Raw genomic sequence first — 144,179 nt, 5'->3', positions numbered from 1 at the left:
GAGGAATTTGGACATGTTACCAATAAATTGACAAATCGCAATTATCCAAAATGGACCCTAACTAGAGCACAAAAAATAGTGCAAATCAAAGATCGAAATGACTTGCTGGCATCAAGCACAGAAGGGAAAAAAAAGGCAATAACTATGGGGAAAAAACCCTATATATGTTTCCAGTATAGCCCGCAATTCACATCTATAAAAAATATTGTTCACAAGTTTCTACCCATTCTGCACCAGGATAATGAATTGGTTAAAATTTTATCATCAGGAATTAATGTGGTGTCAAGAAAAGCACCGTCTTTAGGGAGTATATTATCCCCCAGCATGTTTTCACTAACACATCACAAGCCTAAAGAAAACTGGTTAACGGTGAAGGGCTTTTACAAGTGTGGTGCTAACATTTGTAAAATATGCAAATATGCCCAAATTTCTCAGGAATTCACTAATAATGATCATACTTCATGTTTTAAAATAAAAAATTATATCAATTGCAATTCTAGCAACATAGTGTATAAAATTAATTGTGAACAATGTGATTTATCCTATGTTGGTTGCACTTCGAGGCAGCTAAAAATAAGAATAAGGGAACATTTAAATGATATTAGCAATACAAATAATTTTATACGGAATGTCTCAGCAGTTTCCAAACATTTTATTGATTGCCATGCCCGCAATACATCACACCTTAAAGTTCAGGGAATAGAAAAAGTAAACCTGTCATCCCGTGGGGGAGACATCAGGCGGTGTCTCCTTACTCGGGAAGCATTTTGGATATACCATTTAAATACTAGACATCCAAACGGTCTCAATAAGAGACATGATCTATTGTTGCACTATTGTTGAATTTCCCCTTTTTTTTTCTTTTTTTTTTCTATGTCGACTTTGTATTTAATTACATGTGTCCAATTGGATTGGCTCATGTGATCATGTGATTTTTATATGATGTTTTATTCGTTAAGCTACATATATATGTCTAATCTAAGGCAAATTTCAAACATGGCTTTGACAAAGACCGTCTGGTCGAAACGCATAGCCTGTCATCTCTGTTGTGGTGTGGTTACATGGAGAGTCTTCACCATTGTATGTTTTAATGGTTTTTCATTAAAGAAGATTTTAATAGCAGCTGGAGCAGAACTTTCCTTCTATTTCCTCATCTCCACCTCATTAATTTCAAGCTTTAGTCTCTTTACCTCTGCCTGGAGCTGATTCTTCCTCGGCTTGGAGGAACTTGCAGCTTTGGCGCTTGTGCAGCGCAGCCCCTCCCGGAGCCTCCTGATGGTCTTACTCGCTTCTACATACTCACGGACATGCCTTATGATCCAGGAGGCATAGGTGGACACAGACTCCCGGGACCTCTGCAGCCTCCAACCTTCTTCAGTGAGGTTGGCCTCTCCTCCATGAGCACTCAGCTTTTCTCCGGAAGGACCGCCATCTTGCTCGCTGCTAGCAGGCTTCTCCTCTATGTTGGAAGCCTTGAGGGTTCTCTGGTTCTCTGTAGACTTGGGGGGAGTAGGAGCCACATTGCTGCGACTCCTGGTGGAGCGTCTCACTTCTGTGTCCTCTGATGTGCAAGCCGGTTGCTGGTTTCTTCTGCCCCCCGCCGACCTGATCAGGGAAACACAAGCCTGGGACTTGGCTCCTTCACTCATCCCAGGAAGCCCACTCCCTCCCTGGGAAGGAGAGAGAGCAGGTCCCCAGGTGGAGAGGTGGTGGAACTCAGGAGCTCAGGAGCACACAGCAGGATCAGCAGCGAACACATCCTCAATTAGCACAATGAGCAGCAGCTGAGCAGAGCTGCACTCACTATTCTGCTGGTGCAGTCACTGTGTACATTACATTACATTACTGATCCTGAGTTACATCCTGTGTTATACTCCAGAGCTGCACTCACTATTCTGATGGTGCAGTCACTGTGTACATACATTACATTACAGATCCTGTACTGATCCTGAGTTACATCCTGTATTATACTCCTCTGTTCATACACTGTCTTCACCAATGCTACTTGTTATGACAAGTTACACTGTTCAGTCAAGGTATGGTAAAGTTATTCTGGCATAGTATTGTGTAGTGTTAGTATTTGGGCACTGTATTTTTTTTACTCTCTTATATAGCGCCGTTAATTCCACAGAGCTTTACAGACATTATTGCATGGTGACACCACAACAGAGAGAAGCCAGAAGACCGCAGCGTCTGACTTCCTACTCCTGCACAGATTAGAAGCGCTTCGCCTTCTTATTAAATTATGCAGGGGTTAATCTGCTCTGTTGAGAGCTCCTGGAAGCTTTCCTGCATTAAGGCTCTCAGCTGTTCACTGTTAGCCACTCCCATCTCCTATATAATCTGGACTCTGGCTAGCACTCATTGTCAGAGTTAGCTTATGCTGCATAGCTGGAGGTTGTTGTTTGTTGTTATTGGAGAAGGCGTTTGGTGGATTTATCTGCGACTGTTGCTAGGTTTTGAGTGTGTGATAATTCCCTTTCCTCTCCTACTTTGGTTTAACCTCATCCTCCACTCCCTGGTGTTTTCCTCTGTTGTTTATGTGTGAATATATTTGTATATTTGGTATTTTTCATTACCCCTGTTCGTATTACCTTGATAGTCTGGTTGGTGTATTGCGGTACACTATCACTCCTCTCTTCCCTGGGTGGGGAAGGGTACAAACTGAGGTCAGATTCAGGAGCTAAGGCAAGTTAAGTGGCCCAGCTTCTTCACTATCACAAGTTATCCTGCGAACAGGGCAAGCTAGGGCAACCCTAGCATTAGGGACAGTGAAGGAGCCCCTAGTCCCAAGACACCCGACAATAGAGTTGAGTGGCATTATTGCTCACTGTATGGTGGTATTATTTGATCATGGTATGATAGTATTATTGAGCACTGTGTGTTGGTATTAGTTAGACAGTGTATGGTGGTATTTTTTAGCACTGTATGGTGGTATTATTTGATCACTGTATAATGTTATTATGTGAACACTGTATGATGGTATTATTGGAGCACTGTTTGATTATATTATTTGAGCATTGTATGGTTGTGTTATTTGAGCACTATATGGTGGTATTATTTGAGAATGTATGGTGGTATTATTTGAGCATCGTATGGTGGTCTAATTTGAATACTATACGGTGGTATTATTGAGCATTGTTTGGTGGTATTATTTGAACACTATATGGTTGTATTTCAGCACTGTATAATGTTATTATTTGAGTGGTGTATAATGTTTTTGAGGACAGTATGGTGGTATTATTTGAGCAATATACAGTGGTTATGGAAAGTATTCAGACCCCTTTAAATATTTCACTCTTTGCTTCATTGTAGCCATTTGGCAAATTGAAAAAAAGTTAATTTTTTCCTCATTAATGTACACTCTGCATCCCATCTTGATTGAAAAAAAACAGAAATGTAGAAATTTTTGCAAGTTTATTAAAAAAGAAAAGCTGAAATATCACATGGTCATAAGTATTCAGACCCTTTGCTCAAACACTCATATTTAACTCACATGCTGTTCATTTCCTTGTGATCCTCCTTGAGATGGTTCTACTCCTTCATTAGAGTCCAGCTGTGTTTAATTAAACTGATAGGACTTGATTTGTAAAGGCACACACCTGTCTATATACGACTTCACAGCTCACAGTGCATGTCAGACCAAATGAGAATCATGAGGTCAAAGGAACTGGTCAAGGAGCTCAGAGACAGAATTGTGGCAAGGCACACATCTGGCCTAGGTTACAAAATAATTTCTGCAGTACTCAAGGTTCCTAAGATCAGAGTGGCCTCCATAATCCTTAAATGGAAGAAGTTTTGCACCACAAGAAGTCTTCCTAGACCTGGCCATCCAGCCAAACTGAGCAATCGTGGGAGAAGAGCCTTGGTGAGAGAGGAAAAGAAGAAGCCCAAAATCACTGTGGCTGAGCTCCACAGATGCAGTAGGGAGATGGGAGAAAGTTCCACAAAGTCAACTATCTGTTAGGGTTGGCGGAACGCACCAAATAATAAAAGAGGGTAATAAGGTGCATTCGCAGCCCGGGGTCCACCGTGCAGGGGTGGTAAACTGCTGCTCAGTAATGTCGGATGCTATATGGCAGTACAATAGAGGAATACATGCGGGTTAACATCACCCGGTGTGTACAGGGGCAGACTCTGTTGCTTCACAGAGCCGCACTACCACTGAACATAAATGCCGGAGCCTGTTAAAGCTCACAGAGGTCGGCAAGGTAAATGCTCAGTATCAGGTCACAGAACTCAGCCCCAAGGACACAGGGTCAGAGTCCCTCTAGACCTACTAAGCGTGCGACATCGCAACTGCGGACGCCACTAAGTGACGATGGCGACCGTGGAGTGTCGACCAAGTGAACCGTGGCATACAGACCAAGCCACCACTTGGCGTTGATGCCAGTCTCTGACTCTGCCTCCTACTTGCTCCTCAGCCTGGGCGCCAACAGGCTAGGCTACACAACATATGCGCACCAAGGGTAGGGGTTTCCAATGAGTCATTCACCAGAGACATTCATACATGCATACAACACTCACTCCACATGGTCTAAATCTTTCTCTATATTAGCGCATGGCCGCGTCCTTCCGGGACCTTCCTGACCTTCCTGATGGTCCAATCCGAGCTAGAGAAGGACCTGAGCATGTGACCTCCGATCTCCAATGAGATATCGTCCCACGGGCATGCTCAGTGGACCAAAAGGAGGACTTAGTTCCTGGAGTAGCTCGCTGCTGACCAGCATGCTTTGCTATAGCTGGACCAGAGGTGGCAGCAGCAACCAAACCTACAGAGCTGGTCTGAGCAGAGCGCCTGGATCGACGAGTCTGCTGAGCAGCCTCCTCTGCAACCGGAGAGGAATGGGAGACTGCCGAATGCAAGGCTCGGGATTCCTGCTGTGCAGTGACAGGAACCCGACACCTAACATTACCCCCCTCCTAGGGCCCCCTCCCCTCTGAGCCTCGCTACGCTCAAATGCCGCAATGAGAAGCGAGGCGTGGATGTTCTCCACTGGCTCCCAGGTCCGAGCTTTTGGACCGTGACCCTTCCAGTCCACCAAATAAAACTTTTTTCCACGTACCACCCTGCATCCCACGATGGCATTAACCTCAAACTCGTCTGAGGACAGGTCTGTTGTTCCGGCAGATGACTCGGAGAACCGAGACATGTGGACCGACTTAAGAAGGTGTCAGAGATAGCCAAGTGTGGTGGAAGGGCCAGCCGATAGCCCACAGAACTGATCTGCTTGAGGACCTTAAAGGGACCAACGTAGCGAGGAGCGAACTTAGTGGACTCGACTCGCAGCCTGATGTTACGGGCAGAGAGCCACACTAAGTCGCCAGGGGAGAAGGTTGGAGCAGGACGCCGGTGTGCGTCCGCGGAGACCCTCATTCTCTCCTTAGAGGCCCGAATAGCATCCTGGGTGCGGTCCCAAATATTACGTGCCTCGACCGCCCAGTCTGCCACCCTAGAGTCGGTGGAAGACACGGGCATGGGCACCGGGACACGAGGATGTTGGCCGTAGTTAAGGAGGAATGGGGTTTGGCCGGTGGAATCGGCCACAGTGTTGTTCAAGGCGAACTCTGCCCACGGCAACAAGGATGCCCAGTCATCCTGCCTGGCCAAGACAAAATGTCAGAAATATGTGACCAGGGTCTGGTTGGCCCTCTCTACCAACCCGTTCGTCTTGGGATGATAGGCCGAGGAGAGATTCAGCTCAATACTGAGCAAGCGACAGAGCTCTCTCCAGAACCGAGACGCAAACTGGGGACCCCAGTCACTGACAATCTTGTCTGGCATGCCGTGTAACCAGAAAACGTGTTTAACGAGCAACACTGCTAGGCCCCGTGCGGTAGCCGAGAGAGAGGCACCAAGTGCACCATTTTAGAAAAATAGTCGGACACGACCCAAATAATTGTGCTGCCACTGGACTTGGGTAGACCCACCACAAAGTCCATGCCAACCATCTCCCAGGGCCTGTCCGCCACGGGTAAGGGGTAAAGTAACCCAGCGGGTCGTTGCTGGGAAGATTTATTCTTGGCGCAGGAGACGCGCGCCTGAATATAGTCCCTGACGTCACGGGCCATATGCGGCCACCAGTACGTCCTCGCCAAAAGGTCAATTGTCCGCTTAGTACCAAAGTGTCCACCCACCTTGGACGCATGAGTCCAAGAGAGGATATCCGGATGCAAACGGGCAGGGACAAAAGTCTTGCCCAGGGGTACAGAGTCAAGGGTGACCGGAGCCACCGTCCTCAGGCTCTCAGATGGTACAATTAACCGAGGCTCCTCCTCCTCCGCTGACACCACGGAGCAAGACATTCTCACTGGAAAGAAAATGTAGGGTGAAGTGGATCCGGGAGAAAAAGAGAGACCATCGGGCTTGGCGAGAATTTAGCCTCTGGGCGGTTTGTAAATACACAAAATTTTTGTGGTCAGTGTAGACTTGGAAAGGGTAAGAGGCCCCCTCCAGGAGATGTCTCCATTCAGAAAAGGCCAATTTCAAGGCCAGCAACTCCCTGTCCACAATGGAATAGTTCCTCTCCGCCGGTGAGAAAGTCTTAGAAAAGAAGAAGCAAGGGTGCTTACGACCTTGAGCGTCCTTCTGGAACAGGACCGCTCCAGCACCGACGGACGAGGCATCCACCTCTAAAATAAACGGGTTATCTACATCGGGGCGATGTAAAATGGGAGCACTGGCAAAATGAGACTTAATAGAGAGGAAGGCCTTGGAGACCTCCTCTGAACACAATTTAGGATTTACTCCCTTCTTCGTGAGGGTCACCAAGGGAGCTACCAAGGTTGAGAAGTGAGGAATGAATTGGCGGTAATAGTTAATAAATCCCATAAAGCGCTGCACCGCCTTGAGGGAATGAGGTTCCTGCCAATCCATAACCGCCTGTATCTTGGCAGGATCCATGGCTAAATCCCTGGGCGGAGATGATATAGCCCAGGAATGGCAAGGACTCCTGCTCAAACACACACTTCTCCAACTTGGCGTAGAGTGAGTTTGCCCGTAAAGGGTCGAAGACTTTGCAAACATCTCTCCGGTGGGAGTCTGTATCTGGAACGTAGATGAGGATATCATCCAGATAGACTACAACCGAGGTGGTGAGTATATCCCGGAAGATGTCATTCACAAAGTCTTGGAATACGGCCGGAGCATTACAGAGCCCAAAGGGCATCACCAGATATTCATAGTGCCATCACTGGTGTTAAATGCTGTCTTCCATTCGTCCCCCTCACGGATGCGAATCAGGTTGTAAGCACCCTGCAGGTCTAGTTTGGTAAAGACCCTAGCTCCCCGCAACCTATCAAAAAGTTCCGATATCAGGGGCAAAGGGTACTTATTCTTAACGGTGATGGCATTAAGACCCCTGTAATCTATGCATAGACGTAGTTCTACGTTCTTCTTCTGCACAAATAAAAACCCCGCCCCTGCAGGTGACACTGACTTCCTAATAAAGCCTCTTGCCAGATCCTCCCTGATATACTGAGACGTTGCCTCCATCTCCGGGAGAGAGAGTGGATAAACTTGACCCTGAGGAGGCTCAGCACTGGGTAAGAGGTCGATAGGACAGTCATAGGGACGATGAGGCGGAAGAGTCTCCGCCGCCTTCTTGGAGAACACTGCCACATAGGGCCAATAGTGTTTGGGAAGGGAGGTTAGATCTGCGGGTACCTCAGTAGTAGCAACCTGAACACACTCCCTTTGACATCTACCAACACAAGATTTACTCCATCCCAGAATTCTCCCTGAGGACCACTCTATATGAGGGGAATGATACCATAGCCACGGCATTCCTAAGAGGACCTCGTCAATTCCTTCGGGAATGACTAGCATGGAGATGATCTCTGTTGTGAATTCTCTCTCTGGCTTCCCTCTGGTGATTACTGAAGGTAGTGGAGCTGGTCAGATTGACAGAGGGGTTGCGAGTTCTCTTTCTGGACTCCCTCTGGTGGTTACTGGAGGTAGTGGAGCTGATCTGATTGACAGAGGCTTGCCAACTGATAATGAGTAAGACGATTGGAGATCTGGGGTTTCTGATTGGGATTTAAGACACCTGACTCCCTCTATCCCTGCTGGTGATTTTCCTCCTGTGCCTTCTGAGGTCTGATGTCTCCTGCTCTGTCCCTGTATGTTCAGCTAAGTGGTTCATTTGTTATTCTGTTTGCATTTAATCTGGTTTTGTTTATCTCTGCTTTGTGCAGGGTCAGCCGGCCCGGCTGAGGCTGTGCTGAATCACCTCCCATATGTTACCGCATGTGCCAGTTTGTTTTGTTCCTGGTTATATTGGTCTCTTTTTGCTTTGCTTTCAGAATATACCAGAGTGCTGATATAGTGGGGGAGAAGTCGTGCGACTTCAGTGTTTTTGTGCATCAGACGTGTTGGACTTTTTGCAGTGTTTTTTGCATGATAGCAGACAGTGTCTTTCCTTTCCTGTCTAGTCAGTGTGGGACCCATTGTTTGCTCAGTCTATTTTTCTACCTGCGTTTGTGTTTTCACCTTGTCTCACCGACAATATATGTTTGGGGGCTATCTATTCCTTTGGGGTCTGCTCCGGGGCAGTTTAGATTTCCCCTTTCTTGCTTTAGGCTTAGTTAGCTCTCCGGCTGTGCCGAGGCGTCTAGGATCATCGTAGGCATGCTCCACGGCTACTGTTAGTTGTGTGGACAGGATCAGGGGTCTGCATCTGCTTAGTTACCAACCTCTCTGCTTTCTGTGGTTTAGCTTGGGCCTGCTATCCTCCTCGGTGCCCATTCATAACAGATCTCCTGATGGGAACGAGACATGGATAATGTAAAAGGGATGGTCTGATGGGTTATTTGTGATGGTAGTGTCGACCCATTTATCACCCGTATGGTCACTGGCTTGGTGAGCATAACTAGTGGAATTGCGTACCGTCGGGCGAAGGCAGAGAACATGAAGTTGCCCTCTGCCCCGGAATCCACGCAAAGCTCTACCACATGGGTGGATGGGTCAATAGAAACTGTCCCCTTAAAGGTCAGCTTAGAAGAAGACACCGCTGCATTTAGTGAGCCAGCTCCCAAGGTCACCAAACGGGGACGCTCTCCCAGTTGCCGAGAACATCTGGAGGCAAGATGTCCTGACTGCCAGCAGATATAACAGACCATGCGTGCCCGAGTGGTCCGGGACTTGGATCCCGCTCGAGACGTCTCCATGGCCTCATGTGGCTCAAACGCCTGGACCGGAGGTTCCAGAGGTTTGGCGAAGGTGGGTGCCAGCCGAAACCTCTGCCTACACTGGGCTCACTCCAACCTTCGCTCATTAAAGCGGAGGTCGATGCGAGTAGATATTGCTATTAATTGTCAGTCGCCAGCAAGCGCACGCTTCTGCATGGTGGGACGCCAGGAGCTTTGCTGCTGGACCGCGGCCAGGTAAAGAGCTTGTGTTTTTTTTTTTAATTTATTGAGAGCGGCGATCTGGGGGGCCCGGGGCAGATGGCAGAATGCTGGACACTATGGGGGCAGAATTCTGGTGACGATGGGGCAGAATGCTGGACACGTGGACACGATGGGGCAGAATGCTGGACACTATGGGGGCAGAATGCTGGACACGTGGACACGATGGGGCAGAATGCTGGAACGATGGGGGCAGAATGCTGGTGACGATGTGGGCAGAATGCTGGACACGATGGGGCAGAATGCTGGACATGATGGGGCAGAATGCTGGACATGATGGGGCAGATTGCAGACATAATGGGGGCAGAATGCTGGACATGATGGGGCAGAATGCTGGACACGATGGGGCAGAATGCTGGTGACGATGGGGGAGAATGCTGGTGACGATGGGGGCAGAATGCTGGACACTATGGGGCAGAATGCTGGTCACGATGGGGCAGATTGCTGGACATGATGGGGCAGATTGCTGGTCATGATGGGGCAGAATGCTGAGCATGATGGGGCAGAATGCTGGACACGATGGGGGCAGAATGCTGGGGACGATGGGGCAGAATGCTGGACATGATGGGGCAGAATGCTGGACACGATGGGGCAGAATGCTGGTGATGATGGGGCAGAATGCTGGACATGATGGGGGCAGAATGCTGGATATGATGGGGGCAGAATGCTGGACACGATGGGGCAGAATGCTGGACATGATGGGGCCGAATGCTGGGTACGATGGGGCAGATTGCTGGACATGATGGGGCAGATTGCTGGGCACGATGGGGGCAGAATTCTGGGCACGATGGGGCAGATTGCTGGACACGATGGGGCAGAATGCTGGATATAATGGGGCAGAATGCTGAACACGATGGGGCAGAATGCTGGACACGATGGGGGCAGAATGTGACAGTGAGACACAGGAAGGGGCAGAATGAGATACGGGGTATGATTGGAGACACGGGGCAGAATGGAGATACGGGGCATGATTGGAGACACAGGGGGTAGGATCAAAGACATGGGGGCATGACTGGAGACACTGGGGGCAGGATTGGAGACAGATTGGGCAGGGTTGGAGACAGATCGTGCAGGATCATGGGGCAGGATGGATACGATGGAGACAGATGGGGCAGGATGGGAGATCATATGGGGCAGAATGGATACTCATAAGGGTGGGATGGGAGAACGTATGGCTGAAGCCAGGAATGAGACACACAGGGGCTAGGATGGGGGATATTATTACCACAGGGTCTAATTAATGAATATTATTACTGCAGTGATGTATTTATTTTATTTTTTGAGTATACTGTTTTAAATGGGGGGGCGGTACTGTTACTGTGCAGAGCGACATTATGACGCCTTTTTTTCTTCATGTGGTGTAATGTAGAAGTTGGGAAAAAAAAGTAATGTCTTCTGCAAGCGGAGCTCTAGGTAACTGTGTTATTTCCTGCAGAGACGAGCCCTGGCTGGAAGACATGATGGCGATCTGTGCTGGATGAAAGATGAAAAACAAAGATGAAGGACTTCACCTAGAGACGTCACTGGCAGTGGCAGATTATAATGAGGTCAATCTGGGCAGTAGCCCAGGGCCCAGTGGTGTGGGGGGGCTCACCAGCCCAAGGAAAATTGCCCCATTATAATCCGCCACCATAGCGCCACGCCCCCCCATGTACCGACCCCTTCCTCCCCCTCCCAGACCCACCGGCCACCGCCGTGCCAGCCCTTCACTAATAAATCCCTGCTCTGTGCACACAGGACCTGTGATGAGGTCACAGGAGGGGAGGAGTCAGGAGTTACACGATCAGGGGCCCTTCGGTGGATCATGTGACAACTGACTCCTTCCCTCCTGTGACCTCATCACAGGTCCTGTGCACACAGCCCTCAATGTATTGTATGTGGGACTGCTGTGCTGGTTGTCATGGTGCTGGATGAGGGAATTATGTGTGGGGTCAGGAGAGGTTTACAGGGTGAATGTAGCTGCATGTGTGTGCGAGGTGTACAGAGCAGAGAGGCATGTGTGCGAGGTGTACGGAGCAGAGCCGCGAATGTGCGAGGTGTACGGAGCGGAGCTGAGTGTGTGCGACATGTACGGAGCAGAGCCACGAATGTATGAGGTGTACGGAGCGGAACTGCACGTGTGCGAGGTGTACGGAGCAGAGCTTCGCGCGTGAGCAGTGTATGGAGCGGAGCCGTGTGTGTATGAGGTGCACGGAGCGGAGCCGCGTGTGTGTACGAGGTGTACGGAGCGAAGCTGCATGTGTGTACGAGGCGTACGGAGCGAAGCCGCATGTGTATACGAGGTGTACGGAGCAAAGCCGCGTGTGTGTATGGAGCAAAGCCGCGTGTGTGTACAAGGTGTACGGAACGGAGCCCTGTGTGTACAGAGCTGAGCCGTTTGTTTACGGAGCGTAGCCGCGTGTGTACGAGGTGTACGGAGCGGAGCTGCGCGTGTGCGAGGTGTACTGAGCGGAGCTGCACACGTGCGAGGTGTACGGAGCGGAGCCACGCGTGTACGGAGTGGAGCCACGTGTGTGTACGAAGTGTACGGAGCGAAGCTGCGTGTGTGTACGAGGTGTACGGAACGGAGTCCTGTGTGTACAAAGTGTACAGAGCTGAGCCGAGTGTTTTTACGGAGCGGAGCCGCGTGTGTACGAGGTGTATAGAGCAAAGCCGCATGTGTACAAGGTTTACGGAGCAGAGCCATGTGTGTACAAGGTGTACAGAGGGTGGCTGCGTGTGTATAAGGTGTACGGAGCTGAGCCGCATGTGTACGAGGTTTACGGAGTGGAGCCATGTGTGTACTGAGTGGAGCCGTGTGTGTACGAGGTGTACGGAGAGAAGCCGTGTGTACAAGGCATACAAAGTGGAACCGTGTGTGTATGAGGTGTGCGGAATCATGCGTGTACAAGGTGTATGATGTGGAGCATTCATACCTCCCAACCGTCCCAGATTTTGAGAGTCTGCCCCACTGCCCCGACTGGGAGCTTACTTTTCCCGCTGACACAGGAGTATATGGCGGAGCCCCGTGGAGCACTTGAAAACTCGCACGTGACATTCCATCGGAAGTGACATGCTGGAAGCTGACCGGAGGGGATTGTAACGGAACCATGGAGGCACTTCAGGGAATGCTTCAGATCATCACCATGTCCTATGTCCTCTTCCAACAGCGCGGACAGCGGGATCGCCTTGGACTCGGGGATGTCGGCTATGTGAGTGGATCATGATATGTCCTGCACCAGGAGGCTCAGGTGGGCACTACAATGTGAGCCGGGCTGGTATAGTATCTTTATAGAATCTTTCTTTCTTTCCCCTCTTTTCTTGTCTTTCTTTCTTTTTCTCTCTGTTCTTTCTTTCACTTTCTGTTCTTTCTTTCCCCTCTTTCTTTCTCTCTCCCTCTCTGTTCTTTATTTTCCCTTTCTTTCTTTTTTCTCTCTCTGTTCTTTCTTTCCCCTCTTTCTTTCTTTCTTTCTTTGTTTCTCTCTCCCTCTCTGTTCTTTCTTTCTTTCCCCTCTTTCTTTTTTCTCTCTCTGTTCTTTTTTCTGTCCCCTTTTTCTTTCTCTCTGTTCTGTCTTCCTTTCTCTCTGTTTCTCTCTTTCTTTATTCTTTCTTTCTTTCTCTCTGTTCTTTCTTTCTCTCTTTTTTCTTTTTTCTCTCTCTCTCTGTTCTTTCTTTCTTTTCCTCAGTACCAGTCAGAGTGCCCACAGTACCAGCCATTGTGCCCTCAGTACCAGTCAGTGTGATCAGCAGTGCTAAATGGGTGTGGTTGGGGCATGGACATGGGTGTGACTAGTTGTGAAATGGGTGTGGTCGGGCGGCCGGTAACCAATCATCATACTGGAAGTCATCTGTTTCCATCAACTTTGTTATATATGGGCAGTGGGCACGTCTAGTAAGGTGGGCACGAGATGGTGGGTCTTGTCACCTCTGCCTCACACATAAGTTACTATGAGGTGTACTTTATTCCTGCCACATTTCTTTCTTGGCCTACTGAGAGAAATGTTTTGACCAGTTGAAAGTTATACAACCTGAGGATTGTGCATGTGTGCGCTGCCCGCATATATATATATATATATATATATTATTTTTTTTTTACTTACTCCGACCCCTATATAAACCCTGCCCCTCCGACCGCTGTCCACTTTCCCATGCTCCTGTTGCAATCCTGGGGTCTTTTTTGGTCCCCCTTTGGTCCTCCACATGCTGAACATCTGGGACATGACTAACATTACGCAATGTGCGCTTGTTCGTCGCCAGATGCAGCGTTGTGTCCAGTTTGTGAGGAGAAGGCGACTTGTCTGTGGCGTTAACCCCTCTGCTGACATGTTGGGCACAGCCTGTGACGAGGAGCGTCTCTTCCTGTGTATCCAGCAACAGGCTGCACATCGGAGGCTGCTTCTTCTATTTGGGGAAGTTCATGAAGCAGAAGCCTCTGTGTGACTCATGTGAAGTAACTGGTCTGACAGGTCATGGGTCCAGGTCAGCAGGTAATTACAGACTATTAGCTGGTTTCGATGTTAGGTACAGGTGAGTCAGGACTAGATGTTGGGTGGAAGCCTTCCAGTATATGTAAGGCCTCGTGCACACGCTGAGTATTTGGTGAGTTTTTACCTCAGTATTTACAAGGCCTCATGCACACGCTGAGTATTTGGTGAGTTTTTCACTCAGGATTTGTAAGGCCTCGTGGACATGCTGAGCATTTGGAGTTTTTTTCCTCAGTATTTGTGAGGCCTCGTGCACACGTTGCGTATTTGCAGAGGTTTTTTTTTACCTCAGTATTTAACCCCTTCCCGCCCCTTGAGGCACCGTATGCGTCATGAAAACTAGTGACTTCCTGACCCCGTCACATGACCGGGGGGGGCCCACAGAGTCTGAACAGCCCGGGCCCTGGCTACCCTTAATCCACCCCTGGTCACTGGTGAGTTAGTGTGTTACCTATACACTGACACTATACACTGTATAGAGGCCCTGTGTATAATGTCATTGATTACTGTATTACCTATACACAGACACTGCATACTAAGTACAGATCTCATGTGTATAATGGTACTTATGGTAATAGTATCGTGTTTTTTTTATTACTGATCAGTATTGTAGTATTCAGTCACTGTGGTGGTAATATGTGGTCTGGTCATGGTGCGGGGGTATTTGTCCCTTGTATGTGATATTATTCGGTCACTGTGGTGGTAATATGTGGTCTGGTCACGGTGCGGTGGTATTTCTCCCTTGTATGTGATATTATTCAGTCTCTGTGGTGGTAATATGTGGTCTGGTCATGGTCTGGCGGTATTTGTTCCTTCTGTGTGGTATTATAGGTCACTGTGTGGTCTGGACATTGTGCGGTGGTATTTTTTCCTTGTATGTGATATTATTGGTCATTTTAAAAATTGAAAAATAAAAATATACCTAAATTGTATCACATATTTTAACAAATATTTAATAGGATAGCGTAGAGTAGTGCTTGGCCAAAAAAGTCTACAGTGTATGGGACTATTTTAGCACTGTATGGTAGTATTGCTGTGCACTCTATGGTGGTGCTATTTGAATACTATATTGGGGTATTATTGTATGATGGTGTTATTTGAACACTGTATAGTGGTGTTTGAGCACTGCATGGGGGTATTGTATGGGGGTATTGTTTGAGGACTGTTTGGTGATATTATTATGCACTGTCTGGTGGTATTTGAGCATTGTATAGTGGTATTATTTGAACAGTGTATGGTGGTATTATTGAGCACTGTATGATGGTATTATTTGAGCACTGTATGGTGGTATTATTTTTGGCACTGTATGGGATATTATTTGAGCACTGTATGGGAGTATTATTGTATGGTGGTATTATTTGGGTATTGTATGGTGGTATTATTTGAGCACTGTATGGTGGTATTGTTTGGGCACTGTATGGTGGTATTATTGAGCACTGTATGGGAGTATTATTCTATGGTAGTATTATTTTGGTACTATATGGTGATATTATTTGAGCACTGTATAGTATTATTGAGCATTGTTTGGTGGTATTATTTGAGCACTGTATGGTGGTATTATTTTGGCACTGTATGGGGATATTATTTGAGCACTGTATGTGAGTATTATTGTATGGTGGTATTATTTCGGTACTGTATGGTGGTATTATTGAGCACTGTATGATGGTATTATTTTGGATACTGTATGGTGGTATTATTTGAGCCCTGCTTGGTGGTTTTATTTGTGCACTGTATGGTGGTATTATTTTAGCACTCGGTGATATTATTTTATCACTGTATGGGGGTATTATTTTGGTACTGTATGGTGATATTATTTGAGCACTGTATGGTGGTATTATTTGGGCACTGTATGGGGATATTATTTGAGCACTGTATGGGAGTATTATTGTATTGTATTGTAAATCTAATGGTCACTACTCTATGCTAATGCTCTTGGATCTCTCTGCAGCATCTGACAGTGTAGATCATCAGCTCCTCCTCACTATGCTCTGCTCCATCGGCCTCAAGGATACCGTTCTCTCCTGGTTCTCCTCCAATCTCTCTGACTGCTCTTTCACTGTATCTTTTGCTGGCTCCTCCTCCTCTCATCTTCCCCTTTCTGTTGGGGTTCCTCAGGGCTCAGTCCTAGGCCCCCTCCTCTTCTCTTTGTACACTGCTCCTATTGAACAAGCAATCAGTAGATTTGGTTTCCAGTACCATCTCTATGCTGATGGCACCCAATTATACACTTCTCCTGATATCACGTCTGCCTTTTTAGAAAACACCGGTGATTGTCTTATCATTATCTCCAACATCATGTCCTCCTTCTGTCTGAAACTGAACCTGTCAAAAACTGTTTACTCCCTCTACTAACCTACCTTTGCCCGATATTGCCATTTCCGTGTGTGGTTCTACCATTACTCCCCAACAACATGCTCACTGTCTTGGGGTCATACTTGATTCCGAGATTTCATTCACCCCCCACATCCGATCACTGACTCGCTCTTGTTATCTCACCTCAAAAACATTTCCAGAATTTGACCCTGTCTTACTTTCGACTGTGCAAAAACTCTTACTGTTTCTCTTATTCATTCTCGTCTGGACTATTGTAACTCTCTACTAACTGATCTCTCTCTTACCAAACTCTCCCCTCTCCAATCTGTCTTGAATGCTGAGGCCAGGATCATATTCCTCACCAACCGTTACACCGATGCCTCTACTTTGTGCCAGTCATTACACTGGTTACCCATCCACTCCAGAATCCAGTACAAACTTATTACCTTCACCCACAAAGCACTCCATGGCTCAGCACTACCCAACATCTCCCTCGTCTCAGTCTACCACCCTATCCGTGCCCTCCGTTCTGTTAATGACCTGAGGTTAGCATCCTCAATAATCAGAAGCTACCACTCTCGTCTCCAAGCCATTTCACGTGCTGCGCCAATTTTTTGGAATGCACTACCCAGGTTAATATGATTAATCCCCACAGTTTTAAGTGTGCCCTAAAAATGCATTTGTTCAGACTGGCCTACCACCTCAACGCATTAACCTAACTACCCCTGTGTTGCCCATTCAAATTTTTTACCATAACCAGGTTCCTCGCATCATATTCTCACATGCTTTATGCATTTAATAGCCCTCTGTGTCTGTACTGTTACATACTTAGGCCGATAACCGGTTCATGCAGCATTACATGAACACCCGATACTTACACTTTTGGCAATTGCTGCCACCCACCTTTCGTGTCTACCTTTTTCCCTCATAGATTGTAAGCTTGCGAGCAGGGCCCTCTTTCCTCTTGCTATCTGTTTTGATCTATGTGATTATTGCTATGCTGTAATGTCTATTGTCAGTACAAGTCCCCTCTAAAATGTAAAGTGCTGCGGAATATGTTGGTGCTATAGAAATAAAATTATTGTTATTATTATTGTATGGTGGTATTATTTTGGTACTGTGTGGTGGTATTATTTGAGCACTGTATGTTTGTATTATTGAGCACTGTTTGGTGGTATCATTTGTCCACTGTATGGTGGTATTATAGCACTTGTTAGTGATATTATATCAGCACTGTTTAGTGGTATTATTTTAGTACTGTATAGTGGTATTACTTGAGCAGTGTATGGTGGTATTATTGAGCACTGTTTGATGGTATTATCTCAGCACTTGACAGTGATATTATTTCAGCACTGTATGGGGGTATTATTTGGTGGAATTATTTTGGCACTGTTGTGTTTTATTGCAGTTCACACTTGTCTAGCTGACATTTTCCTGTCTCCTCCTGTGCAGTTTATCTCTTGTTAGACCCCGGCTTTGCCCTAGACGTTTCCTGCTGCCAGGGTCTGTCTTGGCGCTGAATTTTTGCCATCCAGAGGTCACTCTGGTTTTCCTGACAGTCACAGTGAACGCTGGCTCCTCCGTTCCTCCTTTTTACTCTGCACAGGATGGATCTTGACTTTCTCAGCATTAGACGATCCGAGCTCCCCAGCTTCTTCTATTATGCTGAGGACCCCCATACTATCCGGTGACCCTCCCCCATTTCAGAATAAGGATAAGGTGGTGGTCTTGGCTCTTTGCTCACTGTGATGAGATCGGCATTATTGCTTGTGCATTTTAGTCCTTTAGTTTCGGCTGATGCTTTCTACCTTGTATTTATATAGGGACCGTCCCTGACCCGTTGGTGTGTAGCTGTACGGCCCACGTCTATGCATCTCCTGGTTGTGCCTCACCCGGTGGACTGAAGGTGAACCGTCGTCTGTCGCCCACCCTGCACCATTCGTTCTTGGCTCCCAGGTTGCAGCTAACATTTATGCTGTACAGGCCATTACTTATTTATGTCACAGTTCCTGGGTTAACCCAGGCAGCGCAATGTATGGTCACAGCCCTGTAGCAGGACGCCTCGACCAGATGAGTCTCCCTGGGCATCGGCGAGAGATGAAGCACTGATTACAGAGAAGCGGCGTTGGATAGGGTGGACAGTAATGTCCACGTCTGTGGGGGCCACACGTCACAGGCCCATATTACATAGCTACGAGTTTTTCTACCTTTGTTCTGCCAGAGAGTCTGTGCCCCCGTGTGCCATCCGTGTGCGGTCAGCTTTTCATTAAGGGTATGCTCAGGCAAAGGCCGGGGTCACACTAACCGACGCAAAATACAGTCCGTATTTTACATGCGTAATACGGATGAATGACCCCTAAATAGTGCTCCGTATGTCATCCATAAGCAAGGTGTGGTCGCGTATTTTGTGCATGTCAGCATCCGTATGTAATCCATATGGCATCCGTATGCCGAGATTTTCTCGCCGGCAAAATGGACATATAATGGAGCCCTATGACAGGGTTTCTAAACAGAAACCAAAGAATAGATATAGACACATAGAATACATATATATATATATATATATATATATACACAGTACATGTCATTGAGACAAACATATATATTTATATTTCATAGAGTTCTTCATAGCAGAATAGCCGCTAATTCAATTGCCAGCTTCTGTCAAATCATTCCCCAACCCGACATGAAATGACACATGGTTTACATACAGTAAACCATTTCATTTCATTTTTTTTTATATGTCCCTGACTAATAATTAGATGAGGGTTTGTGTGCAAAATTTGGGAGGTGTAGGTGTTATTTTAAGGGGTTAATTCGTTGTAAAAAATGCGTGGGCTTCCGCTGTAATTTGTCAACCAGAGAGGTTAAGCAGGTGAGTGAGGGCAGATTTTAATAGCCATGAGAGGGACCATTGTTTTTGGCCCCCCGGCTACAAAAATCTGCCCCCAGACACCCCAGAAATGGCGCATCTATAAGATGTGCCAATTCTGGCACTTATCCTCTCTATTCCCATTGCCCTGTAGCGGTGGCGAATGGGTTAATATAACAAAGGGTTAATGTTAACTTTTTCCCCACGGTCATTAGTTCATCCACAGATCAGTTGGGGACTCTCCGCAGCCTCAGTGACGTCAGTGGGAGTCCCCCGGCTGATCTGTGAATGACCGTGGGAAAAAAGTCAGAAACTTTCCCATGGTAATTAGATCATCTACAGGCAGGCATTGAGGCTGCGCAGAGCTGAATCATTTCATTTTGTAGTAGATTACAGTGAGGCTGGTCGCATTAGCATCGGTCCTCATTGTAAACAATTAAACCCCTTCTGATGGATTGCAGCGTGGGACATGACTGAACGGCGGAGAGGTAAGGATATTGGTGATTTTTTATGTGTTTTTTTTTGCAGGTCATGGTTTTTTTGGGATTACCAGACTAATAAAAATTTGTCAAAAACTTGGTGTATTTATTTCATGAAATGACTTTTTAATTAATGTCTGTGTGTGGTTTTTAACCCTTTCTTAGTATAGGGTTAATAATGGATCGGTGTCTTATTGACACCTCTCCATTATTAGTCGGCTTAATGTCACCTTACAATCGAATGGTGACATTAACCCTTTGTTATATTAACCTATTTGCCACCGCTACAGGGCAATGGGAATAGAGAGGATAAGTGCCAGAATTGGCGCATCTTATAGATGCGCCATTTCTGGGGTGTCTGGTGGCAGATTTTTGTAGCCGAGGGGGCCAAAAAAAATGGTCCCTCTCATGGCTATTAAAATCTGCCCTCACTCACCTGCTTAACTTCTCTGGTTGACAAATTACAGCGGAAGCCCACGCATTTTTTTACAACGAATTAACCCCTTAAAATAACACCTACACCTCCCAAATTTTGCACACAAACACTCATCTAATTATTAGTCAGGGACATATAAAAAAAAACATGAAATGAAATGGTTTACTGTATGTAAACCATGAGTCATTTCATGTCGGGTTGGGGAATGATTTCACAGAAGCCGGCAATTGAATTAGCGGCTATTCTGCTATGAAGAACACTGTGAAATATAAATACATATATATATGTGTGTGTGTGTCTCAATGACATGTATATTTATATATATATATGTATTCTATGTGTATATATCTATTCTTTCGTTTCTTTATTAAACCTGTCAGTGTGAGTTTACTGTATAGCGCACTGAATTGCCGGCTTTTCTAAAAGACACCGGGTGCGTATTTCTCGCAAGTCACATGTGTGGTCCTTGTGTAATGCGTATTTTTAGCGCACCCATAGACTTTCATTGGCTTATTACGGGCGTAGTACGCTGACAATCGCAGCATGCTGTGATTGGCACGGACCGTAGAATACGGACGAGAAATATACGGCTGATGGGAGCAAACCCATAGAGAATCATTGGTCCGTGTGTAATGGGTGCTTTTAACACCTCTCACTCGTCCGTATTCCTCTCTAGTGTGACCCCGGCCAAACATATATTCGCTTGGTGTGCTACTCATGCAGACATCAAACTGTACATGGACCCTGAATGCGCCAGTCCAGTCAGATTTACAGACCGTCTCAGCGCATGTAAACCGCAGGCGGCTCCTGCAGATGAGCACGCGGAGCGTCGGAAATACACAACGCAATATGCAGACCTGACTGGTCCTAGTTTTACTACATCCATCTAAACATAGCCTAAGGACTCCCTCAGACATCTGTTTTTAACGCGTACCCATTATAGTCTATGTTAGCTGTTCAAACTCGCTGTCAGACACACACAGGAGAGGGCCCCTGTGCAAGAACAATATATGGGCTCTTTCCAGTCCAATAGCTCATCATAAAGCACAATTCCACTTGTTTTGGATGTCGAAATTGGTCCCTGACCTCTTTGGCCGCTGCACAGGTTACACCAAGGATGTGTCCCTGTTCACACCTCTGTTTTTTTCAGTGTCCCTTTTTGATCCAAGTCACGGTCAATTAAACCCCCCATGTAAATCTAGAGATCCATGAAAAACGGACATCCTAGTTCTATCCATGTGATGTCTGACTTTTGGACGGGTGTAGAAATCCGACATGTGCTGTATTATTTTGGATAGGACAGCGCAAGGATAGCACACGGACAGCGCATGAACAGTGCACAGATAACACACGGATAGCACACAGACAGTGCACAGATAGCACATGGACAGCGCATGGATAGCACACGGACAGAGCACGGATAGCGCACGGACAGAGCACGGATAGCGCACGGACAGTGCACGGATAGCACACGGACAGTGCACGGATAGCACAAGGTCAGAGCACAGATAGCACACGGACAGTGCATGAACAGTGCACAGATAACACACTGATAGCACACATACAGTGCACAGATAGCACATGGACAGCGCACGGATAGCACACGGAGAGAGCACGGATAGCGCACGGACAGAGCACGGATAGCGCACGGACAGTGCACGGATAGCACACGGACAGTGCACGGATAGCACAAGGTCAGAGCACAGATAGCACACGGACAGTGCATGAACAGTGCACAGATAACACACTGATAGCACACATACAGTGCACAGATAGCACATGGACAGCGCACGGATAGCACACGGACAGAGCACGGATAGCTCATGGACAGTGCATGGATAGCACACGGACAGTGCACAGATAGCACACGGTCAGAGCACAGATAGCACACAGTCAGTGCATGGATAGCACACGGTCAGAGCACAGATAGCACACCGACAGTGCATGAACAGTGCACAGATAACACGCGGATAGCACACAGACAGTGCACAGATAGCACATGGACAGCGCACGGATAGCACACGGACAGAGCACGGATAGCGCACGGACAGTGCACGGATAGCACACGGACAGTGCACAGATAGCACACGGTCAGAGCACAGATAGCACACGGACAGTGCATGGATAGCACATGGACAGCGCACAAATAACACACAGACAGAGCGTGGATAGCACACGGACAGCACAGGGATAGCACACGGACAGCGCAGGGATAGCACACAGACAGAGCATGGATAGCACATGGACAACGTAAGGATAACACACGGACTGAGCACAGATAGCACACAGACGGCTCAGGAATAGCACACGGACAGCGCAAGGATAGCACACGGACAGGGCACGGATAGCACACGGACAGCGCACAGATAGCACATGGACAGCTCACGGATAGCACATGGACAGTGCATGGATAGCACATGGACAGCACACGGATAGCACACAGACAGCACGTGCAGAGCACACGGACAGCAAACAGATAGCATACGGACAGCACGTGCAGGGCACACGGACAGCACACAGATAGCATACGGACAGCACGTGCAGAGCACACGGACAGCACACAGCATACGGACAGCACGTGCAGAGCACACGGACAGCACACAGATAGCATACGGACAGCACGTGGAGAGCACACGGATATCCAATAGCGCTGTTTAGATTAGCCATTTTTCTCTCTGCCCGACTGAGAGGAAGAAATCGCAGCATGCACGACTTTCTTACGAGTCTTGGATGAATCTCATCCATTCAAGTCTTTGTGTGCTTAAAAAAAATCGCATCCCACACGGAACATCTGAGGGGCCTCTGATTTTTTTTCCTGATACATTTCTAAACATGGAAAACGGTATTCCATCATGTAAACTTTCTAATATAGATGTATGAAAACTAACCACACGCAGATGTAAAAAATGGACACACTGATTAAAATCAATTGACAATCCTCCAAGTGTTCTGGATGAAACGCGGACATTTTCCATAAGCTCTCTGCAACAGGCCTTTCACTGACTTTGTGCTAGAAGATTGAGAATCCTCCATCTTTTTTTTTTGCATATAAGAAAAAGTAATAAAACATTGATGGTAAAAATGGACACATCAGATCCAGCACACTGGAAAAGAGGAACTTTTTTTTTTCACGAAAAAAGTAAAATCGCTGAACAAGGAGCAGTGAGTGTGAGAATCCTGGAAATCGTCTTCTTTTATTTTTTGCATACAACTAAAAACACATGCCGCACTGCCGGTAAAAACGGACACATGGGCCAATAACCGCCGATCAAAATTAATCCAGTTTTCTCATATGGAAAAAAAGAGTAGATGTGTGGACGCGGCCGTAGTGGAAGACTGACAGCGCACAGATACAACATGGATGGTACCTGAGTGCCATCCGTTTTTTTTCCATGGACCCATTTACTCAAATTGGAGATTGTGAACCTAATGATTCGGTCTTTGACGGTTGAGGAACCACAAAGAAATAAAGCCGGATATGTGAACATGCCCAAAATTTATATTGGGTGCAATGGGTTTTATCTCCCAAAATTGGATATAACTGTGCCTGTAAATCACGGCTGTTTGGATGGAAAATTCTTATGTCCTACTTTTATTTTTCTTCTTTGTGTGGCTTAGATATTTCAAGCAGTGATGAAGCCATGATCAAACAGAAAAATTTTCCATGATAGAATTTTTTTTCACCTCAAATTGCAAACCTGAATGTCACATACAGTTGTTCGAAAAAGTATTTGCCCCTTCCTGATTTCCTATTCTTTTGCATGTTTGTCACACTTAAATGTCTCAGATCACCAAACAAAATGTAAATATTAGATAAAGATAACACAAAATGCAGATTATAAATGAAGGTCTTTATTATTAAGGGAAAAAGAAGTCCAACCCTACAGGGCCCCGTGTGGAAGTGATTGCCCCCCCTCTTAAAACATAAATTAACAGTGGTTTATCACATCTTTGGGCAGTTGATTTCACATTGCCTAGCCAAACCCAGGCCTGATTACTGCCACACCTGTTCTCAATCAAGAAATCGCTTAACCCCTTACCGACATTGGACATATAATTACGCCGATGTCAGTATCCCTCCCTTTGATGTGGGCTCCGGCGGTGAGCCCACATCTTTCTCGGAACATGTCAGCTGTTTTGAACAGCTGACATGTGCCCGCAATAGCCGCGGGTGGAATCGCGTTCCACCCGCGGCTATTAACTAGTTTAATGCCGCTGTCAAACACTGAAATCGGCATTTAAATGGTGCTTCCAGCCATCGGGCCGGAAATACGCACAACGGTGACCCGTGTCACGTGATCGCGGGTCACCAATGTGTCGGCATGACAACCCGAGGTCTCCTGGAGAACTCTATGGTTTTCAGTGTCAGATTGCTGTGGGAGCCACCCGGTGGTCGGCGCTCATAGCAAGTCAGTAATTCAGCTACATAGAGGCGATCTGCTCATCGCCTCTATGTAGCTGAGCCAATCGAGTTGTGCCAGCTTCTAGTCTCCTATGGAGACTATTGAAGCATGGCAAAAGTAAAAAAAGAATGTGTTTAAAAATATAAAAAAATTTAAGAAATATATAAAAGTCCTCCTTTCGCCCCATTCAAAATAAAACAATAAAAATAAAATCAAACATACACATATTTGGTATCACCGTTTTCAGAATCACCCGATCTATCAATAAAAAAAAGGATTAACCTGATCGCTAAACGGCAGCGACGACTCATCCAACAGGTCACTTAAGAGACCACAACAACATCTAAAGAACTGCAGGCCTCACTTGCATCAGTTAAGGTCAGTGTTCATGACTTCACCATAAGAAAGATACTGGGCAAAAATGGCTGCTATGGCAGAATTCCAAGACAAGGTCTTCTCAATTTTGCCAGAAAACATCTTGATGATCCCCAAGACTTTTGGGAGTATACTATGTGGTCTGACGAGACAAAAGTTGAACTTTTTGGAAGGTGTATGTCCCATAACATCTGCCGTAGAAGTAACACAGCATTTCAGAAAAGGAACATCATACCAACAGTAAAATATGGTGGTGGTAGTGTGAGATGGTCTGGGGCTGGTTTGCTTTTTCAGGACCTGGAAGACTTGCTATGGTAAATGGAACCATGAATTTTGCTGTCTACCAAAAAATTCTCAAGGAGATTGTCCAGCCATCTGTTCGTGACCTCAAGCTGAAGCGCACTTGGTGTAACAACCCTGCTGGCATCGCTGCATGGCCTCCCATTCCTCACTCACCAACTTTCTCACTGCTCCAGGCCATGCTGTGATTTCTGTCTACTGCCAGCTCCAAGCTCTGTCTCCTGTCTGCTCTGTGCATGTTTCCTCGCTGTGTGTATAGGGGGCGGCGCCAGAGCTGTCTGGATCTTATGGAGTCAGGGTGCACCTTAGACAGATTAGACATCTGTCCCTGACCAATTAACAAGAGCCCTCTAGTATTTAGGGCAGCTCCATCCACTGGAACCCTGCCTGTGCAATGTATTCACTCAGTTAGTGTCTTGCTACTGAGCGGCCAGGTCTTGCTCTGTGTTTCTCCTTCTCTGGAGGTCTTACTCCTAGCTTTGCTTGGTACTCTCTGTCTGCCCTCCAGGAGGCAGAATATCCTGGTTTCTGTGTCTTTGTCCTAGCCTTGCCATGTTCCTGTCTTGCTGCCCTCCAGGAGGCAGTATTTCCTGGTCCCTGTGCTGTAGGCCGTAGTCTTGCTTTGTATCTGTGTGTACTCTGGTCCCTGTGTCCTTGGTCCTGTTCCATGTCTCGCACTATTACCTTATCTGAACTCTGTCCTACCTCTGTCTGCCTGTTTTCCTGTCTTTGGGTTCTTTCCCTGCTGAGTCTTTCTTTGTGTCCTCCCTGTCTGCTTGTGTTCCGCACTCTTGCGGTTCTGCTTTGTCCTGCTTCTGCTGCTGCAGAACCTCTGGCTGCTCTCCAGCTCTTCTCTGCAGCCTTGCGATTCTCCTCCTGTGTGAACAGGTCCAAACCTGTTCCTTCATACTCCACTCTTTACTGTCTATATCTGTACCTGCACCTCCTGTGTGAACAGGTCCAAACTTGTTCCGTCATACTCCACTCCATTCTGCCTGTTCCTGTACCTGCACCTGCTGTTCCTTCATGTACCACTCCTGCCTGCCCTGTGTCTCTGCCGTGTCAGCCTGCCCTGTGTCTCTGCCATGCCAGCTTGCCCTGTGTCTCTGCCGTGTCCGCCTGCCCTGTCTCTGCCGTGTCTGCCTGACCTGTGTCTCTGCCGTGTCCGCCTGCCCTGTGTCTCTGCCGCCTCCGCCTGCTAGTGTCTCTGCCGTGTCCGCCTGCCAGTGTCTCAGCCGTGCCCATCTGCCAGTGTCTTAGCCGTGCCACCTTCTCCCCAAGTGGGATCAGCAGCCACAACCAGACACCACCCTGGAGTGGCACCTGGCAGCTGCCTGCCACAAGAGCCTGACCTCACCATCAGAGGCTCCAGCGAAAACCAAGGCAGCTGTCCTAGTCATGCCCCTTCCAGGGTAGTCTGGTTTGTGGCACAGAGGGGCCACAACCCCCTGGCTCACGCCCACCAGTCAGGGTGTGAGCGTGACACTTGGGTTATGCAGCATGACAGTGATGCAAAACACACCAGCAAGTCCACCTCTGAGTGGCTTAACAAAAGCAAAATTAAGACTTTGGAGTGGCCTAGTCAAAGTCCTGACCTTAATCCAATTGAGATGCTGTGGCATGACCTTACAAAGGCAGTTCATGCTTGGAAACCCTTTATTGTGGCTGAATTACAACAACTCTGCAAGGGTGAGCGGCCAAAATTCCTCCAAAGCGTTGTAAAAGACTCATTGCCATTTATCACAAATGCTTGATTGCAGTTGCTGCTGCTAAGGGCGGCCCACCAGTTATTAGGTTTAGCGGGGAAAGCACGTTTTCACACAGTGCCCTGTATGTTGGGATTTCTTTTTCCCTTAATAATAAAGACCTTCATTTATACATTTATAATCTGCATTTTGTGATTACTTGTGTTATCTTTGTCTAATATTTACATTTGTTTGGTGATCTGAAACATTTAAGTGTAACAAACATGCAAAAGAATAAGAAATCGGGAAGGGGGCAAATACTTTTTCACACAACTATAGGTCTGTGGTGAGCCCTAATGTAGTGTGAATCGGGCCTTTAACGTAACCTCCCCCAATGGGGTGACACTAGTATACAGTACAGCTGGGTCTAGTGTGAGGGCTGTCAAGTTTTTCTCTACACCTGGGTGGCAGGGCGACATTACTTACCAATGATCACATTCCAATAACCACACACTTCCGATGATGCAAATATCAGGAATTATTTCTGCCACTTGCTGCTGATTTCTCCGACACTCATCTGCAAAAAAAATCTACATCTGGAGTAAAAGGAGCAATTTTGGCCTTTTTTAATGTTATCACAGAAGCAGCTGAGAGGATAACATCGTCCAGTCTCTATCATTGTCCCAGTGGGATTCTAGCTACCAGGTCTGGCATTGTGCGGGGTTCCCTGCGAGAGTAGGACAGTGGTTTGGCACTAGTTCTAGGTTTTGGCACATATGAGTCTATGAGATGTTGTTGGGTGCAGGTCATTGCCACCTGCGAGGGTTCAGTCCCGGTCGCCGGGCCGAGACATGTGATATGTTCACATAATACAGCATCCGCCATGTTTTCATCCAGTCTTGCTTCTGCATCATCATCGGGGGGTCAGGTCCAGGGGGGCCGTGAGTGGACTCATCTTTGCAGTGCAAAATCTACTCTTATTGCTTTTGCTCCTTTGAGTCTTCACATTTTTCGGGTTTTTAATGTTGCCGTTAATGGAGGGTAGACGGGGCAATAACAGAATCCATTTGGTCCTGCTTCCTGATATTATGGCGCCGTTGTCGAGTCCTTCTTAATGATGTGTAGGTGTAAGTCCTCGTTTAACCCACAGAGACAAATAAATGGAATCTGCTTGTCTCTATGACCCCATCCCACCCTTCCCACCCACTCGTCAACCTCTCCCCCCACCACATTAAAGAAGCATTTTATCCCACTTTTTGTGGGTTGCTTGACCGCACATTTTGCTCATATGCCACCCTTTGCCCGATCAGATACTGTGCTGCCTGTGTGGCTCCTGGGGGTCCAGTGATGGTCACTTTCCTGCTTCTCGTTCCTGGAACAAATTCCCCTTTCTTTGAGATCTGAATTCTGGCTCCTGTCAGCTCTTGATATTCCACAAGCGTCTTGCCACCTTTGCCCAGTATTGCACCCACCAATGTCTCTGGAACTGCCATCTCTAGTGTTTCTTTGCCTGCAACACTTTCTGCAGCCAACTTGTCCATGAGAATTCCTCCCCCACCGAGCCCGAGAGCGGGAGTAGCTTCACCTGTGTAGGATGTTAGAAGACTGACTGCTGCTGGATGGACGCCACCGACAAGGGGATTAAATCCAAGGCCTGTACTGTAACCATAACTGGCCAGCGTATTCAGGGCGGTAGAGATGGCCAAGAGGTCCCCACCAGAAATGGCTGGAGGGGCGGGTGGTGCAGTAGGAAAAGGGGCAATGGTAGGTTCGGCACTCCCTCCAGCATAAGGGGAACCTGTCGGGTTTGAGTTGGCCACAGGACCCTGAGAGTTGATGTAGCTGATGTTCAGATGGGCCGTCCCCTGTGGGGGGTCCTCGCGTGCTTTGTGTATGATGTTTCGTATGGCTCGTTGAACTTGATTTGGCTCACCACTCACTGTCACCACCCGTTCCTGGAGGTTTGGTCCTGCAGGTTTTTGGGACAGTTGAACCCATGCCCCTGACTCTTCCATGATACTCCGAACTGTGGATCCACCCTTGCCAATAATTAGGCCTGCTGTTGTATTTGGGACAATTAGTTTGGCCTAAGGAAGTAAAACAAGAAAAGCACTTCAGGCTGGATGGTAAATAATGGGCATAGAAGGGGTCAGAGTGTTAAATATCAGACAAGGATGAGATTAAGGTGATAAATATTGGTCTGGAATAAAAGCAGTGTTAAATGTTTGACAGAAATAGTGATGGGATCAGGGAGGTAAATGTTCTGCAATGATGGGATTAGGTTGGTAAATATTGGGCTAGGATGGGATCAGGGTGGTAAATATTGGAAAGTGATGAGATCAGGGTGGTAAATATTGGGCAAGGATGGGATCAGGGTGGTAAATATTGGGCTAGGATGGGATCAGGGTGGTAAATATTGGGCTAGGATGGGATCAGGGTGGTAAAAATTGGGCTAGGATGGGATCAGGTTGGTAAATATTGGGCTAGAATGGGGTCAGGTTGGTAAATATTGGGCTAGAATGGGATCATGCTTGTAAATTTTGGGCAAGGATGGGATCAGGGAGGTAAGTATTGGGCTAGGATGAGATCAGGGTGTTAAGTATTGGGCTAGGTTGGGATCAGTGTGGTAAATATTGGGCTAGGATGGGATTAGGGTGGTAAATATTGGGCTAGGATGGGATCAGGGTGGTAAATATTGGGCTAGGATGGGATCAGGGTGGTAAATATTTGGCTTGGACGGGATCAGGGTGGTAAATATTGGGCTAGAACAGAATCAGGGTGGTACAAATTGGGCTAGGAGGGACTCAGGCTGGTAAATATTGGGCAATCATGAGAACAGTGTGGTAAATATTGGGCAATCATGGGATCAGTGTGGTAAATATTGTGCAATCATGGGACCAGGGTGGTTAATATTGGGCTAAGATGGGATCAGGGTGGTAAATATTGGGCAAGGATGGGATCAGGGTGGTAAATATTGGGCTAGGATGGGATCATGCTTGTAAATTTTGGGCAAGGATGGGATCATTGAGGTAAGTATTGGGCTAGGATGAGATCAGGGTGTTAAATATTGGGCTAGGTTGGGATCAGTGTGGTAAATATTGGGCAAATATGGGATCAGGGTAGTAAATATTGGGCTAGGATGGGATCATGGTGGTAAATATTGGGCTAGGATGGGATCAAGGTGGTAAATATTGGGCAAGGATGGGATCAGGGTTGTAAATATTGGGCTAGGACGAAATTAGGGTGGTAAATATTGGGCTAGGATGGGATTAGTGTGGTATACAGTCATATGTTAACCTTTTTTCTTTATAACAATTTTGGTTTTTGCAACAGCTATTTCAATTTCATATATCTAATAACTGATGGACTCAGTTATATTTCTGGATTCAAATGAGGTTTATTGTACTAACAGAAAATGTGCAATCTGCATTTTAAAAAAATTTGACCGGTGCAAAAGTATGGGCACCCTTATCATTTTCTTAATTTGAACACTCCTAACTACTTTTTACTGACTTCCTGAAGCACTAAATTGGTTTTGTAATCTCATTGAGCTTTGAACTTCATAGCCAGGTGTATCAAATCATGAGAAAAGGTATTTAAGGTGGCCACTTGCAAGTAGTTTTCCTATTTGATTCTCCTATGAAGAGTGGCATCATGGGCTCCTCAAAACAACTCTCAAATGATCTGAAAACAAAGATTATTCAACATAGCTTTTCAGGGGAAGGATACAAAAAGTTGTCTCAGAGATTTAACCTGTCAGTTTCCACTGTGAGGAACATAGTAAGGAAATGGAAGAACACAGGTACAGTTCTTGTTAAGCCCAGAAGTGGCAGGCCAAGAAAAATATCAGAAAGGCAGAGAAGAAGAATGGTGAGAACAGTCAAGGACAATCCACAGACCACCTCCAAAGACCTGCAGCATCATCTTGCTGCAGATGGTGTCACTGTGCATCGGTCAACAATACAGCGCACTTTGCACAAGGAGAAGCTGTATGGGAAAGTGATGCGAAAGAAGCCGTTTCTGCAAGCACGCCACAAACAGAGTCGCCTGAGCTATGCAAAAGCACATTTGGACAAGCCAGTTACATTTTGGAAGACGGTCCTGTGGACTGATGAAACAAAGATTGAGTTGTTTGGTCATACAAAAAGGCATTATGCATGGAGGCTAAAAAACACAGCATTCCAAGAAAAACACTTGCTACCCACAGTAAAATTTGGTGGAGGTTCCATCATGCTTTGGGGCTGTGTGGCCAATGCCAGCACCAGGAATCTTGTTAAAGTTGAGGGTCGCATGGATTCAACTCAGTATCAGCAGATTCTTGACAATAATGTGCAAGAATCAGTGATGAAGTTGAAGTTACACAGGGGATGGATATTTCAGCAAGACAATGATCCAAAACACCGCTCCAAATCTACTCAGGCATTCATGCAGAGGAACAATTACAATGTTCTGGAATGGCCATCCCAGTCCCCAGACCTGAATAGCATTGAACATCTGTGGGATGATTTGAAGCGGGCTGTCCATGCTCGGTGACCATCAAAATTACCTGAACTGGAATTGTTTTGTAAACAGGAATGGTCACAAATACCTTCATCCAGGATCCAGGAACTCATTAATAGCTACAGGAAGCGACTAGAGGCTGTTATTTTGCACCGGTCAAATTTTGTTTAAATGCAGATTGCACATTTTCTGTTAGTACAATAAACCTCATTTGAATCCAGAAATATAACTGAGTCCATCAGTTATTAGATATCTGAAACTGAAATAGCTGTTGCAAAAACCAAAATTGTTATAAAGAAAAAAGGTTAACATTAATAGGGGTGCCCAAACTTTAACATATGACTGTATATTGGGCAAAGATGGGATCAGGGTGGTAAATATTGGGCATGGCTGGGATCAGGCTGATAAATATTGGCGTAGGATGAAATTAGGGTGGTAAATAATTGGGCTAGGATGGGATCAGTGTGGTAAATATTGGGCAAGGATGGGATCAGGGTGGTAAATATTGGGCTAGGATGGGATTAGGGTGGTAAATATTGTACTAGGATGGGATCAGGGTGGTAAATATTGGACTAGGATGGGATCAGGGTGGTAAATATTGGGCTAGGATGGGATCAGGGTGGTAAATATTTGGCTAGGATGGGATCAGGGTGGTAAATATTTGGCTTGGACGGGATCAGGGTGGTAAATATTGGGCTAGAACAGAATCAGGGTGGTACAAATTGGGCTAGGAGGGACTCAGGCTGGTAAATATTGGGCAATCATGAGAACAGTGTGGTAAATATTGGGCAATCATGGGATCAGTGTGGTAAATATTGTGCAATCATGGGACCAGGGTGGTTAATATTGGGCTAAGATGGGATCAGGGTGGTAAATATTGGGCAAGAATGGGATCAGGGTGGTAAATATTGGGCTAGGATGGGATCATGCTTGTAAATTTTGGGCAAGGATGGGATCATTGAGGTAAGTATTGGGCTAGGATGAGATCAGGGTGTTAAATATTGGGCTAGGTTGGGATCAGTGTGGTAAATATTGGGCAAATATGGGATCAGGGTAGTAAATATTGGGCTAGGATGGGATCATGGTGGTAAATATTGGGCTAGGATGGGATTAAGGTGGTAAATATTGGGCAAGGATGGGATCAGGGTTGTAAATATTGGGCTAGGACGAAATTAGGGTGGTAAATATTGGGCTAGGATGGGATTAGTGTGGTATACAGTCATATGTTAAAGTTTGGGCACCCCTATTAATGTTAACCTTTTTTCTTTATAACAATTTTGGTTTTTGCAACAGCTATTTCAATTTCATATATCTAATAACTGATGGACTCAGTTATATTTCTGGATTCAAATGAGGTTTATTGTACTAACAGAAAATGTGCAATCTGCATTTTAAAAAAATTTGACCGGTGCAAAAGTATGGGCACCCTTATCATTTTCTTAATTTGAACACTCCTAACTACTTTTTACTGACTTCCTGAAGCACTAAATTGGTTTTGTAATCTCATTGAGCTTTGAACTTCATAGCCAGGTGTATCAAATCATGAGAAAAGGTATTTAAGGTGGCCACTTGCAAGTAGTTTTCCTATTTGATTCTCCTATGAAGAGTGGCATCATGGGCTCCTCAAAACAACTCTCAAATGATCTGAAAACAAAGATTATTCAACATAGCTTTTCAGGGGAAGGATACAAAAAGTTGTCTCAGAGATTTAACCTGTCAGTTTCCACTGTGAGGAACATAGTAAGGAAATGGAAGAACACAGGTACAGTTCTTGTTAAGCCCAGAAGTGGCAGGCCAAGAAAAATATCAGAAAGGCAGAGAAGAAGAATGGTGAGAACAGTCAAGGACAATCCACAGACCACCTCCAAAGACCTGCAGCATCATCTTGCTGCAGATGGTGTCACTGTGCATCGGTCAACAATACAGCGCACTTTGCACAAGGAGAAGCTGTATGGGAAAGTGATGCGAAAGAAGCCGTTTCTGCAAGCACGCCACAAACAGAGTCGCCTGAGCTATGCAAAAGCACATTTGGACAAGCCAGTTACATTTTGGAAGACGGTCCTGTGGACTGATGAAACAAAGATTGAGTTGTTTGGTCATACAAAAAGGCATTATGCATGGAGGCTAAAAAACACAGCATTCCAAGAAAAACACTTGCTACCCACAGTAAAATTTGGTGGAGGTTCCATCATGCTTTGGGGCTGTGTGGCCAATGCCGGCACCAGGAATCTTGTTAAAGTTGAGGGTCGCATGGATTCAACTCAGTATCAGCAGATTCTTGACAATAATGTGCAAGAATCAGTGATGAAGTTGAAGTTACACAGGGGATGGATATTTCAGCAAGACAATGATCCAAAACACCGCTCCAAATCTACTCAGGCATTCATGCAGAGGAACAATTACAATGTTCTGGAATGGCCATCCCAGTCCCCAGACCTGAATAGCATTGAACATCTGTGGGATGATTTGAAGCGGGCTGTCCATGCTCGGTGACCATCAAAATTACCTGAACTGGAATTGTTTTGTAAACAGGAATGGTCACAAATACCTTCATCCAGGATCCAGGAACTCATTAATAGCTACAGGAAGCGACTAGAGGCTGTTATTTTGCACCGGTCAAATTTTGTTTAAATGCAGATTGCACATTTTCTGTTAGTACAATAAACCTCATTTGAATCCAGAAATATAACTGAGTCCATCAGTTATTAGATATCTGAAACTGAAATAGCTGTTGCAAAAACCAAAATTGTTATAAAGAAAAAAGGTTAACATTAATAGGGGTGCCCAAACTTTAACATATGACTGTATATTGGGCAAAGATGGGATCAGGGTGGTAAATATTGGGCAAGGCTGGGATCAGGCTGATAAATATTGGCGTAGGATGAAATTAGGGTGGTAAATAATTGGGCTAGGATGGGATCAGTGTGGTAAATATTGGGCAAGGATGGGATCAGGGTGGTAAATATTGGGCTAGGATGGGATTAGGGTGGTAAATATTGTACTAGGATGGGATCAGGGTGGTAAATATTGGGCTAGGATGGGATCAGGGTGGTAAATATTGGGCTAGGATGGGATCAGGGTGGTAAATATTTGGCTAGGATGGGATCAGGGTGGTAAATATTTGGCTAGGACGGGACCAGGGTGGTAAATATTGGGCTAGGATGGGGTCAGGTTGGTAAATATTGGGCTAGGATGGGATCATGCTTGTAATTTTTGGGCAAGGATGGGATCAGGGAGCTAAGTATTGGGCTAGGATCAGATCAGGGTGGTAAATATTTGGCTAGGATGGGATCAGGGTGGTAAATATTTGGCTAGGACGGGATCAGGTTGGTAAATATTGGGATAGAATGGGGTCAGGTTGGTAAATATTGGGCTAGGATGGGATCATGCTTGTAAATTTTGGGCAAGGATGGGATCAGGGAGGTAAGTATTGGGCTAGGATGAGATCAGTGTGGTAAATATTGGGCTAGGATGGGATTAGGGTGGTAAATATTGTGCTAGGATGGGATCAGGGTGGTAAATATTGGGCTAGGATGGGATCAGGGTGGTAAATATTGGGCTAGGATGGGATTAGGGTGGTAAATATTGTACTAGGATGGGATCAGGGTGGTAAATATTGGACTAGGATGGGATCAGGGTGGTAAATATTGGGCTAGGATGGGATCAGGGTGGTAAATATTTGGCTAGGATGGGATCAGGGTGGTAAATATTTGGCTAGGACGGGACCAGGGTGGTAAATATTGGGCTAGGATGGGGTCAGGTTGGTAAATATTGGGCTAGGATGGGATTATGCTTGTAATTTTTGGGCAAGGATGGGATCAGGGAGCTAAGTATTGGGCTAGGATCAGATCAGGGTGGTAAATATTTGGCTAGGATGGGATCAGGGTGGTAAACATTTGGCTAGGACGGGATCAGGTTGGTAAATATTGGGCTAGAATGGGGTCAGGTTGGTAAATATTGGGCTAGGATGGGATCATGCTTGTAAATTTTGGGCAAGGATGGGATCAGGGAGGTAAGTATTGGGCTAGGATGAGATCAGTGTGGTAAATATTGGGCTAGGATGGGATTAGGGTGGTAAATATTGTGCTAGGATGGGATCAGGGTGGTAAATATTGGGCTAGGATGGGATCAGGGTGGTAAATATTGGGCTAGGATGGGATCAGGGAGGTAAATATTTGGCTAGGACGGGATCAGGGTGGTAAATATTGGGCTAGGATGGGATCAGGGTGGTAAATATTTGGCTAGGACGGGATCAGGGTGGTAAATATTGGGCTAGAACAGAATCAGGGTGGTACAAATTGGGTTAGGAGGGACTCAGGCTGGTAAATATTTGGCAATCATGAGAACAGTGTGGTAAATATTGGGCAATCATGGGATCAGTGTGGTAAATATTGTGCAATCATGGGACCAGGGTGGTTAATATTGGGCTAAGATGGGATCAGGGTGGTAAATATTGGGCAAGGATGGGATCAGGGTGGTAAATATTGGGCTAGGATGGGATCATACTTGTATATTTTGGGCAAGGATGGGATCAGGGAGGTAAGTATTGGGCTAGGATGAGATCAGGGTGTTAAATATTGGGCTAGGTTGGGATCAGTGTGGTAAATATTGGGCAAATATGGGATCAGAGTAGTAAATATTGGGCTTGGATGGGATCATGGTGGTAAATATTGGGCTAGGATGGGATCAAGGTTGTAAATATTGGGCAAGGATGGGATCAGGGTTGTAAATATTGGGCTAGGACGAAATTAGGGTGGTAAATATTGGGCTAGGATGGGATTAGTGTGGTATATATTGGGCAAAGATGGGATCAGGGTGGTAAATATTGGGCAAGGCTGGGATCAGGCTGATAAATATTGGCGTAGGATGAAATTAGGGTGGTAAATAATTGGGCTAGGATGGGATCAGTGTGGTAAATATTGGGCAAGGATGGGATCAGGGTGGTAAATATTGGGCTAGGATGGGATTAGGGTGGTAAATATTGTACTAGGATGGGATCAGGGTGGTAAATATTGGACTAGGATGGGATCAGGGTGGTAAATATTGGGCTAGGATGGGATCAGGGTGGTAAATATTTGGCTAGGATGGGATCAGGGTGGTAAATATTTGGCAAAGCCACTAAAGAAGACTCAGGTCTTCAAAAATTCATTTATAACAACAAGCAAAAAGGCAGCAACACTTACCTGCCCAGGTCTAGAACAAATGCACTGCAGGGTGCAGCCAGCCCATAAAGCAAGATGTTAGCAACACAGGTGCAAAATACCAGATTAACAGCCACTCTCCACATACCCATTCCTGGAGGGGGTGACTGCCCAGTATACAATTGCACAATAAGGGTCCACATAGGGTACCGTTCACACAAGGGAACTGCATGGTGTCTGGTTTACAGCCTATTAATCGCGCCCCTACTATTCGATTAGGCGGGCTGGCCAGCACCCTCTCAATGCATCCCAGTGTGAACACCCCTCATACGAGACCAAACGTGTCTGGGCTCGGCTGCACCCCGAAAAATATAGTGCAAAAAGTTTAACTTTTAGTGAGGTATTAGCTGATATTTTGGCCAAAATACGTGAGCCCGTAAACTGCGCCAAAGTTCCCCACGGCCAAAATATCAGCTAATACCTCACTAAAAGTTAAACTTTTTGCACTATATTTTTCGGGGTGCAGCCGAGCCCAGACACGTTTGGTCTCGTATGAGGGGTGTTCACACTGGGATGCATTGAGAGGGTGCTGGCCAGCCCGCCTAATCGAATAGTAGGGGCGTGATTAATAGGCTGTAAACCAGACACCATGCAGTTCCCTTGTGTGAACGGTACCCTATGCGGACCCTTATTGTGCAATTGTATACTGGGCAGTCACCCCCTCCAGGAATGGGTATGTGGAGAGTGGCTGTTAATCTGGTATTTTGCACCTGTGTTGCTAACATCTTGCTTTATGGGCTGGCTGCACCCTGCAGTGCATTTGTTCTAGACCTGGGCAGGTAAGTGTTGCTGCCTTTTTGCTTGTTGTGGTAAATATTTGGCTAGGACGGGACCAGGGTGGTAAATATTAACATCTTGTAATTTTTGGGCAAGGATGGGATCAGGGAGGTAAGTATTGGGCTAGGATCAGATCAGGGTGGTAAATATTTGGCTAGGATGGGATCAGGGTGGTAAATATTTGGCTAGGACGGGATCAGGGTGGTAAATATTGGGCTAGAACAGAATCAGGGTGGTACAAATTGGGCTAGGAGGGAATCAGGCTGGTAAATATTGGGCAATCATGAGATCAGTGTGGTAAATATTGGGCAATCATGGGATCAGTGTGGTAAATATTGTGCAATCATGGGACCAGGGTGGTTAATATTGGGCTAAGATGGGATCAGGGTGGTAAATATTGGGCAAGGATGGGATCAGGGTGGTAAATATTGGGCTAGGATGGGATCATGCTTGTAAATTTTGGGCAAGGATGGGATCAGGGAGGTAAATATTGGGCTAGGATCAGATCAGGGTGTTAAGTATTGGGCTAGGTTGGGATCAGTGTGGTAAATATTGGGCTAGAATGGGATTAGGGTGGTAAATATTGTGCTAGGATGGGATCATGGTGGTAAATATTGGGCTAGGATGGGATCAGGGTGGTAAATATTGGACTAGGATGGGATCAGGGTGGTAAATATTTGGCTAGGACGGGATCAGGGTGGTAAATATTGGGCTAGAACAGAATCAGGGTGGTACAAATTGGGCTAGGAGGGAATCAGGCTGGTAAATATTGGGCATTCATGAGATCAGTGTGGTAAATATTGGGCAATCATGGGATCAGTGTGGTAAATATTGTGCAATCATGGGACCAGGGTGGTTACTATTGGGCTAAGATGGGATCAGGGTGGTAAATATTGGGCAAGGATGGGATCAGAGTGGTAAATATTGGGCTAGGATGGGATCATGCTTGTAAATTTTGGGCTAGGTTGGGATCAGTGTGGTAAATATTGGGCAAATATGGGATCAGGGTAGTAAATATTGGGCTAGGATGGGATCATGGTGGTAAATACTGGGCTAGGATGGGATCAAGGTGGTAAATATTGGGCAAGGATGGGATCAGGGTTTTAAATATTGGGCTAGGACGAAATTAGGGTGGTAAATATTGGGCTAGAAGGGATTAGTGTGGTATATATTGGGCAAAGATGGGATCAGGGTGGTAAATATTGGGCAAGGGTGGATTCAGGCTGATAAATATTGGCATAGGACGAAATTAGGGTGGTAAATAATTGGGCTAGGATGGGATCAGTGTGGTAAATATTGGGCTAAGATGGGTAGAGGGTGGTAAATATTGGGCAAGGATGGGATCAGGGTGGTAAATATTTGGCTAGGACGGGACCAGGGTGGTAAATATTGGGCTAGGACAGAGTCAGGGTGGTAAATATTGGGCTAGGAGGGAAGCAGGCTGGTAAATATTGGGCAATCATGAGATCAGTGTGGTAAATATTGGGCAATCATGGGATCAGGGTGGTAAATATTGGGCAAGGATGGGATTAGGGTACTAAATATTGGGCTAGGATGGGATTAGGTTGGTAAATATTGTGCTAGGATGGGATCAGGGTGGTAAATATTGTGCTAGGATGGGATCAGGGTGGTAAATATTGGGCTAGGATGGGATCAGGGTGGTAAATATTGGGCTAGGATGGGACCAGGGTGGTAAATATTGGACGAGAATGGGAATAGGATGGTAAATATTGGGCTAGGATGGGATCAGGGTGGTAAATATTTGGCTAGGACGGGACCAGGGTGGTAAATATTGGGCTAGGATGGGGTCAGGTTGGTAAATATTGGGCTAGGATGGGATCATGCTTGTAAATTTTGGGCAAGGATGGGATCAGGGAGGTAAATATTGGGCTAGGATCAGATCAGGGTGTTAAGTATTGAGCTAGGTTGGGATCAGTGTGGTAAATATTGGGCTAGAATGGGATTAGGGTGGTAAATATTGTGCTAGGATGGGATCAGGGTGGTAAATATTGGGCTAGGATGGGATCAGGGTGGTAAATATTGGGCTAGGATGGGATCAGGGTGGTAAATATTTGGCTAGGACGGGATCAGGGTGGTAAATATTGGGCTAGAACAGAATCAGGGTGGTACAAATTGGGCTAGGAGGGAATCAGGCTGGTAAATATTGGGCAATCATGAGATCAGTGTGGTAAATATTGGGCAATCATGGGATCAGTGTGGTAAATATTGTGCAATCATGGGACCAGGGTGGTTAATATTGGGCTAAGATGGGATCAGGGTGGTAAATATTGGGCAAGGATGGGATCAGGGTGGTAAATATTGGGCTAGGATGGGATCATGCTTGTAAATTTTGGGCAAGGATGGGATCAGGGAGGTATGTATTGGGCTAGGATGAGATCAAGGTGTAAAATATTGGGCTAGGTTGGGATCAGTGTGATAAATATTGGGCAAATATGGGATCAGGGTAGTAAATATTGGGCTAGGATGGGATCATGGTGGTAAATACTGGGCTAGGATGGGATCAAGGTGGTAAATATTGGGCAAGGATGGGGTCAGGGTTTTAAATATCGGGCTAGGACGAAATTAGGGTGGTAAATATTGGGCTAGGATGGGATTAGTGTGGTATATATTGGGCAAAGATGGGATCAGGGTGGTAAATAGTGGGCAAGGGTGGGATCAGGCTGGTAAGTATTGGCGTAGGACGAAATTAGGGTGGTAAATAATTGGGCTAGGATGGGATCAGTGTGGTAAATATTGGGCTAAGATGGGTAGAGGGTGGTAAATATTGGGCAAGGATGGGATCAGGGTGGTAAATATTGGGCTAGGATGGGATTACGGTGGTAAATATTGGACTAGGATGGGATCAGGATGGTAAATATTGGGCTAGGATGGGATCAGGGTGGTAAATATTTGGCTAGGACGGAGTCAGGGTGGTAAATATTGGGCTAGGAGGGAAGCAGGCTGGTAAATATTGGGCAATCATGAGATCAGTGTGGTAAATATTGGGCAATCATGGGATCAGGGTGGTAAATATTGGGCAAGGATGGGATTAGGGTACTAAATATTGGGCTAGGATGGGATTAGGTTGGTAAATATTGTGCTAGGATGGGATCAGGGTGGTAAATATTGTGCTAGGATGGGATCAGGGTGGTAAATATTGGGCTAGGATGGGATCAGGGTGGTAAATATTAGGCTAGGATGGGATCAGGGTGGTAAATATAGGGCTAGGAGGGAATCAGGCTGGTAAATATTGGGCAATCATGGGATCAGTGTGGTAAATATTGGGCAATCATGGGATCAGGGTGGTGAATATCGGGCTAGGACGGGAATATGGTGGTAAATATTGGGCTAGGATGGGATCAGTGCGTTAAATATTGGGCTAGGATGGGATCAGTATGTTAAATGTTGGGCAAGGATGGGATCAGTATGTTGAATATTGGGCTAGGGTGAGAATAGGGTGAAAATATTGGGCTTGGATGAGATCAAAGTGGTAAACATTTGGCAAGCATGGGATCAGGTTGGTAAATATTGGGCTAGGACGGAATCAGGGTGGTAAATATTGGGCAATCATGGGATCAGGGTGGTAAATATTAGGCTAGGATGGGAATAGAGTGGTAAATATTGGGTTAGGATGGGATCAGGGTGGCAAATATTGGACAAGCATAGGATCACAGTGTCAAATATTGGGCAGGAATGTGCTAAGGGTGGTAAATATTAGATAAGGACAAAATCAGCCTGAAAATACTGATCAGGAATAGTGTCAGAATGGTAAATATTGGCCATACATGGAGTCATGTTTGTAACTATTGGGCAAGGATGGGCTCTGAGAAACAAACATTAGACAGGAGTGGAATAAGGGTGGAAAATATTGTAAGGAAAGGGGTTATCATGGTAAATATGTGGCTGAGATGGATAATGTTGGAAAATTTTGGGCAGGGATTGCATCAATGGGCAAATATTGGACGCAGTGGGTAGACGGTAGTGAATATTTGGCGAATATGGTTAGGGTGATAATGACTGGGCAAGGATGAGATAAGAGGTAAATATTGGACAAGGATGACATCACATGGCAAATATTGGGTAGGAATAATGTGAGGTTGAGAAATATTGGAGTGATATAATCAGGGCAACATGTGTACAGTCACAACATCTACAACATGCTGCAATCTTTGAAGTGGCGCTGACCTGCTTGGCCCGCTCGGCACTGATGTTGTTGTGCGCCGGGATGAGCACACCCAGGTCTGACTTGGTTGCTCCTTGTGGCACCTCCCGCACCTTCTCTGCTATGAAGTTATGCACAGACATTAGCGCCTCTGCGGTTCCCTGCACCAGACACACGCGCTCCGTTGTCCCTATGGCACATGACAGACAGAGTAAATAACAAGAAGAACATGAGAAAAGTTTAGGAGATCAGCAGCCGCTCACCTAACTGCTCTCCATCAGAAGCCCCATTGCCTCCATTGTTACCCTCCTCACTGTCACCTGGGCCATGATCTTTCCTGCCTCCATTAGATGGGAGCTCCTGCTCAGGGGCGCCCCTAGTTGGCAGCATAGTCTGAGTTTCTGTGCAGATTATCCATGCAGTTTCCAGTCTTGAGGAAACAGCACAAGATCACTTCTTGCCTTGGGCAGCAGAGACTGGTGTGGGGTCTGTTGGAGAGCGTCAGTAGGCAGCTCTGACCTCTCAGTAATGTAGTATATACCTCCAGGAATGTCACTGCCCCCGGAGGCTACAGCTGATGATTCATGGACACAGATGGAAGATTTAAACCCACAAAATTACAGAGAATAATCAAAAATGCATCACGTGACACAGCAATGACCAATTGAGGCAGCAGGCTGCACAGTCACATGTCCCATGATGTGATGATGTCACTATCCTGGCAATGACTATTACCTAATGATGTCACATTCTAGAAATCTCCATTACACATCTTACATGTCACTTACCCTGCCATTTATACTTGCCCTGATTGTATAATTATGGCTGATCATGTTACCACTCATAATGATTCAGTATAACTGTCAATCAATTATCCCAATGACATCACTTACTCTGGTAATGTCAGTTACTCTGATGATGTCACTTATTCTGTTAATGCCATTCACCCAGATGATGTCATCTACTGTGTAGCGTCAGTTACTGTGATGATGTCAACTACTCTGGTAATGTCAGTTACTCTGATGTCTTCTACTGTGTAGCGTCAGTTACTGTGATGATGTCAACTACTCTGGTAATGTCAGTTACTCTAATGTCATCTACTGTGTAGCGTCAGTTACTGTGATGATGTCACCTATTCTGGTAATGTCAGTTACTCTGATGTCATCTACTGTGTAGTGTCAGTTACTCTGATGATGTCACCTATTCTGGTATTGTCAGTTACTCTGATGTCATCCACTGTGTAGTGTCAGTTACTGTGATGATGTCACCTACTCTGGTAATGTCAGTTACTCTGATGTCATCTACTGCGCAGTGTCAGTTACTCTGATGATGTCACCTACTCTGGTAATGTCAGTTACTCTGATGTCATCTACTGTGTAGTGTCAGTTACTCTGATAATGTCACCTACTCTGGTAATGTCAGTTACTCTGATGTCATCTACTGTGTAGTGTCAGTTACTCTGATGATGTCACCTACTCTGGTAATGTCAGTTACTCTGATGTCATCTACTGTGTAGTGTCAGTTACTGTGATGATGTCACCTACTCTGGTAATGTCAGTTACTCTGATGTCATCTACTGCGCAGTGTCAGTTACTCTGATGATGTCACCTACTCTGGTAATGTCAGTTACTCTGATGTCATCTACTGCGTAGTGTCAGATACTCTGATGATGTCACCTACTCTGGTAATGTCAGTTACTCTAATGTCATCTACTGCGTAGTGTCAGTTACTCTGATGATGTCACCTACTCTGGTAATGTCAGTTACTCTGATGTCATCTACTGAGTTATGTCAGTTACTGTGATGATGTCAACTACTCTGGTAATGTCAGTTACTCTGATGTCACCTACTCTGGTAATGTCAGTTACTCTGATGTCATCTACTGTGTAGCGTCAGTTACTGTGATGATGTCAACTACTCTGGTAATGTCAGTTGCTCTGATGTCATCTACTGCGTAGTGTCAGTTACTCTGATGATGTCACCTACTCTGGTAATGTCAGTTACTCTGATGTCATCTACTGTGTAGTGTCAGTTACTGTGATGATGTCAACTACTCTGGTAATGTCAGTTACTCTGATGTCATCTACTGTGTAGTGTCAGTTACTCTGATGATGTCACCTACTCTGGTAATGTCAGTTACTCTGATGTCATCTACTGTGTAGTGTCAGTTACTCTGATGATGTCACCTACTCTGGTAATGTCAGTTACTCTGATGTCATCTACTGCGTAGTGTCAGTTACTGGGATGATGTCACCTACTCTGGTAATGTCAGTTACTCTGATGTCATCTACTGCGCAGTGTCAGTTACTCTGATGATGTCACCTACTCTGGTAATGTCAGTAACTGTGATGATGTCAACTACTCTGGTAATGTCAGTTACTCTGATGTCACCTACTCTGGTAATGTCAGTTACTCTGATGTCATCTACTGTGTAGCGTCAGTTACTGTGATGATGTCAACTACTCTGGTAATGTCAGTTGCTCTGATGTCATCTACTGCGTAGTGTCAGTTACTCTGATGATGTCACCTACTCTGGTAATGTCAGTTACTCTGATGTCATCTACTGTGTAGTGTCAGTTACTGTGATGATGTCAACTACTCTGGTAATGTCAGTTACTCTGATGTCATCTACTGTGTAGTGTCAGTTACTCTGATGATGTCACCTACTCTGGTAATGTCAGTTACTCTGATGTCATCTACTGTGTAGTGTCAGTTACTCTGATGATGTCACCTACTCTGGTAATGTCAGTTACTCTGATGTCATCTACTGCGTAGTGTCAGTTACTGGGATGATGTCACCTACTCTGGTAATGTCAGTTACTCTGATGTCATCTACTGCGCAGTGTCAGTTACTCTGATGATGTCACCTACTCTGGTAATGTCAGTTACTGTGATGATGTCAACTACTCTGGTAATGTCAGTTACTCTGATGTCACCTACTCTGGTAATGTCAGTTACTCTGATGTCATCTACTGAGTAATGTCAGTTACTGTGATGATGTCAACTACTCTGGTAATGTCAGTTACTCTGATGTCACCTACTCTGGTAATGTCAGTTACTCTGATGTCATCTACTGTGTAGTGTCAGTTACTCTGATGATGTCACCTACTCTGGTAATGTTAGTTACTCTCATGTCATCTACTGTGTAGTGTCAGTTACTGGGATGATGTCACCTACTCTGGTAATGTCCGTTACTCTGATGTCATCTACTGCGCAGTGTCAGTTACTCTGATGATGTCACCTACTCTGGTAATGTCAGTTACTCTGATGTCATCTACTGCGTAGTGTCAGATACTCTGATGATGTCACCTACTCTGGTAATGTCAGTTACTCTGATGTCATCTACTGCGTAGTGTCATTTACTCTGATGATGTCACGTACTCTGGTAATGTCAGTTACTCTGATGTCATCTACTGAGTAATGTCAGTTACTGTGATGATGTCAACTACTCTGGTAATGTCAGTTACTCTGATGTCACCTACTCTGGTAATGTCAGTTACTCTGATGTCATCTACTGTGTAGCGTCAGTTACTGTGATGATGTCAACTACTCTGGTAATGTCAGTTGCTCTGATGTCATCTACTGCGTAGTGTCAGTTACTCTGATGATGTCACCTACTCTGGTAATGTCAGTTACTCTGATGTCATCTACTGCGTAGTGTCAGTTACTCTGATGATGTCACCTACTCTGGTAATGTCAGTTACTCTGATGTCATCTACTGTGTAGTGTCAGTTACTGTGATGATGTCAACTACTCTGGTAATGTCAGTTACTCTGATGTCATCTACTGCATAGTGTCAGTTACTCTGATGATGTCACCTACTCTGGTAATGTCAGTTACTCTGATGTCATCTACTGCGTAGTGTCAGTTACTCTGATGATGTCACCTACTCTGGTAATGTCAGTTACTCTGATGTCATCTACTGTGCAGCGTCAGTTACTGTGATGATGTCAACTACTCTGGTAATGTCAGTTACTCTGATGTCATCTAGTGCGTAGTGTCAGTTACTCTGATGATGTCACCTACTCTGGTAATGCCAGTTACTCTGATGTCATCTACTGTGTAGTGTCAGTTACTGTGATGATGTCACCTACTCTGGTAATGTCAGTTACTCTGATGTCATCTACTGTGTAGTGTCAGTTACTCTGATGATGTCACCTACTCTGGTAATGTCAGTTACTCTGATGTCATCTACTGCATAGTGTCAGTTACTCTGATGATGTCACCTACTCTGGTAATGTCAGTTACTCTGATGTCATCTACTGCGTAGTGTCAGTTACTCTGATGATGTCACCTACTCTGGTAATGTCAGTTACTGTGATGTCATCTACTGTGTAGCGTCAGTTACTGTGATGATGTCAACTACTCTGGTAATGTCAGTTACTCTGATGTCATCTACTGTGTAGTGTCAGTTACTGTGATGATGTCACCTACTCTGGTAATGTCAGTTACTCTGATGTCATCTACTGCGTAGTGTCAGTTACTGTGATGATGTCACCTACTCTGGTAATGTCAGTTACTCTGATGTCATCTACTGCGTAGTGTCAGTTACTCTGATGATGTCACCTACTCTGGTAATGTCAGTTACTCTGATGTCATCTACTGCGTAGTGTCAGTTACTCTGATGATGTCACCTACTCTCGTAATGTCAGTAAGGGCAGAAGCACACTAGCGATTAAAAAATTGGTCCGATTTTGATGCAGGAAAGTCGGACGAGTGTAATGCATTTGTTATGCGAGTGTCATCCGATTTTTTACACCTAGCATCTGATTTACATCCAAATGCAGTGCGATGGCTATCAGACTGCAATGCGATTTTAATATGAGCTTTTACATAGAACATTTCTCCAAGTCATTTACACATCATTTTAAAACAAAATATTCTTCAAAACATATATATACTGTATATTATAGATAAAAAATAAGAAACAACAGCACAGGAAAAAGTAGGGTGCAAAGCCTCTCAGGCACATACCAGTCCTTATGAATAAAAAATCAAAAAAGATGGAGGCTGCACACCATATGAAATTTTAGAAAAAAGTGTTTTTTAATAGCCCATGTGGTGACGTTTGGGTCTCAAGTGCAGACCTTTCTCAAGCTATATTATAGATAAATAGATAGATTAAGAGCCAGCAAATGATCTGCCGAGTACAGTATAGAATAGAATAGGTTATAATGAAATAGAATACATATACACATAGAATCGGTGTGTGTGTGTGTGTATATATATATATATATATACTGTATATATATATAAATATATATATATATATATGTATGTCTTTATATTTCCTAGAGATATAGATAGAAGATTAGCCCTTAATTCATTTATCGGCTTCTGTAAAATCAATGCAGAAGCCGACAGGATAGGAGGCATGGTTTATATACAGTAAACCCATGCAGAACAGTTAGATTTAGGCTGAGTTCACACATAGCGTTTATTGCGTTTTCGTGGCGTTTTTAAACACGCGATTTTGCTGCGAAAATGCAAAACAAAGCGTCCCATGCAATCCTATGGCATTCCGCACATGCTGTGCTAATGCTGCGTATTTTTCCATGGCGGAATTGCATCTCGGAAAAATATGCAGCATGCTCATTATTTGTGCGGAATCGCGGGAAAATCCGCACACATAGGAATGCTTCATAGTAAAAAGTTGGTCACACTGGTCAAACACATTGTTTGACGAGTGTGACCAACCTGTCAATCAGTTTTCCAAGCGATGCTACAGATCACTTGGAAAACGCTAGCATTCTGCAAGCTAATTGTGCTTGCAAATCACTAGTTTTTCCGCTGGGAATACGCGGGAATTTAAAATGCGGATTTCTCGCATATTTCCCACGGAATGGAATTCCTGCAGAAATTTCTGCGGGAATTCCACACGTGTGCACATAGCCATATGGAAGTCAGTGACTAATACTGTTAGTAGTATGTGTGTGTAAAATCTGGGACCTGTATGTAGCGGTGACATCACTGATGATGCAATGCCTCACAGCCTGACCCGCGGTGAACTCTTTGAGCGTGGGAGAATGCCTGTTCATTTTCCCACACTGCATAGTTCAGCACGGGTCAGGCCTGCAGGGAGAGCAGACTCAGTGACGTCAGCGCTTGTCTATGAAGCAAGCGCTGGCATCATCTCATTCATTCTTCAGCGGTTTACAGCCGGCGTGGTCGCATTAGCACTACTGCTGGCTGTAAACTGTATATGTCCCCAGATATGGATTACAGCGTGGGACTGTTCGCCGGACAGGTATGGTAGATTGTTGTTTTTTATTTTTTATTTATTACAGGAGATCGAGGGCATTGTTTGGATTAGCAGAAGAATAAAGATGGCAAAACTGTGTGTTCTTTCGTTTCATTAAAATACTTTATTCTGCATGTGTGTGTTTATTTAACCCTTTACAAACTTTAGGATTAGTAAAAGATAGGTGTCTTATTGACACCTTCCCATTACTAATCAGGGCTTAATGTTACCTTACAATACAAAGGTGACATTAACCCCTTATTACCCCATATGCCACCACTACAGGGCAGTGGGAAGAGAGAGGCTAAGTGCCAGAATTGACGCATCTTAGAGATGCGCCTTTTCTGGGGTGGCTGAGGGCAGATGTTTTTAGCCGGGGGGGGGGTAATAACCATGGCCCCTATCTAGGCTATTAGTATCTGCCTTCAGTCACTGGCTTTCCCTCTCTGGCGCAGAAAATTGTGCGGGAGCCCACGCCATTTTTTCCCGTGAATACATTCTTTTATTAAATAGATACAGGTCCCAAATTTTACACACACATACTACCAACAGTATTAGTCACTGACATATATAAATATAACTGTTCTTTCAATGGTTTACTGTATGTAAACCATGTGTCCTATCCTGTCGGGTTCTGCAATGATTTTACAGAAGCCGACAAATGAATTATCTGCTATTCTGCTATCTATCTGTCTTTGAAATATAAAGATATATACTGTATATATGTGTGTGTCACTGACATACATATATATATATATATATATATACCTATTGTATGTGTATATACGTATTCTATTTATTCTTTTGTAACCTGTGAGTGTGATTGTACTGTATAGCCGCATATGAATTGCCGGGTTTTCAAAGGACACCGGTGCGTAAAAATCACTCGCATGGTACGATTGCTGTGCAAGAGCTGTGCAATTTTTTATTGCACCCATTGACTTCTATTGCGAGATGCAATCCGTTTTCTGATGACAATCGCAGCATGCGATTTTTTTCCAGCCCGATCTTGATCCGGAAAAAAAACGCAGATGAGCACACCATCATAGATTAACATTGGTCCGAATTCAATCCGATTTTTTATTGGTTTGAATTCGTCCGATTTCATCGCACGTGAGCATGAGCCCTTACTCTGACTATGTCACTTTCTCTGGGTATGCCAGTTACACTGATGATATCACCTACTCTGGTAATGTCAGTTACTCTAGTAATGCCAGTCACCCTGATGATGTCATCTACTGCATAGTGTCTGTTACTGTGATGATGTCACCTACTCTGGTAATGTCAGCTACTTTGATGATATCACTTTCTCTGGGTATGCCAGATACACTGATGATGTCACTTATTCTGGTAATGTCAGTTACCCTGATGATGTCATCTACAGCGTAGTGTCAGTTACTCTCATAATGTCACCTAATTCAATGATGTGACTATCACTTGGTACAATATTAACACTTCGGGTAAAGTCACTAACCCTGCAGCTATCATTAATCCTTACAATGTTTTATGTGTGTCTAACTAGACGGAGCCGAGGACCCGACTCAAAGAAAAATATGAGAGAAAAGATCAGATATGTCAGGAATCATATTAACATTCATATCCAAGGATCACATATTTTCACTAAATAATATTTATGTTGTTGCTTAGTTTTGTATTGTATTCCTATGCTGTTTTGTATTCTGATTGTAGATTTTTTTTGCTATTTTTTGTACGATCTTAAGACGTTCCTGTCTAGGCTGGTTCTGCCTTTAGGGCACAGAAGAAAAAGAGAAATGGTTTCAGAATCATTGAAACTGTGCCAGTTGGAGGAGCGTTAGATTAAAAAAAACAGCGAAGATCACTCTTTAACACATATCTATCTATAGGTTGGTCTCCATGAAAATTGAAGTCCATGGTGCTTTGAGTTGGCTATCAAAGAGTCTTGTAATTTTGGGCTTTCCCTTTCATCATACGTGGAGGTTGTAGCTGCCTGATCTACAATCTCGAGCTCCCATGGGAACCCCAGTTTTGGACACTCGGGGTGACTATGGAGCGTGTGACATGAACATGAGATGCCGTGCATGATTTGGGGTGCACTCCTCCACTCATGTATAATTTTGGGGGTGGGAAGGTACCTGTCGAGCGCTACACACACACTTTGGTGCGACATTCGCTGCCGATGTGGAGGTTACAGACTCCAAGAGGATTTAGTGATTGCTTATAATCTACCTAGAAAAATAAAGCAGCAAAAGTCGGAAAAGTGGAGACAAAGAGATGATTTATCACACGCTTCAGTGAGAAGATTCGCTGCATCCTCCCTAGTGTTTCGACATCTCTGCGCCTGGTGCCAGCTTACCTTGACGTTTCCATGGTGATGCCAGGGTTCAGCGCTTACTATGGAAACAGCAAAAGGTCTGAGCCGCAACCCATTACACAATGGGCAGCCATTCACCATCAGCCATCGTCATGGCAACAGAGACCTGCTGTCTTTTGCTGAGCTTGACTGACTGTGAGCATCACCATGGAAACCTTTTTTAGTTCAAGCTTTGGCCTAATAGGGCCAAGACGAGCCAAAGCTGCCACCCAGGCTCCACCCCTAGAGCAGACATCACCTTTAAATTATTTCCCCTTCTCCCATTTGTTCATCTGGAAATTAAATAGGAGTCTTCAAGCAACATCCCAAGTGTAAGGAAAAAGACTCCCAAAATGGAGGGCTATCACACCCAGTGTGGCGCGAGACAACAAGTGCAAATTCCAAGTAATACACAAGTTCCAATGTCACAAGGAACCAGTCAGAACCACACACAGTCCAGATCTCTCCACAGTCACCTATTCACCTTTTCCCGGGACATAACACAAGTTTCTACATTCTATAATATTGTGAAAAATGTCCACTAGACGTCACCATACGCAGTAAATAATGGTCCCAAGGGGCAGATAAATCCCTACATTATCTGAAAGCAAGTTACAATCTATCACAGCATCACAAAAAGTCAATATTGTCACCAAAATAGCCAACCAATAACAATGTCAGCTTGTGTGCTTTACTGTGTGCGCCTTCAGGTCACAGTCCATAGATCACTCATGGTGTCCATCCGTCATATCCAAAGAGGCCAACATAACATTCTGCTGCATACAGAAACCTCAACATCCACCCCAAGAAGAGCTCTCCATGAAAACAGCCCATCCCCAGAGGAACTGTCGCTCATAGACAGTCCATCCCCATAGGAACTCTCGCTCATGGACAACCCATCTCCAGAGAAGCGCTCACCCATACAAAGCTCATCCCCAGAGAAACTCTCACTCATAGACAGACCATCCCCAGAGAAGCTCTATTTCATAGACAGTCCATCCCCATAGAAACTCTCGCTCATAGACAACCCATCCCCAGAGAAGCGCTCACCCATACAAAGCTCATCCCCAGAGAAACTCTCACTCATAGACAGACCATCCCCAGAGAAGCTCTATCTCATAGACAGTCCATCCCCATAGGAACTCTCGCTCATAGACAACCCATCCCCAGAGAAGTGCTTCCCCATACACAGCCAATAACAAGAGAGCTTCCATAGACAGCCCATCCCCAGAGGAGCTGTCGCTCATAGACAGCCCATCCCCATAGGAACTCTCGCTCATGGACAACCCATCTCCAGAGAAGCGCTCACCCATACAAAGCTCATCCCCAGAGAAACTCTCACTCATAGACAGACCATCCCCAGAGAAGCTCTATCTCATAGACAGTCCATCCCCATAGGAACTCTCGCTCATGGACAACCCATTTCCAGAGAAGCGCTCACCCATACAAAGCTCATCCCCAGAGAAACTCTCACTCATAGACAGACCATCCCCAGAGAAGCTCTATTTCATAGACAGTCCATCCCCATAGAAACTCTCGCTCATAGACAACCCATCCCCAGAGAAGCGCTCACCCATACAAAGCTCATCCCCAGAGAAACTCTCACTCATAGACAGACCATCCCCAGAGAAGCTCTATCTCATAGACAGTCCATCCCCATAGGAACTCTCGCTCATAGACAACCCATCCCCAGAGAAGTGCTTCCCCATACACAGCCAATAACAAGAGAGCTTCCATAGACAGCCCATCCCCAGAGGAGCTGTCGCTCATAGACAGCCCATCCCCATAGGAACTCTCGCTCATGGACAACCCATCTCCAGAGAAGCGCTCACCCATACAAAGCTCATCCCCAGAGAAACTCTCACTCATAGACAGACCATCCCCAGAGAAGCTCTATCTCATAGACAGTCCATCCCCATAGGAACTCTCGCTCATGGACAACCCATTTCCAGAGAAGCGCTCACCCATACAAAGCTCATCCCCAGAGAAACTCTCACTCATAGACAGACCATCCCCAGAGAAGCTCTATCTCAGACAGTCCATCCCCATAGGAACTCTCGCTCATAGACAACCCATCCCCAGAGAAGCGCTTCCCCATACACAGCCCATAACAAGAGAGCTTCCATAGACAGCCCATCCCCAGAGGAACTTCTCATAAACAGCCAATTCCCAGAGGAGCTCTCTCTAAGAACAGACCATCCCCAGAGGAGCTCTCCCTCATAGTCTATCCCCAGAGGAGCTCTCATAGACAGCCCATCCCTATAGGAGCTCTCTTTCATCGACAGCTCATTCCCATAGGACCTATCCCTCATAGACAGCCCATCCCCAGAGGAACTCTCTCTGAAACAGACCATCCACAGAGAAGCTCTCCTTTATAGACAGCCCATACCCAGAGGAACTCTCCTTCATAGACTACCCATCCCCAGAAGGTCTGTCTCTCATAAACAGCCAATCCCCAGAGGAGCTCTCTCTGAGAACAGACCATCCCTTGAGATCTCCCTCACAGTCTATCCCCAGAGGAGCTGTCCCTCATACACAGCCCATAAACAGAGGAGCTGTCATTCAAACAACCAAACACCAAAGGGGCTCTCTCTGAGAATAGACCATCCCTAGAGGAGATCCCATTCACAGCCTATTAACAGAAAAGCTCTCCCCTATAAACAGCCCATACGTAGAGGAGCTCTTATAGACAGCTCACCCCCATAGGAGCACTCGCTCGTAGACAGCCCATCCCCAGAGAAGCTCTTCCCCATTGACAGGCCATACTAAAAGATATCCCATAGACAGCCCTTCCCAGAGAAACTCTCCTTCATACACAGCCCATCCCCAGAGGAACTCTTGCTCATAGACAGCCCATTCCCAGAGAAACTCTGCCCCATACACAGCCCATATACCAAGAGTGCTCTCATAGACAGTTTATTCCCAGAGGAGCTCTCCCTCAAAGACAAACCATTCCCAGATGAGCTCTCCCTCATAGCCCATTCCCAGAGGAGCTTTCCTTCATAGACAGTCCATAACCAGATGAGCTCTCCCTAATAGACAGCCCATCACCAGAAGAGCTCTTGCTCACAGATGGCCATCCCTATAAGGGCTTTGCATCACAGACTGTGTCTGCATTCTGGTATATTTGCCTCTAGATTATAACCTCAGGGTATTAGGGTTCCTCAGTTTTCTTCCAGTTATAATTTCTTTCTGTTCTAAAGCATCATCTTCAGCTTTGCATAGTGTAAGTATATACCCCTTGTTGAGTCCATAGATCAGATTGGACCTCCCCAACCCACCTTTCTCTACCAATGTACACACATAACAGACAAGAGAGTTGGCATGTCCATAGCACATAGACAGACAGACCTGGGTAGAAGTCTTTAGACTTGGACAGTTTGATGGTGGCCCCTGTTTCGCGCTGAAGCTGTACAATTGTTTGACCTCCTTTTCCGATAATGGAGCCAGCAGCATAACTGGGAATCAGCACCTTCAGGAAAAGCTCACTGTCATCTCCTGAAAAATACAACACAACTCTGCTGTAACACATTTGAACAATGAAAATGACCAACATATTAGCCCTGCATGACCAACCTGGTTAATTATCCTGCTTAATGTCATATATAGAAGATCTGTCAATTTTCCTGTGTGATGCAGGAAGTAGGTGTCTTCCAGGCAGCCACATTTGCCGTCCCCGGAAATGGGATTCAGCCGTTCTCTTTGACAGCTGTCCAGTGGACAGTGGACTCACAGAAGGTGTAACACACCGGCTCCCAGAATTCAATTGTACTCTTGTCATTCAGCAGTGGGAATGTGTGAGGACACAGTATGGAGAGAGGGAAATGTGTGAGGAGACAGTATGGGGAGAAGTGGGAAATATGTGACCCCTCGGAAGAAGCTGTTCATATAGATGGATATCCACACTGGTTTGCCTCTTCAATATTTATTTTTATATGCAATGCTGTTGCCTACATCTCTTTAAGTACGTACCTGTATTGGTGTCCTCTATATCTTTTGTAGTTTATATACATGATACACATTCAACTGACGCTGTCCTTATAACCTTGTATGCATGAATCCCTCTAGATTCACTCTGGTTTCATCTACATTTTTGTTTTGCACTGTACACCACAGTGGTGTCTACCTCTGTTTTAACATCTCCTTTTAACTTTTTATCATTTTCTGTATTTTGTACTTTTCAATAAAATTATATTTTTAGCTCTTTTGTCTTTGGCTGGTGGGAATGTATTATATGCTATTCAATAAAATAATATATAGAGAATATGTCAGATCTCCTGTGCGGTGTAGTATATAGAGGATCTCTCAGCTCTCCTGTGTGGTGTAGTATATAGAGGATCTCTCAGCTCTCCTGTGTGGTGTAGTATATAGAGGATCTGTCAGATCTCCTGTGTGATGCAATATATAGAGGATCTGTCAGCTCTTCTGTGTGGTTTAGTATATACCGTACAGGATCTGTCAGCTCTCCTGTGTGGTGTAGCAAATAGAGCATCTGTCGGCTCTTCTGTGTGATGCAGTATATAGAGGACCTATCAGCTCTTCTGTGTGGTGTAATATATATAGGATCTGTCAGCTCTCCTTTATGGTGTAATACATAGAGCATCTCTCAGCTCTCTTGTGTAGTGTAGTATATAAAGGATCTATCCTGTGTGATGTAGTATATAGAGGATCTGTCAGCTCTCCTGTGTGGTGTAGTATATAGAGGATCTGTCAGCTCTCCTGTGTGATGCAGTATATAGAGAATCTGTCAGCTCTCCTGTGTGATGCAGTATATAGAGGATCTGTCAGCTCTCCTGTGTGATGCAGTATATAGAGGATCTGTCGCCTCTCCTGTGTGATGCAATGTATAGAAGATCTGTCAGCTCTTCTGTGTGGTTTAGTATATATAGGATCTGTCAGCTCTCCTTTGTGGTGTTGTATATAGAGCATCTCTCAGCTCTCTTGTGTAGTGTAGTATATAAAGGATCTATCCTGTGTGGTGTAGTATATAGAGGATCTGTCAGCTCTCCCTTCTGTGTGGTGTAGTATATACAGGATCTCTCCTGTGCTCCTGTGTGGTGTAGTATATAGAGGATCTGTCAGCTCTCCTGTGTGGTGCAGTATATGGAGGATCTTTCAGCTCTCCAGTGTAGTGTAGTATATAGAGGATCTGTCAGCTCTCCTGTGTGGTGCAGTATATAGAGGATCTGTCAGCTCTCCTGTGTGGTGTAGTATATAGAGGATCTGTCAGCTCTCCTGTGTGTTGTAGTATAGAGAGGATCTCTCCTCTGTGGTGTAGTATATAGAGGATCTGTCAGCCCTTCCTCCTGTGTGGTGTAGTATATACAGGATCTCTCCTGTGTTCCTGTGTAGTGTAGTATATAGAGGATCTGTCAGCTGTCCTTTGTGGTGTAGTATATAAAGGATCTGTCAGATCTCCTGTGTGGTGTAGTATATAGAGGATCTGTCTGCTCTCCTGTGTGGTGTAGTATATAGAGGATCTCTCAGCTCTCCTGTGTGGTGTAATATATATAGGATCTGTCAGCTCTCCTTTGTGGTGTAGTATATAGAGCATCTGTCAGCTCTCCTGTGTGGTGTAGTATATAGAGGATCTCTCCTGTGTGGTGTAGTATATAGAGGATCTGCCAGCTCTCCTGTGTAGTGCAGTATATAGAGGATCTGTCACCTCTCCTGTGCGGTGTAGTATATAGAGGATCTGTCAGCTCTCCTGTGTGGTGTAGTATATAGAGGATCTGTTAGCTCTCCTGTGTGGTGCAGTATATAGAGGATCTGTCAGCTCTCCTCTGTGGTGCAGTATATAGAGGATCTCTCCTCTGTGGTGTAGTATATAGAGGATCTGTCAGCCCTCCCTCCTGTGTGGTGTAGTATATACAGGATCTCCCTGTGTTCCTGTGTGGTGTAGTATATAGAGGATCTGTCAGCTCTCCTGTGTGGTGTAGTATATAGAGGATCTATCAGCTCTCCTGCGTGTAGTATATAGAGGATCTGTCTTGTGTTGTGTAGTATACAGAGGATCTGACAGGTGTCCTGTGTGGTGTAGCATATAGCGGATCTGTCATCTCTCCTGTGTGGTGTAATATATAGAGGATCTGTCAGCTCTACTGTGTGGTGTTGTATACAGAGGATCTGACAGCTGTCCTGTGTGGTGTAGTATATAGAGGAACTATCAGCTCTCCTGTGTGGTGTAGTATATGGAGGATCTCTCCTGTGTTCCTGTGTGGTGCAGTATCTAGAGGATCTGTCAGCTCTCCTGTGTGGTGTAGTATATAGAGGATCTGTCAGCTCTCCTGTGTGGTGCAGTATATAGAGGATCTGTCAGCTCTCCTGTGTGGTGTAGTATATGGAGGATCTGTCAACCCTCCCTCCTGTGTGGTGTAGTATATACAGGATCTCTCCTGTGTTCCTGTGTGGTGTAGTATATAGAGGATCTGTCAGCTCTCCTGTGTGGTGTAGTATATGGAGGATCTCTCCTGTGTTCCTGTGTGGTGCAGTATCTAGAGGATCTGTCAGCTCTCCTGTGTGGTGTAGTATATAGAGGATCTGTCAGCCCTCCTGTGTGTTGTAGTATATACAGGATCTCTCCTGTGTGGTGTAGTGTATAGAGAATCTGTCCGCTCTCCTCTGTGTTGTAGTATATAGAGGATTTGTTAGGTCTCCTATGGGGTGTAGTGTATATATAGGATGTGTCAGTTGTCCTTTGTGCTGTAGTATATAGAGGATCTGTCAGCTTTCCTGTGTGGTGTAGCATATAGAGGATCTGTCAGCTCTCCTGTGTGTTGTAGTATAGAGAGGATATCTCCTCTGTGGTGTAGTATATAGAGGATCTGTCAGCTCTCCTGTATGGTGTAGTATTTAGAGGATCTGTCAGCTCTCCTGTGTAGTGTAACGTACAGAGGATCTGTCAGCTCTCCTGTGTGGTGTAGCATACAGAGGATCTGTCAGCTCTCCTGTGTGGTGTAGCATACAGAGGATCTGTCAGCTCTCCTGTGTGGTGTAGCATACAGAGGATCTGTCAGCTCTCCTGTGTGGTGTAGCATACAGAAGATCTGTCAGCTCTCCTGTGTGGTGTAGCATGCAGAGGATCTGTCAGCTCTCCTGTGTGGTGTAGCATACAGCAGATCTGTCAGCTCTCCTGTGTGGTGTAGTATATAGAGGATCTGTCAGCTCTTCTGTGTGGTGTAGCATACAGAAGATCTGTCCACTCTCCTGTGTGGTGAAGTATATAGAGGATTTGTCAGCTCTCCTATGTGGTGTAGTATATATAGGATGTGTCAGCTGTCCTTTGTGGTGTAGTATATAGAGGATCTGTCAGTTCTCCTGTGTGATGTGTGGCGCCCCTGCGGATTCAGTTGCCACAGAGGTACTGCACCTTCTTCTGAGGTGTGGTACCCCACCATCCAGGTAGGTTGGAGGCTCCTGACCACGCTCCAACACTTGCATCCCACACAACACAGTAGTTCAGCAAAGCCACATTGCAGCTCCCTGCTTGGAGTGTAGCAGAGCACCTTTGGTGGCTCCCTGCTTGGAACACGAAACGTGCTGGGAGGCGGGTGGAGTTAGAATACATAAAGAGCGGGAAGGTGTAGGATTTCAGGAGTCAGTAGCCAGTTAGAGTCAGGAGAGTGAGGAGAGAAGATCTCTGGAGAGGGATGGAGGAAGGAGGTGCTGCAGCAGATCTCAGTGATCTGAGTCTGCTGGCACGGGAAAGGAAAGAAGGAGAAAGACTTTGAACAGAAACCTGATCTTCCATAAGAAGGAAAGACAAGTACGGAACGTAGGAGAAAAAGGGAACAGAGGACGTGGGTTAGGAGAGAACCCTGCCGAGAAGTTCTAAGCGCAAGGCTGGGGCCCGGTCCCCGAGGTTGCATGGATACTAATGGTCCTACAGCAGACACCCTTGGGTACAGTGAGCTGTAAATGCACTACTCCCATCTAACACTTGAGGGCACAACAGCAACTTGGATATTGAGCCGGGACTCAGGAGAGAGGAGTCCCCGAAGCAGGCTACAGCTGTCTGCCGTACAAGTAAGGTTCTTGGGAACATCTGTCAGGAGGAACTCCAGTGTAACTCAGTACTAGGAGTACTTCACTTAAAGGCGCTATAAGAGGAGACGTTCAGGAAGGTACATGTTGGAAGGGAGCATTCCATCTGATCTGGAGGTTGACTGAGTCCCTGACCCGGAGGAAACGGCACGGAGGCAGGCATCTGTGTGTGCTACGGACTGTGAGTAAAGCTTTGGAACTACAGGCCCTGGTGTCCTCCAATTATTTTGCGCCAACACACCCTGTACCATTACATCTGGGTACCAGCTTCCACACCGCCTGCACCTCTCCTCTGCCCCTACATCTACACTGCCCTGGGACTACAGCTCCGCCTGTTGGGAGCTTCACCATCTTGGCTGTAACACACCATCAGTCCCAGTGGACCTGCATGCAGCGTCGGCTCAACATCTCACTTGCCGAACACCACAGGTGGCGTCACAAACTATTCCATAAACTATATTCCACCATTCGATTCCCTTATTATTTGGGCGCCCAGGGCCACGGACCGGGTCACTGCTGCTGTGACACCTCCCGCTGACACCGGCCCGGTACCGAGTACCCCACAGCCCTGGGTGTGAGGGCGACCCAGATGCAGTATTTAGCGAATCTATCAGCTCTCCTGCGTGTAGTATATAGAGGATCTGTCCTGTGTGGTGTAGTATACAGAGGATCTGACAGCTGTCCTGTGTGGTGTAGCATATAGCGAATCTGTCAGCTCTCCTGTGTGGTGTAGTATATAGAGGATCTGTCAGCTCTCCTGTGTGGTGTTGTATACAGAGGATCTGACAGCTGTCCTGTGTGGTGTTGTATATATAGGATCTGTCAGCTCTCCCGTGTGGTGTAGTATATAGAGGATCTGTCAGCTGTTCTGTGTGGTGTAGTATATAGAGGATGTGTCAGCTCTCTTGTGTGGTGTAGTATATAGAGGATCTGTCAGCTCTCCTATGTGGTGTAGTATATATAGAATGTGTCAGCTGTCCTTTGTGGTGTAGTATATAGAGGATCTGTCAGCTCTCCTGTGTGATGCAGTAAATAGAGGATCTGTCAGCTTTCCTGTGTGGTGTAGTATATAGAGGATCTGTCAGCTCTCCTGTGTGGTGTAGCATACAGAGGATCTGTCAGCTCTCCTGTATGGTGTAGTATATAGAAGATCTGTCAGATCTCCTATGTGGTATAATATATATAGAGGATCTGTCAGCTCTCCCGTGTGATGTAGTATATAGAGGATCAGTCATCTGTCCTGTGTGGTGTAGTATGTAGAGGATCTGTCAGATCTCCTATGTGGTGTAGTATATAGAGGATCTGTCAGCTCTCCTGTGTGATGTATTATATAGAGGATCTGTCAGCTCTCCTGTGTGGTGTTTTATACAGAGGATCTGTCAGCTCTCCTGTGTGGTGTAGTATATAGAGGATCTGTCAGCTCTCTTGTGTGGTGTAGTATATAGAGGATCTGTCAGCTCTCCTATGTGGTGTAGTATATAGAGGATCTCTCAGCTCTCCTGTGTGGTGTAGTATATAGAGGATCTGTCAGCTGTCCTGTGTGGTGTAGTATATAGAGGATCTCTCAGCTGTCCTGTGTGGTGTGGTATATAGAGGATCTGTCAGCTCTCCTGTGTGGTATATTATATAGAGGATCTGTCAGCTGTCCTGTGTGGTGTAGTATATAGAGGATCTGTCAGCTCTCCTGTATGCTGTAGTATATAGAAGATCTCAGATCTCCTATGTGGTGTAGTATATAGAGGATCTGTCAGCTCTTCTGTGTGGTGTAGTATATAGAGGATCTGTCAGCTTTCCTGTGTGGTGTAGCACATAGAGGATCTGTCAGCTCTCCTATGTGGTGTAGCATACAGAGGATCTTTCTGCTCTCCTGTGTGGTGTAGCATACAGAGGATCTGTCAGCTCTCCTGTATGGTGTAGTATTTAGAGGATCTCTCAGCTCTCCTGTGTGGTGTAGCATACAGAGGATCTGTCAGCTCTCCTGTGTGGTGTAGCATACAGAGGATCTGTCAGCTCTCCTGTGTGGTGCAGCATACAGAGGATCTATCAGCTCTCCTGTGTGGTGTATCATACAGAAGATCTAGAAGCTCTCCTGTGGGATGTAGTATATAGAGGATCTGTCAACTCTCTTGTGTGGTGTAGTATATAGAGGATCTGTCAGCTCTCCTATGTGGTGTAGTATATAAAGGATCTCTCAGCTCTCCTGTGTGGTGTAGTATATAGAGGATCTGTTAGCTGTCCTGTGTGGTGTAGTATATAGAGGATCTCTCAGCTGTCCTGTGTGGTGTGGTATATAGAGGATCTGTCAGCTCTCCTGTGTGGTATATTATATAGAGGATCTGTCAGCTGTCCTGTGTGGTGTAGTATATAGAGGATCTGTCAGCTCTCCTGTATGGTGTAGTATATAGAAGATCTCAGATCTCCTATGTGGTGTAGTATATAGAGGATCTGTCAGCTCTTCTGTGTGGTGTAGTATATAGAGGATCTGTCAGCTTTCCTGTGTGGTGTAGCACATAGAGGATCTGTCAGCTCTCCTATGTGGTGTAGCATACAGAGGATCTTTCTGCTCTCCTGTGTGGTGTAGCATACAGAGGATCTGTCAGCTCTCCTGTATGGTGTAGTATTTAGAGGATCTCTCAGCTCTCCTGTATGGTGTAGCATACAGAGGATCTGTCAGCTCTCCTGTGTGGTGTAGCATACAGAGGATCTGTCAGCTCTCCTGTGTGGTGCAGCATACAGAGGATCTATCAGCTCTCCTGTGGGATGTAGTATATAGAGGATCTGTCAGCTCTTCTGTGTGGTGTAGTATATAGAGGATCTGTCAGCTTTCCTGTGTGGTGTACTATATAGAGGATCTGTCAGCTCTCCTGTGTGGTGTAATATATAGAGGATCTGTCAGCTCTCCTGTGTGATGTATTATATAGAGAATCTGTCAGCTCTCCCTTGTAGTGTAGTATATAGAGGATCTGTCAGCTCTCCTGTGTGGTATAGTATATAGAGGATCTGCCAGCTCTCCTGTGTGCTGTAGCATACAGAGGATCTGTCGGCTCTCCTGTGTGGTGTAGCATACAGAGGATCTGTCAGCTCTCCTGTGTGGTGTAGTATATAGAAGATCTGTCACCTCTCCTGTGTGATGTATTATATAGGGAATCTGTTGGCTCTCTCGTGTAGTGTAGTTTAAAGAGGATCTGTCAGCTCTCCTGTGTGGTGTAGTATATAGAGGATCCTATGGGTGCGGAATTGCGGCAATTCTTTTCAGAATTGCGGCGATTCCGCAAAAAGAATGATCATGCTGCGGAAAAATTAGCAGCATTAGCACAGCATGTGCGGAATGCCATAGGAATTCATGGAGTGCGTTCTGTATGTGTTTTTTAAGCGTTTTCGTGGCGAAAATCGTGGCAAAAACGCTTTAAAATCGCAACGTGTGCACACAGCCTTAGGGTTACGATTAAGGCTAGAATTAGAGATAGGGTAGGCTTGGTGTTACAGCTCTGGTTTTGGTTAGTGTTAGGGTTTGGATTAGACCTAAGTTTATGGTTAGAGCCAGAGGCGTAGCTAGAAGTTTAGCTCGGGGGGGGGCGAAACATTTGAATGGGCCCCTAACCAGGTAAACCTGATTGCAACTCAGCCGATGACCATGGTATTACTGAAAATAAATCTCTAAAATTTACCATGTTCTCCCTCAGTGCTACCTGATAACAGAAGCGGCCGTGGATCTAGGTGGGCTCTTTCATATGACTGGTCCCAGGGCGACGGCCTCTCCCAGTAGCTACGCTACTGGTTAGAGCTAAGGTTATTGTTAGAGGTAGGTTTAGAGCAGTGGTGGTCAGGGTTAGAGGTACTGTTATGTTTAGACCTAGATTTCGAAGAAAAGTTATCGTTAGCAAAACAGAAAATTGCAATGATTTTTAATTTCTTTATAATGCATAGTAATGATGAAAATGTTTAAAAAAATTAGTTATAATTTGTTGAAATAATTTTTTTAACAAGAGAATATTTTGAACTCCAAAAAAAGGTTCAAAGTGTAGGGATACAAAGAGGAATTCAAGGGGAAGAACCACATAGAGGGTTGTCATTACACAGAGGAATGTTGAGCATTAGGTAGTTAGAGGAGACATACATCATTATTCTCTCCAGCATGAAGCCCGGACCGGGGGCAGGAAGTAATAGGCAAGTCATTTCCTGCCATAGATGTTTGTGGTTGGAATTTCTTCTCCTCAAGTACAGGAGACATTTTCTCTGCCATATAATACGTTTAAATGAATGTAGGGTAACTTAAAAGATGTACAAGCCATATTTCTTTATAGACATGAAGCTGCTAAATGAGAGTTTCTTTATAAACTACCGAAGAATCTGTTACTTAACCCAGGAGCAGCTATCCACCTATCAACGCTGAGTTCTAGTGAACTACTTTGACATCATCACACAAGCCCTTTGAAGGCAGACTCAGGCAGCTATGTGCAGTATGGGTTTTCAGTAAGTTTTGCATTCAGTTACCACGTGCACTTCAGGAGTTTGTCTCATCATCGATTTTTCTCAGCTGGGGAATCATCTCTTTCACACCTGTTTGTTTATCATCTATCTGCATTTACCTCCTGGCTCAGTCCTGCGGTTAACCAATTGTCTGCTGTATGCATAACAATGTCTTTTCTGCTATTACTGATGCTGTTCACACTATTATGCTGCTGCTACAATTTGTAATCTTTTCTTCAAGCAAGTATTCAGTTTGCTTGTTCATCACTATTGCCTATAGTTTGATCATTGTATTTGTCTTCCATTTCACAATCTGTCTAATGAAAGCTTAAAACTCCACCATTTATCATTTGCTTGCTACATGTCCTGGACTGACTATACATCTATAGTTTCTGGGTATAGCACTCCTGGCAATGTCTTCTGTTGTTTCCTGCTACATTTGTATGCCTGCCTTCTAGCATACCTTTCTGTCCTGTTCCATGTTCTGTCACGCAAATCTTGGATGCCATGCCATCTCTTTTGGTCCATATTGCTCACCCTGACTAATAGCCCATAACAGAATGCCAACTGCTGATAGCGAGACACTATGGATGTCCACATATGACCAGAGACAAATGCCGATGGCCAGAAACTAGACAATTTAAGATGACGATAAATGTCCACACTGTGGGTGGCCAGAAACTAGACATGAACAGAGATGACAGCAGGTAGCCAAATACTAGAGGTAACTGCAGGTGCCTAAACATCATAAAGACCAGAAAAGAGCAGAGATAATTGCGGAAGTCTGGAAACAAGACATGAACAGAGATGACAGCAGGCAGCCGGACATTAGAGATGACTGCAGATGGGTGAAGGAAAGAGATACCAGAGACAACTACATACAGGTGTTTGGATACTGGAGATGATCAGAGATGACAGTAGGAATATGAATGCTACAGATGACCAAAGATGACTGAAGGTGGCCACACACTGCACAAGATTAGAGATGACTGCAAGTGGTCAAATATTAGAGATGTCCAAAAATGACTGCAGGAAATATAAAAAAAGATTTTCTTTGTGTCCAGGTCATCGCATTTTTCTCAGTCTCAGTTCGTATCCCTCTGTCCTCTCCTGACTTCACTGTCCTATATAGAATCCTCTGTGTCATGCAGACTTTGGTGCCTACGTTCAGACTCCTCTGTCCCCTCTGGACTTTTCTGCCCTATGTAAACCCATTGCCCCTTCCTGTTCAATTGGAATTTTTCTTACCTATTTTGACCTTCAGACTCCTTTATCCCACCTCTAGGCTCTTCATCAGTCTCATTACCCTCCCAGCTTCCCCTTATTCCTCCAAACATCTCTATTCTCTTGTAGATACCCAGACTTATTTGTCCTTTCTGGAACCCTCTGTCTAATTCAGGCTCCTCTAATATCTCCAGACACCTCTATCCTTCGAGAACTCATCTGTCCTCTTCAGACTCTTTTATTCCCTCCATACCCCTCGCAATATCTGAAGCCCTCTCTATTCTTTCCAGACACCTGTGTCCCGCTCAGTCTTCTTTTTTCTCAAGTGTTCGTTTCTCCTAACTTTATAATACACTCGTTTTAGAAAGGGCAGAAGTCAGCTAAAAAACAAGATAGCTTGCGGATTGAATGTTCTTGTTAATGATTAGTTCACATATAGTTTGCATCGGCCCATGTAAATAAGGCTCTTAGCCAAGTGCAAATTGACTTTTCAGCACTCGTTATAGCCAGAAATCTGGCCCTACAAATGTCCTCAAATGATGAGTAGAAGTATGGTTGAGAAGTCTTGTGTACTAGAACTAAGATCGCTGTTAGAGTTAGTACTGTATTTAGGTATGCTGGGTGGAGGAGTTAGAGGAGTGTGAAAGGGACAGAGTGGTCTGGAGATGACAGAGAAATCTGGAAGGGTTAGAGGGGTCTGAATGAGAACAATGGGGTCTAGTGGGGACAGATGGACCTGAAAATGATAGAGTAGTTTGGGGGAGGACAGAAGGTCTGGAGAGGACAGAGGACTTTGGAGGTGCCAGAGGAGTGTAGCAGAGGATGAATGGGTTTGGATGTAAACAGTAGTTTGGAGGGAGTAAAGGGGTCTGGAAGGAACAGAGGAGTCTGGTAGATGACAGAAAAATCTGGAGGGGACTGAGAGGTCAAGAGAGCAAAAGAAGGTCTGGAGGTAACAGAGGTGTCTAGAGGAGGATAGAAGGCTTTGAAGGACAGAGGACCTTGGAGGGGGAAATGGAGTCTGACTGAGGACAATGGTGTCTGGTGGGGACAGATTATCATGTAAGGGACAGAGGAGTTTGGAGGTGACAGAGGAGTGTGGCAGAGGATAGAGGGTTTGGGCTCTAAACAGTAGTTTAGAGGGAGTCAAGGGGTCTGGAAGGGACAGAGGAGTCTGGAGGATGACAGAAGAATCTGGAGGAGACTGAGGGGTCTAGAGAGGAAAAGGGGAATGAGGGAACAAAGGTGTCTGGAGGAAGCTAGAGGGATGTGGAAGGACGGAGGACATTGGAGGGGGCAAAGGGGTCTGGAGGAGAACAGAGGAGTACGGAGAGGCAAGAGGAGTTTGGAAGAGGACAGAGGGGTCTGAAATGGTCAGACGAGTCTGGTAGCATTTTTCCCCTCTCCTGACATGTATGGCGAGCTGAGCCAAGAGTTCAGGTACATGTGGGAGTCAGGAGAGACAGTTGTCAGCTAGACAGACAGCTATACACCGTGTATCAGCGATTGTGCATGAAACTATCGCTAACCATACACATGAGCTGTTCACATATCCATGGTGAGATCTGCTGATAATATGGAGTTTATGGTGGTCGTACACATAACATTAACGGCAGATGCTACTAAAATAAGCTGGATCTGCCGAAGATCTCCAGCAAAATATTGCTTGTCTATGGCGTCTACTACACCTGTCCTCTCTGTCACCATTGAAAGGAAGCAAATCCCCCTCAAGGAAAAAAAACAAGTCATCACAGCAGAGGCGGGACAAGCTCTCTTTGTGTCCAAGGCAGGGGGGTTAGAATAACGCCCCCCAGCTATGACAGTCGCTCAACCATCAGCAGTGATTTGTCCCTGCTGTCCACGTCTGTGCCAGTGACGTCAATATATACAGAATATGTCTCATTATTCTAATTCAGCGGTAACCTTGTCTAGATGACATTCTTCATGTGGGGGCAGATTTATGAAACTGTCCAAAAAGAAAAATGGTCTCTGTTGCCCATAGCAACCAATCATAGCGCAGCTTTCATTTCATATTTTTCTCATGACAAAAGAAAGCTGCTCTGTGATTGGTTGCTATGCACAAATAAAGACAGGGTTGCTTTTAGGCAGCTTCAGAATTTGAAATCTGTCCCCATAATGGAGTCGTAACAGGTCTCCCCAAAAGATTAAGATGTAACTGAGACACCAGGAGTACTATGTGACCTAATCATCCAAAGGGCCTTTTGCATAAGGCGACGATCATGCAAACGTTTATTCCCCATCATTTCCCAGTGTTAAACTGCAATTTGTCGTTGATTGCTTCTTTTATGTGGGCACAAAAATTTGCTTGGTCGAGAGCAGATCCCTCGTCTAAAGAATAGTGATGGGAAAATGAGAGTAAATGAGCCTCGATCGATTTCCTATATCGTCACGAGCACAGGGGGTTAACTCCTGAGGTACAATAGGCGTTCTGCCTGTCACATCTTTGGTTTCGAGGCAAGGTTCCTACCCAGGCCTGCTCTAGTAAGGCTCTGGCGTCCATATCTCCTAGTATTCCATTAGCTTCCTCCCATCCGTTCATTGTAGGTTTGGATGATCGGAGTTCGTGCTACTTTCTACCTATTCTGGTGATGGGTATTTGCGTTTGTTGCCCCTCATGTGCAGGATGAGATTTGGTGGAACAAGAAACTTTAACATCTACTTGGAGGCCTGAGCCAAGCACCATATGATCCTCTGTTTTTCCAAAAATGGGAGCTCTAAAAGATCCAATGTGCCACCCAGGAGGTTTGTTTTCAAAATATCCTTATCCCCATTCTCTGGAAGATCAGATATCAGTGATTCCCCCCAAAAATAAACTTCAAGAAAATGAAATGTTGTGGTGGAATTAGTGGAATTTACTGAGGATATAAAAGCCCTGAGGGTCCACAGTGTGAAGACAATGGAAGGGTTAATGAATGGAGATGAAATGGAGGAGGTTGCACCATCCTGTCCATGACGTTCTACCGAGGATCAGCAGCAAAATGACAGAAGGAAAATGCATATCCTGGACTCAATCCCTCAACATCTCCATCGCGTCAAAACTCTCCCATGTAGAGCGAACAAAGATCAATGTCATCGGGTCACAGCCGCCATCCTACAACTATGACCCTAGAGCTGAGGTTCTGGTTCAAACTCAGTAGCCACCCAGAAAAATATACCTCATGATTGTGTTGTCCTATATACCACATATCTGGACTGACCTGCTGTGTTCGACCTCTTGGTGCTGGACGCCTCGGTTGGGGTCTCCAGGGGTCTCTTCCTTGAATCTGAAGCCTCCGTCTCCATCTGTGGGTTTTGCTGCTGTTGTGCAGGAGGATAAGGAGTGTTCTGATGAAGAGACCCTCCAGCCATTGTGGCCCTAGAGGCAGCAACTGAGGAATAGAGACTAGAAGAATGGAAAGCAGAGTGGGGGGCGATGAGGGTCTCACAGTGCCATTAATGTAGAAGGTCTCCTGGGCTGTGATGATGGCGGAGCCCCCGGTGTGTGTCCTCCCTGCCTCTCTTACTGCTGTTTCTTCATTTCATATTATCCCTCCCCCACAGCTGAGGACAAAAAAAAATCAGGGATGGAAAAGACAAAGGGAGGAAGGAAATGGGATGTGAGAGGGTTTATACGGAGAAGAGGATGAGAGGGGGAGGGGGCTGCAGTGAAGAGGGGATGCAAGATTTGGGGGGTTCAGTCTGATCAGATTCTGGATTTAGGATGAGGGGATCAGTCTTGTATGAGGCACAAAATTAGCATCTCTATAGAAGGAGCTGAGAACAGAGGGCCAGGGGCTGACGTCAGGATGCTGAGCTTGGAATTGGATGGGAGCTGCCCCCTCTTCACACACCCCCAGCCCCTGATAGGCAGATGCTCTCCAGTCTTTATTCTAAGGATGAGGATAAAACAGCAAGTGCATCCTCCACCAAGGCCGAGGATGAGGCAACAGGACTACTGCGCCAGGCCTACACAGTAGTCATAGTCTGGGGGGCACAGTGTTAAAGGGAATCTGTCACCCCTTTTTTGAGATATCATATAATGATATCATTCAATTATGTGTCACATAAGGATTCTCTTAGTACTTTTGATCCCCCTGATCCCGCACCTTTCATGCATAAATACCTTTTTTATATCGGTTCAGATGTATGTAAACTGCCGCTGTCCAGTCTGCTGGGCGGGGCTTATTCACCTGCTCCCCCCCCCCCCGTCTTGCTCTACGCATTTTTTCTTGTGTAGAGCAAGACAGGGAGGGGGGAGCAGGTGAATAAGCCCCGCCCATCGGACCGGACCGTGGCAGTTTACATACATCTGAACCGATATAAAAAAGGTATTTATGCATGAAAGGTGCGGGGTCAGGGGGAAGCAAAAGTACTAAGAGAATCCTTATGTGACACACAATTGAATGATATCATTATATGATATCTCAAAAAAGGCGTGACAGATTCCCTTTAAGAGAGGACAAAATCTGAGGGTTAATAGTGTCAAAGAAAGTTACAGTCAAGGGAAGAGTTAGGTATGACAAGTGGTAAAAATCTGTGGTGTTCACAATAGCTAAGGAGGTCACAGTGTTAGGTGTAGTCTAAATCTAGGGGATACCATAATCAAAGGAGGTTAAATTCTGGGGAAGGTCACAGTTTTGGGGTGGTCAGTAGAAAAAAAAATCATGGTCAAAAAGTCTATGTCTGGTGGAGGTTACAGTGGTGGACATAGAATCTAGGGTTGTCAGTATAGAAGGAGGTTACAGCCCTGTCAGAGGTCATAATCTGAGAGGTCACAGTTTGGGGGAGATCATAGTTTTAGAGCAGTCGAAACCAGAGCGTTCACTGTATTGTTGGAGGTCATAGTCTGGACAGAGGTCAATTCACATTTGTCAGTGTACATCCACTAATATTATATACTAGCTGAAGAGCCCGGCGCTGCCCAGGCATACCAACTACGGTTAATTATAACAAATTATAATGATTATATATATATATATATATATATATATATATATATAGCTGAGTGTAGAGCCCCGCCCACTCCGCATAGCCACATTCACTATAATATCCCACATCATCCCGTCAGCCCCCACCACCTAGGTAAGTTGGGGGCTCCTTTCCACGCTTCAACACTCGCATCCCACACGACAGGGTAGTTCAGCACAACCACATTGAGGGCTCTCTCTCCTCCTAGACATTAGGAGTGCCTTGGTGGTTCCCTGCTTGGAACACTGGATGTGCTGGGAGGTGGGTGGAGTTGAGATCCATATAAAAGGTTGGGAAGGTTTAGAATTACAGGTCAGTCTGACGGGAGGTCAGGCGAGAGAAGGACAGTCAGGAGAGTCTGAAGACGGGTCTGAGGAGAAGGAGTGCTGCAGCTGCCTCAGTGATCTGAGCCAGCTGGCACGGGAAAGGAACAGAAGGAGAAAGACGTAGAACTGCAACCTAAGCTTCCATAAGAGAGAGAAAGAACAGTGCGGAACGAAGGAGTAAGAGAACAGAGAGGAGATGTGGGTTGGAAGAGGAACCCTGCCTATAGGTTCTCAGCGCAAGGCCGGGGTCCGGTCCCCGAGGTTGTATGGACACTTATGTTTCTGCAGCAGACACCGGTGGAGTAGTTGGCTGTAAATGCACTACTCCCATCTAAGACTTGGGGCACAACAGCAACTGAATAGAGAGCCAGGACTCCGGAGAAGGGAGTCCCTGAGAGAGGATACAGCTGTCTGCCATACGAGTAGAGTTGTTAGGAACATCTGACAGGAGGAACTCCAGAGTACCACGGTACTGGAGCTCTTCACACCTTAAGGCGCAATAGAGGAGTCGTTCAGGAAAGGTACATGTTGGCGGAGTGTTGGAGAGGTTGATTGAGTCTCTGCCCCGGAGGACACGGCACGGAGGCAGGCACCAGTGTGTACCACGGACTGTGAGTAAAGCTTTGGAACTGCAAGCCCTGGTGTCTTCCATTCATTTGTGCGCTAACACCGTCAGCACCGCTACATCTGGGTACCAGCATTCCTCACACCGCCTGCGCCTATTCTCATCTATTGCAATTACACTGCCCTGGGGTTACAGCTTCACCTGTGGGGAGCTACACCATCTATGCTGCAACACACCCCCAGCCCGAGAGGATCTGCACGCAGCATTGGCTTAACATCTTGCTTGCCAAACACCACAGGTTTCGTCACGAACTATTCCATTAACTACATATACACTCCGCCATTGACTTGGGCGCCCAGGGCCACGGTCCGGGTCACCGCTGCTGTGACACATTCCCCTGACGCCGGCTCAGTACCGAGTACCCCAAGCCCTGGGAGGGCGACCCAATTTTGGCGTCACGACCAGGATGACGAGACCCGATACCATCGGGTTCTGTGCGCCTGAAATTTGTGAGACTTTGAACTTTTGAAAATGTGCAGAAGACCCAATTTAATAGACTGTAAAATGGACATTAGAAATGGCCGCTGGCACGGAGAAGAAGGGCGTGAAGAGATAGGAGGTCCTAGGAAAAGACCACGAAGAGTCTTGGGCCTTCCCTGCCTGAATTACTAAACTGTGCTCCAAATTATTATGCAAAAAGAGTTTAGGAGTGATAAGGTTAGAATTTTTTTGTTTGTCATTTAAACTCATTGATGGTGATGTGTGTCAGGGCTCTTTATATCACTGAAAGCAATTGCAGATACCTGTGCAAATTAGTTTGGCAGGTGTGTCCAAATAAAGGCAAGACTACTTAAGAAGGCTGTTCCACATTATTAAGCAGCCTACATTTTTTGCCAAAATGGGAAAGAAAAAGGATGTGTCGGCTGCTGAGAAGCAACAAATTGTGGAGTATTTAGGTCAAGGCATGACTACAATCAACATTGCCAAGACACTTCATCGTGATCATCGCACAATCAAGAAGTATGTAGCTGATTCCCAGCACACACGTGTGCGTGCTGATAAGGAAAAATTGAGGACTCTTTCCAATAGGCAATTGCGTCAGGTTAAAAGAGCAGCTGCAAAAATGCCTTGTCATAGCAGCAGACAAGTTTTTGAAGCTGCTGGTGCCTCCAATCTCCCCTGAACAACAAGATGCAGGGTCCTTCAGAGGTTTGCAGCTGTGCGTAAGCCATCCTGTCGACCACCTCTATCCACTGCACACAAGCAGAAACGGCTCCAGTGGGCCAAACGATACATGAAAACTGACTTCCAAACTGTTTTGTTCACCGATGAGTGCCGTGCAACGCTCGATGGTCCAGATGGATGGAGTGGAGGATGGCTGGTTGATGGACACCCCATGAAAACACGGCTAAGGCGCCAACAAGGAGGAGGTGGAGTAATGTTTTGGGCTGGAATCATGGGGAGAGAGATTGTCGGCCCCTTTAGGATCCCTGAAGGGGTAAAGATGAACTCCATAATCTATGTGGAGCTTCTAAAACAGCACTTCCTGCCATGGTTCAAGAGGAAGAACCGTGCTTTCCGCAGCAAGATCATTTTCATGCATGATAATGCACCGTCTCATGCTGCAAATAACACATCTGCATCTCTGGCTGCTATGGGCATAAAAGAGGACAAACTTATGGTGTGGCCACCATCTTCCCCTGACCTCAACCCCATTGAGAACCTCTGGAGCATCATCAAAAGGAGTGTCTATGATGGCAGTTCACATCTAAGCAACAGCTCTGGGAGGGTATTCTGTCCACATGCCAAACAATTGAAGCACAAACCATCCAAAAACTGACAAATTCAATGGACGAGAGAGTTCAGAAGCTTCTTTCGAGCAAGGAGTCCTATGTGCAAATGTAGCATCACCTAGAATAAAGTTTTGACTTGAAAACTGTTTGATTTCATTTTGTAATAAGCTGATAATGCTTATAATTTCACAATTGACCATTTTTTTGTTAAAAATAAAAATAAAAAGGTTGAAAACTCTGCTGTGCATAATAATTTGGAACATGCATTTTGAGTGTTTTTTATTTTTTAGGCTAAGTGCACACGTACCGGAACTCTCGCGGAAATTACCGCGAGAGTTCCGGAATTCCAGTCCGCGGGAAAATCGCATTTCAAATTCCCACGATTTTCCCGCGGAAAAACTAGCATTTTGCAAGCGTAATTAGCTTGCAAAATGCTAGCGTTCTCCAAGCGATCTGTAGCATCGCTTGGAGAACTGATTGACAGGTTGGTCACACTCGTCAAACATAGTGTTTGACGAGTGTGACCAAGTTTTTACTACTGAGGCCGCCTATGCGGCATCAGTAGTAAAAGATAAAATGTAAAAAAAAATAAAAAATGGTGTTATTCTTACCCTCCGACGTCCCGCGCATCCGTTCCCAGTAATCCTTTGCGAAAATGCCCGCGATGACGTCAGTTCTCGCGGGATCGCGACGTCTCGCGGTAATTCGCGATGACGTCGCGCGAATGACCGCGAGACTTCGCGATCCCGCGAGAACGGACGCAATCGCGGGCATTTTCGCAAAGGACTACTGGGAACGGAAGCGTGGAGAGAGGCGGGAATGCTGCGCGGGACGTCGGAAGGTAAGAATAACAATATTTTTTATTTTTAAATTCTATTTTTTACAGGGGTATGGTACCCAAAGCCCGGAGGACAGTCTCCTCTCCTCCGGACCGTGGGTACCATCCGCAATTGTTCTGCTTACTTTCCGCATGGTGTGCACAGCCACATGCGGGAAATAAGCGGAACAACGCATTCCTATGGGTGCGGGATCGCCGCGATTCCACAAATTAATGAGCATGCTGCGGTTTTTACCGCAAAGCGATTCCGCCGTGGTAAAAACCGCAGCATTAGCACAGCATTGCGGAATCCCATAGGAATGCATGGGATGCTTATTTTTCGCGTTTTCGCGGCAAAATCGCACGGTTAAAACAGCCGCGGAAACGCGGAAAAAACGCCACGTGTGAACTCAGCCTAAAAATATACTGTTTTCATAGGCAGTTTGTTCAAAAACATTGCAATTATACTAGAATATTAGATGACTGGAAAATAAGAATGACTGCAATTCATATATGTAATTTAGAGAAAATATGAGGAAATATTTTTTGCATAATAATTTGGAACACAGTGTATGTGACAGCGACATGGCCCACCCCCCGAGGGGTTCGTATACTGGCTTGGTGCGGAGGCGCTGGAAGAAGACGCCGCCCCCGGAAGGAGGAGCAGAAGAAGCCAGTGGCGGGAAAGGGGCCGAGGCAGGAAGAAGAACGCCAGAACGCCATTTTGGAGAGAGAGGGAAGGAGGCCTGCGGAGCACGGGGAAACGGATCTCCCTGGCGCCATGGCTGAAGGCTCCAACCCGATCTCCGGGATGAATCACCAACAGCTGGAGGACGAGATTATCCAGCTGACGCGCCGCCTGCGACTGAGGCGAGAAGCGCTATGGACAATAAACCTGCAGCGCGCCCAGGAGAGACCTACACCTGCGGTACCCGCAACACCGGTGCCCGCCGCTGCTGCACCGGACCTCTTCCAGGTAGGCCTTGTGGAACCTGTGGCCACTGCCATGTCATCGGCAGCGTGCTTTGTTTCCTTGCTGCCGCCTCTACCGGTGGAGTTGTACACAGCCCAGGGAGCTGAAGCGGAGGAAGAGAAGCCCTCATCTGGACCTGGCGCTGTTGTGCAGGCCTCGCCAGCGACCCCGCGGAACCGGAGCTACTATTGGCTCCACTGCCATCCCCGGTGTCTCACCGGGCAGCGCCCATTTCCACCACGCCTGCACCGGAGCAGAGACCGCACCGCCGAGAACTCCCAGGTATATACCCCGGCCCTCCTAATGGGTTGATGGGGAGGTGGAGGAGGTCCCTGCTGTGAGGGGTATGGTTGGAGCCGGCACGCCCGATTCGACATCTTCAGGGAAGAGGGGGGTCTGGATCGTTTTGGGACGGTGATCTCGGGATCCCTTCACTGCCAAGTCCCCAGGTAGTTGCCTGCCAGCGCCGACAAGCTGCTGAAGCCCTGGGAGCTAGAGCTCGTACCAGGACAGCGGAATCACCTATCGAGGAGGAACAGTTGATGGGCATTGAGTTGCATCATGGGTTCCCTTTGCCACAGCTTCAAGGCCCTTTAGCAAGAAACCAGAATCAGGATGAGGACAGTTCCAGTTCGGCTTCCAGAACCCCAGGAGGGGACCTGTTGTGAGCTCATTTTCTCGTTCACCTTTGATGTCCGATGAACTCCCTCTGCTGGTGAAAGGAGGTGGTGAAACTGATTTGGATGGGAGAAACCTGTCACCTGAATAGGTGGATTGCGATTGGACATCCGGAATCTCTGAGTGGATATAAGGCAGCCGACGCCTTGTAGGGTTGCTGGTGATTTCTCTGCTCTGTGCTCTGGCCTCCAGTTCAGTTCCTGTCTTCTAAAGCTAAGTTTTGCTCTGTTATTGTTCCATGAGATTTTGTCTGATTTGCTTAGTTTTGTGTTCTGCCAGCCCCGGCTGGGGCTCTGCCGAATTTCCATTTTTGTCCCTGATCGGTTAAATCTCTTTTGCTCTGTCTTCAGAATATATCGGAGTGCTGATATAGGGATTTTGAAGTCTAGTGACTTCAGGGCCGTTTTTCCTATCAGACGTGTTGGGACATTTTTGGTAGGGTTTTTGCGGATTGCAGCCAGCATCTTTTCTGTCCTTTCCTATGTAGTTAGTTGGGCCCCATCGTTTGCTCTGCCTGTCTTTTTGTCTGTGTTTGTGTTTTCATCTGTTTTCACCGACAATACATGTTGGGGGCTGTCTATTGCTTTGGGGTCTGCTCTGGGGCAGTTTAGATTTCCCCTTTCTTTCTTTAGGCTTATTTAGTTCTCCAGCTGTGAAGAAGTGTCTAGGACCACCGTAGGAACGCTCCACGGCTACTGTTAGTTGTTGTGAATAGGATCAGGGGTCTGCAATCCGCTAGCTACCAACCTCTCCGGTTTTCTGGACTTAGCTTGCATTTTTGTTTTTTCCTCCTCCGGTGACTCATTCATAACAGAATCACCAGCCATACCGCAGATTCTAGGGTACTCAATAGCAGGAAAGAGTTGTAAAAAAAAAAAAAAAAAGTGTCAGAATTTTTTTTTTTTTTTTAATGTATATTTTTTCCTCTTTTTCTCTGGGGCCGTAGGAGGAATTTTTTCTTAATGGAGATTAAGCAATTGTCTGATCGTGTGGAGCAGCTCGCTGCTGAAGTGCAGGGAATTTCTGCCTATCTTGCTCATTCACATGCTGCTGAACCAAAGATCCCTACTCCTGATGTGTTTTTTGGGTATCGGTCTAAATTTTTGAATTTTAAGAATAATTGTAAATTATTTCTTGCCTTGAAGCCTAGCTCATCAGGGAGCTCTGCGCAGCAGGTTAAAATTGTCATCTCTTTGCTGCGCGGCGATCCCCAGGATTGGGCGTTTTCTTTGACACCTGATGATCTGATTCTAACTAATGCGGACGCATTTTTCAAGCCTTGGGGTTGTTGTATGATGAACCTAATGCTATTGATCAAGCTGAAAAAGCCCTGTTGGCATTGAGCCAGGGTCAGGATTCTGCAGGGTTATACTGTCAAAAATTCCAAAAGTGGGCGGTCCTTACTACTTGGAATGATGGTGCCTTGGCAGCTCTCTTTCGGAAGGGTTTGTCAGAAACCGTAAAAGATGCTATGGTGGGATTTCCTGTTCCCTCTGGTCTTGACGATTCTATGTCATTAGCCATTCAGGTTGATCGGCGTTTACGTGAAAGTAAAATTACACGAGAAATGTTGCCACCTGTTGAACAAATGTCTGAACCTATGCAATGTGATAGAGTTTTGTCTAGGGCGCAACGTCAGGAGTTCAGAAGGCGTAATAAGCTGTGTTTTTTCTGTGGAGATGCCTCTCATAATATTTCTGTCTGCCCTAAACGAGAGAAACGTTTTGCACACACATTTGCTGTGGGTGGTGTACAACCTAAGTTTCTTCTGGCAATTATTCTGATCTGCTCCCTGTCCACATTTTCCGCTAAGGCTTTTGTGGATTCAGGAGCAGCTCTGAACCTGTTGGACTTGGATTTTGCTAAACGTTGTGGGTTTCCTATGACACCTCTGCGGACACCTATCCCTTTGAGGGGTATTGATGCTACTCCTTTGGCGGAGAATAAACCTCAGTTTTGGACCCAGGTGGTAATGCGGGTCGCCCCAGACCATCAAGAAAATTGCAGATTTTTGGTGTTGCATAATTTGCATGATACCATTGTTCTGGGGTTTCCCTGGTTGCAAATCCATAATCCAGTTTTGGATTGGAAATCTGTGTCTGTGGTGAATTGGGGTTGTCAGTGTGCTCTTAGTGACACTCCTGTTTTCTCCACCTCTCTCCAGTTGCATGATGTTCCTGACTATTTGGCTGATTTTTATCATGTATTTAGTGAGAATAAGTCTGTGTCTTTGCCTCCTCATAGGAGTTATGACTGTGCAATTGAGCTGAGCCCTGGGTGTAAATTTCCCAAGGGTCGACTTTTCAATTTATCTGTACCCGAGCATGAGGCTATGCGATCTTATATTAAGGAGTCGTTAGAGAAGGGTCATATTAGACCATCCTCTTCACCCTTGGGTGCTGGGATTTTTTTTGTGGCCAAGAAAGATGGTTAATTAAGGCCTTGTATTGACTATCGTTCCCTCAACAAAATTACTGTTAAATATCAGTATCCGTTACCCCTGATTTCTGATCTATTCTCCAGAGTTAAAGGTGCTTGCTGTTTTACCAAGCTTGACCTCAGGGGGGCGTATAATCTTATTCGCATTAAGCATGGGGATGAATGGAAGACAGCGTTTAATACTCCGGAGGGACATTTTGAGTACCTGGTGATGCCTTTTGGGCTCACTAATGTCCCTTCTGTCTTCCAGTGCTTCATGAATGATATTTTCCGGGACTTTGTGGATAAATTTTTGATCATCTATCTGGATGATATTTTGATCTTTTCCAGGGATTGGGACTCTCATGTGGAACATGTTCGGACTGTGTTCCGGATTTTGAGGGTGAATTCCCTGTTTGTTAAGGGGTCGAAATGCCTTTTTGGTGTACAGAGGATTTCATTTTTGGGATTTATTTTGTCTCCGTCAACTATTGAAATGGACCCGGCCAAGGTACAGGCCATTTATGATTGGGTTCAGCCCACTTCTTTGAAGGCCCTCCAGAAGTTTTTGGGTTTTGCTAATTTTTATCGTAAATTTATAGCTAATTTTTCTGGTATTGCCAAACCATTGACTGATTTGACTAAGAAGGGTGCTGATGTGCTGAATTGGTCTCCAGAGGCTGTTTCTTCCTTTCAGGAGCTGAAGCGGAGGTTCACTTCTGCTCCGGTTTTGCGGCAACCTGATGTCTCAGGTAGAGGTGGACGCTTCTGAGATTGGTGCAGGAGCTGTTTTGTCCCAAAAAGATCCGGTAACATCTAAAATGAATCCCTGTGCTTTCTTTTCCCGAAAGTTCTCCCCATCTGAACGCAACTATGATGTGGGGAATCGGGAACTGTTAGCCATGAAATGGGCATTTGAGGAGTGGAGACATTGGTTGGAGGGAGCTAGACATCAAGTCATGGTCCTCACTGACCACAAGAATTTGATTTACCTTGAGTCGGCCAAATGCTTGAATCCTAGACAGGCTAGGTGGGCCTTGTTTTTCACACGTTTTGATTTTGTGGTCTCTTTTCTTCCGGGCACTAAGAATGTCAAGGCAGACGCCCTCTCTAGGAGTTTCTTTGCTGATTCTCCTATGGTGACCAAGCCTGCTACCATCTTAGGTGAGGGGGTAGTTCTCTCTGCCATCTCGCCCGATTTGAGACGTGCTCTGGCAGAGTTTCAGGAGGACAAACCTGAGCGTTGTCCCATTGGAAAATTGTATGTTCCTGACCAGTGGAGGAAGAGAGTAATGTCTGAAGTTCATTGCTCCGCATTGGCTGGTCATCCAGGTATTTTTGATACTAGAGATTTGGTGAGTCAGTCTTTTTGGTGGCCCGCCTTATCTTGTGATGTCAGGAATTTTGTGCAGTCCTGTGGGACTTGCTCACCGTCTAAACCTTGTTCTCGCTCTAGTGGGTTGTTCATGCCTTTGCCGGTGCCCAGGAGGCCATGGACCCATATTTCAATGGATTTTATTTCTGATCTGCCTGTCTCTCAGAGAATGACTGTTATCTGGGTGATTTGTGATAGATTCTCTAAGATGGTCCATCTTGTACCACTCCCTAATTTGCCATCTTCCTCAGAGTTGGTGCCCCTGTTTTTGTAACAGGTGGTTCGCTTGCATGGGATTCCTGAGAACATTGTATCTGACAGAGGAGTTCAGTTTGTCTCTAGATTTTGAAGGACTTTTTGTTCCAAGCTGGGAATTCAGTTGTCCTTCTCCTCTGCGTTTCACCTCAGACCAATGGGCAGACGGAGAGAACAAACCAGACTTTGGAGTCTTATTTGAGATATTTTATCTCTGCTGATCAGGATGATTGGGTCTCATTTTTGCCCTTGGCCGAATTTGCTTTAAATAATAGAGCTAGTTCTGCCACTTTGATGTCACCTTTTTTTTGTAACTTTGGGTTTCATCCTCGATTCTCTTCAGGGCAGGTGGAGTCTTCTGCCTGCCCAAGTGTTGACACTGTGGTGGAGAGAATGCACCAGATTTGGGACCAAGTGGTGGATAGGTTGTCTCTCTCCCAGGAAAAGGCCCATCGGTTTTCCAACCGGCATAGGACCATTGGTCCCCGGTTTAAGGTGGGTGATATGGTTTGGTTGTCATCAAAGAATATCTCTATGAAGGTGGCTTCTTCAAAGTTTAAACCTAGATTTATTGGACCTTTCAAGATTTTGGAGATTCTTAATCCGGTCTCTTTTCGATTAGCTCTTCCTGTTACATTTAAGATCCATAACGTGTTTCATAAGTCTCTGTTGAAGAGGTTTGTTGAGCCAGTAGTTCCTGTGGTGGCACCTCCTGACCCTGTATTGGTTGAAGGTAATGTGGAATATGAGGCTGAGAAGATACTGGATTCTCGTCTGGCTAGACAGAGACTCCAGTATTTGGTTAAGTGGAAGGGTTATGGCCAAGAGGATAATTCTTGGGTCTCTGCATCTGATATTCATGCCGAAAGATTGGTTTGTGCTTTTCATCGGGCCCATCCTGATCGGCCTGGTGGCGTGGATGAGGGTTCGGTGACCCCTTCTCAAGGGGGAGGTACTGTTGTGAGCTCATTTTCTCATTCACCTTTGATGTCCGAAGAACTCCCTCTGCTGGTAAAAGGAGGTGGTGAAACTGATTTGGATGGGAGAAACCTGTCATCTGAACAGGTGGATTGCAATTGGACATCCGGAATCTCTGAGTGGATATAAGGCAGCCGACGCCCTGTAGGGTTGCTGGTGATTTCTCTGCTCTGAGCTCTGGCCTCCAGTTCAGTTCCTGTCTTCTAAAGCTAAGTTTTGCTCTGTTATTGTTCCATGAGATTTTGTCTGATTTGCTTAGTTTTGTGTTCTGCCAGCCTCGGCTGGGGCTCTGTCTTCAGAATATATCGGAGTGCTGATATAGGGATTTTGAAGTCTAGTGACTTCAGGGCCATTTTTCCTATCAGACGTGTTGGGACATTTTTGGTAGGGTTTTTGCGGATTGCAGCCAGCATCTTTTCTGTCCTTTCCTACCTAGTTAGTTGGGTCCCATCATTTGCTCTGCCTGTCTTTCTGTCTGTGTTTTCATCTGTTTTCACCGACAATACATGATGGGGGCTGTCTATTGCTTTGGGGTCTGCTCTGGGGCAGTTTAGATTTCCCCTTTCTTTCTTTAGGCTTATTTAGTTCTCTGGCTGTGAAGAGGCGTCTAGGACCACTGTAGGAACGCTCCACGGCTATTGTTAGTTGTTGTGAATAGGATCAGGGGTCTGCAATCTGCTAGCTACCAACCTCTCCGGTTTTCTGGACTTAGCTTGCATTTTTGTTTTTTCCTCCTCCGGTGACTCATTCATAACAGGGACCACAATTAGAAAACTTTCAAAATCTCATTACCCAGGAGGGTTTGTTTGCACCGTTGTGCCTGTTTCTATTTTCTGGTAGCACTTTTGTTGCCTAATTTTTGCAGTGGCAGCGTTCTTCAATTTTCAACTACAGTGATCATGAACTTGGAGTGTATCACAAACTCTCTTGTAAATAGTTTGCGCCTCTTTAGTTGCTTTCTCTTGGTTTTACATAAGGACACTTTGCGAAGATGATGTTTTGCATGGACACGTTTCGAAGATGATGTCTAACTCAAAGGACACTGCAAGAAGTCCCGACTGGGAGCGGTGTCCTGCACTTACAAGAATCTTTGAAATGTTTTATTGTTGATAATGTGTTTTATAAAAGTATTAGTAATTGAGAAATGGCTTTTAGATAGAGTGAGAAATGTTTTGATATAGAATTCAGAATAAAGAATTGAAAGTAGACAGGTGACGGACCAGGTACTTGCGGTCAGCGTCTTGCGTCTAGAAGAGACAGTGAAAGTAGAAAAATGATCAAGAAATGTATACTAGAGAAGGAAATGCTGAATAATACTGAAGTGATAGTGTCTGCCATACGAGTAGAGTTGTTAGGAACATCTGACAGGAGGAACTCCAGAGTACCATGGTACTGGAGCTCTTCACACCTTAAGGTGCAATAGAGGAGTCGTTCAGGAAAGGTACATGTTGGCAGAGTGTTGGAGAGGAGAATCCTGACTCGGCCCGGCCCGGTACCGAGTACCCCACAGCCCTGGGAGGGCGACCCACTAATATCCCACATCGTCCCATCAGCCAGAGCCACTGGACTACTACTCCTAATATCCCACATCGTCCCGTCGGCCAGAGCCACTGGACTACTGCCCCTAATATCCCACATTATCCAGTCAGCCAGAGCCACCGCACTACTACCCCTAATATCCCACATCATCCCGTCAGCCAGAGCCACCGGACTACTACCCCTAATATCCCACATCATTCCGTCAGCCAGAGCCACCGGACAACTACCACTAATATCCCACATCATCCCATCAGCCAGAGCCACCGGACTACTACTACCCCTAATATCCCACATCATCCCGTCAGCCTGGGGTCAGAACCAGAGCTCTAAGTGGAACGGTCCTAACTTCCATACTGGGGATCCCTTTAAAAGAGGCCTGGTGTTAGAACCAGAGCGCTGAGTGGATTTGCCCTGACTTCCATACCAATGATCCCTTTAATAGAAGCCTGGGGTGAGAATCAGAGCGCTGAGAGATTTTCCCTCACTTCCATACCGGGGATCCCTTTAAGAGGGGCCTTGGATCAGAACCAGAGCGCTGAGTGGGTTTGCCCTGACTTCCATACCAATGATCCCTTTAATAGAAGCCTGGGGTAAGAATCAGAGCGCTGAAGGATTTACCATAACTTGCATACCGGAGATCCCTTTAAGAGAGGTCTGGGGTCAGTACCAAAGCGCAGAGTGGATTTGCCCTCACTTCCATACCAGGGATCCCTTTAAGAGGGGCCTTGGGTCAGAACCAGAGCAGTGAGTGGATTTGCCCTAACTTCCATACCGGGGATCCCTTTAAGAGAGCCTGGGATCAGAACCAGAGCGCTGAGTGGATTTGCCCTGACCTGTCTTGCATACCAACGATCCCTTTAATGGAACCCTGGGGTCAGAATCAGAGTGCTGAGGGATTTGCCCTATCTTTCATACAGGAGATCCCTTTAAGAGAGCCTGGGGTCAGTACCAGAGCATTTGAAGGCAATTGCCCTGACTTCCATATAGCGCCAACATATTCCGCAGCACTTTACAGTTTAACAGTTTCAAAACACAAGTCATAAGTAACATCGTTAACAATACAACAATTAAAGTAAAATAAGATGACCCTGCTCATGAGAGCTTACAATCTACAATGAGGTTGGGGAGATACAAAGTACAGGTGTGTATTTACAATGATGTATTTACAATGATGGTCCAGCCATCTTGAGAAGGTGGGGGATAGAGATAGTGAATGGGCTACATGCGCACACTCACACATAAAATGACTTTGATTAGTGAACGTGATAGGCAACTCTGAACAGATGTGTTTTGAGAGAGCGCCTAAAACTGTGCAAATTGTGGATAGTACTAATTTCTTGGGGTAGAGCATTCCAGAGGATTGGCGCAGCGTGGGAGAAGTCTTGGAGTCGGGAGTGGGAGGTGCGGATTAGTGCAGAGGTAAGTCGAAAGTCTTTTGCAGAGCACAGCAGTTGGCTAGGCTGATAGACAGAAATGAGGGAGGAGATGTAGGGGGTGCCGCACTGTGGAGAGCTTTGTTGGTGAGAACAAGTACTTTGAATTGGATCCTATAATGAATGGACAGCCAGTGTAATGATTGGCGAAAAACGGATGCGTCCGAGTACCGATTAGCCAGATGGATGACCCTGGCTGCTGCATTAAGTATGGACTGGAGAGGGGAAAGTCGAGTAATGGGGAGGCCAATTAATAGAGCGTTGCAGTAGTCCAGGCGGGAGTGGATCAATGCGACAGTGAGGGTTTTTGTTGTTTCCATGGTGAGAAAAGGGCGAATTCTGGGGATGTTCTTTAGGTGTAAGCGGCAAGAGCGGGCAAGACATTGTATGTGGGATGTGAAGGAGAGGTTGGTGTCAAACATAACACCCAGACAGTGTGCCTGCTGCCGGGGTGTTATTATGGTGCCACCCACAGAGAGGGAAATGTCAGATTTAAGGAGGCTAGTAGACGGCGGGAGCAGAAGAAGTTCAGTTTTTGAGAGGTTAAGTTTCAGATAGAGAGCGGACATGACGTTGGAGACTGCGGACAGACAGTCACTGGCATTCTGTAGTATAGCGGGGGTAAGGTTGGGGGATGACGTGTATAGTTGTGTGTAGAGTTGAGCGACTTTGGTCACATCGGGTTTCGTGAAACCCGACTGAAGCAAAATTTGAGTCAGATGAAACTGGTCCGATTAGGGCAAAAAAAGTCAGAGTTTCGTCCGAAACTGGGGTCAGAACCACAGAGCTGAGTGAAACGGTCCTAACTTCCATACCGGAGATCCCTTTAAGAGAGGCCTGGGGTCAAAACCAAAGCGCTGGATGGATTTGCTCTGTCTTCCATACCAATGATCCCTTTAAGAGGGAAGATGTGCCTATATGATGAAGGATGTGTGATGTGTATATGGGCACAGGAGGGAGGATTCATTTCTGTCATGTGCTCTGTGCTCTTTTTTGGGGGGCAGACAATGGCTGGGAGCTTATGTTCCCAGGGATGCTAGATTTCTCCCACAATGTCAGTGTCTGCTGAGGTGTTGTCAAGTGGGAAAACTTGCTCATAGCAACCAGTCACAGCTCAGCTTCTTTTAACCAGCTCTGGTGAAATGAGAGATGCTTAGTGTTTGGTTACAAGGAAAACTGTTGCTCATAGCAACCAATCATAGCTCAGCTTCTTTTGAACAGCTCTGTTGAAATGAAAGATGCTTCGTGATTGGTTGGTGATACACACACATTCAGTTTTATATATAGAGATATTATGTATCATGTACATTATTATATATCAGAGTACTATACTGTATATACAGTATATAAAATAAACGCACTGAGTATACATGTATATTACAGTATATACCCAGTACATTTATTAATATCACAGTCAGCCCTGACATTAAAGCTACTGACAGGTAAAGTGAGTAACACTGATAACAATGGTTCCTGTCGGGGATTCATCAGGCGCCGGGTGACTAATCTTGAAATTGATGTGTTGGAAGCCAGAATAATGGGCAAATGTAAGGATATAAGCAACTCTGACAAAGGTCAAATGTGGTGACGAGACAACTGGGTCAGAGCATCTCCAAAATGGCAGGTCTTGTGGGGTGTTCCCTGTATATAGTAGATCTTGTAGGGTGTTTCTGGTGTAGGGCAGGTCTTGTGGGGTTGTTTCCAGTATATGGCAAGTATTGTGGTGTGTTCCCGGTATACAGCAGATCTATTGGGTTGTTCCCGGTATACAGCAGATCTTGTGGGTTGTTCCCAGTATACAGCAGGTCTTGTGGGGTACTCCCAGTATACAACGGGTCTTGTAGGGTGTTCCCAGTATATGGCGGGTCTTCTGGGGTGTTCCTTGTATATGGCGGGTCTTGTAGGGTGTTCTCGGTATATGGTGGGTCTTGTGAGCTATTCCCAGTGTTTGACGGATCTTGTGGGGTGTTCCCAGTATACGGTAGCTCTTGTGGGGTGTTCCGGTTATTTGGAGGGTTTTCTGGGGTGTTCCTGGTATACAACAGGTGTTGTGGGATGTTTTCGGTATACGGCGGGTCGTGTGAGGAGTTCTCAGTATATAGCGGTTCTTGTAGGGTGTTCCTGGTGTACGGCGGGTCTTGTGGGGTGGTTCCAGTATACGGCAGATGTTCTGGGGTGTTTCTAGTATCCAGCCATTAGTACGTATCAAAGGAAGGACAACTGGTGAATCAGCGAGAAGGTTATGAGCGCTCAAGGTTCATTCATATACTTGTGCAGTGATGGGTCTGCTTGTTCCAATCCCACAAGAAAGCTACCTTAGCCCAAAATGCTGAAAAAGTTCCTACTGGCTATTATAGAAAGTTGTGAGGAAATGCAGAGCATTGCAGCTTTGATAGAAAGGTGTCAGGACATACAGAGCAGGACAGCTGTGATACAAAGGTGTCAGGACACACAGAACATCGCAGCTATGATAGAAAGAGTTCAGGACATGTAGAGCATCACATCTATGATAGAAAAAGGTCTGGACACACAGAGCATCGCAGCTATTACAGAAAGGAGTCAGAACAAACAGAGTATCGCAGCTATGATAGGAATGTGTTAGGAAATGCAGAGCATCGCAGCTATTTTAGAAAGAGGTCATGCAGAGCATCGCAGCTAGGATAGAAAGGTATCAGAAAATGCAGAGCATCACAGCTATGGTAGAAAAGTGTCAGGATATACAGAGCATCGCAGCTAAGATAGAAAGAGGACAGGACATGCAGAGCATCGCAGCTATGATAGAATGGTGTCAGGACATGCAGAGCATCGCAATGATGTGTATATAATATACAATATATCAGCCTATATCATACATCAGTGCATGTCAGGTATATATGAATGCACACCCCATGTAATTAGGGTTCTTCCCTTGTGTTTCGGGGAACACCCCTTGCACTATTGACTATTTCCCGTGTACGAGGGATTGGTGTAAGGTCGTGGACTTCACGTCAGTTCCGCTGGTAGATAAAGGATAGAAATGCATCCAGAGGGGGCAGATGATGTTTAAAAGGGGGCTACACAGACAAAGAACCAGCATCAATAGAGTGGAGGAGGCAGGGAAAGTCTGAGTGTGAGGAGGGGGATCCCTGCTGTGGGGGAAGACGCCTCCTGAATGTTAAGTTCCAGGCTTCATTGTACCAGATCCCATCTGTGCCCCCCCATCTATTCACCTATTGTCCGGTCACATCTGCATCACAAGTGCTCACAGGCCAACACTCAGGAGTCAGGACCAAAACTGATAGATCCAGACACATACACACCCCAACACAAGTAGCTCCCCATCACTTACATGAAGTACAGTCCAAAATACAGGACATAAGACCCTGAACATCACACTGAAACATAATCCACGATCCAACTACCAAGAAATATCCCAAATATCACGTCTCTGGGGATACCAAGGACTCACATCACTAGGGATACCCCTGCCTCACATCATTGGGGATACCCCTGCCTCGCATCACTGGGGATACCCCTGCCTCACATCAATAGGGAAACCCCTGCTTCACATCACTAGGGATACCCCTGCCTCACATCACTGAGGCTACCCCTGCCTCACATCACTGAGGGTACCCCTGCCTCACATCACTGGGGATACCACTGCCTCACATCACTGGGGATATCCCTGACTCACATCACTGGGGCTACCCCTGACTCACATCACTGGGGATACCCCTGCCTCACATCAATAGGGAAACCCCTGCTTCACATCACTAGGGATACCCCTGCTTCACATCACTGAGGCTACCCCTGCCTCACATCACTGGGGATACCACTGCTTCGTTTCACTATGGATATCCCTGACTCACATCACTGGGGCTACCCCTGACTCACATCACTAGGGATAGCCATGACATGACTGAGGATACCACTGACATGACTTTGAAAACCCTTGACTGTCATCACTGGGGATACCCCTGACTTAAATCACTGGGGTTACCCCTGCCTCACATCACTGGGGATACCACTGCCTCGTATCACTGTGGATATCCCTGACTCACATCACTGGGGCTACCCCTGACTCACATCACTGGGGATACCCCTGCCTCACATCACTATGGATATCCCTGACTCATCACTGGGGATACCTCTAACTCATCACTGGGATACCCCTGACTCACACCACTAAGGATACCCCTGACTCATCACTGGGGATAACCCTGTCTCACATCACTAGGAATACCCCTGACTCATTGTCAGGAAATTTATATTTCGGGGAGATATATTGAATTTGTCATGAGATATATCACACCATAACTTTTGGTTCCACTTTCATTTCCGGTTAGGAACTTGCAGCTCTCTGGTGCCCCCGTATCCTCAGGTCAGTCAGGGAGCTGCACCTAGGACAAGTAATCGCCGGAAAGGCTGCCATGTTGCGTACTGGCTATTGGACACTCTGCAGTGAGGGTGGTGTGTATATCACCCGCCCCAGGCAATGAATACACACATAAACCTCCAATCCGTCACTGCCAGGGATCCCCAATATCACATCACCTGGGATATCCCTGCCTCACATCACTGGGGATACTCCTGCTTCACATCACTGGGGATACCCCTGCCCCACATCACTGGGGATACCCCTGCCTTGTATCACTATGGATATCCCTGACTTGCATCACTAGGAATACCCTTGCCTCACATCACTAGGGATACCCCTGCCTCACATCACTAGAGATACCCCTGCCTCACATCACTGAGGCTACCCCTGACTCACATCACTAGGGATACCCATGACATGACTGAGGATACCACTGACATGACTTTGGAAACCATTGACTGTCATCACTGGGGATACCCCTGACTTAAATCTCTGGGGTTACCCCTGATTCATCATTGGGGATACCCCTGGCTCACATCACTGGGGTTACCCCTGCCTCATATCACTATGGATATCCCTGACTCATCACTGGGGATACCTCTAACTCATCACTGGCATACCCCTGACTCACACTACTAAGGATACCCCTGACTCATCACTGGGGATAACCCTGTCTCACATCACTAGGAATACCCCTGACTCATTGTCAAGAATTTTATATTTCGGGGAGAAATAATGAATTTGTCATGAGATATATCACCCCACAACTTTTGGTCCCACATTTAGTTCCGGTTAGGAACTTGCAGCTCTCTGGCGCCCCCCTTATCCTCAGGTCAGTCAGGAAGCTGCACCTAGGACAAGTAATCGCTGGAAAGGTTGCCTTGTCACGCATCATTGGGGATACCCCTGATGTCAGTGGCGATACCACTGACATCACTAGGGACACCACTGACATGACTCGGCATACCCTTGTCTGTCATAATTGGGGATACCCATGAATTACATCAGTGGGGTACCCAATCTTTTCCTATAATCTACATTGTACTGTCCCTCAATTATTCTTCCTAGAAATGTATTAATAAATTAAAAACTGTGAAAGTGTCAGATGGTGGAATTGTAGGAAACAGCAGTCAGTTTGGTTATACATTTCCAGGAGGAATAACAGAGGAATGGCACAATGCTGAATTGTAAATTGATGTTGCTCCAGGACGGCTAATCAAAATCAGAATGGAGAATATACAGACTCAATGCAGATGTCACCCTGGTGGATTTCAAAGGGGATGTCTGAGTTTTTCTCCTTTCCCCTAAGCTTCTACAATACAACCAATAATTCTGCTTTGTTCGCTATTTTCTTTGACTTGGCCACATGGTCATTGGCTTTCGCAAGGAATGAGGTTTTATCTGGGATCTGTATGCTGCTTTCCCTGATATCCCAACATCATTAATGATGCCACAATCGCAAACCAGATAAAAAGCCAGTGATCGGCAGCCACATGGATGTATGGCATCCACAACTCCTCCATGGCACATGACTGATGCAGGCAAAGTATACAGAGACTGGTGGGGTGAAAAGATAACTACCTGTGAAGGGCAAGGAGCAGCCCATGCCAGAGGAGATTGGAAGTTGATGCCTGAGTTTAAGTAGGGGCAGCCATAGCAGAAGACTAGGTGACGGATGCCTGAGTGTGAGGAGGAGCAGCCATGCCAGTAGACTAGGTGACTAATGCCTGATTGTGAGGAGGACTGCCATGGCAGAAGGCTAGGTGACTTATGCCTGTGTGTGAGGAGGCGCAGCCATGCCAGAAGACCAGGTGACTGATGCCTGAGCGTGAGGAGGAGCAGCCACAGCTGAAGGCAAGGGGACTGATGCGGAGTGTGAGGAGGAGCAGCTATACCAGAAGACTAGGCGATTGATGCCTGAGTATGAGTTGGAGCAGCCATGGCAGAAGACTAGGTGACTGATGCCTGAGTGTGAGGCGGGCTTCTGTGGCGCCCCTGAGGGTTCAGTTGCCACAGAGGTACTGCACCTCCTCCTGAGGTGTGGTGCCCCACTATCCAGGTAAGGTGGAGACACCTGACCACACTCCAACACTCTCAGCCCACACGCACACCAGTAGTGTAGCAGAGCAACCTTTGTGGCTCCCTGCTTGAAACACGAAGAGTGCTGGGAGGTGAGTGGAGCTTAGACTGCACAAGAGAGCAGAGAATATTAGGAAAAGGTCAGTCTGTGAGAGAAGATCCCCTGAGAGGGATGGAGTGAAGGAAGTGCTGCAGCAGACTCCTGAGACCTGGAGCTGCTAGCACAGGAAAGAGCAAGAGAAAGCCTGATTCTTCAGAGGGAAGATAGTTTAGTACGGAGAAGAAGAGAACTAAGGACTAGGGTCAGAGCAGAGCCCTTCCTCAAGTTTGAAGCGCATGGCCGGGGTCATTAGGCGCGGATTAGGAGCTAGTGTGTGTTAGGGTCGGCGGAACGCACCAAATATAAATAATGGTAGGTGCGTTCGCCACCCGGGGTCCACCGTGCGGTAGGTGACAAGACCGCTGCTGAACAATGGCAGATGCACCTAGTAGGTGCGGTACTGCGCTCGGGTTAACGTCACCCGAATGCTAAGGGCGGCTCCGTACAAACACAGAGTCGCTTGGCGAACACTAAAGCAAAGGCGCGGCCCTGTTAGCGTCACAGAGGCCTGCGTGTGGCGTCGCAGCCGCGAACACCAATAGCTGCTATTACTACAGCGCAGCGGCAGAGAAAGCCGCAAGCTCCTACGCTAATGTAGGCGTGGAGCAAGTGGCGTGTAGCTTGCCACAACCCTGGAGCTGACTATACACACTCGGTCACCACTCGTAATATCAGAGGGTAGGGGTTTCATAATGAGTCAGACACCAGTCCATGCATCCATCACCATACACACACAGAATAATATGCTACACTAGCGCATGGCCGAGCCGCCATACGGGGCTTTTATAGCCATGCGCTTCCGTGACCTTCCAATACTTTGGAAAGGACCAATCAGATCCGACACAGGACCTGCACATGTGACCCCTGCTCTCCACTGAGAGGGCACGTTGCGGGCATGCCCAGTAGCATGGCACGAGGACTTAGCCTCTGGAGCGGTTCCCTGCAAAGCAGATTGCGCTACCATTGCTGCACCGGAGGTGGCAGCAACATCCAGGCTCACAGATCGAGTCTGAGGAGAATGCCTGGCTCGCCGTGATTGCTGAGCAGGAGTCCGAGCTGTCGGAGGAGAATGGGAGACCGCAGGATGTCTGGCTCTGGATTCCCGCTGTGCAGTGCCAGGAATCCGACGCCTAACATTACCCTCCCTCCTAGGGCCCATGCCTCACTGCGCTCAAAGGCCACGATCAGGAGCGGTGCATGAATGTTTTCCACCGGCTCCCAGGTCCGAGCCTCGGGACCATGACCCTTCCAGTCCACCAAATAAAATTTTTTGCCAAGGACAAACCTGCGCCCCACGATGGCGTTAACCTCAAACTCGTCAGACGATAAGTCTGATGACCCAGCAGATGACTCAGAAAACCGGATCATGTGAACTGGTTTGAGGAGGGACACATGGAACACGTCCGAAATGGCCAAATGTGGAGGAAGAGCCAGGCGGTAGACCACCGAGCTAAGTCGCTCGAGGACCTTGAATGGTCCAATGTATCGCGGTGCGAACTTGGGAGACTCGACCTGCAGTTTAATATTTCGGGTAGAGAGCCATACCATGTCGCCAGGGGAGAAGCTTGGCGCGGGCCGCCGATGCGTGTCGGCGGACGCCCTCTTCCTTTCTTTAGATGCCCGGATAGCATCCTGAGTGCGATCCCAAATGTCCCGGGCCTCCACTGCCCAGTCTGCCACCCTGGAGTCAGTGGAGGACACTGGCATCGGGACAGGGACGCGTGGATGTTGACCATAGTTTAGGAGAAAGGGCATTTGACCAGTGGAATCAGCCACCGCATTGTTTAGGGCAAATTCAGCCCAAGGTAGCAAGGATGCCCAGTCATCCTGCCTGGCAGAGACAAAATGCCGTAAATAGGTGACCAAGGTCTGATTGGCTCTCTCGACCAAGCCATTCGTCTCGGGATGATAGGCGGAGGATAGATTTAGCTCGATGCTAAGTAAACTGCAGAGCTCCCTCCAAAACCGAGACGCAAACTGAGGACCTCGGTCACTCACGATTTTGTCTGGCATGCCATGTAAACGGAATACGTGCTTAATGAACAAGGTGGCCAGACCTCGAGCGGAAGGCAGGCGTGCGAGTGGCACCAGATGCACCATTTTGGAAAAATGGTCGGTGACCACCCAGATGACCGTACTGCCACCAGACTTGGGCAGGCCAACTATGAAATCCATGCCAACCATATCCCATGGTCTATCCGCCACTGGCAGGGGAAACAACAACCCCGCCAGCCTCTGTCTAGAGGGTCTGTTCCGAGCACACGAGACGCATGCTTGTACGTATTCCTTGACATCTCGAGCCATATGTGGCCACCAATATGACCTTGCCAGGAGTTCGGTGGTCCGTTTATTGTCAAAATGGCCACCCACCCTGGAGGCATGTGCCCAGGCGAGGACCTCCGGCCGTAGCTGAGGAGGCACCAAGGTCTTGCCCGGTGGTACTGACTCGAGAGCGACTGGAGCCACGGTCGTAAAACTCTCCGGCGGGAGAATTAACCGAGGCTCAGCTTCTCCTTCTTCCGCTGAGACCACCGAGCGTGAGAGAGCATCCGCACGGACGTTCTTCTCTCCAGAGAGGTAGTGCAGGGTGAAGCGGAATCGGGAAAAGAAGAGCGACCACCGGGCCTGACGGGAATTCAGGCGTTGGGCCATCTGTAGGTAGACCAGGTTTTTATGGTCTGTATATACCTGAAAGGGGAACCGGGCTCCTTCCAGGAGATGTCTCCACTCGGAAAAAGCCAACTTCATGGCTAGCAGCTCCCTGTCGCCGATGGAGTAATTTTTCTTGGTCTTGGAATAGAAGAAGCAGGGATGCTTTCGACCTTGAGCATCTTTTTGATAAAGGACTGCTCCTGCACCGAAGGAAGAAGCGTCTACCTCAAGGATAAACGGCTTATCCACATCGGGACGATGTAATATGGGAGCGCCAGCAAAATGCGATTTTATAGCCGAGAAGGCTTTGGAGACCTGTTCCGACCAAGCATTGGGGTTAGCTCCTTTCTTGGTGAGAGCAACCAAAGGAGCCACCAGTGTGGAAAAGTGTGGTATGAACTGGCGGTAGTAATTCACGAACCCCAAAAAGCGCTGCACCGCTTTGAGGGAATGGGGTTCTTGCCAGTCCATTATCGCTTGCAGTTTGGCAGGATCCATGGCCAGACCCTGGGCCGAGATGATATAGCCCAGGAACGGCAAGGACTCCTGCTCAAGCTGGCACTTCTCCAGCTTGGCGAATAGCGAGTTCGCCCGCAGACGGTCGAAGACCCTGCAGACGTCTCTCCGGTGGGTGGTCAAATCTGGCGAAAAGATGAGTATGTCATCCAGATAGACCACCACCGAGGTAGAGAGCATGTCGCGGAAGACGTCGTTGACAAAATCTTGGAAGACAGCTGTCGCATTACAAAGGCCAAAGGGCATAACCAGGTATTCGTAATGGCCATCCCTGGTATTAAAAGCTGTCTTCCATTCGTCTCCTTCGCGAATGCAGATCAGGTTGTATGCCCCCCGCAGATCTAATTTAGTAAAGATCCGGGCCCCCCGCAACCTGTCAAATAACTCCGCGATCAACGGTAGGGGGTATTTGTTTTTAACCGTGATAGCATTGAGACCTCTGTAGTCAATGCAGGGACGTAACTCTCCATTCTTCTTCTGTACGAAGAAGAACCCTGCACCAGCCGGTGACACAGATTTCCTGATAAAACCCCTAGCCAGGTTCTCCCGGATATATTGAGACATAGCCTCCGTCTCAGGGAGTGATAATGGATAAACACAGCCTTGGGGAGGCTCTGAACCTGGCAGGAGATTGATCGGGCAATCATAGGAACGGTGTGGCTGGAGCGTCTCCGCAGACTTCTTAGAGAAGACGTCCGCGTACTGGTGGTAGGACCTGGGGAGTGCGGAGAGATCCGCAGGCACTTCAGTGGAAGCCACCTGAACACTGCCCCTCAGACACCTTCCCTCACAGTCCTTGCCCCAGCCCAGTATCCTCCCCAAAACCCAGTCAACGTGAGGGGAGTGGCAACGAAGCCAGGGAACTCCGAGGAGCACCTGATCGATGCCATTGGGCATGATAAGCAGGGACAGAGTCTCCTGATGTGAGGGTGAAATAGAGAGTCCGAGTGGGACTGTCTGATGGGTCAACTGAGACGATAACGGTGCCCCATTTACCACCCTAATGGACAGAGGTTGCGAGAGTAACACCAGAGGGATAGCGTGACTCTGAGCAAAAGTCGAGGACATAAAGTTCCCCTTGGCCCCGGAATCCAGGGTGACCTCTGCCTCCCAGGTGGAGGACCCACTATCTAAAGTACCCCGGAACACCGGTTTGGGTGAAAAGGGTCCCATTTTGGATTGACCACCACCTACGACCACTGGACGCGGTTGTCTTTTCGGTCGCTGAGGACATGTGCCAGCCGAATGGCCAAACTGTCGGCACTGATAACATCGCACAGAGCTTCGCATCGGACGCGGCTTAGTGCCGGTGCGAGACACCTCCATAGGCTCAGAGGAAGAGAGCTCTTGTGCAGGGTCCTCCAGCGGCACGGTAAAGGTGGGGGCCAAATTAACCCTACATCTGGATTGCACTCGTTCCAACCCGCGCTCCGTGTAGCGGAGGTCGATGCGGGTGGAAACGGCGATCAATTCCTCCAGACTTGTGGTAATCTCCCTAGTGGCTAGAGCATCCTTGACGTGCTCAGCAAGGCCTCTCCAAAACACCGGGACTAAGACTTTGTCCAGCCACTCTAATTCGGAAGCGAGTGTCCGAAACCGGACAGCATAATGGCTAACCGAGAGTGAGCCTTGCGTTAGGGATAACAGTTGGAGAGCCATATCGTGTGTGACCCGTGGTCCCAAGAAGACTTACTTCAGAGCCGCGAGGAACTGAGCAGGTCCCTGAACCACGGGATCATCACGTTCCCACAATGGCGTGACCCACTGTAATGCCCGGCCAGACAACAAGGAGACAATAAACCCCGCTCTGTAGGAAACCATGCAGCCAGCAACTCCAGCTGAATGGAGCACTGGCTAACGAATCCCCTACAGGTGGCGCTGTCACCCGAAAACTTATCGGGGAGCGGGAGGCGAGAAATTGTTGGCGAGGGCAAAAGTGTGGGCGCACGTGAGACAGCCTCGGCGACTGTCTGAGCAGCAGCTAGCGCAGCATTCGCAGCTGAGTTGGTGCTCTCAATAGCCGCCAACCTGCTCTCCAGCTGCCGAATGTAGCGCTGCACGTCTGCCATTGCCAGCCAGACCCTGGTGCTAGTGTAATGTTAGGGTCGGCGGAACGCACCAAATATATATAATATTAGGTGCGTTCACCGCCCGGGGTCCACCGCGCGGTAGGTGACAAGACCGCTGCTGAACAATGGCAGATGCACCTAGTAGGTGCGGTACTGCGCTCAGGTTAACGTCACCCGAATGCTAAGGGCGGCTCCGTACAAACACAGAGTCGCTTGGCGAACACTAATGCAAAGGCGCGGGCCCTGTTAGCGTCACAGAGGCCTGCGTGTGGCGTCGCAGCCGCGAACACCAATAGCTGCTGTTACTACAGGCGCAGCGGCAGAGAAAGCCGCAAGCGTCGGCGCCGACGGACGCTAGTGTAGGCGTGGAGCAAGTGGCGTGTAGCTTGCCACAACCCTTGAGCTGACTATACACACTCGGTCACCACTCGTAATATCAGAGGGTAGGGGTTTCATAATGAGTCAGACACCATTCCATGCATCCATCACCATACACACACAGAATAATATGCTACACTAGCGCATGGCCGAGCCGCCATACGGGGCTTTTATAGCCATGCGCTTCCGGGACCTTCCAATACTTTGAAAAGGGCCAATCAGATCCGACACAGGACGTGCACATGTGACCCCTGCTCTCCACTGAGAGGGCACGTTGCGGGCATGCCCAGTAGCACGGCACGAGGACTTAGCCTCTGGAGCGGTTCCCTGCAAAGCAGGTTGCGCTACCATTGCTGCACCAGAGATGGCAGCAACATCCAGGCTCACAGAACGAGTCTGAGGAGAATGCCTGGCTCGCCGTGATTGCTGAGCAGGAGTCTGAGCGGTCGGAGGAGAATGAGAGATCGCAGGATGTCTGGCTCTGGATTCCCGCTGTGCAGTGCCAGGAATCCGACGCCTAACAGTGTGGAGACGTTCAGAGAAGGCACATGTTGGATGAGTGCTGGAAAGGTGTAGTTTACCTTGCCGGGGAGTTGGCTGAGCCCCTGACCTGGAGGACACGGCACCGAAGTGGGCATCTGTGTGCACCAGACTGCATTGGAACTACATGTTCTTGTGCCTTACACCCGGCTCTGCTACATCTACCTCTTTACACCATCTCCCCACTTGCCAACCTCATCTACACTGCCCTGGGACTACAGCTCCACCTGTGGGGAGCTTCAACATCATTGCTGCTCCACACCATTTGTCCCAGAGAAGCAACCCTGCAGCGCTGGTCAAACTGACCAGAAACCACAGGTGGTGTCACGAATCACCTCAACAACTTTATCCCCATCACTCTACCCCTTTTACATTAACTGCCTGAGGCCACAGACCGGGTCACTGCCATTGTGACATCTCCCATTGAAGTCAACGGGCCCGGCACCGAGTACCCCAAGACCTCTCGGGGCGAGTCAATTTTTGGCGTCACGAACAGGATGACAAAGCTCGGTACCACCAGGTCCTGTGTGCTGAAGATTTAATGGCCTTAAAATTGCTGAAAATGTGCAAAACAACCAAAATGATAGACTGTAAAATGGACTCTCAAAATGGCCGCCAGCGCGGTGAAGAAGGGCGTGACAACATGGGTGGCGCTAAGAAAAGAGCGCGAACTCTCCTGGGCCTCCCTGTTATGAATGGGTCACCGAGGAGGAAAAAACCTAAACATGCTAAGCCCAGAAAAACCAGAGAGGTTGGTAACTATGCAGATTGCAGATCCCTGATCCTAACCCACACAACTAGCAACAGCCGTGGAGCATACCTACGATGAACCTAGATGCCTCGTCACAGCCGGAGGACTAAATAAGCCTAAAGCAAGAAAAGGGGAAAACTAACTGCCCCAGAGCAGACCCCAAAAAAATAGACAGCCCCCACACATGTATTGACTGTGAAACAAGATGAAAACACAAACACAGGCAGGAAAATAGGCTGAGCAAACAATGGGGCCCAAAGGAGAGGAAAGGAAAGACACTGTCTGCAATCTGCCAAAAACCCTACAAAATAATGTCCAACACTTCTGATAACAAAATTAACCCTGAAGTCACTAGACTTCTCCCACTATATCAGCACTCTGAAATATTCTGAGACAGAGCAAAAAGAGGCCAATCTAATAAAGGACAAAGAGCAAATTGGCAAATACAGATAAATAAGAGTGGAAATTCAGCACAGGCCCAGCAACAACAAAATCAAGTGTGAACATTAGCAGAGAAACTTAGCTTGAGCTGACTGGAACAGAGCTGAGAACCAAGACCTGACAAGCAGAAGGAATCACCAGCACCAGAGTAGGGCGTCGGCTGTCTTAAATCCAATCTGAGATTCCTGAGGTCCAATCGTCATCCTCATTATCAGATGGCAGATCTCTACTGATTAAATCAGCCTCACTACCTCCTGTTACCACCAGAGGGAGCCTGGAAGGAGAACTCAATGAACTCACAACAGTACCCCCCCCCCTTGAGGAGGGGTCACCAAACCCTCATCCACGCCACCAGGCCGATCAGGATGGGCCCGGTGAAAAGCACGAACCAATCTATTGGCATGAATATCAGAGGCAGAGACCCAAGAATTATCCTCCTGGCCATAACCCTTCCATTTGACCAAATACTGGAGTCTCCGTCTAACCAAACGAGAATCTAATATTTTCTCTACCTCATATTCCACATTGCCTTCAACCAACACAGGGTCAGGAGGTGCTGCCATAGGAACCACTGGCTCAACAAACCACTTCAACAGAGATTTATGAAATACGTTATGGATCTTGAACATAACTGGAAGAGCCAATCGAAAAGAAACAGGATTAAGAATCTCCAAAATCTTATAAGGTCCAATAAATCTTGGCTTAAATTTTGCAGATGCAACCTTCATAGGAATATTCTTAGGCAACAACCAAACCATATCACCCACTTTAAACCGGGGACCAATGGTCCTATGCCGGTTGGAAAATCGCTGGGCCTTTTCCTGAGAGAGTGACAACTTATCCACTACTTGGTCCCATATCTGCTGCATTCTCTCAACCACAGTGTCCACACCTGGGCAGGACGAAGATTCCACTTGCCCTGAAGAGAATCGAGGATGAAACCCAAAATTACAGATAAAGGGTGACATCAAAGTGGCAGAACTAGCTCTATTGTTCAGCGCGAATTCAGCCAAGGGCAAAAATGAGACCCAATCATCCTGATCAGCAGATATAAAACATCTTAAATAAGACTCCAAGGTCTGGTTTGTTCTCTCAGTCTGTCCATTGGTCTGGGGATGAAATGCGGAGAAGAAGGATAACTGAAGTCCCAGATTGGAACAAAAGGCTGTCCAGAATCTGGAAACAAACTGGACTCCTCTGTCGGACACAATGTTCTCAGGAATCCCATGTAACCGAACCACCTGTTGTAAAAACAAGGGTACCAACTCAGCGGAAGATGGCAACTTTGGGAGTGGTACAAGATGGACCATCTTCGAAAATCTATCACAAATCACCCAGATAACAGTCATTCTCTGAGAGACAGGAAGATCAGAAATAAAATCCATTGAGATATGGGTCCATGGCCTCTTGGGCACCGGCAGCAACCCACTAGAACGAGAACAGGGTTTAGACTGAGAACAAGTCCCACAGGACTGTACAAAATTCCTGACATCACGAAATAAGGCAGGCCACCTAAAGGACCGACTCACCAAATCTCTGATACCAAAAATACCTGGATGACCAGCCAATGCGGAGCAATGAATTTCAGACATCACTCTCCTTCTCCACTGGTCAGGAACATACAATTTTCCCATAGGGCAACGCTCAGGTTTATCCTCCTGAAATTCCTCCAGGGCGCATCTCAAATCGGGCGAAATGGGAGAAAGAACTACCCCCTCATCTAGGATGGTAGTAGGCTCGGTCACATTAAGAGAATCGGCAAAGAAACTCCTTGAAAGGGCGTCTGCCTTAACATTCTTAGTGCCCGGAAGAAAAGAGACCACAAAATTAAAATACGTGAAAAACAAGGCCCATCTAGCCTATCTAGGATTCAAGCATTTGGCCGACTCCAAATAAATCAAATTCTTGTGATCGGTGAGGACCACAACTTGATGTCTAGCTCCCTCCAACCAATGTCTCCACTCCTCAAATGGCCATTTCATGGCCAACAATTCCCGATTCCCCACGTCATAGTAGCGTTCAGATGGGGAGAACTTTCGAGAAAAGAAGGCACAGGGATTCATCTTAGAAGTCACAGGGTCTTTTTGGGACAAAACAGCTCCTGCACCAATCTCAGAAGCATCTACCTCCACCTGAAATGGAAGTGAGACATCAGGTTTCTGCAAAACCGGAGCTGAAGTAAATCTCCGCTTAAGCTCCTGAAATGCTGAGACAGCCTCAGGAGACCAATTCAGCACATCAGCGCCCTTCTTGGTCAGATCAGTCAGTGGTTTGACAATACCAGAAAAATTACCTATAAATTTACAATAGAAATTAGCAAAACCCAAAAACTTCTGGAGGGCCTTCAAAGAAGTAGGCTGAACCCAATCATAAATGGCCTGTACCTTGGCCGGGTCCATTTCAATAGTCGATGGAGACAAGATAAATCCCAAAATTAGATCCTCTGTACACCAAAGAGGCATTTCGATCCCTTAACAAACAGGGAATTCTCCCTCAAAATCCGGAACACAGTCCGGACGTGTTCCACATGAGAATCCCAATCACTAGAAAAGATCAAAATATCATCCAGATAGATGATCAAAAACTTATCCACAAAGTCACGGAAAATATCATTCATAAAGGACTGGAAGACAGAAGGGGCATTAGTGAGCCCAAAAGGCATCACCAGGTACTCAAAATGTCCCTCCGGAGTATTAAACGCCGTCTTCCATTCATCCCCGTGCTTGATGTGAATAAGATTATACGCCCCCCTGAGGTCAAGCCTAGTAAACCAGCAGGCACTCTTAACTCTGGAGAATAAATCAGACATCAGAGGTAACGGGTACTGATATTTAGCCGTCATCTTGTTAAGGGAACGATAATCAATACACAGTCTTAATGAACCATCTTTCTTGGCCACAAAAAAAACCCAGCACCTAAAGGTGACGAGGATGGTCTAATATGACCCTTCTCCAATGACTCCTTAATATAGGATCGCATAGCATCATGTTCGGGTACTGATAAGTTGAAAAGCCGACCCTTGGGAAATTTACACCCAGGCATCAACTCAATTGCACAGTCATAACTCCTATGAGGAGGCAAAGATGCAGACTTACTCTCACTAAATACATCAGAAAAATCGGCCAGATAATCAGGAATATCATGAGACTGAGGAGAGGTGGAGAAAACAGGAGCGTCCCTAAGAACACACTGACAACCCCAACTCACCACAGACCCAGATTTCCAATCCAAAACTGGATTATGAGTTTGCAACCAGGGAAAGCCCAGAACAATAGTATCATGCAAATTATGCAGCACCAAAAATTTACAATTTTCTTGGTGGTCTGGGGTAACTCACATTATCACCTGGGTCCAAAACTGAGGTTTATTCTCCGCCAAAGAAGTAGCATCAATACCCCTCAAAGGAATAGGTGTCCGCAGAGGCGTCATGGAAAAACCACAACGTTTAGCAAAGTCCAAATCCATCAGATTCAACGCTGCTCCAGAATCCACAAAAGCCTTAGTGGAAAACGTGGATAAGGAGCAGATCAGAGTAATTGCCAAAAGGAACTTAGGTTGTACCCTGCCCACAGCAAATGTGTGTGCAAAACGTTTCTCTCGTTTAGGGCAGACAGAAATAGTATGAGAGGCATCTCCACAGATAAAACACAGCTTATTACGCCTTCTAAACTCCTGACGTTGCGCCCTAGACAAAACCCCATCACATTGCATAGGTTCAGACGTTTGTTCAAAAGGTGGCAGTGCCTCCCGTGTAGTTTTACATTCACGTAAACGCAGATTAACTTGAATGGCTAATGACATGGAATCATCCAGACCAGAGGGAACAGGAAATCCCACCATAACATCTTTTACGGTGCCAAAGCACTATCATTCCATGTAGTAAGGACCGCCCTCTTTCGGAAATTTTTGACAGTATAACTCTGCAGAATCCTGACCCTGGTTTAATGCCAACAGAGTTCTCTTAGCTTGATCACTAGCATTAGGTTCATCATACAACAAACGCAAGGCTTGAAAAATGCATCCACATTAGTCAGAATAGGATTTTCAGGTGTCAGAGAAAAAGCCCAATCCTGGGGATCGCCTCGCAGCAAGGAGATGACAATTTTAACCTGCTGTGAAGAGCTCCCCGATGAGTTAGGCTTCAAGGCAAGAAATAATTTACAATTATTCTTAAAATTCAGAAATTTAGACCGATCCCCAGAAAACACATCAGGAGTAGGGATCTGAGGTTCAGCAGCATGTGACTGAATGAGGTAGGTGGAAATTCCCTGTACTTCAGCAGCAAGTTGCTCCACACGATAAAACAATTGCTTAATCTCCATTAGGGAAAAAAAAATCCTCCTACGGCCCCAGAGAAAAAGAGGAAAAAATATATATATATAAAAAAAAATTCTGACACTTTTTTTTTTTAACAACTTTTTCTTGCTTTTGACTACCCTAGAATCTGCGGTATGGCTGGTGATTCTGTTATGAATGGGTCACCGAGGAGGAAAAAACCTAAACATGCTAAGCCCAGAAAAACCAGAGAGGTTGGTAACTATGCAGATTGCAGATCCCTGATCCTAACCCACACAACTAGCAGCAGCCATGGAGCACACCTACGATGAACCTAGACGCCTCGTCACGGCCAGAGGACTAAATAAGCCTAAAGCAAGAAAAGGGGAAAACTAACTGCCCCAGAGCAGACCCCAAAGGAATAGACAGCCCCACACATGCATTGACTGTGAAACAAGATGAAAACACAAACACAGGCAGGAAAATAGGCTGAGCAAACGATGGGGCCCAAACTAACTAGAAAGGAGAGGAAAGGAAAGACACTGTCTGCAATCTGCCAAAACCCTACAAAATAATGTCCAACACTTCTGATAACAAAATTAACCCTGAAGTCACTAGACTTCTCCCACTATATCAGCACTCTGAAATATTCTGAGACAGAGCAAAAAGAGGCTAATCTAATAAAGGACAAAAAGCAAATTGGCAAATACAGATAAATAAGAGTGGAAATTCACCACAGGCCCAGCCAGGGCTGGCTGACCACACAAAAAACTGAAGAACAACAAAATCAAGTGTGAACATTAGCAGAGAAACTTAGCTTGAGCTGACTGGAACAGAGCTGAGAACCAAGACCTGACAAGCAGAAGGAATCACCAGCACCAGAGTAGGGCGTCAGCTGTCTTAAATCCAATCTGAGATTCCTGAGGTCCAATCGTCATCCTCATTATCAGGTGGCAGATCTCTACTGATTAAATCAGCCTCACTACCACCTGTTACCACCAGAGGGAGCCTGGAAGGAGAACTCAATGAACTCACAACACCTCCCCTGCCTGAACTTCTATGCAACAGCAGCATGGCCCACCCCCAGAGGGGTTCGTATACTGGCTTGTTATGGAGGCAGAGGAAGAAGACGCCTCCCCAGGATGGAGGAGCAAAGCCCTGTGGCGGGAAAGGAGCCCAGAGAGAAGCAAGAATGCCAGGACACAATGATGGAAGAAGGACAGTGGCCTGAAGAGCGCCAGGAAGAGGAGCTTGCCTTCCCCGGCGCAGTAGTCGAAGGCTCCGGCCCTGTTTCTGCCATGGACCACCAGCAATTAGAAGAAGAGATCACTCTGCTAAACCACAGTCTGCGGCTGAAGCAGGAGTCTCTGCGGACCTTGGATCAGCAGTGCACCCAGGAGGGGCCTGCAGGAACGGTACCTCCACCACCGGTACCCGCCGCCGCTGCACCAGTTCCACCCCAGGCAGCACCTTTGAGACCCTCGGCCGCTGCTATGCCATCGGCAGCGCCTGTCACCACCTCCCCGCTGCTGCCGCCGCTGGGCGCTGCCTGCCAGGAGGAGTTACCTGAAGATCCGGGAGTTGAATGTGAGGCAGAGACTGTGATCTTGCTTGGACCTGGCGCGGCCGTGCAGGTCCCACCGGAGGCCTCAGCCGTTCCTGAACCAGCACCCGCTCCAACAACAACCACTGCCACCGACTTCAGTCCAGTGCCTGCACTGGAGCCGGAACACCACCGGGAAGCATCAGGTACGACCGCCGCCCCTGCAACCGGGTTGACCCCTGAGTTTCTGTCCACCACGTGCAACAGACCGGTACTTCGCATGGAAAAAATAGAGGCGTTGTGTTCTCAATTCCAAGATGCTAAGCTGACTGCGATGGAGAAGTGGAGGAAGTCCCTGCTGAAAAGAGCAAAGCTGGAGCAGACACGTCACATCCGGCGTCTTTTGATCTCGGCGGAGGAGCCTGAGCAGCTGATGGGTGTTACCATGCCTCACGGATTTCCCCTACCAGAGATTCGTTATCCTCGCCTTTCATCATGCAAGCGACAAGACCACCACTAAGTACATTTGTAACTGAACTGTTACCCAGGAGGGTATGGGCACCGTTGTGCCCTCATTTTCTGTGTTTTCCCAGTTCGCCCAGTTGGCACCCAATTTTAATGAACTGAGCGATCATGAGCTTGGAGTGATCCACAAACTTTGCTTGTAAATAGTTTGTGCCTCTTAAGGTGCTCTCTCTTGGTTTTACATGAACAGTCTTCAACGAGGACTACCTCAGACCCGAGTTCTTCTTCGGCTACAGAGACACTGCAAGAAATCCCGGCTGGGAGCGGTGTCCAGCCATTGCAAGAATTATTGCTGTCTTACTGTGAAGTATTTTATAATGTGCCTTTTGAAAATGTTGGTAGCAATGTTTAGCTGCAGTATTAGGAGTGAATATTTTGCAGAATTTAGCCTCATAGTAATGCTTAATAAAAAATGTGAAGTTTTGAATAAAAATCTGAATCCAGGGGGGATGTGGCTATGTAGTGCACGAGAGAGGACGCTTAGGCCTCTTTCACACTTCCGTTTTTTACAATCAGTCACAATCCGCCAGGTTTTGAAAAAAAACGGATCCTCAAATTTTTTTTGAGGATCCGTTTTTTTCCCATTGACTTGCATTAAGGGCGGGTTGTGACGGATTGCTGTCCGTTGCATCCGTTTTTTGTGAGGATCCGCCAAAAGTTGCTGTCTGTCACCATCCTCAAAGATTTCAAAACGGAGCTTGTAACGTTTTTTTCTGTGGCGGATCCTCCAGACACTCATTTAACCCAAAATTCTTTCTGGGTGCCGGACAAAAAAAAAAAATTCTCTCTCTCTCTCGCCAGCGATTCCTTGAAATGTCTTCATTTTCAGGATCCGTCTGAAAACGGATCCTGTGCCATCCGTTCACATCAGTTAAGAACGGATCCGCTTGTCCGCCTTTTTGACGGATTATAACTGATGCAAAAAACTGAAGTGTGTAAGAGGCCTTACCGGGAGAACTCCTCAGGATCCTGCATTATCCTAACATTTGGACCCTTTCTTCTTGGGGCTTCTGGAGCTGCCGGGGCCCCTTTGGACAGCGGGACCCCCTTTGGACCCTCATAGGAGGACGGGAGCAGCTCTCTATCAGCGGGAGACCGGGGAGACTGGAGCGGGCGGCTGCTACTCCACGAGGCGGTGGCCATCTTGGATGCGCGGCTCTGCTACAGAGAGCTGCGGCGTCGCTCATACCGCTGCACTGCTGCTTGGGCAGCGAAGACAACGGCTGAAAAAACAGGGGAGACACGCGGTGAGTGCCCTGGAAAAATTGGGCCCTGCATGCTCTTTCCCCTCTGTCATTTAACCGCTGCACCGGCTGGTGCTAGTATTGTGGGAGGCTCTGCACACCCTCCCCCTCTGGTTGCTGTCTCTGTGGGGACCCCTCTCCCTCCCCTGGCCGCAAGGAACCTTATCTATACAGTGTGAGCCGCTGTCCTCACAATTTTCATGTGGCCTCTCATCTATGTGGCCTGAGCTGTAACTATTTATTAATAATCCTGCTGTGCTTACTGCCTGCGGTGGATATTCCTGGGGCATATACCTTCAGCTATCTCATTGGATCAAGCTGCAGTCGACCACGGGTAAATTTAAAGGGGCAGGAGCAGCAGAGAAACTAAGGGAATATGCAAGTGCACGACCTCATAGGAATACTTCCTCTCACGCTCAACGTAAAAATCATCCTTTGGGGGGTGAGAAGGAGGCTGAGCAGGAGGAAATGACCCTTAAACAGGCGTCTGAACAATTGATGCAGGGTATCTCCCTTACCAGAACATCCCTGATGGAAAAAATTGAAGATGTTTATACGGAGGTGGGGAGACTTCCTCAAGATATGCAGGCCATGAAGGGACGCATTACGGAGGTGGAGACGAGGGTGTCCAGGGTAGAGGATTCCATTACACCTATGGAGGCCAAATTGGCGAAAGTGGCAGGCTCTATGTATGCTTGGAAGCAAAAGGCAGATGACTTAGAAAACAGAATGCGCCGGAATAATATTCGCATCATTGGTCTGCCTGATTGCTCGGAAGGTCGGCATCCTGAGCAGTTTTTGGAGGATTGGCTTAAGACCTCCCTGGGAGATGAATTCTCGTCAGTGTTCGCTGTCGAAAGGGCTCATAGGGTCCCTACAAAATCTCTGCCTCCAGGGTCGGCCTTTCCTGGCACGCCTCCTCAATTGTAAGGACAGAGACACCATTCTGCGTCTTGCAAGACTAAAAAGTCCCATCAAGTTCAATAATGCTGTGATCTCCATTTTCCCGGACTTTTCTATGGAACTGCAGAAGCAGCGGGCACAATTCATCAAAGTTAAGAAACGGCTCAGGGAAAGAAACATTATGTACTCAATGATATATCTGGCCCGGCTTCGGGTTGTCCACGGGGACACCTCCGTGTTTTTCACGGATCCAGTGGAGGTGACTGAATGGCTGCGGTCTCGTGGGGGGTCCCCTGCGAAGGAGTCCTAATATGACGGCTGTTAATTCGTATCCTTTTAATTAAAGGTCTACTTGGAGCTTTCTTTGGCGGGTATCCAGTTACCAACAATACCTGACACTGTGCTCAGTGATGGTATCCCCTTGTTTATTTTTTGATGGGGACGTGAGACTGTGCTCCTATATTGTTAGGCTCTTGTTCCATTTTTTCTTTTTCAAAAGTTTTAGTTTTTATAGTTATTTGGGTAAGCGCCGCAGCCGATGCCAACTTTCTTATCTAGGTGATATCTCTGCAGTCTGTTCGGGCACCACTATGCAACATATTTGGATGGGCGGGAATGGGTTCTGAATTGATATGTATGACCTGGAATATAAGAGGTATAAAAACCCCCCGGAAGAAAATTAAGGTGTTCTCACAAATTAGACAATATCGCCCTCACATTGTGGCCCTGGTTGAGATGCACCTGACCAGAGATACCGATCGGTGTGTGCAAAAACCGTGGGTACAATGGTTTATACATGCTTTGCATACCAGCTATTCAAGGGGGGTTTCATTGTTAATACATAGGGATGTTCGGTGGCAGACCAGGGAGGCCCGGAAAGATCCTGAGGGACGGTTTGTGTTTGTACATGCGCTGATCAACTCTCAGAAATATGTTATTCTGTGTATTTACAACCCCCCCTTCGGCCAATATGTCAATCATCCAAAAGGCACTGAGCTTTGCCCTGAATTACCTAGATGCGCATGTCATTTGTATGGGAGACTTTAATTTGGTCATGAATAATCATCTTGACAAATTGAGGTTGGGTGATGGAATACAGAGAGGCCCCCCCCCGGGCACATCCCAGCTGTCACAATTTATGACGGGTAGTGGATGGCTGGATTGAGTACGCCATCCAGAGACAAGGGAATATACTTGCCAGTCCTCCACTAAACGCTCCCTATCTCGCATAGACTATATCTTTGGATCCAGCAGCCTAGTGACACGTGTGGATAGTATTGAACATGGCAGCAAGGGGATTTCAGACCACAGTCCGGTTGTTCTTAAACTTAAATACGGGCCATCGACCAATAGGATAACATGGAAACTGAATCCTTTCTGGCTGAAATTGATAAAACCGCCTGATAAAACAATTGATCAGCTACGTTGCTTCGTCTCGTCCCACCCTGAGCCCCGAAATATTAATTTATTTTGGGATACTCTTAAAGCTTATCTGAGGGATTGTTTATCCTCCACGATCTCTTATATTAAACGAGTAACATCGGAGGAGGATGGCGAGATGGTGCGACGTTTGAAAGATTCGGAGGCCGCCTACATATCTGACCAAACTAATGGTAATAGGGTGGAGTGGTTGGCGGCTCAAAGGTTATATACTCAACATATTGACACTAAGACTAAACGTAAATTATATTTTGCCCGACAATCTTATTTTGAGATGGGGAATCAGGCAAGCAAATTTTTGGCTTATCTAGTGCGGCAACATAACACCACTAACACAATCTTACAGATTCGCAGTTCCGATGGTACTTTGGCCTCTACAACTGAGGAAATATTGAAATGCTTTTATGATTATTATAGCTCATTGTACAATTCTAAGTCTGATGTTGACAGTCCGGGGTGTCTAAACTACCTGTCAGATATAGAGTTTCCCTCACTAAGTCCCTCCCAACGGACCTTTATGGGCGCTGAGTTTACTCTGGAGGAGGTAGAGGATGCCATGAAGGATATGGCCTCTGGGAAGGCCCCTGGGCCGGATGGATTTCCAATCGAACTGTATAGGAAATATCAGGAGATATTGGCGCCTCTCTTGCTGAAGGTGTTTCGTGGGATTTGGGAGGGGGAATGCATGCCGGAATCCTTCTATGAGGCTAATATAATAGTTCTAAAGAAGGAGGGGAAGGACCCTTTAGATTGTGGATCTTATCGGCTTATATCATTGGTAAATGTGGATTATAAGATCTTTACGAATATTTTGGCTAACAGGTTTAACTCAGTCATATTAGACCTCATACACTCTGACCAAACTGGCTTTATGCCTGGTAAGAGCACCTCCATCAACATTAGACGAGTCCAGTCGGTGGTCCAATATAGCTCCCTGGTGTCGGACAATGAATGGTCATTAGCATCGCTCGATGCAGCCAAGGCCTTTGACTCTCTTGAATGGCCTTTTTCTCCGTGCATGTTTGCAGAGATATGGATTCGGTGATAAATTTCAAAAATGGGTCAGTATATTATACACGAAGCCTAAGGCCCGGGTCATCGTAAAAAGTTCCATATCTGAGCCCTTTTCATTACATAGGGTAACTCGCCAGGGTGCCCCCCTTTCTCCGGCCCTTTTTGCTCTTGCAATCGAGGCACTGGCAATTCGTATTAGATCTTCCCATGGTATTGTTGGTATAGAAATAGCGGGTCGAATTGATACCATAGGCCTATATGTTGACGATATGGTGATATTTATGGATAAAGCGGGGGAAACCCTGACAAGAGTGATCAATACCATAAATAAATTCGGTAAATATTCTGGCCTATATATAAACTGGGAGAAATCTGCTTTGATGCCTCTTTCCCATGCTCCAATGCCACGACTTGAAACTCTCTCCTCACTGCCCATTGTAACCAGTTTCAAGTATTTAGGTGGCCATATTTCTCAAGACAGTAAGTTCGATCTGCAACTTAATATACATCCACTATTGGAGATGGTTAAGGCCAAATTTGCGATCTGGGGTAAACTTCCACTGTCTGTGGCTGGACGCATTAATTTAGTTAAAATGATACTACTCCCCAAGCTTAGTTACTTTCACCAACATAGTGCTGTAGTGGTGCCCAGATCCTTTTTCGCTAATCTGAATTCCCAGATCACATCTTTTATATGGGGGAAGACCAGGCCCAAACTTAAACTATCCACTTTGCAGAGACCCAAGAAGGGAGGGGGGGGCAGCTTTACCCGATTTCTTTCTGTATTATTTGGCCGGACAGGCCAAAGCCATAAATACATAGATGCCCGGTGGTCACCTTCCTAATTCTGAGGATCACCTGCTTTATGCCGCACAGGTTAGCTGCCCGCTGGAATTTTTGGAAATGAGGAAAATAAATGTCCCACGGTTGTTGCCCCTGCTTTGTCTGGCATGGTCAGTGTGGAAGCAGATTAAAAGGGTGGTTGGATTTGAGGATATTATAGCTGAGATGCCTCTATGGAATAATGGTTACCTTCCAGCGTTACTTGAACACCCATCTGCTGAGTTTTGGGATCAACATAATGTTTTCATGATAGGCGATTTATATGATCACGGAACTCTGATATCTTTTGAACAACTACAAGTTAACCGCAATGTCCAGAGATCCCAGTTCTTTCGCTATTTACAACTAAGGTCAGCTATTCAATCACATACAAGGTGGGTAGGTATAGATACTGCTATTTCGTCCCTACCCTTGATAGGGATCCTTAAATCCCAGGGCCCCCAGGGTCTCATCTCCTCTCTATATACATATATGTTGTCAGTATGGACAGGACCCACCATAGACTCCGTTAAGAAAAAATGGGAGGGGCTCATCCCGGATACACAAGGAGAGGAGTGGGAAGAAATCCTGGAGTCCTCGATTGGGGTATCTCCGTCTGTTAATAACAGAATGATACAACTCAACTCTTTAAGATGGGCCGATACCAATCATTGGAATGTTTGAGATGCCATTCAATAGATGCAGATTTTATCCGTATGATCTGGTCCTGGTCCTGTCATTGCACAATATTGGAGGGAGGTGACATCATTATTAACGTCCTTGGTACAAATTCCCATTCCCCTTGAGCCGCTGGTCTGTCTGTTTGGGGTCTGGGATGAGGAGACATGGGGTCAATATGTTGGGATTTTTCTACGGGAGACGTTGTTTATGGCACGAAAGGTACTGGCATTGCGGTGGATGGGAGGTTCATCTCCCTCTCTCGGGTCCTGGATCAATTTAGTGAACTCGATCATCCCATATGAACGCACACTATACCAAAATAGAGGGTGCCCGGGTAAATTTGAAAAGATTTAGGAAAAGTGGAATTCTTCTCACCTCACTTTGTAGAGTGGAGATGTCACATAATAAAAGATTAATTGCATGGAAGTAGGCTGCGGAATAGTTTAGTTTAGGTTTATGTTTTTGTAGATGTAGGTACGGTCTAGAAGCTAGGCAGATCTCATCACTCAAGTAATAATACAAGACCATTGTGATTTGATTGACATTGTATTATGCTTTATTCTGTATACAACTGGTACGCACATTTTGCCTTGTATTTCAATGTCATATGACAATATATATGTTTTGTATTATGTTTAACATTGTGTACCGGTATGTATATTGTACAACTGTTTATGACTTAATAAATGAATTTAAAAAAAAAAAAATTTGAATCCAGGTGACGAACCAGGAGTCAGCGGTTGTCACCTATGGGTCTAGAAGAAACAGCAGCATGTGGAAATGTGAATGATAAAGGAAAATATGTCGCAGCGGGCATAGTAGGCCCTGAACTGGTAGTGAACTTCTTAGCAATGGTTACTGCCAATAACACTTTAAATTAGGTAAAATGTTAAATTATAGGTAGTCTGTTAACTTGTTCTGCAACGTTTAAGAATCAGTGCCTCCCATATTGGGAAGTTTAGTTTAAAAATTGTTTACCTGTTAAAATGCATTTTAAAAATTTTGTATGTTCCTTACATAACATCTCTGTTTCACTTGCAGCCCGCGGACGTGCTGTGTTTAACGGGGGGGTATGTGGCGCCCCTGAGGGTTCAGTCGCCACAGAGGTACTGCACCTCCTCCTGAGGTGTGGTGCCCCACTATCCAGGTAAGGTGGAGACACCTGACCACACTTCAACACTCACATCCCACACGCACACCAGTAGTGTAGCAGAGCAACCTTTGTGGCTCCCTGCTTGGAACACGAAGAGTGCTGGGAGGTGGGTGGAGCTTAGACTGCACAAGAGAGCGGGAGAATATTAGGAAAAGGTCAGTCTGTGAGAGAAGATCCCCTGAGAGGGATGAAGTGAAGGAAGTGCTGCAGCAGACTCCTGTGACCTGGAGCTGCTGGCACAGGAAAGAGCAAGAGAAAGCCTGATTCTTCAGAGGGAAGATAGTTTAGTACGGAACATAAGGAGAAGAAGAGAACTAAGGACTAGGGTCAGAGCAGAGCCCTTCCTCAAGTTTAAATCGCATGGCCGGGGTCCGGTCCCCGAGGTCGTATGGATACTGATGTTCATACAGAAGAAACCCGGAGGAATAGAAGTCGTCACCACTTTATTCCCATCTAAGACTTAGGGGCACAACAGCAACGTGGGTAAGCCGGGACATGATATCAAGGAGTCCCCGAAGCAGGCTACAGCTGTCTGCCGTACAAGTAGAGTTCTAAGTAACATCAAGAAGGAGGAACTTGAGTTTGATACGCAACTACAAGTACTTCAGATTAGGCGCTAGTGTGGAGATGTTCAGAGAAGGCACATGTTGGAGCGGTGCTGGAAAGGTGTACTTTACCTTGCCTGGGAGTTGGCTGAGCCCCTGACCTGGAGGACACGGCACCGAAGCGGGCATCTGTGTGCACCAGACTGTGAGTAAAGCCTTGGAACTACATGCCCTTGTGTCCTCCACTTATTCTTGCGCCTTACACCCGGCTCTGCTACATCTACTTCTTTACACCATCTCCCCACTTGCCAACCTCATCTACACTGCCCTGGGACTACAGCTCCACCTGTGGGGAGCTTCAACATCATTGCTGCACCACACCATCTGTCCCAGAGAAGCAACCCTGCAGCGCTGGTCAAACTGACCAGAAACCACAGGTGGCGTCAAGAATCATCTCAACAACTTTATCCCCATCACTCTACCCCTTTTACATTGACCGCCTGAGGCCACGGACCGGGTCCCTGCCACTGTGACATCTCCCATTGAAGTCAATGGGCCCTGCACCGAGTACCCCACGGCCTCTCGGGGCGAGTCACTTCCATGGCAGAAGAATAGATGACTGATGCCAGAGTGTGAGGAGGACTGCCATGGCAGAAGACTAGGCAACTGATGCCTGAGTGTGAGGAGAAGCAGTATTGGCTGAAGACTAGGTGACTGATGCATGAGTATGATGAGGAACAGCCATGCCAGAGGAGTTTGGAAGCTGATGTCTGAGTGTAAGGAGGAGCAGCCATGGCAGAAGACTGGGTGACTGATGCCTGACTGTGAGGAGGAGCAGCCATGGCAGAAGACTAGGCGACTGATGCCTCAGTGTGAGGAGGAGCAGCCATGGCAGAATAGTAGGCAACTGATGACTGAATGTGAGGAGGAGCAGCGATAACACCGGAGTTTGGAACCTGATGCCTCAGTAGGAGGAGGAGCAGCCTTGGCAGAAGACTAGTAGACTGATAGCTGAGTGTGAGAAGGAGCAGTGGAGCACCCGCCAGGGCAGTGGGGCACTTGGTACCGGGCCGCTTTCTTAAAGCAGTGGCAGTGACCCAGTCCGTGGCCCTGGGCATCCAATGAAACGGGATTATTTACAGGGGATGATAAAGAAGAGCTTTTGGTAATAAGAGTTCGTGACGCCACCTGTGGTATCTGATCAGAAGGGACCAGCGCTGCAGTGCAGATCTTCTGGGACAGATGGTGGGATGCAGCAGAGGTGGAATAGCTCTCCACAGGGAAAGCTGAGTCCCAGGGCAGATGAGAAAGATGTTGAGGAACAGATGAGGAAGTAGTACATAGCAAGAGATGTAGCATTGCTGAGAAGGTGATGCAGGAAGAATTCAAAGGACACAACAGAGTGCAGATTCTTTTACCTTTTATTGTGCTTTGTAGGTACAGTCCAGGATCCAGATTACAGATGGTACAGGAGTTAGTCAGCCTGGAAGCAATTTGGGAATCTCTCTATGCAGATGGGTTGTGAGGTCTCCTTTCTAGCGCTATTCTGAAGTACTTGCGGTTCTGAACTCCACACAAGTTCCTCTTTCTGTCTGTTACTTAGAACTCCACTTGTATGACAGGTAGCTATAGCCTCCTTCATTAACTGCCCTTAATGGTGTTTCTGGCTCACACGTTGCTACTGTGTCATCGAGTCTCAAATGGGAACAGAGCATTCACAGCCTCTTGTTCCTCCGGTTTCTGCTGTGGGACCGTTAGTATCCACACAGCCTTGGACTCCGGAGTCCAGCCTCTGCACTTCAGCGTGGGGGTGAGCTCTGCTATAGCTCTAGTCCCCAGCTCGTCTCCACACATCCACACTCTTCCCTCTCCACACTTCAACTAACTAACTTCCTATTGCTGACCACAGAGTGCAGCTCCTCTGCTGTTAGGTTCAGAGCTCCCTCTGCTGGCCTGGAGTAAGAACTGTGTTGTGTGCTGGAACTACCTAACGAAGAGACCCTTTCACTGCTCCCAGGCATGACATCACTCCCCCTGGAGGGGAGCAAAGCCACTGTGGCAACCATACTCCTGGGGGCGCCACATTCCCACTAGTGCAATTCAGTACTCGGACTGAGGAAACATGAACAAACATATTACAAATGAACAATTGTAATTATTACAAAATTTCAAAAAATGAAAAATTACAAAAACCATAGCTCAAAAATAGTCCCTGTGATGATTAGTCCTTGCGTCATTGTCCATGGTCCACTCCTGAGCAAATTGGTAATTATATACAAGTATTGTCCTTGCCACACATAGTCCTGTGGCCCAATTATCCATCAAAAACAAAATAAGATTGCTCAAAAGGTCTTACAGAGCCTCTGTAGGCATGTATTCTTGAAAGTTACATATTTACATTTACTATTTACATAGTTTATATACAGAACCTCTGGGCGGTATACCTTGAGTTCTACGGACAGATCTACATAGCACTAGTGTTGGTGGTGACCTTACTGGATCCACTGTGCTAAGTATTACTGGTGTAGTGCGCTCTTTACTGGCTGCGCTACTGGTGACTCTACGTTGCTTGGGGATACTTGATTTCCTAGGACCACTTCTACTCACTGTGGGCACGACAGATTCACCACTGACAGGGCAAGGATTCTCTTGCTCCACTGCTGGTGTGGCATCCAATGCCTGTACTTGTAGAGTTTCAGGGTGGTCTTGAGTTTCTGATACTTCAGGTGCAGTAGGCTGGGGAAATATTAGGATGAGAACTACAATGGCTTGGTTTATTCTTGTCCAATTTGCAGGGAATTCACAGAGTACAGTGATGATCTTTTCTTCTTCTTCTTCTTCTTCTTCTTCTTCTTCTTCTTCTTCTATGGGCTGAAGGTTGTTTTGCTCTACCATCCTTTCCTTTAGTTGGTCAGGGCACAGCTTCAGATGATCCCTCGACATTGCTGATGAGGTTTCTCCATTTTTGCTGATAAGGCACACCTTAGTATTGTCAAAGTTTGAAGGTAGGACGGTGTAGGGTTCAGTCTCCCATTGGTCATCTAATTTGTGCATCCTCCTTTTTCTGTTTAGGACCTGTTCTCCTTGCGACAAGGGAACTACAGGTGCATGCTGATTATAGTTCCTTTCCTGTTTCTGTCTTGCCTGAGCTAGACTCTTTTCTACGCACTCTTGCACTTTACGGTACTGTTGCTGTCGCTCTGTATCCCAGTCTGCATCTGGTGATGTTACCTCAGGTGTCAGGACTCTCTTGTCCAAGTGTGGTGCCCCTGAGGATTCAGTTGCCACAGAGGTACTGCACCTCCTCCTGAGGTGTGGTACCCCATCATCCAGGTGAGTTGGGGGCTCCTAACCACGCTCGCATCCCACACAACATGGTAGTTCAGCAAAGCCACATTGCGGCTCCCTGCTTGGAGTGTAGCAGAGCACCTTTGGTGGCTCCCTGCTTGGAACACGAAACGTGCTGGGAGGCGGGTGGAGTTTAGAATACATAAAGAATGGGAAGGGTTAGGTTTTCAGGAGTCAGTGAGAGAGAGTCACTCAGAGAGGAGTGAGGAAAGAATATCCCTGGAAGAGGGATGGAGGAAGGAGTGCTGCTGCTGCCTCAGTAATCTGAGCCAGCTGGCACAGGAAAGGAAAGAAGGAGAAAGACATTGGACTAAAACCTGATCTTCTATGAAAGAGAGGGATTAGTATGGAAAGAAGGAGTAAAAGGGAACAGAGAGGACGTGGGTTAGAGGAGAACCCTGCCTAGAAGTTCTAAGCGAAAGGTCGGGGCCCGTCCCCGAGGTTGTATGGATAATGAAGGTCCTGCAGCAGACACCGGTGGAGTAGTGGGCTGTAAATGCACTACCCCCATCTAAGACTTGGGGGCACAGCAATGTGAATAGTGAGCCGGGACTCAGGAGAGAGGAGTCCCCGAAGCAGGCTTCAGCTGTCTTCCGTACAAGTAGAGTTCTTGGGAACATCTGTCAGGAGGCACTCCAGTGTAACTCAGTGCTAGGAGTACTTCACACTTAAAGGCGCTATAAAAGGAGACGTTCAGAAAGGCACATGTTGGCGGAGTGTTGGAAGGGAGCATTCCATCTGATCTGGAGGTTGACTGAGTCTCTGACCCGGAGGACACAGCACGGAGGCAGGCATCTGTATGTGCTACAGACTGTGAATAAAGCCTTGGAACTGCACACCCTGGTGTCCTCCAATTATTCCTGCGCCAACACACCCTGTATCACTACATCTGGGTACCAGCTTCTACACTGCCTGCACCTCTCCTCTGCCCCTACATCTACACTGCCCTGGGGCTACAGCTCTACCTGTGGGGAGCTTCACCATCTTGGCTGCAACACACCACCAGCCCCAGAGGATCTGCATGCAGCGTCGGCCCAACATCCCACTTGCCGAACACCTCAGGTGGCGTCACAAACTATTCCATTAGCTACAAACCACCATTCAACCCCCCCTGATTACTTGGGCGCCCAGGGCCACGGACCGGGTCACTGCTGCTGTGACACATCCCCCTGACACCGGCCCGGTACCGAGTACCCCACGGTCCTGGGAGGGCGACCCACAAGTCAATGGACAACTTGCCAGGTCTTGCTCTCATTATGTAGGCTGGACTACAGTTGGTGGAATTTACAGGAATGTGATTGTAGAGATCCACCAGATCTGGCAACTTCTCTGGCCACAGATTCCTCTCTTCCAAGGGCAAGGTCTTCAATAGGTAAATTACCACTTGGTTCATCTTCTCACACATGCCATTGGTCTGTGGATGATACGGTGTTGTCCTAATTTTCTTGCAGCCATACAAGTTATAGAACTCCTGGAACACTTTTGCTTCAATGGCTGGGCCTTGATCTGTAAGCACTCGCTCAGGGTAACCGTGTGGTCGACAAAAGTGTTGTTGGAATGCTTTGGCTGCTGTCTTGGCTGTTTGGTCCTTGACAGGCACGACTACCAGAAATCTTGAGTAGTGGTCAATGATGGTGAGGGCGTAGACATAGCCTGAACGGCTTGGCACCAAATTAACATGGTCTAGGGCTACCAACTCGAGTGGTTGTTTGGTTATTATTGGCTGTAATGGGGCTCGCTGGCTGTTACGGTCCTTCTTGCGCAGGTTGCATTGTCCACATTCCCGACACCAATTTTCAATGGCCTTCCTCATACCAGCCCAATAAAATCTCTCTTGGAGTAGGGTCTCCAACTTCTTCCATCCGAAGTGTCCTGCTCCATCATGGTATGCTTTCAAGACCATTGATGCATCTCGCTTTGGGACTACCACCTGCCAGACCAGCTCGTGAGTGCGGGCATTGACATTCCTCTGACACAGCTTTCCCTCGTAGATGAACAGCCTGCCCCTTTCCTTCCACAACTGTTGGGTTTCTTCAGGAGCATCTGGATGTGAGCGTGGGACAGCTTGGGTCAGTAGCTCCTTTACCAGGCGGACTGCTGGGTCACTATCCTGTGTTTCTGCCCACTCATGATGAGGCAATGGGTTCAGTGTGGCCTCTTTCACGATGTAGCGCTTGTTTTTCACTCATGCTATTTTGGAATTTTGGATAATTAGAGGAGGAAGACCTGTGAAGACTCAGACGTCAAGGTTAGATTTCAGAAAGGCAGATTTTAAGGGATTCAGAAAGAGAATTGGAGGGATCCAATGGCTGGATATCCTTAAAGACAAAAATGTCCAGGAAGGATGGGAAATCTTGAAAAATGAAATTCTCAAAGCACAATTGTTAACAATTCCGAAAAGAGGGAAGAATAGGAAGCATTTAAGGAAACCAGGATGGATGAACACAGAACTTAAGCATATGCTAAAAAGGAAGAAATAAATGTTTATAAAATGGAAAGAGGGAGGCATATCTAAAGAAGAATATAATGCTGTCTGCAGAACCTGCAGGGCAAAAATCAGATTTGTTAAAGCTGACAATGAATTGAGGCTTGCAAGAGATGTCAAAAGCAATAATAAAGGATTTTGGGGATATGTCAAAAGTAAAAGAAAAGTCAAAGATGCTATAGGATTTTTACAGGATGAAAATGATGAAATGGAAAGACAGGATGTTGAGAAGGCTGAACTTTTAAATTCCTATTTTGCATCTGTTTTCTCTCAGAAAGGAAATGTAACATCAACTGTTCTTCACTGTCCTATTAACGGAATAGAAGAATCCAGGATATCTATAACAGAAAGATAGTGAGGAAACACTTAGCTAACCTAAATGAATTCAAGTCTCCAGGTCCAGATGAATTACACCCCAGAGTGCTGAAGGAGATAGCAGAAGAAATTTTTGAACCCCTCTCCATAATCTTTGAAAATTCTTGGAGAACAGGAGAAGTCCCAGAAGACTGGAGAAGAGCAAATGTTGTTCCTATCTTCAAAAAGTGGAAGAAGGTGGACCCAGGCAACTGTAGGCCGGTGAGTCTGACTTCTATACCAGGAAAGATCTTTGAACAAATTATTAAACAACATGTATGTCAGTACTTGGATAAGAATTAAGTGATTAAACAGAGCCAGCATGGGTTTGTAACTAATAAGTCATGTCAGACTAACTTAATTTCCTTCTATGACGGAATCACTGATTGGGTGGATCAAGGAAATGCTGTAGATATAGTATATCTTGACTTCAGCAAAGCATTTGACAAAGTATCTCATACAATCCTTATTGAAAAAATGACTAAGTATGGAATAGACAAGGCAACTGTTAGGTGGATTCATAACTGGCTTAGTGATCGGACCCAAAGAGTGGTCGTAAATGGCTGCACATCCAGTTGGAAGAATGTCTCAAGTGGGGTACCACAGGGCTCTGTCCTGGGCCCTGTATTGTTCAACATCTTTATCAACGATTTAGATGAAGGAATTGAGGGTAAACTGATTAAATTTGCTGATGACACAAAGCTAGGAGGGATAGCTAATACTAGAGAAGAGAGAGAGAGGATTCAAAAAGATATAAATAAACTGGAGCAGTGGGCAGCAACTAACAGAATGGTTTTTAACAGGGAAAAATGCAAAGTACTACATCTGGGCAATAAAAATGAAAAAAGCATATACAGAATGGGAGGAATAGGGCTAAGCAACAGCACATGTGAAAAAGACTTGGGTATACTAATAGATCACAAACTGAATATGAGTCAACAGTGTGATGCAGCAGCAAAAAAGGCAAATGCAATTCTAGGATGTATTAACAGAAGCATACAGTCTAGATCACGTGAAGTCATTATTGCCCTCTACTCCTTTTTGGTCAGACCTCATCTGGAAAATTTTGTCCAGTTTTGGGCACCACATTTTAAAAAAGACATCAAAAAACTGGAGCAGGTTCAGAAAAGAGCGACCAGAATGGTTACCGGTCTGCAAACCCTGTCTTATGAGGAAAGGTTGCAGGATTTGGGAATGTTTAGTTTGCAAAAGAGAAGACTGAGAGGAGACTTAATAGCTGTCTACAAATATCTAAAGGGCTGTCACATTGTAGAAGGATCATCTTTATTCTCATTTGCACAAGGAAAGACCAGAAGCAATGGGATGAAACTGAATGAGAGGAGACACAGATTAGATATTAGAAAAAACTTTTTAACAGTTAGAGTGATCAATGAGTGGAACAGGCTGCCACGAGAAGTGGTGAATTCTCCTTCAATGGAAGTCTTCAAACAGAGGCTGGACAGACATCTGACTGGGATGATTTTTCGAATCCTGCTTTCAGGGGGTTGGACCAGATGGCCCAGGAGGTCCCTTCCAACTCTACAATTCTATGATTTTATGAAGGCTGTGCTGGGCTGTATATATCACCTGGAGGCTGTGGTGGGCTGTATATATTACCTGAAGGCTGTGCTGTATATATTAACTGGAGGCTGTGCTGGGCTGTATATATTAACTGGTGGCTCTGCTGGGCTGTATGTATTACCTGGAGTCTGTGCTGGGCACTGTATATATTACCTGAAGGCTGTTTCTGGACTGTATATATTAACTGGAGGCTATGCTGGGCTGTATACCATATTTTAATTGGAAGCTGTGCTGGGCTGTATATATTAACAACTAGAGGCAATGCTGGGCTAGTGGGCTATATGTTATTTGGAGGCTGTGCTGGCCTGTATATATAATTTGGAGGCTGCAACTGGCAAATAATAAATACAGCCCAGCAGCACCCTACAGATATATCCAGCCCTGCATGGCCTCAATATTAGATAACAACACATAACAAATAACTTTGTTGCCCTATGAAGGGCAGGGGGAGCCCCGAAAAATTTCTTGCACAGGGGCCTACTAGAGTATGTGTCCGCCCCTGATCAGTATAAAGGACAAAGGGTTGGTCATAGTCTGCGTAGGCCAGAACTTCATCTCCTGTTAGAGCCAACTTCAATCGAGTGACGGACCTTTCCAGTTCCTCATTCCAGTCAAATGTATGACTCTTCTTTCTGGCTTTCTTGGGCTGCTCCACGAGGAGGTTTTGCAGAGGTGTGGCTATCTCAGTGAAGCCCTTGATGAACCTTTGGTAGTAGCCTACCAACCCGAGGAATTGAAGTACCTCATGGAGGTTGCTGGGCTTCTGCCAGTCCTGGATGACAGTAACTTTGTCAGGGTCCAGTGCCACGCCTTCTGCATGCACTACATGGCCTAGGTACTGTACCTTGGGCTTCAGGAGGTGACATTTGGATGGCTTCACTTTTAGGCCAAAATTGGACAGGGCTTCAAACACCTCAGCCAGGTGCTCCAAATGGTCTTCATAAGTTTTGGAGAAAACAATGGCGTCATCAAAGTACAACAGAAGTGTCTCAAAGTTCTTGTCTCCATTAACCGTTGAAACGTCCCTGGGGCTCTGCTGAGCCCGAACGGCATATAGTTAGACTCACAGAGGCCCATTTGTGTAGTATACGCTGTTTTCTCTTTGTCTGTCTCTGCCACGGGAACCTGCCAATACCTACTAGTGAGATCTAAGGTAGAAAAATAGTTAGCAGTTTTCAGTGCAGCTAATGACTCTTCAATTCTGGGTAATGGGTAAGCATCCTTATGTGTAATTCTGTTAATTTTTCAGTAATCAACACACATTCTCATGGTACCATCTTTCTTTTTCACAAAGCCTATTGGAGCTGCCCAGAGGCTACAACTATCTCTGATCACCCCAGCTTCCTTCATCTCCCTCAACATACTCTTGGCACACTGATATTGTGCTGGGGGTATAGGCCGGTATCTCTCTTTAATGGGTGGATGATCTACAGAGGGGATATGGTGTTGGACCCCTTTTGCCTTCCCAAAGTCTAGAGGATGCTTGCTGAATGCCCGCTCATACTCTTGAGCCACTCGGTAAACCCCATTCTTTTGGTATGAAGGGGTGGAGTCAGTACCCACATGTAGCTGCTGACACCACTCCTCCAGCTGTTTTGCAGAACCATTGTCCTCTGCTTGGTGGGATGAGACCAAGGGTTCTGCTGTCTGTATTGCATTGTTATTGACAGTGAACAGTTTAGCAAGTGTGGCATACCGAGGTATTGTGACCTCCTCCCCACAGTTTAAGATGCGTACAGGTACCCTCCACTTGCGGACATCAACTACCCCTCTGGCTATCAGGACAGTGGGCCGGCTATCAGAGTACACAGGTTCTACCAGGGCATAGTAATCTCTTCCCCTGAGGCCTATTGCTACCCGACACCAAATCAACATTTCACTTTTTGGGGGTATTGCAATGGGGAATGAATCACTCACTCTGACGCTGCCAACTTCTCCGCCAGATAGCTCTACCTGCTGTCTTTGCATCAGGGCCTTGATCTTCTTTTGCACGACCCGTTGCTCACTGGAACCAGCAGTCTCAGCTACCTGTTGCAACAAAACAATAACCTCGGCAAGACAATTTTCTATTACATTAGTACCTAAGGTTACCATTGGGTTACATTCTCGTCGATCAATGTCTACAACTATCAGACCTTGTTTTTTTAATCCTACTCGCCCCACCTTAATGGTAATCTCTTTACATCCCACTTGTGGCAAAGACTGACCATTGCTGGTAACTACTGTCAGCTCATCACTTGGGCCGCGAGTAAGTTCAGAGTCAGCCCAATACCGTTTGTAAAGAATATATGGCAGAGTTGTCACCTGATAGCCGGTGTCCAGTAGAGCGTTCATGGGGATGCCGTCAATCATCACTGGGAGGACTGGTCGTCCTCCAGCGTACTTGGCTCGCCAATTCTTTGGACCTGTGTAATAACATGCAGGAGAGGTATATGTCACCACGGAGCAGGTGGACCAACAGTAAAAGGGGAGGTTTATTTACAGGGAATTATACTGGTAAAACAGACAGTATAGAAGTGAATATGATGGGAACATGTTATATCAATAGCAGAGAGGCATATACGATATGCAAACAGTATAAAAGTTATTTTCCTATAAGACAAACTTATCAGTCCTCAGGGGTCTTGATTGCAGGGATCACTCTTGTCCAACGTAGGCCCCGAGGCACCAGCGGTGCTTGCTGTCCTCTGTCTCCGGGGCCCTTAATGTAGTCCAGCTGGGGTATGAGGGGTTAACGCAGGAGCCAAAGGGGTCTGAGGCTGACGATATTCCCCTGTACTCCAAGTCCTTCTCTCTGCTTTGGCAGCGGTGTTCTCCCGCCGAGGTCAGGGGCTCTGCCTTCACACACCAGTCACCGCAACCCTGTACGTAACACAATCTCTCTGTACAGGTCACTGTCCCATTACTGAATGCCTCTTGGTCACAGGGGAGCGTCTCAGCAGTTAACCCAGTTCCTCTGCGGGGAAATGCCTGGTCGCGGTACACCATCTCTCTGTGGGGCAACGTCTTATCAAGGAGGGGAGTCAGCACCCTTCCTGACAGTACAGTACCAGGCTTCACGTACTCACTGACCACCGCCTGTGCCCGCGGTCTCTCTGACTCCAGTGGCTGTACCCGTGTTCTCTCCGCTCCTGCGTCAGCGTCCTCTCCTCTCAGGTCTCTGTGCTGCTTTGAGGAAAGCGCATGCCGTTTTCCTTCTCCCAGTCCTCCCCTCTTCCTGTTCCTGGCTTCAGTGCAGTCTCCTAAAGTGCCCCCCGGGGAACCTAACGCCCTGCTCAATGTTCCGGGCAAGGAGCTGGGAAGGCAACTCCCCCTCGGCTCCTTCGGTGCTTCACCCCGTTACACCTGCATGTCCTACTCCTGGGGGTTGGCTCTTTGCCCCAGGGGTTGCCCGTTTAAATAACAAAATGTTGAAATGTGGCCTGCTTTGCTGCAGCGGCGGCAGATGGGACGTCCATTCTGGTCATAGCGACCATTGTCACTCCCTCTGATCGGTGGGACCCTCTTCTTCTGTAGCCATGGGACATCCTCTGGACTGGAAGCCACCTCGATCTTCTCTTTTAACGACACTTGCATGGACTGCACGGTTTTGGCAAGTGCAGCCATATTTTTGGTCAGCTCTTGGACCTGAAGGCAGGGCCGTATTTAGAGTTTATGCTGCCCTAGGCACTTTTAGTGCTGCCGTGGTGAGTACGACTAATGCAGACACTTTGGCAAAAATCGCTGATGTGAAAGTAGCCTTTCTCCCCAGTGCAGCTATCTCCCCAGTGCAGCCGTTTCCCCAGTGCAGCCATCTCCCCAGTGCAGGCGTTTCCCCAGTGCAGCCATCTCCTCAGTGCCCCCATCTCCTCAGTACACCCATCTCCCTAGTGCAGCCATCTCCACAGTGCAGCCATCTCCCTAGTGCAGCCATCTCCCTAGTGCACCGTGCACCCATCTCCTCAGTGCACCCATCTCCTCAATGCACCCATCTCCTCAGTGCACCCATCTCCCTAGTGCAGCCATCTCCTCAGTGCAGCCATCTCCCTAGTGCAGCCATCTCCTCAGTGCACCCATCTCCCTAGTGCACCAATCTCCCTAGTGCAACCATCTTCTCAGTGCACCCGTCTCCCTAGTGCAGCCATCTCCTCAGTGCAGCCATCTCCCTAGTGCAGCCATCTCCCTAGTGCAGCCAACTCCCTATTGCAGCCATCTCCCTAGTGCAGCCATCTCCTCAGTGCACCTATCTCCCTAGTGCAGCCATCTTCTCAGTGCACCCGTCTCCCTAGTGCAGCCATCGCCCTAGTGCAGCCATCTCCCCAGTGCACCCATCTCCTCAGTGCAGCCATCTCCCTAGTGCAGCCATCTCCTCAGTGCACCCATCTCCCTAGTGCAGCCATCTTCTCAGTGCACCCATCTCCCTAGAGCAGCCATCTTCTCAGTGCACCCGTTTCCCCAGTGAAGCCATCTCCTCAGTGCACCCATCTCCGTAGTGCAGCCATCTCCTCAGTGCACCCGTTTCCCCAGTGCAGCCATCTCCTCAGTGCAGCCATCTCCCCAGTGCACCCATCTCCTCAGTGCACCCGTTTCCCCAGCGCAGCCATCTCCTCAGTGCATCCATCTCCCCCCTCCCTCCCCGCTGGGCTCATTCTCATCCCCCCTCCCTGCTGGGCTCATTCTCATCTCCCCCCTCCCTCCCCTCTGGGCTCATTCTCATCTCCCCCCTCCCTTCCCGCTGGGCTCATTCTCATCTCCCCCCTCCCTCCCCGTTGGACTCATTCTCATCTCCCCCCTCCCTCCCCGCTGGGCTCATACTCATCTCCCCCCTCTCTCCCCTCTGGGCTCATACTCATCTCCCCCCCATTCATACTCATCTCCCCCTGGGCTCATACTCATCTCCGATCCCCCCCCGCGCATTCTCATCTTCCCCCCAGGCTCAGCGCAATCTCATCTTCCCCCCGGGCTCATACCGATCTCCCCCCCGGGCTCATATCCTCCCCCGTTCATACTCATCCCCCCTCGGGCTCATGCTCATCTCCCCGTCCCTCCCCTCTGGGCTCATACTCATCTCCTCCCCCCCGGCTCATACTCATCCCCCCCCGGGCTCATACTCATCTCCACCTCCCTGTATGCATCGCTGGGCTCATGATGCCGCTCATTAAGGTCATGAATATGGATGCCATGCCTATGGGAGGAGTGGCGTCCATATTCATTACTGTAATGAGCGGTATCACGTGACCGCTCACACACACAGGAAGAATGCCGGCGCCGGAGACCATCGGAGCTGCAGGCACCGCTGGAACCGAGAAGGTAAGTATGATGTCTTCAAGAGGGGAGGGGAGGAGAGGGGAGCGGAGGGGAGAATCCAACCAGGACTCCTATTCTTAAAAAAAAAAAACTTTGCCCAGGTGCCGCCCCCTCACATCGTCCTGCCCTAGGCACGTGCCCGCGGGTGCCTAGTGGCAAATACGGCCCTGCCTGAAGGCGTAGTTCTGCAGATGGATCATTATCCAGAGTTTGTGCGTCAGCCTCCACAGGCTCTGAGGGAAAGATGCTGCCTCTTTGTGGTAGGTAATTGCTGGGCTCCTAGGGGGCGCTGGGTGGCTGATATTTGATTCATGCAGCACCCGGATAGCCCTGTCTTTAAAGTCTGCAAAGTTCAGATCAGGGTTCTGTAGGGCTATGATGCGCAGCTGTGCCCTGTGGGTGCTGGATAGGAGTCCCTCAATAAATTGCTCCTTTAACAATTTGTCTCCATCCCTCACGCTGTCTCGGTCAATCTGCTTGGTGGCCCGCAGCGCCTCCTGCAGGTTAAGAGCATAGTCCCGTATACTGTCCTGCACTCTTTGTTTACACCCGAAGAATCTTTTTTTATTTCAGCTGCAGTGCGGGTATCAAAGGTGCTCCTCAGCTTAGCCAGAATTTTCTAAACAGTCTCTTTATCAGTGTTCTGCCAGGACTTTACTTCTCTTTGAGCTGCACCAGTTAGCTGTCCAATAAGGATGTTACTTTTTGGCTTTCAGACAGAGGATACACTTCAAATAAACTGCACAGTCTCTCCTTGAAATCGCTCAGGGTATGTGACTCCCCTGAATATTTCGGTAGCCAGGCCGCTCCCGGTATACTGTATATGGCATTGATAGTTGCATTATGGGGGCTGCAGCGGCGGTTGTTTGATCTTGCCGCGCTCTGGGGCCTGTGCCGGTCTCTGGATTCTGCTGCGCTATTGAGGTTGCAGCTGCTCCTGTCCCTGCATCTTGCGGCGCTAAGGAGCCTACTGCGACGTCCACCGCTACCTCTTCTCCTGCGTCAGACATTCTCTTGCCCCCCTAGTTAACTTTAGCCAGGCTCTCAATTTCCACTGGCTTACCAGGCTGTAGCTCCGCAGGCTGGATGAACAGTGCACGCCGGGATTACAGGCCTCAGGTTCTTGCTTCCCGCCCGCTGATATCTTCACGAGCATCACTTCTCTTTTTGCGCTATCTCTCAAACTCCGCCCATAACGTTACGCCCCTTCTGCTTCCCGTGAGCCGTGTGGTAATGGCGGCAATTACACAGAGTTCAATACACAGTTCTATGCAGTCTATGGCGCACAGTACCCGGTGGTACCGAGCTTCGTAATCCTGTTCGTGACGCCAAATTGGAGCGCCCGCCAGGGGAGTGGGGTACTCGGTACCGGGCCGCTTTCTTAAAGGGACAGTATCACAGTGGTGGTGATCCGGTCCGTGGCCCTGGGCGTCCAATGAAATGGGATTATTTACAGGGGATGATGAAGAAGAGTTTTTGGTAATAAGAGTTTGTGATGCCACCGGTGGTACCTGGTTAGAAGGGACCAGCGCTGCAGTGCAGCTCCTCTGGGACAGATAGTGGGATGCAGCAGAGTTGGAATAGCTCTCCACAGGCAGAGCTGAGTCCCAGGGCAGATGAGAAAGATGTTGAGGAACAGATGGGGAAGTAGTAGGTAGCAAGAGATGTAGCAGTGCTGAGAAGATGATGCAGGAAGAATTCTAAGGACACAACAGAGTGCAGTTTCTTTTACCTTTTACTATGCTTTGTAGGTACAGTCCAGGATCCAGATTACAGATGGCACAGGAGTTAGTCGGCCTGGAAGCAATTTGGGAATCTCTCTATGCAGATGGGTTGTGAGGTCTCCTTTCTAGCGCTATTCTGAAGTACTTGTGGTTTTGAATCCACACAACTGACCTTAATGGCATCTCTGGCTCACACGTTGCTACTGTGTCATCGAGTCTCAGTTGGGAACAGAGAATTTACAGCCTCTTGTTCCTCCGGTTTCTGCTGTGGAACCGTTAGGATCCACACAGCCTCGGACTCCGGCGTACGGCCTCTGCATTTCAGCTTGGGGGTGAGCTCTGCTATAGCTCTAGTCCCCATCTTGTCTCCACACATCTACACTCTTCCCTCACTCCGTAATTCAACTACTTATACCTGACCACAGAGAGCAGCTCCTCTGCTGTTAGGTTCAGAGCTCTTTCTGCTGGCCTGGAGTAGGAATTGTGTTCTGTGCTGGAACTACCTGAGAGAGAGACCCTTTCACTGCTCCCAGGCATGACATCACTCCCCCCTGAAGGGGAGCAAAGCCACTGTGGCAACCGTACTCCTGGGGGTGCCACAGCAGCCATGACAGAAAGCAAGGTGACTGAGGCCTGAGTGTGAGGAGGTGCAGCCATGACAGGAGACTTGGAGACTGATGCCTGAGTATGAGGAGGAGCAGCCATGGCAGAAGGCTAGGAGACAGATGCCTTAGAGTGAGAAGGACTGAAATGCCAGAAGACTAGGAGACAAGTTATTGCAGGAGATTGCTGCTATTGAAAGCTGACCTTGTGAGAGGCTGGGACCAGCACTGAGACTGCGTGCTGTGCTGCCGAAATAGATATACAAAGATTGTTGCTGAGTGATGGAGCTGCTGCTGAAGAGAGTGCAAGCAAACTTTTCCAGCAGTCATCAAACTGTCACAAATGTGAACCAATTGTCACAAGCAAAATGTCTTCTCTCGTTCAAATCCTGTCCCCTCACAGGAAACTGTGTAACCATCAAGCTTGTTGCCTCCTTGTAAGGTATTTCAAACAACTGTTGTGCGACTGCATCCATATGCCACCTCTGAGTGGGGAACCAATCTATCACCAGATGCCTATTACATCCTGTTATATTTAAAGGGGCATTCCATCTTACAGCTCTTGTTATAAAGAAGATCCCTTCCCCCACATAAAAGCAAACGAACCAAACCCCTCTTGCGTGCACCAGTCCTCTGTCTCTCAAATACAAATGTATGAGTGCATTTTAATGAAGCTCCAGTGAGAGAGAACAGGTTCTGCCGACTTCCTGCTCTGCAAATTCTGTGACTTACTGATAAATATTTAACTTTTATTGCATTTCCCGAGCTGCAGGATTATCATTCCCCGGCAGCCATCGCCAGTGACTAGACTGCAAGCCGTAAGTCCTGTTTATGGGGAGTTCTTTGACTGGGAAACTACTGCGTAGTTCAGGGTGCTGGTGGAGCAGAACTGAGTGAACCTGGTCCCCATGAGAATGGGGGTGACAGGTCAATAGTCACAAGCAGGTGAGCAATGTGGTGGTGGCAGTAATGACATCCTGAAATCAGGAGGTCTTTGGCCCATCTACCTTGATGTAAATTGAGAATCAGTAATGTCAGGATATAACACTGATGGCATGAGATTTCGGAGGTGACAGGACACAATAGGGACCCTACACTCCCTATACATCCTCCTTTGTGCATAACCACAAATGTATCTAGGTTGAATATTGTAGATAAATAACAATGCCACAAAAACTCTGAATAGTAGTGCAATACACTAGCTAACACTGCCATATAGTCGCTTAACAGAAGTACAATGAAGGGCATAAATAATAGTGCCATATAGTCCCCTAATAGAATTATAATGAATGCCATAAATAATAGTGCCATATAGTCCCCTAATAGAATTATAATGAATGCCATAAATAATAGTGCCATATAGTTCCCTAATATAAGTATAATGAAGACCATAAATAATAGTGCCATATAGTCCCCTAATAGAAGAGCAATCTAGGGTATACAGTATTTTTCGGACTATAAGACACACAGGACCATAAGACGCACCTAGGTTTTAGAGGAGGAAATTAAGAAAAAAAATTGATGCAAAAAATATGGTCAATTCTGTACTTAACGTTCCCTATACTGGTATACATGGTCTTCTCATCCCCATCCTGATGCACATGGCCCCCTCATCCCTACCTTGGTATGCATGGCCCCCTCATCCCTATCCTGGTGTGCATGACCCCTCATCCTTATCCTGGTAAGAATGGTACCCCTCATCCCTATCTCGACAGGAATGATCGCCCTCATCCCTATTCTACTATACATGGCCGCATCCCTATCTTGGCAGGAATGATCACCCTCATCCCAATTCTAGTATGCATGGCCTCATCCCTATCCTGGTATGCAGGGCTCCCATCTCGTCCCAGTATGCATGGCCCCATTCCTATTCTGGTATGCAGGGCCACCATGTTTATCCTGGCATGCAGGGCCCCAAGTCGTCCTGGTATGTATGGCCCCATCCTTATTCTGGTATGATTGGCCCCCATCCCGGTTCTGATATGCAAGGCCCCATCCTTATGATTGGCTCCCACCCCCATCCTGGTAGGTATGGCCCCATCAGAAAACATTTAAAAAACAAAACATTATACGTACCTTCCCGGTGCTCCGTTGCAGCGTCCTGCTCCATTGCCAGCAGCTGCTGTATTCTTGTAAGCATCACATGGCAGGGACGTCATGCGCTGCTCACAAGCAGAGCACAACTGCCGGAATACTCACTGCTCTGCACGCCGGGACTGTGCCCGCAGACAGCAGTGAGTATACTTTGCTCTTCAGTAGCGCGCACAGTGTCAGCCACCAGCTTCCTGCAGCTGCCAAGAGGTCACGTGTGCCACTACTTAGACGAAATGAATATTCACCTCTCTGGGCATGAAGAATGTGGAGCACCCCCAGGGCAAGAGGGGTTCACTTACTCGGTATCGGGCCAGTGTCTCAAAAGGTATCTGTCGTGGTGGCGGTGACCCGGTCCGTGGCCCTGGGTGTCCATGTAAAATAGGTGGATCGAATAAAGTTTATGTATGGATAAGTTTGTGACGCCACCTGTGGTATATGGTCAGAGGTGACCAGCGCTGCAGTGCAGATCCTCTGGGACAGACGGAGTGGTGCAGCAAACATGTAATAGCTCTTCACAGGCAGAGGTGTAGTCCCAGGGCAGCAGTAGTAGATGTTGAGGTAGATGGTGTAGTGTTAGGCACAGAGATGTAGCAGTGCTGAGTAGGTTGGCGCAAGAAGAAGGCAATGACAGCTGAATGCAGTTACAATGCATTACTCACATTTCTGGCATAGACAGGTGCCCGCTTCAGTGCTGTGTCCTCCAGGTCAGGGGCTCAGTCAACTCCCAGACAGATGGAATACACCCTTCCAGCACTCCCTTACAAATGTGCCTTTTCTGAACGTCTCCATACTAGTGCTAATCTGAAGTACTTGTAGTTATGAATTACACTCAAGTTCCTCTTTCTTGCTGTTACTTATAACTCCACTCGCATGACAGGCAGCTGTAGCCAACTTTGGGGACTCCTTACAATCATGTCCCGGCTCACACACGTTGCTGCTCTGTCGTCGAGTCTTAGGTGGGAATAAAGTGGTCACAACTTCTATTCCTCCGGTTTCTGCTGTATGATCATTAGTATCACACGCAGCCTCGGATTCTGGCGCCCTGGCCTTTGGCGCATTAAACTTAAGGAAGGACTCTGCTCTAACCCTAGTCCCTAGTCTCTCCTCCACACGTTCTGTACTTTTCTATCTTTCTTCTGAAGAACTGATCCTTCTTTCTTTCTCTTTCCTTGCCAGCAGCTCCAGCTCACAGGAGGCTGCTGCATACAGTATATGTCCTTTCACGCCATCCCTCCCTGGGGATCTGCCCTGACTTCCTGTCAGCTTTCCCCTCTTAGTGCAATCTAAGCTCCACCCACCTCCCAGCACCCTTCATGAACCAAAGCAGCTGCCATAAAGGGTGCTCTGCTGTTCTAAGGTGTCCGTGCTGGGTGCAGGTGCTGGAGTCTGGTCAGGTGTCCCCATCTTACCTGGGTAGTGGGATACCATACCTCAGGAGGAGGTGCAGTACCTCTGTGGTGACTGAACCCTCAGGGGGCGCCACAAATGCTGTGAATATTAATTTATCTTTAGCAGCGGGCACAGGAGGTAGCCGCAGCCGCCGGCTCCAGCCTCCTGTGATCCTCTGCTCGGCCAATGCCGCTCCTGCACCTACCCACCACAGCCAGATCCAGTACATCCGGACTATAAGACGCACTCCCCACTTTCCGCCTCATTTTTGGAGAAAAAAGTGCATCTTATAGTCCGAAAAATAGGCAAATAACAGTGCCATATAGTACCCTAATAGAAGTACAATGAAGGGTATAAATAATAGTGTCATATACCAAGAGAGAACCAAAGAAGGAGCACAAAGATCCAAAAATGCTAATTTATTCATATATAATTAACAAGTATATCATAACAACACAATAACACTTATTAATGAAATACAGAGTACATAAAGGGAGGTAAATACCTAACCCTAGTTCTCAGAGCAAAGCTTTGAACACTAGACAATTGTAAAGGGTCACAATAGCCAGACCTTGCAGTAACAATATATCATTAGTTAAACACCCACTATGCACCACATAAAAGGGATAAATATCCCATATAATGTCAGCTAATAAATCTCAAGGTGCAACTAGTCACTAAAGTCCAGGCAAACAAATAATGTCACCATAAATGTGCTGCAAATTTACCTGTAGTCATACTGCCGTCTGGATATGTGAGCCTGTGATTCACCCCGATGCGCGTTTCACCGCCTCTACAGTTTCATCAGGAGGCGGAGAAACAGCTTGGAGAAGGGAGAGTTTGGTAAGAGAGAGACCGATTAGTAGAGAGTTACAATAGTCCAGATGAGAATGAATAAGAGCAACAGTAAGAGTTTTGCAGAGTCAAAAGTAAGAAAAGGTTGAATTCTAGAAATGTTTTTGAGGTGCAGATAACAAGAGCGAGCCAGTGATCAGATGTGGGGGGCATAAATAACAGTGCCAAGTAGTCCCCTAATAGAAGTAGAATGAAGGAAATAAATAATAGTGCCATATAGTCCCCAAATAGAAGTACAATGAAGGCCATAAATAATAGTGCCATATGGTCCCCTAATGGAAGTATAAGAATAAACATAAATAAAATTGCCATATAGTCCCCTAATAGAAGTACAGTGAAGGATATAAACAACAGTGCCATATAGTCCCCTAATAGAAGTACAGTGAATGATATAAGTGCCATATAGTCCCCTAATGGAACTATAAGGAAGGACATAAATAAAATTGCCATATAGTCCCCTAATAGAAGTACAGTGAAGGGATAACTAACAGTGCCATATAGTCCCCTAAAAGAAGTACAATGAAGGATATAAATAACAGTGCATTATAGTCCCCTAATAGAAGTACAATGAAGGATATAAACAACAGTGCCATATAGTCAGCTAATAGAAATACAGTGAAGGGATAAATAACAGTGCCATATAGTCCCCTAATAGAAGTACAATGAAGTATATAAATAACAGTGCCATATAGTCCCCTAATAGAAGTACAATGAAGGATATAAATAATAGTGCCATATAGTCCTCTAATAGAAGTACAATGAAGGGTATAAATAACAGTGCCATATAGTCTCCTAATAGAAGTACAGTGAAGAGTATAAATAATAGTGCAATATAGTCCCCTAATAAAAATACAATGAAGGTTATAAATAACAGTACCATATAGTCCTCTAACAGAATACAACGAAGGATATAAATAACAGTGCCATATAGTCTCCTAATAGAAGTACAGTGAAGGATATAAATAACAGTGCCGTATAGTCCCCTAATAGAAGTGCAATGAAGGGCATAAATAATTGGGTCGCCCTCCCAGGGCTGCGGGGTACTCGGTACCGGGCCAGTCTCTTAGATGGGAATGTCACAGCAGCGGTGACCCAGTCCATGGCCCTGGGCTCCCATTGTAAAAGGGGAGAATGTGACTAAGTTCGTGAATAGATGATTTGTGACACCACCTGTGGTGTTCGGCAATGAAGATGTTAAGCCGACGCTGCAGACAGATCCTCTGGGACAGATGGTGTGGAGCAGCAATGATGTTATAGCCCTCCACAGGCAGGGCTGTAGTCCCAGGGCAGTGTAGGTGAAGTGACACGTAGATGGTGTAGTGTCCGGCGCAAGGGATGTAGCAGAGCTGGGCTAGTTGGCGCAGGAATAAGTGGAGGACACCAGGGCATGTAGTTCCAAAGCTTTACTCACAGTCTGTAGTTCCCGCTTCTGTGCCGTGTCCTCCAGGTCAGGGACTCAGTCAACCTCCAGGCCAGGTGAAGCACTCCTTTCCAACACTCCGCCAACATATGTGCCTTTTCTGAATGTCTCCTTTATAGCGCCTATGGTGAAGTCCTCCCAGTACTGAGTTACACTGGAGTTCCTCCTTTCTGATGTTAATTCTACTTGTACGGCAGACAGCTGTAGCCTGCTTCGGGGACTCTCTGCTACTAAGTCCCGGCTCACTATCGTTGCTGTTGTGCCCCCAAGTCTTGTGTGGGAATAAAACATTTACAGCTTCCTATTCCTCCGGTGTCTGTTGCAGGACCATTAGTATCCGAACAACCTCGGGGACCGGGCCCCGGCCTTGCGCTTAGGCTTGGAAGGGATTCTTCTCTAACCCCAATTCCACAGTCCTCTTTAACTCCTCACGTTCTGTGCTAATCCTTCTTTCTTATGGAGAATCTGGCTTTCTTAAATGTCTCTTTCCTGTGCCAGCAGACCCATGTCACTGAGGCCTGCTGCAGCACTTCCATCCATCCCTCCCTCTCTCGGGGATCTCCTTACACAGGTTCGACCTCTTCAGACTCCTGTGACTAACTCCCTAATCCTATCTTCTTCCCTCTCTCTTCAGTGCAGTCTAAGCTCCACCCACCTCCCAGCGCACTCTTCGTGTTCCAAGTAGGGAGCCATGAAGGTTGCTCTGCTACACTACTGTGTTGTGTAGGATGCAGGTATTGGAGTGTGGTCAGGTGGCTCCACCTTACCTGGATGGTGGGGTACCACACCTCAGGAGGAGGTGCAGTACCTCTGTGGCGACTGAAACCTCAGGGGCGCCACATAATGGTACCATATAGTCCCCTAATAGAAGTACAATAAAGGGTATAAATAACAGTGCCATAGAGTCCCCTAATAGAAGTACAATGCATTGCCACATTGTCCCCAATTGGAAGTACCTTAAAATCTCTAATTAACAGTGCCATATAGTCTCCTATCAGTGCCATATCTTCCCCAGTAGTAACACAATGCAGCGCCCAAATTGTAGCACAAAGCAGTTTCTACAGTGCCGTATTGCATAATTAGCATATTTCCCAGAGGATCATTGCGGCTTTAAGTGTCCTCATCTCGACATGCTTAGTATGTCATTCTCCGCAAGGAGAAATGATACTTCTTGGATATCGGTCAGACGCCTCTCTCACAGCCAAACCAGATCTCCCACTTTGCACTGACGAGGGGCAGTACCACGAAACACAGTGTCTGCAAATTGAGATTCTGGCTTGGCTTTTATCCTAAGTCATGTAACAAGGCTCATTAAAGGGTGGACATTGACTTTTAGGATTGCTACTTCCAATAGGTGGCACTAGAGTTCTAGTCCTCTTCCTCTCTGAAGAGACAATTTGCATAATTAACATATTTCCCAGAGGAGCATTGCAGCTTTAATTCTCCTCATCTCGACATGCTTAGCATTTCATTGTCCACAAGGAGAAATGATACTCATTATTATACATAATTTATAGACCGCTATGGTTTGATTTCATAGCCTGTGTGGACTGGATGGGTTGTTACTGACACCTGGTGAGACTTTGCATGTATGTCACATTTAAATATTTCCGATCACCAAACAAATGTAAATATTAGACAAAGATAACACAAGTAATCACAAAATGCAGTTTATAAATGAAGGTCTATTTCATTAAGGGAAAAAGAAACCCAAACCTAGAAGGCCCTGTGTGAGAAAGTGATTGCCCCCCCCCCCGCTTTTTAAAACATAAATTACCTTTTGTTTATCACATCTTTGGGAAGCTGAGTCCACATTTCCTAGCCACACGCAGACCTGATTACTGCCACACCTGTTCTCAATCAAGAAATCACTTAAAGGGATCCTGTCAGCGGGATTGTGCTCAGACACTGTCTGTAGGTTACTTTGCACCATCTTGCTGATAGGTTCCCTTTAAATAGGATCTGCCTGACAAAGTTAAGTAGACCAAAAGATCCTTAAAAGCTAGACATCATGCCGCGATCCAATGAAATTCTGGAAAAATGAGAAACAAAGTAATTGAGATCTATCAGTCTAGAAAAGGTTATGAAACCATTTAAAGCTTTGGGACTCCAGCGAACCACAGTTGAGACCCATTATTGACAAAAGACAAAAACATGGAACAGTGGTGAACCTTCCCAGGAGTGGCTGGCCAACCAAAATTACCCCAAGAGCAAAGCGACGACTCATCCAAGAGGTCACAAAAGACCCCACAACAACATCCAAAGAACTGCAGGCCTCACTTGCCTCAGTTAAGGTCAGTGTTCATGACTCCACCATAAGAAAGAGACTGGGCAAAAATGGCCAGTATGGCAAAGTTCCAAGACGAAAACCTCTGCTGAGCAATAAGAACACAAAGGCTCGTCTCAGTTTTGCCAGAAAACATCTTGGGAGAATGCTCTGTGGACTGACGAGACAAAAGTTTAACTTTTTGGAAGGTGCATGTACCATTACATCTGGCGTACAAGTAACATAGCATTTCAGAAAAGGAAAATCATACCAGCAGTAAAATATGGTGGTGGTGTTGTGATTTGGGGCTGTTTTGCTTTAGGACCTGGAAGATTTGCTATGGTAAATTGAACCATGAATTGAGCTGTCTATCAAAAATTCCTGAAAGAGATTGCCCGGCGATGCACTCAAGCTGAAGTGCACTTGGGTTATGCAGCAGGACAATAATCCAAAACACACCAGCAAGTCCACCTCTGAATGGCTTAAGAAAAACAAAATTAAGACTTTGGAGTGGCCTAGTCAAAATCCTGACTTTAATCCTATAGAGATGCTGTGGCATGACCTTAAAAAGGTGATTCATGCTCGGAAACTCTCCAAAGTGGCTGCATTACAACAATTCTGCAAAGATGAGTGGCCAAAATTTCTCCAGATCTTTGTAAAACATTCATTGCCTGTTATTGCAAACACTTGATTGCAATTGTTGCTGCTAAGGGCGGCCCAACCAGTTATTACGTTTAGGGGCAATCACTTTTTCACACAGGGCCCTGTAGGTTTGGATTTTTTTTTCCCTTAATAATAAAGACATCCATTTATAAACTGCATTTTGTGATTACTTGTGTTATCTTTGTCTAATATTTACATTTGTTTGGTGATCTGAAACATTTTAGTGTGACAAACATGTAAAATAATTGGAAATCAGGAAGGGGCAAACACTTTTTCACACAACTGTATGGGCCCTTTGCAGTCCAATAGCTCATAATAATACACAATTCCACCTACTTTGAAGGAGGTAGTGGCCCCCAGAACTCTTGGGCCCCTATGTGACTACGCAGTTTGCACCAGTGGTTTGTTCGCCCCTGGTATAATCTCTTTTATAGTAGAGACTTGCTGCGTTTGAAGTTGATTTTCGCCCTGTGATGCTGCATCATAATATACTTGTGTTTTCATCTGTTTGGACTGCGACTTATTTATTATTCCTGATGACTGCAGGAAATTGACATTTCACGCTGGCATCTTTGACATGTTAAACAATGCAAACTCCCAATTCTCCTCTTTCTAATGACAGGCTCAGACCCTTACACACCTGATGCTCATGGGGTGTTTGAGGACAAGCTGATGCCCCATCCTCCGAAGCTACTGTAACAGCTGGTATTATACTGCCATCTAGTGCCATTCCCAGATATGGCAGCAGGTCCATAGGTACAAGAAACAAGTATGAAACCATATGAAAGGCATTACAAAACCATCCTCAGGAGGAAGAAGCAGAGTTACATCTCCACCAAACTTAACCAACTCCAAGATGCCCTCCAAGACAACTCCTTCTGGGAACTATGGAACCACATGGACACAAAAGACAAGAAAAACAAAATCCATATCCAAAATGGCAACATCTGGCTCCAGTACTTCAGAGACCTCTATAAAGACATTCCAAATTAAGAACTAAGCCAAGAACAGGAAAGCATAATGGCAAAACTAAAAGCAATGGAGGAAAAAGTAAAAAATTTCAAAAACCCTGTGGATACACCTATTACATTACAGGAAGTAGCAGAGAGAATCTCTTCCATAAGATGTACAAAAGCCGGTGGCCTGGATGAAATCCTACCAGAAATGCTGAAGTACAGCCCACCAGAAATACAGGCCGCAATGGTTAAACTTTTCAATATTGTGCTAAGTGCTGGCTACTTCCCTCGTACCTGGAACCAAGGCCTCATCATCACACCCATCCACAAGAATGGGGACAGGTATGACCAAGCCAACTACAGAGTATTATGGGTCAGCAGCAACCTGGGAAAACTGTTCAACAGCATCCTGAACAAGAGGATCCTCAGTTTCCTCACCGAACACAACGTACTCAGCAAGAGCCAAGCAGGATTCATGCCAAACCACCGCACTACTGACCACATCTACACCCTGCACAGCCTCATTCAGAGACACGTCCACAGTACAAAGAACGGGAAGATATACGCCTGTTTTGTGGACTTTAAAAAGGCCTTTGATTCAGTGTGGCACCCAGGCTTATTCCTGAAATTGCTGGAGAGCGGAATAGGAGGAAAGACCTACGATGTGATCAAAAGCTCCTACACCGAGAACCTCTGCAGTGTGATTGTGAATGGTAAAAGAACGGCTTATTTCCAGCAGAGCCGGGGAGTCAGACAAGGCTGCAGCCTAAGCCCAACGCTCTTCAACATTTACATCAACGAGCTGGCTACCGCTCTGGAATCTTCCACAGCACCAGGTCTCACCCTCCACGATGCACAGGTGATATTCCTGCTGTATGCAGATTACCTGCTGCTTCTGTCACCAACCGAGAAAGGCCTCCAAGACAACCTGAAAATCTTAGAGAAATTCAGCTCCACCTGGGCACTACCGGTCAACCTAAAGAAAACCAACATCATGGTGTTCCAGAAGAGAAAGAGAAAATCAGACCAGCACCCTTCATTTGTCCTCAACAACTGCTCCCTTACAGGAACGGACAAATGTACCTACCTGGGCCTAGAGATTCACCAGTCAGGGAGCTTCAAACAAGCCATAGAGACCCTGAAAGACAAGGCATGCAAAACCTTCTATGCCATCTGAAGGAAACTCTACCATCTGAAGCGACCAGTGAGGGTCTGGTTAAAAATCTTCGACTCTATCATCGCCCCAATCCTCCTGTATGGCAGCGAAGTCTGGGGTCCTCACACCTACCCAGACTGGTCAAGGTGGGATTCAAGCCCAACAGAAATATTCCACCTGGAATTCTGCAAGCACCTTCTCCAAGTCCATCGGAGCACCTCCAACAGTGCTTGCCGGGCCGAGCTGGGCAGATTCCCTCTACACCTAACGGTTCTAAAGAGGGCACTGTCATTCCGGGCTCACCTACGCAGGAGCAATCCAAGCTCCCGTCACCATAAAGCCCTGACACATGTAGGTGAAACAGAAAAACCAGGACCCTTGCAACAGCTCACCCAAACCCAACATGACCAGAACACCAATCACAACAATCTGACAAAAGCCAGAATCAGGAAGATGGTAGACGAAGGCCAGGAGAGGTACGTAAGTGACTGGAAGAACGACATCATCAGCTCACAGAAACTGACCATGTACTGGAGTCTACAGAGAGACTATAGACTGGCTCCATATCTGGAGAAACTCCAAGACCCCAGAGACCGCAAGATCCTGAGCCAATATAGACTCAGTGCCCACAGTCTGGCCATCGAATTCGGCCAACACAGGCAGAGCTACAAGCCCAGGAAGGAAAGACTGTGCAAAGACTGTGCCAACACTGTGACCAGGAGGCCCTGGAGGATGAGACCCACTTCCTGCTACACTGCCCCAAATACTCAGCAGTGAGGGACACTCACTTCAGGAGACTCTCACATAGAATCATAGAATCGTAGAGTTGGAAGGGACCTCCTGGGCCATCTGGTCCAACCCCCTGCTCAAAGCAGGATTCGCTAAATCATCCCAGTCAGATGTCTGTCCAGCCTCTGTTTGAAGACTTCCATTGAAGGAGAACTCACCACTTCTCGTGGCAGCCTGTTCCACTCATTGATCACTCTAACAGTCAAAAAGTTTTTTCTAATATCTAATCTGTGTCTCCTCCCCTTCAGTTTCATCCCATTGCTTCTAGTCTTTCCTTGTGCAAATGAGAATAAAGTTGATCCTTCTACAATGTGACAGCCCTTTAGATATTTGTAGACAGCTATTAAGTCTCCTCTCAGTCTTCTCTTTTGCAAACTAAACATTCCCAAATCCTGCAACCTTTCCTCATAAGACAGGGTTTGCAGACCGGTCACCATTCTGGTCGCTCTTTTCTGAACTTGCTCCAGTTGGTTGATGTCTTTTTTAAAATGTGGTGCCCAAAACTGGACACAATATTCCAGATGAGGTCTGACCAAAGAGGAGTAGAGGGAAATAATGACTTCACGTGATCTAGACTGTATGCTTCTGTTAATACATCCTAGAATTGCATTTGCCTTTTTTGCTGCTGCATCACACTGTTGACTCATATTCAGTCTGTGATCTATTAGTATACCCAAGTCTTTTTCACATGTGCTGTCACTTAGCCCTATTCCTCCCATTCTATATATGCTTTTTCCATTTTTATTGCCCAGATGTAGTACTTTGCATTTCTCCCTGTTAAAAACCATTCTGTTAGTTGCTGCCCACTTCTCCAGTTTATTTAAATCTTTTTGAATCCTCTCTCTCTCTTCTCTAGTATTAGCTATCCCTCCTAGCTTTGTGTCATCAGCAAATTTAATCAGTTTACCCTCAATTCCTTCATCTAAATCATTGATAAAGATGTTGAACAATACAGGGCTCAGGACAGAGCCCTGTGGTACCCCACTTGAGACATTCTTCCAACTGGATGTGCAGCCATTTACGACCACTCTTTGGGTCCGATCACTAAGCCAGTTATGAATCCACCTAACAGTTGCCTTGTCCATTCCATACTTAATCATTTTTTCAATAAGGATTGTATGAGAGACTTTGTCAAATGCTTTGCTGAAGTCAAGATATACTATATCTACAGCATTTCCTTGATCCACACAATCAGTGATACCGTCATAGAAGGAAATTAAGTTAGTCTGACATGACTTATTAGTTACAAACCCATGCTGACTCTGTTTAATCACTTCATTCTTATCCAAGTACTGACATACATGTTGTTTAATAATTTGTTCAAAGATCTTTCCTGGTATAGAAGTCAGACTCACTGGCCTATAGTTACCTGGGTCCACCTTCTTCCCCTTTTTGAAGATAGGAACAACATTTGCTCTTCTCCCGTCTTCTGGCACTTCTCCTGTTCTCCAAGAATTTTCAAAGATTATAGAGAGGGGTTCAAAAATTTCTTCTGCTATCTCCTTCAGTACTCTGGGGTGTAATTCATCTGGAGACTTGAATTCATTTAGGTTAGCTAAGTGTTTCCTCACTATCTTTCTGTTTATAGATATCCTGGATTCTTCTATTCCCTTAATAGGACAGTGACTAACAGTTGATGTTACATTTCCTTTCTGAGAGAAAACAGATGCAAAATAGGAATGTAAAAGTTCAGCCTTCTCAACATCCTGTCTTACCGTTTCATCATTTTCATCCTGTAAAAATCCTATAGCATCTTTGACTTTTCTTTTACTTTTGACATATCCCCAAAATCCTTTATTATTGCTTTTGACATCTCTTGCAAGCCTCAATTCATTTTCAGCTTTAGCTAATCTGATTTGTGCCCTGCAGGTTCTGCAGACAACATTATATTCTTCTTTAGATATGCCTCCCTCTTTCCATTTTATAAACATTTTTTTCTTCCTTTTTAGCATGTGCTTAAGTTCTGTGTTCATCCATCCTGGTTTCCTTAAATGCTTCCTATTCTTCCCTCTTTTCGGAATTGTTAACAACTGTGCTTTGAGAATTTCATTTTTCAAGATTTCCCATCCTTCCTGGACATTTTTGTCTTTAAGGATATCCAGCCATTGGATCCCTCCAATTCTCTTTCTGAATCCCTTAAAATCTGCCTTTCTGAAATTTAACCTTGACGTCTGAGTCTTCACAGGTCTTCCGCCTCTAGTTATCCAAAATTCTAAAATAGCATGGTCGCTACCTCCTAGGGTGCCAGCCACTTTTACCTCCTCAACCATTTCCTCCCTGTTTATAAGGATTAGATCCAAGGTAGCAGTTCCCCTTGTTTTCTCCCTTACCTTACATCTCTTCCCGTATTTCATCACCATGAAGGAGGAAGAGAAAACATATATCCTGCTGGGGGAAGAAGAGAGAGCAGTGGAGATAGCAGCACAATATGTGAGCGAATGTCATAGACTGCAAAAAAGAGAACTATAATATGCCATGGACTTCTATGGCCCCCACCCTGGATCTGCCCCATGCCCCCCATCCACCTTCCCTATGCCATAGACTTCTATAGCCCCACCCTGGATCTGCCCCATGCCCCCCATCCACTTTCCCTATGCCATGGACTTCTATAGCCCCATCCTGGATCTGCCCCCATCCACCTTTCCTACAGCCCCTACCCAACATCCCATCAGTCCCTATCCCTATTCCCTTTTTTACACTTGCTTTGGCAAAACTAATGTGTATTTAGTCCTGCCAATAAAGCTTCTTTGAATTTGAATTTGAATTGACACAGGATCCTGCAATGTCCACATCACCAAAACAGGATACAAGGACTACAACACCCAACATTTTATGAGTTGATTGCAGAGTACAAATTTCTCCTGATTTGCGGCTATTCTATTATCATATTACCGTACATAAATAATGTCAATTTTGTATTACGGAAGAGCAAGTACTAAAGGGACCTGCAAGGGCCCTCCCAGTCTCTTTGTCCTATGATAAAAGAATAGATTTGAAGACTTGCGACCCTGTTGGATACATTAAATATGTCACCAGATACCACTGACTCCCACTTGTTGCTTCATCCACAGTCCTCATTGCGTAGGACTGTTTGGTCAAGCTACGGTCCCTGCAGATCTTTACATCTAATCCTGCTTCTCGGTTTTTGCCTTAGTCCTCTTACCCTGAGTCTATGGCCAATTTCCAGATGCACATGCACAAGGATCTGTCACCTGATTATCTGCACGATGACTTTTACCTCTTAAAGGACAGAATAGAAGAGATATTGGAAGTTATGGTGGCGGCTACAGTGATGACCACCACCATCCAGGTTCACATTATTGACCAGAGCACAAGTCAACAAGTCAAGGATTTTTGTTCCAGGAAAGAACTTTACTTGAATATTCCTCTTATGGGGAATTGACATCTTGTTTGTGACCCCATTGGTAGCAGTGGAGCTCTTCTCCTATAAACTGGAGCCAACTTTGTGCGTAGTGAATTGTCAATCACTTTGTGCAGAGATGGGAAAAGCCTGGAGAAGCCATCATGATGCCACCTGATGATCCGATGGTAAGATTCCTGGGACATACAAGTGCTCAACATCCAGTGTGTAGTCTAAACATCCTTCCATAAAAGGGTCTCTGTGGTGGACAGTCATAAAACTAGGATGAGATCTGATCACCGCGCGAGTACAGATAAAGAAGTCACAGTTACATGTAGGTGGGGACACAATTAAGAGCATACAGAAGTTGTTATATCTAAAAGCAAATTAAAATCTGTGATACTCGGGAATAAATCTGACAATTGTCACTGGATCAAAAGAATGCTGGAGAACAGGAGAAATCTCACAATATTGGAGAAGGGCACATGTCCCTATCTTCAAAAAAGGAAAGAAGACGGAGCCAGGAAATTACAGGCCAGTGAGCCTTACTTCTATACCAGGTAAGATCTGTGATCAAATTACTAAACAGCATGTATGTAAGTACTTGGATAAGAATACAGTAATTAACCAGAGCCAGCATGGGTTTATAGCAAATAAGTCATGCCAGATTAATCTAACACTGTAGATAGATCACCAACACTGTTGTTCTGCCCTCTTAATAGGGCAAAGAATGTTTTGTATTTTGTGCTGGATTAATTATAGCACCATCTAGTGGTGGCTGAGTTTATAGCAGTGTTTTTTGATAGCATTATATAGTCTGTGCCTTTAACAGAAGCAATGCACTGTGGGATTGAAGCAATGCTTTGTGGGAACGAAGCAGTGTATTCTGGGATGAAGAAGGGCCATTTTACTTCTGTGGATCTCATAGGATGCACATGTTATTTTGTCCTCCTGTGTAACCTTTGTTTTTCCTGCAACTTCTCTACTTGAGTCACTACCCGGCTAAAGCATATCTGGTGAGAGTCAGTGTTTTCTTGCAATGCAGTGATTCAGAGAGGTGTTATTTACTGTCTAGCAGCCAAGAGATGTCATTAACCCTTTAGTTGCCAGTTCTCAGTATATGTAATCATAAACTAATGTATTCCTATGTAATGTTTGCATCTCAATGTACACTTCTGTGATTGTGTTAGCTGTGATCATCTGCCCAATACTTATGCATGTTATTTGTATTCCTTGTAGTTTTACTGCGCATGTTCTTTACTCTTCACAAATAAACAAGTTAGACTACAGAGAACAGTCTGCTTATTTTGGAAGACAGAGCTGTGGTTTATACTGTATGCTGGATTGCACATCGTGTCAGCATGCCTGAAGGCAGAATAACTGTAGAAAAACCCAAAACACTGCTGACAGTTTTGGCCTTTGCTTTTCACTACTCATGACCACACTCATTTCCTTCATTTGGATACTTTTATTCTGTCTTAGTTCATGAGGCCAAAACTGAGCAGGGTAGAGAGACTCTGTCGCTGCTAACGGTGAGGCTGATGACAACTCTGAAAGCCCAGAGCAAACTTTCAGCAAAAAGTTTAATGTGTGAAAAATATATATGGGGAAAAAATTGTAAGGTGCTCAGTAGTAGCTAATGATATTAGAGATGCACTAAAAAGGAAAACGAACATCATATATACATGACGGTGGTGTATTTTAAAAAAGAGGTATTCACCTCGATATAAGCAACTTATTGAGGAATATAGGTTGGATGTAAGGAAAATAATTTATCAGTAAGCAGCTCTATTGTCTGGTGCTGCCTCGCTGCGGAGGTTGGCACCCTAGAAGCTACATAAGTTGTGGCGCCCCCACTCTACGTAAACTTTACCTCGTAATCCCTAAAACCCTACAGGAAATTCACCCATCAGCAGCCAATATATTATAAAGAATGACGAGGTGACACAAAAAATGGTGACATAACCAAACACAGTGGTGATAATGCAGGGAGAGCCCGATCCACAGCAAATAAGATAAGATAATCCTTTAATCGTCCCACCATGGGGAAATTCAGAATCAATGTCCATGCGTGTGTATTAGGGTGACCGCAAAAAATCGATGTCGGAATTTTGTCCGTCTGGACCCCACAAAACGATTCCCCTTTCCAGATATTGAGAGAGCCAAAATTTGAGCTCGATCAAACGACGTTAACCTGTGCCGCTCGTCGCTCAAAGTTTGAAAAAATCCAAATTGAGGTATTTTAAGATTTAGGTATTTTGCATAGTCTGTTAGACTATAAAGAATGTGACAACAACATTGCAGAAATAGCCCTGACCAAATTTTCGAACCATTTGTGGTATTTGAATGCAGAGTTGGTGGGATTATCGTTTTTTGATCCCACCATTACAGACAATGAAAAGTTGTTAATGGCTAATAAATTGCTCAGTAGCACAGATGAACCATCAGAGCACGCTAGGGTTGTAAATCCAAACGTTAGGAAAGAAAAATTAAAAGAGGTAGGAAGTAACCGACTTTAACGACCTTCTGACAAAAGATGAAGAACAAAAGCAATATGTCCTGCAAGTTGTAAGCAAATGCCGAGCATTATATTCTGACGTTTCAAAAACTACTTTAACAAAAGCTCTAGAATAGATTAGATAACTATGTAAAATTATCAACTCATGTAGGTTAGCGTGCTCTGATGGTTCATCTGTGCTACTGAGCAATTTATTAGCCATTAACAACTTTTCATTGTCTGTAATGGTGGGATCAAAAAACGATAATCCCACCAACTCTGCATTCAAATACCACAAATGGTTCGAAAATTTGGTCAGGGCTATTTCTGCAATGTTGTTGTCACATTCTTTATAGTCTAACAGACTATGCAAAATACCTAAATCTTAAAATACCTCAATTTGGATTTTTTCAAACTTTGAGCGACGAGCGGCACGGGTTAACGTCGTTTGATCGAGCTCAAATTTTGGCTCTCTCAATATCTGGAAAGGGGAATCGTTTTGTGGGGTCCAAACGAACAAGATTCTGACATTTTTTCCCCCCCATATGAGATCCGGTCACCCTAGTGTGTATACATGCGTAATTAGTGATGTGTCTGGTCACGATGGACACATAATGCAAACATTTACTTAAAATGGGGAAACATCACTAATTCACAAACTTTGGTAGAAAGCATAAATTGCAAAAAAGGGCTACTGAAGGGAGAGAAAAAGACATACTTCCCTAGAAGTGATCCATTCCTAAGGCATGGCCTCAACGCATCACCGCCCATAGGATACAGGTTCATCAGGAGGCCGGGTAAACACTGGAGTGGCAGAGTTTGTAGCCAAAATGGAGGCTATATCGGCTGCTGAAGGGTGAATTTCCTGTAGGGTTTTAGGGATAGCGAGGGAAAGTGCGGGGGCACCACAACTTGCGTGGCTTCTAGGGTGCCAAACTCCATGGCAAGGCAGCACCAGACAATAGGGCTGCTTAACGATAAATTCTTTTCCTCTCTTCAAAGTGAGCACCAAACTTTCAGCAAGCAAGCGGTGCCTCCATAGTTAGGATTCATCTCTGCTGCCGATCTAGCTTTCGTCCCATTAAAGAAAGTATGAAATTTGCCGACTAGTTTCTTATTTGCATCCCTTTATAGAACATGACATACTGTAATGGCCGAAAGTGTTGGCGCTTGAAATTGTTCCAGAAAATGAAGTATTTCTCTCAAAAAATTATCACAATTGCACACGTTTTGTTTTACACATGTTTATTTCCTTTGTATGTATGTATTGGAACAACACAAAAAAAAAACAGAAAAAAGGCAAATTGGACATAACTTCACACAAACCTCAAAAATGGCCGGACAAAATTGTTGCCACCCTCCATTTGATATTTGCTTGCACACCCTTTGGAATAAATAACTGCAATCAATCGCTTCCTATAACCATCAACAAGCTTCTTACTCCTCTCAGATGGGATTTCGGATGACTCTTCTTACAAACTGCTCCAGGTCTCATATGTTAAGAATGCTCCACAGGTGATCAAT

General features: G+C 46.4%; 1 protein-coding gene across 1 annotated transcript; it reads right to left on the bottom strand.

Annotated features, from left to right (window-relative positions):
- Window positions 1-27,345: 27,345 nt before the first annotated feature.
- Window positions 27,346-67,480, bottom strand: LOC141073807 (RNA-binding protein Nova-2-like). The gene is made up of 4 exons (XM_073561252.1): window positions 66,902-67,480; window positions 53,298-53,444; window positions 41,398-41,564; window positions 27,346-28,821 (listed from the first exon to the last, which is right to left on the bottom strand). Exons 1-4 carry the CDS (start codon window positions 67,050-67,052, stop codon window positions 27,979-27,981), a joined length of 1,308 nt encoding a protein of 435 aa, XP_073417353.1. The 5' UTR covers window positions 67,053-67,480; the 3' UTR covers window positions 27,346-27,978.
- Window positions 67,481-144,179: the final 76,699 nt, after the last annotated feature.

The sequence above is a fragment of the Dendrobates tinctorius genome, unplaced genomic scaffold, assembly GCF_039654945.1.
Source record: "Dendrobates tinctorius isolate UK_male_01 unplaced genomic scaffold, ASM3965494v1 ptg000315l, whole genome shotgun sequence".
Classification (NCBI taxonomy): domain Eukaryota; kingdom Metazoa; phylum Chordata; class Amphibia; order Anura; family Dendrobatidae; genus Dendrobates; species Dendrobates tinctorius.
This window is presented reverse-complemented; position numbering and strand designations above follow the sequence as displayed.

Coding starts and splice junctions, on each gene's coding strand:
- LOC141073807 (XM_073561252.1), bottom strand. CDS start 67,052: ATGGCTGGAGGGTCTCTTCATCAGAACACTCCTTATCCTCCTGCACAA. Junction 53,445..66,901: donor CAAGAGGTCGAACACAGCAG/GTCAGTCCAGAT, acceptor TGTATTTTTCAG/GAGATGACAGTGAGCTTTTC. Junction 41,565..53,297: donor GTCTAAAGACTTCTACCCAG/GTCTGTCTGTCT, acceptor CATGTGCCATAG/GGACAACGGAGCGCGTGTGT.